This window comes from Pituophis catenifer, unplaced genomic scaffold (assembly GCF_029215685.1).
Source record: "Pituophis catenifer annectens isolate HBS135680 unplaced genomic scaffold, rPitCat1.0.hap2 SCAF_4, whole genome shotgun sequence".
NCBI lineage: Eukaryota > Metazoa > Chordata > Lepidosauria > Squamata > Colubridae > Pituophis > Pituophis catenifer.
This window is the reverse complement of record NW_027256884.1, coordinates 1283523-1427407: the sequence shown is the minus strand read 5'-3', so window position 1 is coordinate 1427407 and position 143885 is coordinate 1283523. Positions and strand designations below refer to the sequence as shown.

General features: G+C 43.4%; 3 protein-coding genes and 1 long non-coding RNA gene across 6 annotated transcripts in view; 2 read left to right on the top strand and 2 right to left on the bottom strand.

Annotated features, from left to right (window-relative positions):
- Positions 1–11356: 11356 nt before the first annotated feature.
- SPON2 (spondin 2) lies at positions 11357–18997 on the bottom strand. The gene is made up of 6 exons (XM_070943193.1): positions 18947–18997; positions 17900–18125; positions 15795–16018; positions 14962–15153; positions 14175–14349; positions 11357–12228 (listed from the first exon to the last, which is right to left on the bottom strand). The coding sequence occupies exons 2-6, from the start codon at positions 18120–18122 to the stop codon at positions 12050–12052; spliced, it is 993 nt and encodes a 330-aa protein (XP_070799294.1). The 5' UTR covers positions 18123–18125; positions 18947–18997; the 3' UTR covers positions 11357–12049.
- Positions 18998–40201: 21204 nt separating this feature from the next.
- On the bottom strand, positions 40202–106126 carry CTBP1 (C-terminal binding protein 1). Of its 3 annotated transcripts, XR_011600347.1 has the most exons (10): positions 105975–106126; positions 69729–69883; positions 56847–56991; positions 52924–53130; positions 50748–50962; positions 47145–47275; positions 45403–45530; positions 42954–43071; positions 41259–41625; positions 40202–40278 (listed from the first exon to the last, which is right to left on the bottom strand). XR_011600347.1 is itself a non-coding variant. In XM_070942703.1 (9 exons), the coding sequence occupies exons 1-9, from the start codon at positions 106012–106014 to the stop codon at positions 41439–41441; spliced, it is 1326 nt and encodes a 441-aa protein (XP_070798804.1). In that variant the 5' UTR covers positions 106015–106126; the 3' UTR covers positions 40405–41438. The 3 variants fall into 3 exon arrangements, 2 of the variants coding, with proteins under 2 accessions (XP_070798804.1, XP_070798805.1); XM_070942703.1 differs by lacking the exon at positions 40202–40278 and having other exon boundaries at positions 40405–41625; XM_070942704.1 differs by lacking the exon at positions 40202–40278 and having other exon boundaries at positions 40405–41622.
- A 2289-nt stretch (positions 106127–108415) lies between these two features.
- On the top strand, positions 108416–110629 carry LOC139316161 (uncharacterized). The gene is made up of 3 exons (XR_011600348.1): positions 108416–108447; positions 109797–110079; positions 110388–110629. It is a non-coding gene; the product is annotated as an uncharacterized lncRNA (long non-coding RNA).
- A 24385-nt stretch (positions 110630–135014) lies between these two features.
- Positions 135015–143885, top strand: part of MAEA (macrophage erythroblast attacher, E3 ubiquitin ligase) — an 18634-nt gene continuing 9763 nt past the window's right edge. The window contains exons 1-3 of the mRNA XM_070943058.1: positions 135015–135134; positions 141482–141664; positions 143152–143355. Coding sequence (XP_070799159.1) covers positions 135066–135134; positions 141482–141664; positions 143152–143355 — 456 coding nt within the window. The 5' untranslated portion in view covers positions 135015–135065. The remainder of the gene's footprint in view (positions 135135–141481; positions 141665–143151; positions 143356–143885) is intronic.

Below are 143885 nucleotides of genomic sequence, written 5' to 3'. Positions count from 1 at the left end.
GGTACAATGGGGGTGGAAGGGAAGGTTGGACACGAGCAGAGAGACTGGGACTATAATTCCACCAAGGTCTTCACTCCAGACCTGGCTCCAGAATCTTGGCAACCTTCATACAGTTTCTTCCTGGAACGTCTCCAATAATATCTTGATGGTCTTCTCTACCATGAGTAGATCCAAAGACAATGTGACAGAAGATTTCTTTTCCAGTACACTGTGGGAGAAAACAAACACTTGTGGCCACAAAATACATGATGACTGAAGACACTGACCCAGCTAACACTCAACACACGTACATCAACCATCGGGCATCTCCAGCTGTGTGGACCATGACAGTTGCCAACTGGATCAAAGGTTGAACCTGGACTGTTCTTGACAATTAATGTGTAGATGAGAGACAAGGACCGATCTTGGTTAATTACATTATGGCCTGGAAGCTCTCCAACATGCTTTGCAGACTGTGGTTTGCTTGGCTTTGGCCCAGCATGCTGTGTGACCCCCCAGGCTACTGTGGCTTACTGAATAAACCATGGCTTCACGTGACGACGAGCCCAGTATTTACATGACTTGCAAATCTAGCAGCACCTCCCATGCATGATCCATGCTTGTGTGTGAACCTGATGGAAACCCAGGTGTGCCTTTTCATTAGCAGCGGAGCATTTGAGAGTCACCTGGCTACATAATCATACATTGTTCCTTCGGCTCTTGTAGCCTCTTTTTTTTTTCCAAGAGATCAAAAGCAGAGAAAACGTTTATTTCCCCCCTGCAAGCATCAAAGGAGGGTAGACCTCTTCTGCAAAGACAATCTTATCTCATGGTCCACTTCCTATGATAAAAAGCTCGAGCTCTCTCCCTCTCCCCTTTTTTTCTTTTTTCTTTTTCTTTTTCTTTCTTTCTTTCTTTCTTTCTTTCTTTCTTTCTTTCTTTCTTTCTCTCCCTCTCCTTTTTCTCTAATTCTTTCTCTCAATCTTTTGTTCTCTCTCCTTTCTCCCTCTCTTTTTCTTTCTTTTTCTCACTCTCTCTTTCTCTCCCCTTTTCTTTGTTTTTCTTCCTTCCTTCATTTTTCCCTCTGCCTCCTTCTTCATCTCTCTTTCTCTCCCTCTCTCATCGTTCTCTCAATCTTTTGTTCTCTCTCCTTTCTCTTTCTTTCTCTCTTTCTCCCTCTCTCTTTCCCTCTCTCTCACCCTCTCTTTCTCTCTTTTTCTTTCTCTCTCTCTCTCTTCTCTCTTTCTCTCTCAAACTTTCTTTCTCTGTCTTTCTCTCTCACTCTCACCCCATCTTTCTCCCTCACTTCAAGAACTGGGGAATAAACTGTTAGAAAGAAAATAACTGGAAGACTTGCCTCTTCAATAAAGCCGTCGTTTAAATTTTCTTGCAGAGTTAGAGGGCAAGCAAAAACAATGGCAGGTTTTGAGAGAAAAAGTGGTTCCTTATTTCAGTAAGAACTCATCCTCTCAGCGGCCCCCTTCTTCCTCCAGAACCATCTTTGGGAAAGGAGCGTCCTTCAGCTGAATGAATGAATGAATAGCAGGTTCGTGTCTTTTCCATCCAAGATGGATTGCTGCTTTTGGAACGGTTCATTAAGTTCGCACTCGTGGCTCCGATCTGCCCAGGACTGCAGACAGGAGCAACCCTTGTCTGTCCTATCTTTGATCAACCCTTGAAATGGGGGGTGGAGCTCTGTAGGAAACAACGGTGTATTTCTGGAGAGTTTAAGTGTTGCTGTTTGTGAGTGGCCGCATTCAGGAAGGAGAGCGTTCAGCAAGAAATGTGCTGCCAGATAGCATCAGGATGACAATTCTGGGGCTGTAGACAATTGTCTACCATTCCTGCTTTAGAAATATATTTACTCACTCCCCTTAAAATGCTGCTGCTGGGGCTGTTGGGAGAAATATCCATCTGCTTCAGTTCCAAGGTGGGAGAAAGACACTGAAAACATGGAGGCTGTTAGGACTGAGAGTAGTTACGAATAAACACAGTCAACACACAGATACACTGAGTTGTGTTTACTTTTAGGAAATAGTAAGGCCAATAAACAGTCCAGGTCATACACATATAAAGCAGGAGTCCAGGGATAATCCAATAACAAAGTCTTCTTACCAGTCGTCATAGTCATTCACAATAAACAGTTCTTCTGGATTTGCAACCATGTTTCTAGCTCCCTCTTAAGGACATTGGCTACAGAGCTAACCAATCAGGACACAGTATGATGCAATACAGCAGTATTAAAGCTACATTGATGGTTTATATATTGCCAACCCAACAAGTTAAGTAATAGTCATTTCGTTTCCTAACAGAGGCTGATTGGAAAGATGGTTTAATGATGAAGCAGAAGCACATGGGTGATTCTGGGCAGCTGACCACCTGGAGTTGAGAGAGGGGGGTATTTATACCCTCCCTTGGGCTTTGCACTTGAGCTTCCTGTTCCTGTGCAAGAACATGTATTCTCTTGGCTGTTGTGGGGGTCATAGCTGGCTCTGTAGGTTGTCTACACCTGTAGGAGTCCCAGATTTGGTTGAAGTTTGCTGGGTGATGCAATGCCCCCGGGTGATTGTGCCATGTGGTGAGCTCTGCTGCTAAATGGGTTAATCCTATTATGTTCTGGAGGGTCATGTCTTAATCCCATCACCCTGGAGCTGGAGGTCTTTTGTCTTGTAGATAGGCTGGCCCAGTTGTTCTTAATGGGCACCAAATATCTGCTGGGGCAGGGAGCTGCTTTCTGTCTTTAAAACATGTTTCTTCTTTTGTCATCCAGGGAAATATAATATTCTGTCTTTTTAATATTTCCTAAAACATTTCATTCTTCTAGGAAAGGGGAGGGTGTCTTCCCTCAAGGCCTTATAACTAGAAATGCCCCACACCAAGTACCCCACACTCTTGTCTTTCTCAACAGGGAAAGCAAATCAGCAGCCATCTCTCTCATTTCAATTTCACTGAAGGTTTTCCAGAAAAGATGATCTCCAAAGTGCTTTTTTTCCCTCAAAAGGCAACTGGATTTTCTTGGATTTTTTTTTTCCTTGAAAAAGTTTCGCTTCTCATTCCAAGAAGCTTCTTCAGTTCTGAGAAGCCTGAAGAATACCAAAAAATAGGTCAGGAAATCCTTCATTGTTTATGGAAAGGCCTTCTCTTGTGTCCATTACATCCAACTATATGGGTAACAGTAACAGAGTTGGAAGCAGGGGTGGAATCCAGCAGGGTCTGACAGGTTCTGGAGATTGACAAGCTGGATTGACAGGATAAAGGTTTATAAATTGGGTTTTGATAGGGGTTTTAAAATGATATTAGTTGGATGTTTTAAATTTGGCCAAATGATTGAATTATTTTAATAAGCTTTTAATTTTTGTTGTACATTGTTTTTACCATGGCTGTTCACTGCCCTGAGTCCTCGGGAGAAGGGCGGTATACAAATATAATAAACTAACTAACTAACTAACTAACTAACTAACTAACTAACTAACTAACCGGTAGCGGAAATTGTGAGCAGTTCGGAGAACCGGCAAATACCACCTCTGGCTGGCCCCAGAGTGGGGTGGGAATGGAGATTTTGCAATATCCTTCCCCTGGAGTGGGGTGGGAATGGGGATTTTGCAGTATCCTTCCCCTACCACGCCCACCAAGCCATGCCCACAGAACTGGTAAGGAAAAATTTTGAATTTCAGCCCTGGTTGGAAGGGACCTTGGAGGTCATTTAGTCCAACCCTCTGCTCACGCAGGAGAACTGTACTAGGGATTCGAACTATGGAAGGTGCCTTAAAAAATGAGAATCTCAGAACATCTCATTGTGCTCCCAAAGGTGCTTTTTCCAAAGGCAACTGGACTTTTTTTTGCTTTTGCTTGAAAACATTTTGCTCCTTACTCAAGAAACTTTTTCAGTTCTTCTTCTTGTACAAGAAGCGAAACATTTTCAAGCAAAAACTAACCATGACCTGGATGACTGAAAGCCTCCATAGTCTTCATGCAAAACCTAGATAAAGGAAGCCACAGTAGGGCAGAAGAGGTGAGATAGATTGCCTTTGGCTTTGCAAAGGAATCTGACAAGGCTGAATATTTTCCCCCTTATTTATTCAACGTATCGGGTGAATATATATATCAAAGGATGCGAGATTGGAAGAAGATGAGTGTGGTTTCAAAGCTGGAGGAAGAAACATCAATAACCCGTGCTATGCTGGTGGCATTTCTCTGATAGATGAAGATGCAAAGTACCTGTAAACTCTAAGTAAGAGAAGTCAAGGAATGCAGTGAAAAACGGGAGCAAAATTAAACATAAAGTAAAACTAATGAGACCAGCCCAATGGAGAAATGATGGATAACTTCTACCATTTAGATTAACCATCAAAGGAACAACCAGTCAAGAAATACATCACTTGGTAGAATAGCTGTGAAGAACTTGGAAATATTTTTCAGATGCTGTGATTCCTACAAAAATCAGAATAATGCAGGCAAATGTATTACCTGTGACATTTATTGAAGTGGAAGTTAAGCTTTGAAGAAGCAGATAGAAAGACTATTGAAGCCTTTGAACTCTGGGGTTGGAGAAGACCCTGGTGAATATCATGGAGAGCTAAAGTGACAAATGGTTAACCAAAAATTGACCCCGAGTTCCTGGATCACAGAAATTATTCTACTTCAAGCACCTGATGCAAAGACCCAGCTCTCTGGAGAAGGTTGGAAAAGGTAGGAGGAAAGAAAAGATCAGCATTAAGATGGATGGACTCCGTTACATGGCAATGAGTTGTTGGAAGACCAGAAGGACAATGTTAGGAGAGAAGGTACTCAGCATTTCTGACTGATGCCATTTCTTTTGCTTCTTTTCTTTTCTCTTCTGCACCTCCTTTTCTTTTGCAACATATATCATTTTCTCTGCTTGTTTTCTCCCTGTTCTGCTCCTTCCCCACACCTACGTGAGGCTGAGATTTGTTTTGGTTCATTTTTTTAAAAGGGGTTACTGAATTTGGGCTGATGAAATCAGGAAGGTTGCTGTATCTCTTTGCTGCCATCCTGTGGTCACCTTGAATGAAGTCCAAATCCTTCAAAGTCCAGGAAGACATGTCTCCTATGACAGGGGTCTCCAACCTTGGCAACTTTAAGCCTTGGTGGACTTCAACGCCCAGAGTTGAAGTCCGCCCAGCTTAGAGTTGCCAAGATTGGAGACCCCTGTCATAGGATACACCCAAATGTGCTTTTTCAAGAGGCAACTAGACTTTCTGGTTTTTCTTTGAAGACGTTTCACTTCTCCTCCAGGAAGCTTCTTCAGCTCTGACTGGATGATCCTTCCATTCCCCACCATCCAATCAGAGCTGAAGAAGCTTCTTGGAGGAGAAGTGAAAACGTCTTCAAAGAAAAGTCCAGTTGCCTCTTTAAAAAGCACCTTTGAGACAACCATGACCTGGATGCCGAGAATCTCCAGAGACACTCATGGGAGACAGGAGGAAGGACAGGCTATCTGGGTCTGTAGAGGACAGTGGGCAAGGAGAAGGGCAGAAGTCCTCTTCCACATCTTTCAGTGACAAAAAGAATACCAGAATCTCACAATCCCTGCAAAAGTCACCACTGTTCTTGTGAGGAGGGGAGAGCCCATGGCTTAGAGGTTAATACATCTACCTAATATGCAAGTAGCCCAGGTTTGAATCCCAGAAAGGATATGGCTAACTGAATAGTTTGAAATTAGATTAGATTAGATTAGATTAGATTAGATTAGATTAGATTAGATTAGATTAGATTAGATTAGATTAGATTAGATTAGATTAGATTAGATTAGATTAGAATTCTTTATTGGCCAAGTGTGATTTGTCTTTGGTGCATACGCTTTCAGTGTACATACAAAGAAAAGGTACATTCATTAAGAATCATAAGGTACAACACGTAATGATAGTCATAGGGCACAAATAAACAATCAATTTCAATTTAATTTCAATTTAATTCAGTTTATATGCTGCCCCTCTCCGAAGACTCAGGGAAGGCTCAAATCAAATACTAGGAAACAAAGAATATAAATCATAAGGATACAGCAACAAAGTTATAGTCATACAGTCATAAGTGGGAGGAGATGGGTGGTGGGAACGATGAGAAGATTAATAGTAGTGCAGAATAGTTTGACCGTGTTGAGGGAATTATTTGTTTAGCAGAGTGATGGCGTTCGGGAAAAAACTGTTCTTGTGTCTAGTTGTTCTGGTGTGCAGTGCTCTATAGCGTCGTTTTGAGGGTAGGAGTTGAAACAGTTCATGTCCAGGATGCGAGGGGTCTGTAAATATTTTCCCAGCCCTCTTTTTGACTCGTGCAGTATCCAGGTCCTCCATGGAAGGCAGGTTGGTAGTAATTGTTTTTTCTGCAGTTCTAATTATCCTCTGAAGTTTGTATCTGTCTTGTTGGGTTGCAGAGCCAAACCTGACAATTATAGAGATATATAGATATATACTACTCTCTCTTTATTTCTTTGTCTATAAAATATAAATTCAACCCTGCTTTTGTGGTGACTTCCATGTCATTGTTGCTTGATCCTCCTCTGTGGGATCTGACCAAAGTTTGAGATTCAGGAAAAGAGAAAGGTGAATGTGTAGTTGCTCTTCAGCCAGGAGAGAATGGAGCAGGGCAGATGAGGGATGCAGAAGAAGACATGCTTGTGATGACATCATCCTGCAAGTGATGCAAGTCAGATGTCAGAAGTCGTGACATCTGCTATGGTTCCCACCATCATGGCCCACCTGTGGTCATTTTGACAGTGCTGTGGATTGTGATGGTGAAGGCAGAGGTCAAAGATGGAGGGTCGGACTAGAAGACCTCCAAGGTCCCTTCCAACGTTGGGATTCTGTCTTCCGTAAAGGTGGTGGATGGGGAATCAAATTAAGCTTTTGAACAGCTATGAGGCTCAGAGCTAGAGAGGGAGGCAGACAGAGAGCACAGCATTTGTCCCTGTTGAACTTCTGCCTGTTCTGCGAACACAACTTCAAAAGAGTCGTAGAATCGGATAATACGCCTGCATTCTGTTTTGAAAGGTTCAATCGAGGACATCAGAACAGAGAAATAACCCTTTCAAAAGTGTTTAAAAGCCTCCCAGATATGTGCTCCTGGCTCCTAGAGCTAAAAGTCACTTTGTTGACTTTGCTGGTATAAAAAATATCTGACAGAGGTTTGATTAATTATCGAGTTCTCTCCCTTGGACTCGTCTTGCCAGTTGTATATTGAGGTAGGTGAGGGGCTCAGGTTTCTCAGATGCAGGTTAAATACGTTCAATGGGTTGGCAGGAGGCCAAGGGAAAGGGTGTCCTGTGTCAAAATTCCCCCTTTTTTTCCTTGGCTCTTTCTTGTAAAACAAAAAAGACATTTGAGGCTTCCAACTCAGAACAATTTGCCCTGAAAAACATTCACCCTTTCCCTGAATCCAGTCAATGAATCACCTTTTTATATCTCTTTGAAACTCCTAATGAATATGCTAGGATGGGGTGGGGGGGTCTCCCAGGTGTAATGTTCCTAAAGCCAGTTTAGTGTAGTGGGTGACTGTGAGTTGTAGTTCTGCCTTAGGCACAAAGCCATCTGGGTGACTTGGGGCCAGTCGCTTTCTCCTAGCCCTGTGAAGGAGGCAATGGCAAACCACTTCTGAAATCTTGCAAGGAAAACTGCAGTTTTCCAGGTAGTCTCCAATAACTCAAAGGCACAATCCTCAGAGTAATCATAGAAAATAGAATAAATCAGAGTTGGAAGGGACCTCGGAGGTCTTCTAGTCCAACCCCCTGCTCGAGCAGGAGACCCTTGTATCATTTCAGACAAATGGTTGTCCAGTCCAGTCTCTTCTTAAAAGCCTCCAGTGATGGAGCACCAACAAGGCAAGTTGTTCCGCTGGTGAATGGTTCTCACTGCTAGGAAATTTCTCCTTAATTCTAGGTTGCTTCTCTCCTTGGTTAGTTCCCACCCATTGCTTCTTGTCCTGCCCTCAGGAGGTTTGGAGAATAGGTTGACTCCTATCTCAACCGTTGAAATATTGGAAGACTGCTATCATGTCACTCCTTTTTATTAAACAAAATCACAGAGTTGGAAGGGACCTTGGAGGTCTTCTAGTCCAACCCCCTGCTTAAGCAGGAGACCTTATACCATTTGAAACAAATGGTTGTCCAATCTCTTCTTTAAAAATTCCCAGTGTTGGAGCATTCACAACTTCTGATGGCAAGCTGTTCCACTGGTTAATTGTTCTCACTGTTGGGAAGTTTCTCCTGAATTCCAGGTTGCTTCCCTCCTTGATGAGTTTCCATCCATTGCTTCTTGTCCTGCCTTCAGGTGCTTTGGAGAATAGCTTGACTCCCTCTTCTTTGGGGCAGCCCCTGAGATATTGGAAGACTGCTCTCATGTCTCCCCTAGTCCGTCTTTTCATTAAACTAGACATACCCAGTTCCTGCAACCGTTCTTCATACGTTTTAGCCTCCAGCCCCCTAATCCTCTTTGTTGCTCTCCTCTGCACTTTTTTAGAATCTCATCATCTTTTTTAGCATTGTGATGGCCAGAACAATTCTATCCCAATAAAATGTCTTCCATGTTCATAACTGCTTTGGAGGCGTTCGCAAACCGCTGGGCTTTATTTTCTTGAGATCTGAGACGATTTAAATAAGAGCAATAGTAGACAAAGAGGACAGCATTAGCATGGCGCAGTTTTAACAAAAGTACCTGTAGCTGTAATTCTAAACGCTCTTATTACAAAGGAAAAGGGATTAGAAATTCAGTCCAACCTTTGAATAAAGTTCCTGGTTTTTGTTACCCTCGTAGTGAAGGCTTTGTTAGAAATGGAGCGATTTGAATTGATAGAAGCGGAAAGCGGCATTTTGACTCTCCAGAGGGCTCCTATCAGACTAAATATTTGCCTATCGTTTCTCTCCCGTGTGCTTTCATCTAATAAATAAATGCCATATATGGAATTATTGTAAAAGGAAAGAGAAGGCAGAGAAAAACAGACCCGTTTTCTGTCTGGCCCTCCAAGAAAGAAAGGATTAGTCTGCTGAATAAACTTTCCCTGAAGCGACGATGATGTCTTAATCCAAATTTGTACAACTGGCTGCTTTGTTTTATGTATTTATTTATTACTGGAGGCAAAAGAAGCTTTACAATTCGCAATCCATCGGGGGGGTCAGGTTACCACCGGAGTGAGTTTTAAAAATAGGAAGGGTTATTAATTGAATTGAATTAATTAAAATTCAATTCAATTCAATGAATAGGGCTCTTCTGAGGATTTTTTTTTTACTTCAGCCACTGATGTCTTTCCATGTGTCTCTCATCTCAACCTCCCAATTTCTCAGGAAAACATTTAGGAGGACATAATAGTCCTTTAATCTTCAAAAACAGTGTGAAGTAAAGACTCAAGGGGGTTTAAATAAAAAAGAGGCCAAGATGAGGATCATGGCCTACAGATGAAGCTCTGCCCCCCTTTTTGTGAGTGTTGTACGATGTCTGTGAAGGAAGGGCAAGGCTTCCATGGGGGCGGGGAGGGGCATGGCCGCCATCTTGATAATGTTGGCTTCAGCCCCTCAGATGCTTCTGGAAATGCCACAGGTATGAAAGGAGATTGAAACGCCTAAATTTAGAAGCGTCTCTCCACTTTTCAAAGGGAGCCTGGGAACTACTCTATGGCGAGTGGTTGGAAAACCGCTTCCAGTCTTGATTTCTTGATCCAAGACTTTTTCCAATAGGATGTTAAGGAAGTGTGTCTGTTTTGTTCAGGGGTTTATTTGCAGGCATTCTGATGAGGAACGCTTCAGAATTAAGGAAGAAGTTCAGGGAAAGCTTTCCCCAAGCCTTGATTACAATCCTATTTCACATGTGTGACATGTTTATTTGTTCATGAGGTTTATATTCTGTTTTTTTACCTTTGGGAACTCCTAAAATTTGTGGTGACAGATTGAGAAAGAGAGAGAAAGAGAGAGGGAGGGAGGGAGGGAGGGAGGGAGGGAGGGAGAGAGAGAGAAGATAGACAGATGATAGATTAGATAGATAGATAGATAGATAGATAGATAGATAGATAGATAGATAGATAGATGGATGGATGGATGGATGGATGGATGGATGGATGGATGGATGGATGGATGGATGGATGGATGGACAGACAGACAGATTGATAGACAGATAGGATGATGAGAGAAATAGGATGATAGACAGACAGACAAACAATGATAGAGAGCGAGAGAAAGATAGGATGATAGATAGATAGATAGATAGATAGATAGATAGATAGATAGATAGATAGATAGATAGATAGATGGATGGATGGATGGATGGATGGATGGATGGATGGATGGATGGATGGATGGATGAATGGATGGATAGAGAGATAGACAGACAGATTGATAGACAGATAGGATGATGAGAGAGATAGGATGATAGACAGAGAGACAGATGATAGAGAGAGATAGATAGATAGATAGATAGATAGATAGATAGATAGATAGACAGACAGACAGATTGATAGACATAGATAGGGATGATAGATAGATAGATGATAGGTAGATAGATAGATAGATAGATAGATAGATAGATAGATAGATAGACAGAGAGAGAGGGTGGGATGGAGAGAGAGAGAGACAGATTGATAGACATAGATAGGATGATGAGATAGATAGATAGACAGACAGACAGACAGACAGACAGACAGACAGACAGAGATGATAGAGAGAAAGATGGATGGATGGATGGATAGATAATAGAGATAAATAAAAAGTTAGATATGAGAGATGTTAAATAGATGATAGATAATTATACATAGATATTAGAGAGAGAGAGAGAATGATAGAGAGAGAAACATTACTGAGGTAGAGTGCTAATAAAATGATAATAAAACTCTGAACTCTGAGGAGACCATCTCTCCTAACGCTTAGAAGAAACTTGATTGTAGAACTTCAGAATGCAGAGAGTCCTGTCCGCGTTGCCTTCCCAGGCAAGCTCCAGCAGAGATTTCTGCTCTAAAGAGAAAGGACCCAGGCCTTGTGCTGCCCTCTGCTGAATCACCACCCTGGGATTTTATCTGAACTCAGATACGTATCGAGAAGGAAGGAATGTAATCACGCTTTTGTTTGACACTTTTATAATGTGTGACTTTATTAGAAACTCCCCTCCTGCTGCGGCCGATGTGGCTCCCAAGGAAATCAGCTCAAGACTGCAGATTCAGATGATTAACACTCAGTACCAGGAGGTGCTATATTTTGACTTAATAAAAAGCCATCGTGAAAATTGCTCCTTAGGTTGAAATGTTGCACATGCATGTTTAATATATATAACCCACCGAATTACAAGGTGTGAATTGGAAAAAAAACACACACAATCTCCGCCATTCTATTATTTAACCTGAGGGAAAATGTTTGTTTTTAATTAGAAAAAAAAAATTCCAGAAATATAGAACACTGTAAGTAAAGGACGTATATACTCTACGCCTTGGTACACAATTTTTTTTAGCAAATTATTATTACAGTTCTCCTTTTAGGCCTTCTTAGCTCTTTACAGAACGGGACAAAACTCATAGAAATCTGCATAAAAGATAGAACTTGCCAACTTTCACCATAGCCAGCCCAAGAGTTTTCAAACGACAGCTTAAAAATTCTAGAATTACATACACACACCCAAATAAATCTCGGCTTTTTTCTCGTACTCTTGAGAAAAACTTGGTTTTCTTTTTCCTTCAAGTTGATTCTCCCTCAAAACTTATACGTTTAATTCTCCAGCATTTCGTAAGTCAGTAGAAACTAGCTCATTATTCCTCAGATGCATTAAATACATTCCAGAAGTAGCAGAAATGAAAAGATTCTCGCCTGCCTCTTTTCTCCGTGCAGATGTTGGTAACACTAGGTTTACTATTCGAGTTTATTACTATTACTACTATTTCTGACCGCTAGGTGGCACTGTAGGCGTTCACAATAAATGTGTAGAAAGCTCAGATCCCTTAAGTAGATCTATCTATTGGATGGATGGATGGATGGATGGTTAGATGGATAGATGGACAGCTCTTGAGCTATAAAAAATATCAACGCAGAGATACCTTAAATATCCCCCAAATTACATGAGGTAAACGATGGTCCAAAGAAATTATCTCAGACACAATTATCTGGTTCGCAGTGTGTTTCTTCGTTCAGATCTGGACAGGGGGTCCCATGATTGGCTGGCTGAAGTAGTATGTACCGAGTCCGTCTTTTCGTTCCTAAATTTCCACAGGTGCCACGGCAAAGGCCCCATGAAGACCACAGAGAGGTCTCACAATCCAAGGGTGTTTCTGCAAGAGAGAAGCGGTTTCGAGTTGTTTTACACGACTACAAGATAGAGCTTTGTTTTGGACAGTCAACTGATTTAATTTTCTCCAAGACAAACCGGTGGGATAAATGTGTGGAGTTGCAGAACAAAACCCTGTAAAAGCTTCTGAAAGAAGAGGGAGCAAAGTCAATAGGATCAATCACTTTCGTAAGCCACTATTGTGGCCTGTTCACGGCCTGTGCAGTTAGTAGCTGATTCAGACAGCGAGGAGGCTGGTGTGGTGCGTCAGCAGCCTATGCAGCTGACACTCGAATCGGACAATGAGGAGGCTGGAGAAGATGCAGTGCCAGAGGCAGGGATTCAGCCAGGGCCTTCAGAACCTCCAGAAGCTTCCATGGGTGAAGAGGAAGAAGAGGAGGAGCCTCTTCTCAATGCACGGGCACACAGAGCTGCCAAAAGGCAGGAGTGGCTCCTCAGGAGGAGGTCTCCTCGAGAGTAAGGCTTGGGGCTAATTGGCCACTCCCTTAGCCTATTTAAGGAGGAACGCCTGACTGAAGCAATTTGCAGGGAACAACTTCATTCACTCTCCTTCGTGTCTTGTCTTGCTTATCTTATCAGCTTCCTGCAAATTGCTTCTGGGCATTCTGCCAACCATAGTAAGTTTTCAGTTATTATTCTTTGAATTCTTGGTGGCTGTTAATGCAATTAATTAACAGCCGTTGTTGTAAAAGACTGGTTTATTCAGTAAACTAAGGTTTGAACGGACTTTGTGTGTGTTGCGTTCTTTGGGGTCCGTAGCTGGGGCAGAACAGCCACTCAGCAGTGGGATGGGTGGCGTATAAATTCAATAAATATATAAAATTTAATAAATAAGTAATTTTGGCCAGGTGCGCATAACCAGATGAGGGGATGCGTGAAAAGGAGGTGTGTGCCAGACAGGCCAAATCAGATCCAATTGTGGATCCCATTCATGAAAGAAATCTAATAAGGGAAAGAGATCTCCACTTTTTTCTTTTTTTGAGAAAGCAAATTCTGTTGAGGAAACTTCATGTGGTTATAACCCAAAACTCTGAAATCTTGTTCACCGTGTTTGCCAATAAGTGATAAAGGACATGTGGTTTGGATCGCTGGAAAACACTGGGGAGTTTTAAGAAGAAACTGGGGGGGGGGCATTTAACCAGAATAATATGGGGTTTCCTGCTTGATCCTGGGGTTGGAGTCAGACTAGAAGACCTCCAAGGTCCCTTCCATCCTTTCAGTCCCTGTTCTGTGTCTTCAAGACAATCCATTTAAACAGCTGGAAACCCATCGTTCCTAATAAAATTGTATTGGGATAGCTAAATTCTACAAAACCTTTGGTGTGAAATTTTACATCCAGCTTTCCCATCAATTGAGAAAGCTCACCACAGAAGCTATCAAGAATTGATCCAGACATTGGGAGATATAAAATCAAGGGAATCACAGGACTGGAAGGGACCTTGGAGGTCTTCTAGTCCAACCCCCCTGCTTAAACATAGACCCTACACCAGGGGTCTCCAACCTTGGCAACTTTAAGCCTGGAGGACTTCAACTCCCGGAATTCCCCAACCAGCTTTGCAGGGGATTCTGGGAGTTGAAGTCCTCCAGGCTTAAAGTTGCCAAGGTGGGAGACCCCTGCCCTACACCATTCCAGACAAATGCTGCCCAGTATCTTCTTAAAAAACCCCAGTGATGGAGCACCCACAACTTCTGCCAATCTAAGGACTGGCAAAACAGAGGAACTATCAAAAGATTTTACCAATTTCTCAAGTATTTCTCCCCTTAACTTTGAGTTCTTCACTCCCTAATTTCTTCCTGTATTCCCTAAAGAGAAGCTTTGAGGATCTTGATTGGTAAAATACGTTCCGTTTGCCCTCCAAGGTGGGCATGTCTTCCACGGCTGAATAATTAAAACAAAACTTTCTCTTTATCCAGGAATGAAACCCTTACCCGAGACTGAATCCTCCACTTCGTTATGGGTGGTTGTGACGTTTGGCTGAGAGATGAGAAAGCCCAATTTCTTTCTTTTGAGTTTTGCCATGGTCACCCGGGCAATCGGTGGCAGAGTCTTAAGCTTGGGGTAATAAAATGAGTTGGCGGGATGACTCGGGGAGGAACAGGTGATCTGTGAAATCAAGCAGGTGGGAAAAGGAGGTGAGTTCAGCAGAACCTGTCAGAACCTGCTGGATTTCACCCCTGGTTCGGGAGAACCTCTAGCTAAGATTCTGTGCAGTTCAGAGAACCCCCAAATCCCACTCCTGGCTAACCCACCCTAACCCCACCCCTCCCCTCCCAGGAGTCCCCACACAGCCCATTTTGGAGACAGGTAATTGCAGGGCATGCACAGAGACTCGGAGAGGGCGAAAAAAGGGCCTACCGGAAGTTCAGAAAGCCTCCAGAGGGCCTCTGGAGCCTGGGGAGGCCATTTTCACCCTCCCGGAGGTTCGAGGAAAAACTCTGGAGCCCGGGGAGGGCAAAAATGCCCCCCCCCCATGGTGCAGGAGGCCAACTAGGCCACACCCACCCAGCAACTGCTAAACCCCTTGCTAAAATTTTTCAAGCCCACCCCTGGCTGGAATGGACCTTGGAGGTCTTCTAGTCCAGCTCCAAAGCAGGAGACCTGATTCCATCATGGACAAATGGCTGTCCCAATATTTTCTTGAAGATCTCCAGGTGACAGTTGAGCTGATGACATGCAATAGATCAGCCCAAAAGTTGATAAAGTAAAGAAACTTACTTCCGTGATCGTATCGCGAGGGATCGTGGCGAAGTTGGGTGCGGAAAACGTAAAGCCGCTGTCCGTTCCAGCATCATATGGAAATAAATCTATGGAGACGTGGCGCTTCCAGCCATTCTTGTCGCACAAATTAAAATTCTCAATCCCCACAAACCAGTCAGGGCTGGGCACAATTCGTACTGCAAGGGATACCTGGATATTTAGGGAAAATATCCTTTGCTTCAACAAACTGAATAGAGTGAGCACAATTCTCTCTAATTAAGATCATTTTAATAAACCATGTGCTAGAATGAGGACAATCAAGACATTAATTATTTTCAAGTTATTTCAAGTTATTTTCAAATCAATAAAAAAAAATATTACTTCCCCGAGAAGTTCAAAGCAAGTTGGCAATAAAAACAGAGAGATGCTCAGCAGGGTGTGATAGATTAAACTTCCCAGACTATAAGTAATATAAAGTGAAGCATTATTTTAATAAAGTTGAATTCATTGCCGCACGAATCTGAGAGCTGCGGTCTTAGTAATGAGTTATATTTCACTGACGACCTTCTCAATGAATTAAAAGGTTTCCCCAAATAATCCGGCCATTTTATGGTAATAAAACACGTGGGAGATAGGCACGGTCTTTAATCTTCAACTACAGGAGAAAATGCCAAGACGAGATATATCCGTGCTTTGAATCCTCTGCTGATTTAATTGCTTGCAAATTTATGCAACCGTAATTAAAGAATAATAACTGCCCATCTTAAGTATAATGGACAAATAATTCTTTAGTTCGTTTGCAGCTTTACTGCTCCTTAAAAAGCAAAGGCCAGGAGATACTTCCAACTTACTAAGGGATGACCCGGGTCAACTTCAAAGAGAGTTGAGGTTTGTCCTGTTCCGGTAACCACAGGAGAAGCGGAGAAGATTCCATAAACGCTTTGCATTTTCTCTCCAGCTGCTTCAATTTCCTTCATCAGCATCCAGGGCTCCCCCTTCTCCACCAACTCACGCATGCCATTGCTGGCATAGCCGCTGGCCTTCCACATGACGTAGTCCGAGTTGTGGGCCACACCTGTCGAAGAGGAGACACACAAAAGGCAGATTTGGAATTGCTTCCTTCATAAAGTTGTGCTGGCTCTGTCTTCTCTTCCTGGAAGGGAGGTCCTTAGTGACTCGAACCGTGGGGTTGACTTCTGCTGCAGAAAAGGAGAACCAGACGTAAATGCCCTCCAGGTTTGTGCATTTGGTGCTGTCCCTCAGAGATGTGAATTTGGATGTAGCTGAAGAACCAGCAGGAGAAGGAGGAGGAGGTAAGGATGTCCCCCAGGAGGGGCCAAAAAGTCAAGATGGCAGCCTCAACTACCATTCAGAAAGATTGGAGTTTTGATACAGCGGTCATGCCTGCCATATTGATTTTTGTTACTGCCCTGTAGCAGGACACTCTTGGGAGAGGACATTCAAAGTGGTGAATGCAGCCCAGAAATAGCATGTTGGGATTGCGCTGGGTCCCACAGCAGTGATGAACGTGAGCTGAACATGGAAAAACGAGCACATCAAATGCAAGTTAGTCTGCTCCATCTTGTTCCCCATAGCTACCTTGTGAAAGTTGGACCTTAAAAAAGCAAGTCAGGAAGATAATTGACTTGTTTGAGCTGTGGTGCTGGAGAAGCCTTCTTCGTGTTTCCCGACAGCAAAAGTGACCAACAAGCAAGTACTGAAACACATGACAACAGATATGTCACTGGAGGAAAAATCACAAATGGTGTCTCACTTACTTTGGCTGTGTTGTGTGAGGGAATTCATTGGAGAAAGCAATTATGCTTGGAAGAGGTAGCGTAAAAGGAAACCAGGCCTCCAAAGAACATGGTGGCTGAACGCCATCAAAGATGACCCCAGGCAGAGCATAGGACAACTCAAAGCATTGGGCAAGATTGGAAGATGTGGAAAGACCTGGCCCACAGAATCACAAGAGTTGGACTCAACTGAATGAATAACATCATCATCATCATCATCATCATCATCATTATCATCATCATCATCATCATGATTTTATGTCTGTCTGTCTGTCTGTCTATCTATCTATCATCTATCTATCTCTATCATCTCTATCTTTATATCACTATCACTATCTCTACAGTATCTCTATCTCTATCATCTACCATCTACTATCTATATCTATATCTATATCATCTATATCTATATCTATATCTATATCTATATCTATATCTATATCTATATCTATATCTATATTTATTCATCTATCTATCCATCCATCCATCCATCCATCCATTCATATATCATATCTATCATCCATCCATCTGTCTGTCTGTCTGTCTATCCATCCATCCATCTCTATATATCACTATCATCTATCATCTATATCTATTCATCTATCATCCATCCATCCATCCATTTATTTATCTATCTTCTCTATCTTATGTCTCTACTTATCTACCTACCTACCTCTGATTTCTATCTCTGATTTCTTTCTACCTATCTATCTACCTACCTACCTACCTCTGATTTCTATCTCTGATTTCTTTCTATCTATCTATCTATCTATCTATCTATCTATCTATCTATCTATCTATCTACCTACCTACCTACCTACCTACCTACCTATCCACCCATCTCTATCATCTCTGTATATCACTATCATCTATCATCTATATCTATCCAATCTATCATCCATCCATCCATCCATCCATCCATCCATCCATCCATCTATCATCTGTAAAAGGAAACTAGGCCATCAAAGAAGATGGTGGTTGGACACCATCAAAGCTGACCCCAGCCAGAGCATAGAACAACTCAAAGGAGTGCGAGATGAGAAGATGTGGAGAGACCTGGTCCATAGGATCACCAAGAATCGGACAAAACTGAATGGATATCATCCTCATCCTCACCCCCATGTGGACACTCTTCTTGGGAGAAGTCAGGGGATTTTTCTTACCTAGGAGGGAGGACCACTGCGCTGGGGGTCTGTACAGCGGGTACTGCTTTGGAAAAGCTGTTTGGCTCCATTTCCCCGTGAAGAAGATGCTGTAGGTCGTTGGTTCCTCTGCACCACACAAGGTCTCTCCCTCAAGGGGAACACAATCCACGCAACTCAAGAGTGCAACCAGCAGTGCTGCGATTGTCTTGTCAGAACCAGACATAGGTAGTGAGTTTCCCATTTCCTTGCCAACGGGGGTTAAAACAAACACACAAATGAAAAAGAACCACAATTAGTGGATTCCATGAGTAAATGCGGCATCTCTACCTGTACTCCATGAAATCAACAGAGATCACTTGAGACCCAGAATACTTTTTTTAAAAAAAAAAATCCAAGCAAAAGGGGAAAGGTTACTTTCATTATTTAAGAGAGTTAAATAATAACAGAGTTGGAAGGGACCTTGGAGGTCTTCTAGTCCAGCCCAGGCAGGAAACCCTCCATCACTTCAGACAAGTGGTTGCCCAGTCTCTTCTTAAGAGCCTCCAGTGTTGGAGCATTTACAATTTCTGGAGGCAAATTGTTCTACTTATTAATTGTCGTTCTCACTGTTAGGAAATTTCTCCTTAGTTCTGCTTCTGTCCTTGATTATAATAATAATAATTGATAATAGGCTGGTTTGATTTTCTTATCTTATTAGAATCATAAATGTGGTTTAATTCTGGTCACCACTCTTTCAGTACAAATATGTAGGATGTATATATACTGTAGCTGCCTCCTTTTTAACTTTTCTGTCCAAGACATATTTATTTAAAGATAATATAAAGAAACACCGAACGCTCACTTAAACCATTCCAACTTGAATTCATCACCTAATGGCAGGGAAATGTTTTAGAAAAACACCCAGAACTGAATAAAGGCAAAGAAACCTGCACTGCTAAGATAAAACACTAAAGTTTAACCTTCCTTTAAAAAAAGCTTTTCTGCTTTAAGAGCAGGGCATAAATACACAAGGGCTCAGCTGCAACCGCTGTACATTAATCATTAATACAGACCATTTTCACTTACGGGTGTTCCGGTGGCTGTGAGGTTGTTAGGAGAAGAACTTGCTTTGTCTCCCAGCTGGAAAATCTGCAAGGGGAAGAGAGGAAATCTTGCTATTTATGCCTGCAAAAGTCCCTTTAGTCCAAGCGGGGCAGTGGTTGGTTTTTTTCCCCTCGATTCCCTGAACACATCTTGTGCTGCTGGAAACATCTGTATGCTTTGTGGCTGTGAATGGTGTGCCAGCTGTGGAAAAAAAAAACCTGCAGGAATGAACTACATTTCAACTTTTGCTAGCCTACAAGTTTGCCCCCTCCGCCTTCAAGGGTTTTTTGATGGATGGCATTTCTCCACACTGCCCATAAGTTGCAGAAAAAAAGCTGCTTCAGGCACAAAACCTTTCTTGTACGCATATTGTCCTGTTAAGTTTTATGCCTTTCCCAAAAACTGATAAAAATCCCTCCCTCGGATGGATCTGAGAGCTTATCTCTGAGTTAGGAAAGGGAAACCTCCAGAGAAATTGGGGGCTGTTATGGAAAAAGGCTGCAATATACATGTCATTTCACTCCTGAGTTGTATCTGGGGGAAGGGTGGGAAACATGGAGCAAACTCTGTGTGTGTGTGTCTCTGTGTGTGTGTGTAGAACTCTGAGGCTTTGTTGTTATTCTTGATGCTAGTTAAACTCAGTTTGACTTACAGAATTCAGAATAACAGAGTTGGAATAGATAGATAGATAGATAGATAGATAGATAGATAGATAGATAGATAGATAGATAGATAGATAGATAGATAATGTATAGATATAGATAATGTATAGATAGATAGATAAATAGATAGATAGATGATAGATAGATAGATAGATAGATAGATAGATAGATAGATAATGTAGAAATAGATAGATAGATAGATAGATAGATAGATAGATAGATAGATAGATAGATAATGTAGAGATATAGATAATGTAGAGATAGATAGATAGATAGATAGATAGATAGATAGATAGATAGATAGATAGATAGATGGACAGAGTTGATAGACAGACAGAAAGATAGACATAGATAGGATGATGGATGGATGGATGGATGGATGGATGGATGGATGGATGGATTGATGGATGACAGAGACAGAAAGACAATCACATATAGACATGAGATCTTTGATCCCACCATTAGGGCCAACTTGACTTTTTTGGGGGGCACCCTGACTTCTGCTTTGCAAAACAACAACAACAACAAGAACAGAACTCCCCGTCTCCTGGTGATTGGCCAAAAGTCACCTCTGGCTGGCTTTTGTGCTTAAGGCAGGACTAGAACTCCCAGCCTCCTGGTTTCTAACCTAGTGCCTTTAAGTAGACCAAACTGGCTCTCCTATCAGCTTAATGCTGCCCAAACCAGACCTACCGCCCAGTGGTGGGATTCAAGTAATTTAACAACCTAATGATTTCTTCCAACAACCAGTTTGCCAAACTGCTCAGAAAGTTAACAAGCGGTTCTCCCGAAGTGGTGCGAACCGGCTGAATCCCACCACTGCTACCGCCCCTCTCCATCGTGTTTTGTAAAATAAACCAGAATTCTTGTTGCACAACTCCTGCGGCGTGGGCTCCATGGAACTCAGGAGGAGTGCGCATGTGTTTGTATATTTATCTTTTGCTCCTAACACTCTTCACGTTAACATTCTTTTTTTATCACGTAAATCAGTTTAAGCAGAATTTAACATGTTCCAGAAGTAGAAACTCTCCTTTGAAAAGCTCCTTCCAGGCTGCAGCATGGTTTGGCTTCAATTAAGCAAGGAGGAGGATTATCTAAACAACAAGGCAGAGGAATCTGCTGTGGGAATAAACAGTGAGACTAAGCGCCACTCGTTTCTGAATGAGTAGCAAGCCTCAAGAGATGCCAGCTAGCTTCACCTCTTTGTCTTTGGATCAACCCAGCCAGATCCAGCAAAAGCATGTTCACTTATCATTGTCCTGAATATAGAATGGATTATTATTATTATTATTATTATTATTATTATTATTATTACTATTACTATTATTACTATTATACATTATTCATTAAACATGAAACTCAGTCAACTGAATATTGAAAAATGCATCAGAGATATCATTGATTGGTATTTGTGATGCATTTTTGAATGTTGTTGTTGTTGTTATTATTATTATTATTATTATTATTATTATTATTATTATTATTATTATTTCAATTTATAGGCTGCTAGTCTCACCTCCAAGCTCACTCAGGCCAGCTCTCAATATCATAAAAACAATAATATACAATATGAACATGTTAAAACATTAAAACAAGAGCATTAAAATTAACAAAAATTGGATAAAACAGGAATCAATACATAAACTGGGTGAAGATGGGAACCTCTTGTCAGTCTACTAAGCATCTTCAGAATGCCTTGCCCCCATCAGGACAGACTCCAGGCCAACTAAGAGAGGCAGGTTTTCAGGCCTTTCCGGAAGACCAAGGGGATGGAGGCAGATCTCAGCTTCAGGGACACAAGGTACCAGAAGGTGAGGAGGGCCATAGCAGGAAGGGAGCCCACTGGACCATTTCCACTTCTACTGGACCCCACCAGCTGAAGTTCCTTATCCAGCAGAAAAAAATATCTTTATGGAGTGTTCAGAAAATGAATAGCAGAATTCAACTCAGCAGAACTAAGGCTCTAGAAAGGGTGCAGAGAAGAGCAACCAGGATGATGAGGGGACTGGAGGCTAAAACATACAATGAACAGTTGCAGGAACCAGGCCTGGCTAGTCTAGGTAAGAGAAGGACCAGGGGAGACAGGATAGCCATCTTCCAATATATTTGAGAGGCTGCCACAGAGAGGAGGAAGGGGGTCAAGCTATTCTCCAAAGCCCCTCTAGGCCAGATAAGGAATAATGGATGGAAACTGAACAAGGAGAGATTCAACCTGAAGAGAAATTTTCTGACAGTGAGAACAATCAACCGATGGAAGAGAAGTTGCCTTCGGAAGTTGTGGGAGCTTCATCCCTGGAAGCTTTCAAGAAGGGGCCGGACTGCCATCTGTTGGAAATGGTTTAGTGTCTCCTGCTTTTGGGGGGGGGGGGGTTGGATTAGATGACCTACAAGATCCAACTCTGTTAATATGTTAATGTTAAAAGCCCCAAACAATTTATGTTAAGGCAGCCATTTCCAGTATATAATACAAAGGGTTTAGTGTTGGTTACAAATGTTCTAAATTTCATCTCTCTGTGCCAGATATTTAACTTATGAGGTGGAATATTTTCTTGATAGAAAACAAACAAGAAATGAGTATGTCTTTCTGTAGCTACATCACAATGATGAGTCATTATGGCCTCCGCCAGCATTTTCCAGCTGAAAAGCCCCAGAAAATCGCAAATATGTTTGTGATTAAACATAAAGATTGGTTACAGTTTGTGCATTCTGGGTTTCGCTCCATTCTTTTCTTTCCATTTCATGAGGTTATCTATCTTGGCTTCCATCGTCTTCGCAATCTTTCACCTACATTTGCTTTCTGCCAAGAATAGCAAAAGTTGGTTATTCCAGATATTCTGAAGGAGGAGGAGCAAAAGGCAACCCTTGAAGAGGAGTATTCATTGGGGGAGGAAGGAATGTCCCAAAAGTGAAAATGAAGGCCACATAACCAAAAGACCACTCATTGTTTTCAGGTGTCTTGCATGCCCACAGTTGCAGTTACCACCTCCACCTTCTCTGAGGAACATCAATGTTCTCCCCTTCCTTCTTTTCAACACCAATATCAGAACAACAGAGTTGGAGGTGACCTTGGAGTCTTCCAATCTCAAGTGGAAGACCCTATAATATCGTTGGGGTCTACCAACCATTGGACAAATGGTTGTCCAATCTCTTCTTAAAAACCTCCAGTGATGGAGCATCCAGAACTTCTGAAGACAAGCCATTCCACTGATTTCATTGTACTGTCAGGAAATTTCTCCTTAATTCAAGCTTGGACCTCTCCTTGATAAGCTTCCACCTGTTACCTCTTGTCTTACCCTCAAGTGGTTTGGAGAATAGGTCAACCCTCTCTTCCTGGTGACAGCCCTTCAAGTATTGGAAGATGGTTACCGTGGCACTCTCTAATCCTGCTCTTTCTTAGACTAGTTATGAGCACCTACTAGTTATTGGCACTCCATAGAGATTAAGAGTTTGCCAAGGTAAATTGGCTCTCTGAATGTGTATATCAAGGATCTATGCAGGATTATAATCTCCAGATGCAAGGAGACTCAGGAGCTATAACGATCCATTTTTAAGGAATTCCGAACTTGGAAGCCTTCAGGATTAGGGAAGCCAAACTTGGTGGCAAAAATCCAAAAGGCTTAAATAGGACAGCAAAGAGTCACAAAAACAATCATTATTTGCAACTTCTAGAGATTGTGGCCCAGTTATGTACCTGTTGCTTGGTATCCTCCATCAGGAAGGCTGAGCTACCAATATTGGAGACAAGTTGGACAGCTACCAACTTTTGGGACAATGACTCTTCCCAGGTCTCCTTAAATTCTTGGCTTTAAGATGTTTCATGAAGGCGACCCATTGTACAAGACCTTTGGATGCAAAGCAGGAACAATAATGCATTTTTTAGCATTAAGCATTAATTCATTTAGCATTAAGTTTCAGCATTAAGTTTTCTTTGTACATACATTTTTAGTTATGTTGCGATACGACAGAAAAAAGGAGCAAATTTCTTTTGCTTCTCCGTTGCATACATCTGACTAAGAGGCTTGTTGTTGTTAGCTGCGAAGATGTGTCCGACCCATTGCGACCCCATGCACAATGTTCCTCCAGGCCTTCCTGTCTTCTACCATCCTCTGGAGTCCATTTAAGCTCACGCCGACTGCTTCAGTGACTCCATCCAGCCACCTCGTTCTCTGCCGTCCCCTTCTTCTTTTGCCCTCAATCTTTCCCAGCATTAGGCTCTTCTCCGGGGAGTCCTTCCTTCCTTCTCATTAGGTGGCCAAAGAATTTGAGTTTCATCTTCCGGATCTGACCTTCTAAAGAGCAGTCAGGGTTGATCTCCTCTAGGACTGACCGGTTGAATCGCCTTGCAGTCCAAGGGATTCCCAGGAGTCTTCTCCAGTACCATAGTTCAAAGGCCTCAATTCTTTGGCGCTCAGACTTTCTTATGGTCCAACTTTCACAGCCAGACATTGCAACTGGGAAAACCATCGCCTTGACTATACACACTTTTGTTGGCAGGGTGATGTCTCTGCTTTTTAGTACGCTGTCTAGATTTGCCATAGCTTTCCTCCCCAGGAGCAAGCCTCTTTCAATTTCTTGGCTGCCGTCCCCATCTGTGGTGATCTTGGAGCCCAGGAAAATAAAATCTATCACTACCGCCATTTCTTCCTCATCTATTTGCCAGGAATTGAGAGGGCCAAATGCCATGATCTTAGTTTTCTTAATGTTGAGTTCCAAGCCAACTTTTGCACTCTCCTTCTTCATCTGCATCAAGAGGCTCTTTAGTTCCTCTTTGCTTTCTGCCATTAGAGTGGTTTCATCTGCATCTCTGAGGTTGTTGATATTTCTCCCGGCAATCTTAACTCCAGCTTGTGATTCATCTAGACTAAGAGGCTACTAACCAAAATAAAAACCATGGAAGATGATTACAGTTTGGCTGACCCGCTTCTTATTTTGCAAGAGCGAAAAGTAGGTCTTCATTTTTCTCTTCTGTTAATCCCATTCCGAGAAGAAGCAGCATCTTTTAAAAAGATTAAAACTTCCTTGGCAGATTTTTTTTTTCCCTAGCTTGCCTTAAAAAAATAAATCAGACATAAACACTGAGCATTCTTAGGCTTCCTCAATCCTGTTAGCAGCACAATCTTTTAGAATAAATCCAGAGGTAAGATTTATTCCTCATTTCCAGGTAAGAAAAGTTCTAAGTCAAATGAAGCTGAAGGACAACAAAGATTTCCACCAAGTGTTACGTGCAAAAGGTATGAATTCCTCAGTTCAGGAGAAGGGGAAAACCATCACTTAATCCAGATTGTTCCTTAATCCAGATTGTAAATATTTTTGGAGCAAAAGAAAGGGAGAAAAATGTTGTGTTTATATGAGTCGCACTTCTTCCTGAACTAAAATGGACAGGTAGATTTCAAAAAAGCCTACATCAAAAATGAGCTCTTGAAAACCCTCATCTCTGAATCAGAGGAGCCATTACAGGAAGCTTTAGAAGATGAGGGGACCCCAACCAATATTGGCCCGAGTCAGGAAGAGCATTTTAAGGTGCATCTGCCGAGGCTGCTGTGGGAACAAGCAGTGTGGTTGTTGGGAAAAGAAACTGGCCGGCTGGGAAGATTGTCGTTGTGAAGCAGAAAAGAACCGGGACAATGGGACTTTGGTCCTGGAAGATGAAATGGAGCTCAAAGCTTTGGCAGCCCTCCAGAAGGGCGCATTAAACTCATTCCTGCTCCTGGGCCCAGAATCTGTTAGAAATTCTGTTTTATTATATAGAAATGGTAGCAGAGAGTTAATATTTAGCCATACAGATCAAATAAAGTGTATAGGGTACAGTCGCCTTGGTGCTTAATGGTTTTAACTTTCACAGGGATGTCTCCTCAGAACAAAAAGACCATAGAGTATAACCATAGATAGCAATAGCACTTAGATCAGTGTTTCTCAACCTTGGCCGCTGGACGATGTGTGGACTTCAACTCCCAGAATTCCCCAGCCTCTGGCTGGGGAATTCTGGGAGTTGAAGTCCACACATCGTCCAGCGGCCAAGGTTGAGAAACACTGACTTAGACTTATATATTGCTTCATAGTGCTTTACAGCAGGGGTCACCAACCTTTCGGACCTCAGGGACCACTAAATTCATAATTTTAAATCCTGTGGACCACTAATATGAATTTTTTAAAAAGATAAATAGTATTTAGTGCAATATAAAAAATGAAAATAATTTTTCTGCACACCACCAAAATTTCCACATGGACCACCAGTGGTCCATGGACCACCAGTTGGTGACCACTGCTTTACAGCCCTCTCTAAGCGGTTTACAGAGTCAGCCTCTTGCCCCCAACAATCTGGGTCCTCATTTTACCGACCTCGGAAGGCTGGAAGGCTGAGTCAACCTTGAGCCTGGTGAGATTCAAACTGCCAAATTGTAGGCAGTCGGCAGTCAGCAGAAATAGCCTGCAGAACTGCACTCTAACCACTGCACCACTGCAGCTCAACTGCAAACTAAATACTGTCATCTACTGACTGAATACTTCTGTGGTTACGAATGAAGGAGAATCTACATGTCCCAGGATAATGTTGTAGGATCCAATCTGGGTCAGTCCACCGGGACCAGAAATTTTGTTTTCCGAGCTTTCAGAAGGACCCCATCCTCAAGGAGTTTCTCTAGCAGAGTGTGTAGAGAGAAGTTCCCTGAAGATGAGCTCCAGCGTGAGTCCGAAAGCTCGGAAGACAGAACCTCTGGTCCCAGTAACCGACCCAGATTAGATCCTGCAACTTCTGTAGTTACTGCAATACAATATACATTGCAACATGTATTCCAACAAAATATTAAAGAAACTTTGCTCTCCACTCTTAAATTCAGTGAATCCCTGTGGTTTTAGCCACATTCTAGAAGTTGTTCAATTCCAAATTTCTTGCCCTTAAAAGAAAGGTCAACCAATGGAATTGTCCATCATCCTAGAACTGGGATACAACTCTCCAAAATGAATGATGATGGTTTATCCAGAGCTGCAGTAAATAAAGGAAGAGTCATTCCACTGGATGCAAAAAAGCTCTGAGAATAACAAAAAAAAATACAGTTACAAATCATTTAGAACTGGTCGTAAGGTGATGATTATCTCAAAACTGGTGCTTAAAGTATTTACAATGTTGTTTACACAGAGTCTCTGCTTACTTCACATCCTGTGCTGTGTTCTGACTTGACTTGCCGTGTCATTCAAGTTCAGGTCATCTAAGATCATCTGGACTCCAGATTCTGGAGGGCTTCCAACTAAATGAGGATGTAAGGGAGACTATTTCTTAAAATCACACCTAAAACACAATCCCAAACCTACAAACCTAATCCCAATTCAAAGAAGTAATAAGAAGAGAGGAGTACTCAAGAATACACTGAGAACTGCAGCTTTGAAACTTCAGAAGGGAAGTAGTAAGGTTTGGGTGTTTGTAGACTAATCTGTAGAGTAGAGGAAACAAGCAGAAGATTTAGTACAAAGAGGAAATATGATAGTGTAGGTATAACTGAGACTGGATATGGGATGGATATAACAGAATAACAGATTGGAAGGGACCTCGGAGGTCTTCTAGTCCAACCCTCTGCTGGTGTAGGAGTCCCTACACCACTTCAGACAAATGGTTCTCCAATCTCTTCTTGAAAATCCCCATAACTTCTGAAGGTAAGTCGTTCCATTGATTGTTTTCATTGTCAAGAAATTTCTCAGTTCTAGGTTGCTTCTCTCCTTAGTTAGTTTCCATCCATTGCTTCCTGTCCTGCCTTCAAGTGCCTTGGAAAGTAAGTTGATCCCTTCTTCTTTCCTCAAATATTGGAAGACTGCTATCACCCCCTAGTCCTTCCCTTTGTTAGAGTAAACATACCTGGTTTAAGGAGTGTTTAATCTGAGCCCCAACTTGTCTGGAATGGTATAGGGCAGGGGTGGGCAATTGTGGCTCTTTTACAACCTGTGGACTTCAACTCCCAGAATTCCTGAGACTGGCTCAGGAATTCTGGGAGTTGAAGTCCACAGGTTGTAAAAGAGCCACAATAGCCCACCCCTGGTATAGGGTGTCCTGCTCGAGCAGGGGGTTGGACTAGAAGACCTCTGCTAGTCCCCACAACAACAGACCATACCTGAGCCTCACCTCTACTCTCCATCTCTACCCAGATGGAGATAGCAATAAAGCTTTCTTCTATACTGCAAAGTTTTTTTTTCCTATTGTCACACATTTTGTTGGGATTTATTTATTTATTTAGCGTATGGCTGGTCACACACAATATTATAAACACTTCATTTTTACAGGTTAAAACAATTTTTAAAAAAGCAGTAAGAAAACCTAAGAGGAAAACAGAGGTAACATTTTGTTGGTACCATCTATGCAACATGGCCAGACTAGCAAAGATATATCCCAATATACATCCCAACTGTTGGAAATGTGGCCATGGTCAAGGCACCTTCTTTCACATGTGGTGGACATGCCCGGAAGCGAAAGGATACTGGAATAAAATTAGGAGGTAGTTACAAGAAATAATTGACGAAGATATTGAACTAACACCAGAGATTTTCCTCCTGGGAATAATAAAGAAACCATATAGAAAGGAAATGATACATTTAATGATCCACATAATTACAGCCGCTAGATTGGCATACGCACAGTACTGGAAAGAGAAAACTCAACCACCAGAAGAGCTTACAATTAAGAAAATACTCGAGTGCGCAGAGATGACTAAATTAACTTATGAATTAAATGATGAGAAGTCAGTTTACTATATGGTATGGGAAAGGTGGTACAAGTGGTTGCATGACAAAATGAAAGAAAGATCTAAAGGTGTGTTAAATATTGGTTAAAAGTGAGTTGAAATGTCACCAAGTACTATTTATGTAAATAGTTAAAACACTGCACATCCGATACTAATTGAAAATGTTATCATACTTATGTGTTTTATGTTTTATGTTTCTGTTTGAATGTTTGTTTTTCCTTTTTTTCTTTTTTCTATTTTTTATTTTTTTTGTTTTGTAAAAAAACCTCAATAAAGTTTCTATAAAAAAAAAAACCATTTTGTTGGGAGAAAGAGGATTTCGATGGTCAGCAAAGCAACACACTTTAAAACTCCTAGAGAAGATGGAGAAAACGGTGGTTAATAGCCAAGGACTGAAGTTAAGAGCTGCTCCTTAGGCCTAATATTTTATTTCCACAAATTGCATCAGGACTCCAAGCCAACATTTTCCCCAGCCAGGGTATATTTTATTTCCTAAAAAAACTTCTGTAGAGCTGACATTAAATTCTTTTCTTCTCCAGGGCAGTATTTTATTTTCAAAAATTGCTTACGTATCAGCAGGAAGATATATTAAGTACTCGAGCCAAGGGCCCTCGCTTATCCAAAATGGTATTTTATATCTGTGCTTTGCTGTGGAATTAAACTCAAACTTCAGAATGGAAGACTTTTCGCTTCTCATACAAGAAGCTTCATCGGAAGCTTCTTGGATGAGAAGCAAAATGTCTTTTTCTTCTTCCTCAAGGGAAAAAAAACAGCCCATTTCTTTTTTTTTTTGAAAAAGCACCCTTGAGACAACTGGGAACCTCCGCAGACAGTATTATATTATATTATATTTTCAAGAGGTGATTGTGGCAACTTGTCCAACTAAAATTCCAGGCAAACAATTGTACAACAGCATTTAGTTTCCAATATTCTGCAGAAGGCACTGGATCAGAGGTGGGTTTCAACAGGTTCTGGCCAGTTCTGGAGAACCAGCAGCGGAAATTTTGAGTAGTTCGGAGAACCAGTAAATACCACCTCTGGCTGGCCCTGCCCCCATCTATTCTCTGCCTCCCGAGTCCCAGCTGATCGGGAGGAAATGGGGATTTTTTTTTTTACTTTGATTTATATGCCGCCCTTCTCCGGACACTCAGGGCGGCTTACAGTGCGTTAAGCAATAGCCTTCATACTTTTGTATATTTATACAAAGTCAGCTTATTGCCCCCACAAATTTAAACTACCTTAGAAAGGATGGAAGGCTGAGTCAACCTTGAGCCTGGCAAGATTCGAACTTACTTTAATTGCAGACAGCTGGTGTTAATCATAATGCTATCAGTCTGCTGAGCCACCAGGATATTTTGCAATATCCTTCCCCTTGGAGTGGGGTGGGAATGGAAATTTTGCAGTATCCTTCCCCTGCCACGCCCACCAAGCCGCGCCCACCAAGCCAAGTAAAAAAATTTGAAACCCACCACTACAGTGGATCTATAAAAGCCATCTGGAAAATGAAAAGAGGTACAATTTTGGCTCAACCAGGCCTTTTCTTCATGTCTCACCCAGTTTCTTGTTGCAGCAAGAGTTTCTGGAAACCGTACAGGGCAGCTAGTCCATGAGATGGAATTCATCTGGCTTTAACGCCTCTTTAGCTTTCTGATTATAATTTTGCTTTTCAGAGATTTGCCAGGGAGCTTTGACCGATAGCTTTGCACGCAGTCGACCTTTTTCCTAAGAACGATTTTTCCCGACATAATAAATTTGCCGTTGTTATGGTGGGTTGAACGTCAGAGGGAGCAACCATTTTCTGTTAGAGAGACAGCAGCAAATTCATCAAGCACCATCTGTCTGTCTGTCTTTTGGAAGGCCCATCCATCCTCTTTCTTGCATTCATTCACTCGTTAAAGGTTTCATTGGACACGGGCAGTTTTAAAATATGTGCTTTGCCCAATGCTAACTGGCAGAAGAGCAGATGGGGAAAAAATAAGAAGAAGAATGCTATTCAGATCAAATCCTCAATTAGCACTAAAAAAAAAAAAACCTCTGGATGCCAATTCATTAAAACTGCTTCATTAAAAGAGCTTTTATGTTTTGGCATGTGACTGAAGAGACAATGAGAATCCTTCAAGGACAGCTCTGTTTCACGATTTCTCATGCAAAAGTTCAAAAGACACAGAGAGAGAGACAGAGAGAGAGAGAGAGGAGGAGGAGGAGAAGGAAGATAGATAGATAGATAGATAGATAGATAGATAGATAGATAGATAGATAGATGATAGATAGATAGATAGATAGATAGATAGATAGATAGATAGATAGATGAGAGAGATATGATGAAGGAAGGAAGGAAGGAAGGAAGGAAGGAAGGAAGGAAGGAAGGAAGGAAGGAAGGAAGGAAGGAAGGAAGGAAGGAAGGAATTCCTTCTAAAACAAGCAGGTGGGAGGAATTATTATTTTAGAATCTATGATTATCCAGTCATCTCATTTAAACACATCCAATGAAGAGATTCCACCTCTTTCTGGAGTAATTACTTCCATTGTAAAATTATCTTATTGTTAATAAGGGTGTTTTTTTCCCTTCTTATCAGGATCTCTCCATCATTTTAATCCATCTCTTGTAATCTGGAGTGATAGAAAACATGTTTTGGTCCCAAACAAAAGACAGAATGTAAACACTAATAAATAAAGATAACCACTGGGCTTGATCTTCTTCTGTGTGACATATTTCAGGTTTACTTTTCAGTTTCTTCTTCTCACAGTCAAACACTCCCAGTTTCTTCAATCTCTCCTCCCACCTAAATTTCCCGTAGTCCCCCTGGTAATTTGTCATTTTCTATATCTGTTCTAACCTGCTATTTTGGTTTGGTCCCCTAAGTGAATCTCTTTGATTTGTTTCTGTTAAATTTTATTTTTATATATATATATATATTAATTTGATTTATATGCCGCCCTTCTCCGGAGACTCAGGGTGGCTTACAATGCGCTAAGCAATAGCCTTCATCCTTTTTGTATATTTATACAAAGTCAGCTTATTGCCCCCACAAACAGGGTCCTCATTTCACCTACCTTTGAAAGGATGGAAGGCTGAGTCAACCTTGAGCCTGGCAAGATTCGAACCTGCAGTAATTGCAGGCAGCTGGTCTTAATAACAGGGTGCTTTAGACCACTGTACTACCAAGGCTCTTCAGCTTATGTGCTCCATCCAGCTTATTTATCTACTCTTCTTTGAATATTTATTTTCTATCTTCTAGGGTATTAGCTGTCTCAACCTGTTTTGTATTGAATTCAATAAGAGCTCCCTCCCTCTCTTTCTCCACTCCTTCAATAAAATTTTGAAGGGCCCAGAACTGAATGTTGTTACACCTCACTCAGTATCTTTAACAGAACGAAGGAGTTGGAAGGGACCTTGGAGGTCTTCTAGTCCCACTCCCTGCTCAGGCAAGAAGCCCTATCCCGTTCCAGACAAATGGATCTCCAATCTCTTCTTAAAAACCTCCAGTGATAAAGCACCCACAACTTCTGTTCCACTGGTTAATTGATCTCACTGTCAGGAAATTTCTCCATAATTCTAGGTTGCTTCTCTCCTTGATTAGTTTCAATCTGTTGCTTCTTGTCATGCCTTCTTGTATCTTGGAAAATAGCTTGACCCCCCTCTTTTTTGTGGCAATCCCTCAAATACTGGAAGACTGCTATCATGTCTCCCCTAGTCCTTCTTTTCTCTAGATTAGACCTGGCCAATTCCTGCAACTGTTCTTCATATGTTTTGTGAAGTAAAACATTCCTTAAGTAAGATAATTGATCAACAGACAATTGACAGATAGCATATTAAATGCTATCATATACATATATCATAAATAAATACTCATTCCCTTTTTGGAAAACTATTCTGATGGTAAACGAAGAAAGTAGGCAAAGGACTTAACTGAATACACAACAATTTTGCTGATGGAAAATGATGAATTTGAAAGCTCTCTGGGACTCATTCAGAAGATGCCTTCATTCCTCTTTTGTCCTTTGTAAGTAAGCAACTTTTTTCTTTTTTATTTATGCATTTATCTCACGAGAAAGAATCAGAGGCAACTTCAATCTTAGTCAATATGTCAGCCTTAATTTTTGCAGTGGGTTTTTTTTTTTAACATATGTATCAGGTCAAAGAAAAGAATAATAGGGAATAATAATCCCAAAGGAAGAACCATGCAACCAAAACAAAGCAATTATTAAAAAGCTGGGTTTTTCTTTTCTTTCTTTTTTTTTTTTTTGGAGAAAAAAATCCATGTTGTTCGCAAAAGAAAATAGTTCAAAATATTTGATAAGCTGTGACATAAACGACAAGGAATTTTAGCAATGGTGCAATGCAGACAGATTTATGGTAGCTGGAAGAACAAGAGCTAATACCTTCTCTGGCAAAAGTTAAGGCAACCTGACCATTTATGTCCCTCTGGAAAGAGACATACTATTGTCTAACACAATAAAATATATATTTTTTCATGCCCCAATGCAATGAAGAGATGACAACCGACAGCAAATGGAGTTTGTAACTTGTGTTGAGAGAACGAAAGGCCCACGGAAGCTATATTTGTTGAGTCATTTTAATTCAACCTTAGATAATTACAGAATAACCAAGTTGGAAGGTCTTCTAGCTTGCTCAAGTAGGAGACGCTATACAGATACAGACACAGATTAACAGAGTTGGAAGGGACCTTGGAGGTCTTCTAGTCTAACCACCTGCTCAAGCAGGAGACCCTGGACAAGTGGCTGTCCAGTCTCTTCTTGAGAAACTCCAGGGATGGAGCACTCACAACTTAATTATTGTTAATAACAGAATCTTGAATGACTGTTAAGAGTTTCTTTCCACATTCATTGAGTTTGAGGTTCCACATTCATTGAGGTTCTTTGAGTTGACTCTGTTGGTTCTTGATGACACAAGTCCATGAAGCTTTCTTCTCGACATTTTTAATTTTATTTTTTGGAGTTGGCCTTGCCTTTTTCTACAGTATATCCCTGACCCAAGGTCCCCAGCTAATTTCATACCATAAGGTTTTCATGTTCTGTGGAGATTGTTCCTGCTCCAAAGGTTGGAGGAAGCCTATTGTTCTGTCCTTGCTACATGTTACTCTGTGGATGTGCAGCTAAATCTATTTATCCTTCAATAAACCAGACTATGTGCATAGATCTGGATGCTTTATTAATGGAACAGGATGAAACTGGTGAAAAATAGAAATACATACAATAAGAGCCTACAATAACCAGACAGTTTTTTGCCACATGCTATTACTCTGCTGAACAACTAATTCCCACAACACTGTCTTATGCCCTGGGATGTCAAACCACCTAGTAGGAAAATAGTGTTACTAGTATCCTTCTCATCTTTCCTATGTCCTTAGCTTCTTATGACTCTCACTTTGTTGTTTGTATCTTATGATTTATGTGGATTGTTTCTATTTACTGTCTTATGATTTGTTGGTATCTTATGACAATGTGGTTTCTATTTAGTATCTTCGTATCTTATGATTTGTTTGTATCTTATGATTATGTTGATTGTTTCTATTTAGTATCATATGATTTGGTTGTATTTTACTATTATGTTGATTGTTTCTATTTAGCATCATATGATTTGGTTGTATTTTACGATTATGTTGATTGTTTCTATTTAGCATCCTGTGATTTGGTTGTATCTTACAATTATGTTGATTGTTTCTATTTAGTATCCTATGATTTGGTTGTATCTTATGATTATGTTGATTGTTTCTACCATGTTTTCCCCAAAATAAGACCCTGCCTTATATTTTTTGTCACCAAAAAAGGCACCAGGTCTTATTTTGGGGGTGAGGATGTCCACTGACTCACCTCACTTGCATGCCTCACCCCTGGCCTCCTTTTCGCTGTCAGAGTCCTTTAGGAACTTCTTCAGCTTCGGATAGTTGATCAATCCAGAGCTCTGTTATCAGCTACAGAGGCCTTCAGGAAAGCCTTGCCGGTTGCAGAAGAAATGGATTTTTAGGATCGGACAGATCAGGCAAAGAAAGTAATTGGGCCTCTCTGAAGCATGTAAAAATTGGGAGGCTTTGGCCACATGGCTGCAGCTGCCCTCTTGACTTTTTTGACCCCTGGCCCAATGGTTGGAGAAGAAGTGTCTCCCAGCATAACAAAGTAATTATTACATTGGCTGTAAACTGAGAAGCAAGAGTCTTTAACAGCAACTGAACGGAAAGAACTGAAAAATGGGTAAGACTTGGAGATAAGTCTTGGAAATTTACTGATAAGTGTCGTTCCTGGCTTGTGTGGTGTTTAAAAATCAGAAATCCTGGCTTCTGAGAATAGGAGGTCTTGTACGATTCTCCAAGACTGACAAACTCTTAATTTATTCCTTCTTGAGCATGATGGCTTAGAGCTGTAATCCAATTTAGCTGGAAGAAAGCAAGAAAAAGTTTCTCTGGGGCCGATTCAAGAGAAACATCTTTGGCAAAGATGGACAATCTGGATTTTATTTAAGTGCAGAAGAGCAGGCAGCAGAAATCTACAGAGCAAAAACGGCTTCGGAAAATGCATTTTTAATCTTCCTCAAACTTTTGCTCTAGATCACAAAGTAAAGAAAGAGTACAGGGGGTCCTCAATTTACAACTACTCATTTAGTGACCATTTGAAGTTACAGCACTTAAAAAAGCGACTTATGACTTAATATCTGTTGCAGCATCCCCAGGTGACGTGATCAAAATTCAGAGGCTTGGAAACTGGCATGTACTTATGACGGTTGTAGAGTCTCGGGGTCACGTGATCCCCTTTTGACATTTTTTGACAAGCATAGTCAACGGGGAAGTCAGATGTACTTAACAACCATGTTACTAACTTCACAGCTGCATTGATTCACTTACCAACTGTGGCAAGAAAGGTCATAAAATGGGGCAAAACTCACTTAACAACGGTCTCACTTAGCAAGAGAAATTTTGGGCTCAATTGTGGTCATAAGGACTACCTAAACACAGACTCACGCATAAGGTTATTTAGAAAAAACAAAGCATAAATTTTTCATGTAGAGCTCAGGTGAAACCCCAATTATTAAGGAAAACATTTTGGCTGGTCCAAAGAGGTCTGATTTGGTTCTGTAACCAAGGTGAGGTCCCTACTTATTAAAAGCAGCTGAGAGCCTTCTTAAAAATGATTTTAGGGCACCCAGCATTTATTATGCTGATCTGGTTCTGAAAAAAAATCTATACGATCTGAAGAGAAACCAGAGTATTAAAAAAAAAAGCATTATTTGCATTTGTTGATTCCAACGAGCTAGTTGCTACATTATAGTTTTATAAAAATTATTCTAATGTATAGTACTTCTAATTGCATTACTAGGTTGCCCGATATTTTGATTTAAATTGTAGGTTAGCCTGCCTGCTTTGCTAAAGCTAATTTTCAGAGAGAGGGCTCTATATATTGCATTTAGGTATAAATAATTCTGCTTTAACTTCACAGGTTTTTTTTTCCAACGAAAAAGAAAAAAAATTGTAACATGGCAGATGTGTTCTGTTCAGATTTTTCTGTATTTCTGTTTTTCTGTTTATATTTTTTTTAGGAGATAGAACGCATTTCTAGAGCTGAATAGAGGGACGAAAATCTTGCAGTGTAGGACCCATTGTAAATCTGTCACATGCCTTGTCAGATGACTCTTTTTCGGAATGAAGTTGTTGCAAAGTTTTCAATCATTGCTCGATTTTTTTTTTCTTTTACCCCTTTGAGGAAGGAATGTCTTCAATCTCTTCTACGATGGTCTTTGCTATCATGGGAATGAAGGCGGTTTGATGCTTTCCCACACTGTTTGGTAACATCAGAAGTCTGTAGTTCAGTGGAAGGAATTCCTTCAAATGAAAGCTGGCTTGGGGTGAGAAGACTAAACTTTGTCTCTGCCCATGTTGCGGGGACTTCTGACAATTTTTGTTGACATCTTCCAGCTGTCGCCATTGCCTTCCATTTCAATCTCCTTGATGTTGTCCTTTGGGAATGTTATTGGAGACGTTTCGGGCAATATGATGGATTTGTATAATTCAATGAAAAGTTGGACGTCATCTAATTGATCTAACACGCTCTGCATCAACGGATGGATTGTTTCAAGATCACATGAAGTGATAGTCCTGTTTTACACTGCACTAGTGAGGCCGTACGTGAAATACTGAGTCCGGTTGTGGTCAACATGATACAAAGAAGATGTTGAGACCCCAGAAAGAACACAGAGAAGAGCTATTAAGATGATTAAAGGCCTGGAGGCTAAACCATATGAAGAACATTTGCAGGAATTGGGTAGGTCTAGTTTAAGGAAGAGAAGGACTGGGGAGACATGATAGCATCTTTCAATATTTGTGGGGCTGTCACAGAGAAGAGGGGTGTCAGCTTATTCTCCAAAGCACCTGAAGGCAGACAAGAAACAATGGATGGAAACTAATCAAGGAGAGAAGCAACCTGGAATTGAGGAGAAACTTCCTACCAGTGAGGACAATCAACGAGTGGAATGACTTGCCTTCAGAAGTTATTCAGAAGCTGGAGGTTTTTAAGAAGAGATTGGACAACCACTTGTCTGGAATGGTATAAGGTATCCTAGTCAAGCAGGAGGTTGGACTAGAAGACCTCCAAGGTCTCTTCCAGCCCTATGACTCTGTCCTATGTCAGATTTTGCAAATGGTGTGGCAGCTTCATTGTGAATTTTTAGATAAATGTAAAGTTTAGGAGAAGCTTTTGTGAGTCAGATATGATATGTTAGGAAGCCATGGTCTGTTTTTCTAATCAGGTCCGAGGGAGGAGACCGTGTCAAGCTGAAGCATGAGAGGCCATCTGGCACACACGGCTTGAGTAGGTTTCCAAAGTAAGATTCATCCCAGAATTATTTCTGCAGTCAAGGCGGATGGTCTCAGAGTCCCCCGGGGGAGCTCTCCAGATGCCAGTGAAGTTGAGAGCGAGAGCAAGGAGCTTCCACTCCTGAGTGCACTTCTCGGGCCATGGAAAATACAAAGAAAAGGCCAAGATGGAGAGTTCTGAGAAAACGGGAGGGTTGATTAGGATGCCCTGCAGGAAGAAGTCACAGGAAAGAGAAACCCAGGTAGTGGAGCCCTGGGATGGCTCTTCTATAGAAGATATCGCATAATAGAAATATTGGGAAGGAAGGAAGGAAGGAAGGAAGGAAGGAAGGAAGGAAGGAAGGAAGGAAGGAAGGAAAAGGGAGGGAGGGAGGGTGGGTAGAAGGAAGAAAAGAAAGTAGGAAAGAAGGAAAGAAGTAGGAAAGAAGGAAGGAGGAAAGAAGGAAGGACAGATGGAAGGAAGGAAAGGAAAGGAAAGGAAAGGAAAGGAAAGGAAAGGAAAGGAAAGGAAAGGAAAGGAAAGGAAAGGAAAGGAAAGGAAAGGAAAGGAAAGGAAAGGAAAGGAAAGGAAGGAGGGAAGGGAAGGGATGGGATGGGAAGGGAAGGGAAGGGAAGGGAAGGGAAGGGAAGGGAAGGGAAGGGAAGGAAAGGAAAGGAAAGGAAAGGAAAGGAAAGGAAAGGAAAGGAAAGGAAAGGAAAGGAAAGGAAAGGAAAGGAAAGGAAAGGAAAGGAAAGGAAAGGAAAGGAAAGGAAGGAGGGAGGGAGGGAGGGTGAAAGGAAGAAAGGAAAGAAGTAGGAAAGAAGAAAAGAAATAGGAAAGAAGGAGGGAGGAAGGATGGAAAGAAGGAAGGACGGAAGGCTAAGGAAGGGAGGGAGGAAGGAGGAAAGAAGAAAAGAAGTAGAAAAGAAGGAAGGAAGGAGGGGAGGGGAGGGGAGGAAGAAGGGAGGGAGGAAAGGAAGGTTTATGTTGAGAATTGACTGATTCCACTTATTCTCAACTCCCAGAACTGATATGAGAGAAAGAAAGGGTTGTTGTTGTTATTTTACAGTAGATAACATATTTCATAATTGATTGTATCCTTTTTGCATACTGTTTGGGTTAAATATTATTGCACTAGGTGTGAATTCTTACCTGTCTTCTCTGTTGGGACTCTCAGGAACAAACTCCTCACGCTGGCCAAATCTAGGCCTACACCAAATAATTTTCCATATTACTTTCACTATCCATAGGTCTTTTTAATGCAGCTTTTTTTAAAAAAATAGTTTTGCCCAGTGCTGAAAAACCGTAATTTTGCAAATTAGCAACTTAGTGTGACAGCACAAATCAGCTCAAGCTTTTTCCAACATGATCTCTGTGGTAAATGTGGAAAAAAACTGAGGACATAAAATGACAGTTATTAAGGGAAGTTATCACACGTTTCAAATAAAATGACAAGATCTTTCCCAGAAATATATAATTAGGACAATCATGAAAAAGTTATCTTTCAGTGAATTATTCTATCCTTCTGCAGCCCCAGATCCTACCTCAAACAATGCGTAACTGCAATATTTTGGGCCTAGTTTATTTTGGGCTAGGTAACTGGGACTGGTACGTAATGCCTTAATGGAGAAGCATGAGAACATGCCATGATGGCCTACTCAAAATTAGGGTCCAGCCATTCTAGAATTAGATTGAGCAGCTTGAAAATTTACTTCTACACTTAGTCCAGATTCAGAAGACCCTCTGCTTGAGGGAAACAGGTGCTGACTACCAGTGAAGTTTGTCTCCCAGACTTGTGGCTCCTCCATCACTGGAGGAGGTCTTCAAGAAAAGATTGGACAGCCATTTAACTGGGAAGAGGAAGGAAGGAAGGAAGGAAGGAAGGAAGGAAGGAAGGAAGGAAGGAAGGAAGGAAGGAAGGAAGGAAGGAAGGAAGGAAGGAAGGAAGGAAGGATAAGGATTCCTGCCTTGGGTAGGGGATTGGAGTAGAGGACCTCTACTGAGGAAGCTCAGGGAAGTATCCTCAAGATTCAGGCTTTTACTAGGTTATAGTAGATAGTGTGGACACTGCTAGCCAGCCATCTAGTTATTAAGACACCACTTGTGGAAAAAAGTTTCAAAAGCCCATTGTGAAGTTGTCTCATGAAGAACAAAAGCATGGCCAACTTTTGTCTCTTCATGAAACTACCACATCTCTAAAGCAAAACTGTGAAGTTGTCTCATGAAGAACAAAAGCATGGCTAACTTTTGTCTCTACTACAATCTCTGAAGCAAAACCCCCAAATTTGCTCCCAGTGACCTCCAATCCATAGTTACAATACAATGTTGGATTCAAGCATTGTGCAGAAAATTCAGCATGTGCCAGCTGAAAGAGTTTTATACTTACCCGTCTATAAAATTCCAGATGATTAAAATTTCAGCCAATATAAAGAGTTCCTGAACATTATGGCTGAACAGAATCAATCTTTTTAGTGGAGTTAATAACCGGCTGGGCTACAGCTCAAGAAATTGATTAATTCCAGAACCTTCCACTTGAGTTGGTTTGGAGGGAAATCAAATCAATGGTGTGGTAACTGAGGGACTCGGCTGAAGGACAATGTCCGTAGGACATTGGGAGGAAGAAGTGTTGAGGGAGGAGAAAGAAGTTCTGAGGTCCTGAGATGGTCATTGTTGGTGACCATAATGTCAAGATAATCTTGAGGACCCTGTACCTGTCACACACAAAGGCAACCTGAAGCCCTCCAACTGCTGAAGGAAGCAAACTTGGTTTGCCAAGAATCTTGCCTGGATCAATCTTCACTTGGATCGTGTGAATCTAAGCTGGGTAGTGTTTATGGGGAAAAAAAGGAAGCATTTTTGTTTCGTTGGAGAAATTTGGTGGAAAATTAAATTCCATAAGGAAATCCGGCTTATACTTCAAATAACATATTTTCAACCCACATATCTAGAGGCAAAATATATAGAAAAAAGGCGGCTAAAATTCTTATTTGCTTTTATTTATTTAAACTAAAATTTCTACTGACATTGTTGTTCATTAAAAATTGACTCCCGCTTGCGATGTTTCCAATCTCCTTCCAATTTTCTCTGTTAGAAATTGGCAAGGACACGAATTCTTTCCAGCCTGCATTAGGGGAGAAAAAAAAATCCTGTTTTTTTTATACTGTTTAATTTCTAGGAAAGCCACGCCAAAATAAAATGCGCCTATGAAATAAATGACGTCAAAAAAAGGAATTAAGAGAGTCGCATATGGTTTGTTTGGAATTTTTATTTCTTTAAAATAATTCATACAAATGGATACAGTCACAAACATGATTTAACGCAAAATATTGCTAGCCTACTACATTACTGGGAAGGAGTTCCATGTAGGCAATGAAATATTTTTTCTACTTTTCAGTAACTCTAGTTCGCCTTTCTCAGCCAATCTCTCTTCTCTTTCTTTCTTTCTCTCTTTCTTTCTTTCTCTCTCTCTCTCTCTCTTTCTCGCTCTGCATCTCAGCAATAATATATACTTTAACTGGTGACAAAAACAAAAAGCATGACCTTTGTTTATACAAAAACTTTTTATTTGCACCTCAAAAATCTCTTTCAAACATCTTCATTCTGAAATGTGGGGAATTGATGCCAAAAATCAGGAGAAAAAGTGTTTTGCGTTTTATTAAATTATTCTTTTTTTTAAAAAAAATAATGAAATAATAAGACAAGAAGGTAGAAAAAACAATGCACTGTATGGCATAGAAAGAAAGGAAAAAAAGATAAGTGGGTGGGAGTCATTATCCTGAGAAGTTTCATCAACTGCCTCAATTTTGGGGCATTTTTTTTTAAACATATAAAAACAAAACAAAAAAAGTTTTCAACTTTTTAAAGTGGTTTGTCAAATGCCTCTCTTTGTGTGTTTTTGTTGTTGTTGTTGTTGTTGACCACGGAGCAAACAAACCTTGGTTAATGTTCTAAAAACTGTACACAGACAAGTACATTCATGATATAATTAACTACTAACTTCTCTGGCTTAACAAAGAACCCACAGGAATACAGAAAACTTGTGATTCAGGTCACTGGACAGGGACAAACTACATTTTATATGGAGGAATAAAGTTTTCAGACCTTCGTTCCATCATCTCTCCCACCGCTGCTCTTGAGGATGCTGCATCTTGGACCAGTTCCTTAAAAACGTGAGGGACCTGCTCTCCAGGCTCTCCTTGTGGTTCAGCATCTGTCCGAATGTTTCACCACGGGCTTTCCAAAAGTTGCAACCATCTACACTGGGAATGATCTTCTCGTAGGCTACAATTGGTCGCTGGGATGGTCTCGATCCGCTTCCGGTTTCACCGTCTGGCCGGGAGAAGGAGCGTGGGGGGGATGAGCTACGGGAGGAAGGCCATGCGATAAGGGCATGGCGTTAGGGACAATGCCTTCCACAGCGGTGGGGATTCCAGGGGGAGCCACGCTCACTACACCAGGAGGGTACCTGCTGAAAGAGGAGGAAAGGCAGGGCCGTTAGACCTACGGGGAACCGTGGCTTTCACCGAGCTAAAACGCTTCTGAAGAACCCTGAGGCCGTGTCCCCTGGGGGTTCCTTGGTGGACTCTGAGCTTGGTTTGTTTTCTTGCAGATGTTTTGTTACCCAACTAGGTAATATCATCAGTGCTAGAAGGGAATGGAGAGGAGGAGGAGGAGGAGGAGGAGGAGGAGGAGGAGGAGGAGGAGGAGGAGGAGGAGGAGGAGGAGGAGGAGGAGGAGGAGGACTGTGAGGTCCTTGGGGCTCTCTGAGCTTGGTGGTTTTCCTGCACATGTTTCATGACCTTACTAGGGAACATCATCAGTGTTAGAAAGGAGGAGGAGGAGGAGGACTATGAGGTCCTTGGTGTTCTCTGAGCTTTGTGGTTTTCTTGCAGGCGTTTCATGACCCAACTAGGGAACGTCATCAGTTTTAGAGAGGAGGAGGAGGAGGAGGATTTCTCTCTGAGCTGGGTTTGTTTTCTTGCAAACTTTTCATTACCCAAACTAGGGAACTTCATGATGAAGTTGTCTAGTTTGGTAATGAAACATCTGGAAGAAAACCACTTAGATCAGAGAGCATCAAGGACCCCACAGTTCAACCCTGAGCTGCAAATATTCTCTCCCACTGGTACCACATCTGGATTTCACTGAGCACACAAATGGGAGGAATTTGCATGTAGACACCTTTCAACCAGCTAGCACTGATAATACTACCTCGTTTGGTAATGAAAAGTCTAGAAGAAAGCAGCCAAGCTCAGAGAGCACCAAGTTCAAACCTGAGCTACAAGTATTCTCCTCTATTGTCTCACCTAGTCGTCTACTGCCAGGACAGCTAAGGCAGGGGTGAAATCCTTCGCGGGTCGCTACCAGTTCACTTGCCCGTGCATGTGTGGTGTGTGCCAGATGCATGCTGCATGTGTGTGCATGTGCAGTGCGCACCAGACACACGCTTCACGCTGAAAAAGGAGCCGTTTAAAGGTAAGTAGAACAGCGAAGGGAAGAACAGCTGTGTTGATTTAGATTCACTAGAAAGCAGAATTTCCTGCTATAAATATAAATATAAATCGCGCAGCACAGCCAATCGTCAAAAATACTGGTTTGGACCAACCGGTAGCTTTTTTTTTTTATTACCGTTTCACCCGAACCAGTAGATTTTATCACTACCGGTTCGCCCAAACTGTCACGAACCGGAAGGACTTCACCATTGATCTAAGGTCTTTGGGACATGGTAGAACTTTGGGGTGTTTCCCGTTTTGGACTCCATGGGAGGTGATGGAAATGGGGTTGAAGTTGTCCTACCTGTAAGTAGCACCATTAAGCTCCGGGTGAACAACTCCGGGGTCCATGCTCGCCCAGTGTGTAGCGGTGGTCAAATGTTCTTTGTTGACACAGTTTTTCAGGCTGTCTGGAATACGACCTAGGGGGGAGGAAAAGATCAACCACATGAACATTGCAGCTGGTGCTAGGGGGAAAGTGTGTGTAACAAAAGCACAGTCAACACCTTTTGGCCACCGCTGACACCATCATTATTGTGGCACACAAATCTCTTGTGTTTTCCAAAGCTTGCTAAAAATGTCTCCTCTTTTGTCATCTCCATTAAGAGACGAGCTATCCAGATTATCTTGCAAGACCTTTGGTGTTCGTTTCGATTTGCTGCAATTGTCCTACACAACTTGTGCTGAGATTTTTTTAAAGCTGACATTCTTATTTCTCCCTCTTCAAAATATTAGACCTGCAAAGTTCCGTTCTCTCTGGATGGGAGAAGGGCTGTCACATTTCTCACAATGTCTTTATGGAAACAAAATGTGTCATAAACACAAGAAGTGTTGGAGAATAGACCAGTCTTGGCATTCTCTGACTGGGCTTCAGATGAAGAGCCTATCTAGTCTCATCAGCAAAAGAAACCTGAAGCTCATCTCAGTAGCTTCACTTCCTTCTAAAACCACCCAACCTTTTGCTCATCATGGCAGTGAAAGCAATGGATCAACAGAGTAACCCAAGGAGGGCAGATGGCAGATCTTCTATATAAAGTCACAATCGTTTCCTGTGGCCCTTTTCTTCTGGGTTTCTGGTCTTCTCCTTGGTTGAGTCTTGACAAAGTTTCTTCCTGGTCTTTCAATCGAAGGACATTAGCTCTGAGAGCTTCAAGGCTGACAGTGTTGTCCTCACTCACCAGAGGGATGTACAAGAACTTCAGATCCTACAGAGTGGTGTTTCTGAACCTTGTCAACTTTAAGCCATGTGGACTTCAACTCCCAGAATTCCCCAGCCACCCATAAATTCTGGGAGTTGAAATCCACGTGTCTTAAAAGTTGACATGGCTCAGAAACAGTGGTCTGTAGGCTGAAGGAATTCCTCTACCTACACTGACATGGCCTTTTATATTCCCTATTGCCAGCAAGGCGTACTAGAGGTCTTCTCCTACCCCAGTGAACTAGACCTCCATTCCTTCTTCATGGAGGTCCACAGTTGGAAGCTCCAATTATTTCTGTCCAATTATGACAGGAGGGGTAATTATTAAATAAAGAAATGGTCTTATTCCATTGGCACGCCTGGTGTTGTGCTTATGGAGTCTTCACAATATTCATATGGGGCAACCCTCCATAGTGTCAGCGTCCCAGCACTGACATATATAAAGAGAGGAGAAGCTTGAACTTTTGCCTACTAAATCCCTTTGAAGATTCTGTCTCCTCGGAGATGGGAGGGGGAGAGACATTCCTGTGATCTGATGAAGAAGAGATGAGGAAAGTGGCTTGAAAGATAGCCAATGAGAAGCAGAGAATTGGGGATCAGAAAGGGAGGGATTGGGGGGTAAAGGTCAGTACTGACCGCGGAAGAGCCAGGATCAGATCGCTGTGCTCAATAAAGAGAAAATTTCCTCAAAGATTGGCAGTTTGGAAATTCATTTATTTTGAGATAGCATCGAAACCTGGCAGATAGCATCTGAGGGACCTTCTTTATGAAGGATAATTTTGAGCAATTTCCAGAATATTGATGGATTTCAAAATTTGTGTGCTTGACCCCTGCCCTACTCAAGGCTTTCGGACCAAGGAACCTTTGGCACAAAAACTTGTATAAATCCCTAGGACACCAAGTTCCCCTCTAATTTTCTTTCTTAGAATAAGTGATGTGATGGCTGGGCAAAATAAAAAAAACTTGGGACAGGTTATAGCTCTCCTTGCACACTAGAATTGAACCTACATGTTCCTAGGTTTAAAGAACCCTAAGTGTGGTTCTTTAGTTAACCTAGGTTTGTTCGGAGTTGCTGAAGACAGAAGAACCAGTCAGGACATTAGGCTAAGGAAGTCCCTTAAAAGGACATGTCCCACAGGTACTTTTTCAAGAGGCAACTGGACGTCCTTGATTTTTCCTTGAAGAGGTTTCGCTTCTCATCCAGGAAGCTTCTTCAGCTCTTCTTCAGAATTGGCTACTGGGATGAGAGGCAAAACGTCTTCAAAGAAAAATCAAGGAAGTCCAGTTGCCTCTTGAAAAAGCACCTTTGGGACAACCATGACCTGGAGGACTGAGAATCTCTATGGACACCTCCTTTGAAAATGTTTTGCTTCTTATCCAAGTAGCTTCTTCAATGCTGAAGAAGAAGAACTAAAGAAGCTTCTTGGATGAGAAGCGAAACGTCTTCAAAGAAAAAAAACCAGTCCAGTTGCCTCTTGAAAAAAGCACCTTTGGGACAACCATGACCTGGATGGTGGAGGATCTCCACAGACATGAAAAGAACATGGATGCTAACCTGTGATGGCTCTCCGGATCTCCCTCGCTGCTTCCTCTCGCATCTCTATCGAGGCTTGTTCGCTGTACCAGGCCGCGTGGGGCGTGCAGATGAGATTCGGGGCGTCCTTCAAGGGCCCTTGGCTAAAGCTGAGGAATGAAACCCCCCAAATATTAGATCTTCTTGAATAAAATTCCTCCCGTCTGCAACTCTTCTGAAACTTAGCTCATCTAACGCTCAAGCTCCGATTGGTGGCCAGTTAAAAATTCAACCAGAGTGATCTGACTTCCATGTCAGCTTTTAAACAGGTACTCCTCAACTTACGCCCAACGTTGGGACCGGAATTTCAATCAGTCGCTAAACAGGGCACTATACCATCGTGAGCACCGAGAACGACACATCTCTAGTAGCTCCAAGACAACTTTCCCCAAGCTCCTTATCTTTAGATGTCCTCTCCTTCTGGCTAAGGAGTTATGGGAATAGGTATCCCACACAGTGGGAGGGTACCAGTTGGAAACACAGATGGTCCTCGACTTACGACCCCAATGGAGCCCAGAATTTATGTTGCTAAGTGAGCCTTACCCCCATTTTACGACTTTTCTTGCCACCGTTAAGTGAATCACTGCCTGTGTTAAATTAGGAACACGGTCGTTAAACAAGCCCATTGACTTGGCTCATCAGAAGGTCGCAAAAGGGAATCACGTGACACACACACACCCGGGACACTGCGACCGTCATAAATGTGAGTCGGTTGCCAACTGTCTGAATTTTGATCACCACGGGGGTTGCCGCAACAGTCGTAAGTGTGAAAAACAGTCATAAGTCCCTTTTTTTCAGTGCCATTGCAACTTCAAACGGTCACTAAATGAACTGTTGTAAATTGAGGACTGTATCCGTATTAGATGAAAGACTCAGAAACCTTCCATGGGCTTAAAAAAGTGATTAAGAAAACCACCAGCCACTCAAGTAGACTAACTTTGTTGCAACACAACAACACAAAGAGTTGCGTAGTTCAGCCCAACCGTCTATTTTCACAATTAATTTGTAAGCAGATTGGGCTGATTTCAAATAGTTATTAGAAGTTTGGTTTCTACTTGTACTTAGAAGAGAGATGATCAGGGATCCCCAAGCTGGAGGCTAGACGAGATAAAAAAATAATAATCCTATATACACACATGATAGGGCCAACCTTTTGTGTAATATTGCCAAGAAAATTGCCTAGACAAGTCCATACAATTTACTGGGAGTCAAGCTTGACTGGAAGACAACTCCTTTTCTTAAAATAAAATAAAATAAAATAAAATAAACCTTTAGCCTGATTTTAAAAGATCTGGGAATGTCAGGCTTTGATGAAAGAGCTAATTTTCCCCTACAGAATTCCACAAATGATGAAATGGAGTAAAATAAGATAGCTTTATTTTTTTTTTAAGGATCTGTTCCTTTTTTCCCCCCTTTCTTTTAACTTCCAAGCCTACATATTTTATTCTTATTCTAAAATAAAATATGTTTTATCTGTGAACAGTCCAGTTCAAGGTCATCTCCCAGTTTCTCTATATATTTTTGAATTTTCATATATATATTATGGACCTTCTTCCATTAGGTTTTGATGCAAACATCACAAATGCTCTAAAACAAAGTATTTGGGATGCTGATTTTCAAATCAGTCTGGTTTGAAAATACTAAGCATTTTCACAAAGTGGAGATGGCGCTATTATTTCAAGGGCCTTCAAGCTCTGGTTTTAAAGGACGAGAAGTCCAGTTACCTGAACGGTTCTGATTCATGGACATCTAAGGCTGCTCCCCGTATTCTGCCTTCCTTCAGCGCTTGTGCGAGGGCCTTCTCGTCCACCAGTCCTCCGCGAGCCGTGTTCACAAGGAATGCCCCTTGTCGCATCTGTTGGAGTGAAAAGATGAAGCAACATGCAATTAATAGAATATTTGGGTTGGAAAGGACCTTGGAGATCTTCTAGTCTAACCCACTACTCAAGCAAGAGACCCTATACCATCCCGGTCTGTTAGGAATTCTGTATGTTGCTCTACAGAACAAACAGTGCACAGTCAACATGTGCTTTTCTGCTTAACTGTGACAAGGAAGCAGGAAAGTACATGTGGACTGTGCACCGCTTATTCTGTAGGGCTGTATATAGAATTTCTAACAGGTTAAGGGCCCAGCATGCTTCCACTGCACCACTCTGCTTTGGAGAGGCTTTTCTGGTCATTTTTCCTTCAGTCATACCAGGCTACAACAAATAAGTGCAAGATACAGCAACAACAACAACAACAACAAAAAAGACTGCAACAGAATAAAAGAAAATGGCCAGTAACACAGCTGCAACAAAGCTTCCATTTGCAAATCTAACACAGTCAAATGGTTGTCTAGTCTATTCTTGAAAACCTCCAGTGATGGAGCACCCAGAACTTCTGGAGGCAAGCCATTCCAGAAGTCAGAATTGTCAGGATAATTCTCCTTAGTTCTAGGTTGTTCCAAAGGTGCTTTTTCAAGAAGCAACTGGACTTTCTGGTTTTTCTTTGAAGACGTTTCGTTTCTCCTCCAAGAAGCTTCTTCAGCTCTCCAGATTTTTAGATGAGAAGAGAAACATCAAAGAAAAACCAGGAAGTCCAGTTGCTTCTTGAAAAAGCACCTTTGGAAAAACCATGGCCTGGATGACTGGCAATCTCCATAATTCCATGTGGCTTCTCTCCTTGATTAGTTTCCATCCATTACTTCTTGTTTTGCCTTCTGGTGCTTTGGAGAATAGCTTGACCCCCTCTTCTCTGTGTTATCCCCTAAACAATTGGAAGACTGCTATTATGTCACCCCTAGTCCTTACAGAGTTCTCTGAAGAAAATATACAATTATGTATATGAAAAAGATTATGGAACACACTTAACTATCTCCTGAACAAATGGGAAGAAACATCACTCCGTATGTCATTTAAACAAGGGCCCCACCCTTTTAGTAGCCTGGCTTATCAGGCAGAGCAATGGTGATAGATCCGTTCAGTCTTCCAGCAAAAAGAACCACAGATGGTTTCTCGTGACCTATTCAGCAGCTTAACTAGGATCCTTGTGCTTTTTTTTCATTAATTAGTTAGAATCATGAGCAAAAGCACCTAACAATGCAAAGCTGCAATTCTCTTTTACTTTTTAACGTGTCAATCAGACCAATAAAAAAACCTTATTTAGAGTTGTCCAACATTACACAAAGCTGGGAACATAAAAGCAATTGAAAACACCTTTCTGTTTGACATTCATCCAGTGAAGGCTTCTGACAAAAGAAACTTTCATTAACATGCTTATTTTATAATCAAACCTATTTCAACAAGGACTGTTTAAGCTTTTCTAAGTGTGCAAGAAATGGTATCCTTTTATCTTTAATTCTCTGTCTAATATAATACCCATTTCGAAACACATTATGAATTTCACTTGCAAATTATGTTAATCTTGTTCTACAAGTGGCTAGACCTTCCATGTCGAGACTCAGTGCTTGTTCAGACTCATCTGATTCAAAGTTCAGAAAATTCAGCGTCAGATGAGAGGAGCAGGGCTCCAAAAAATATTCAAAGAGAAACGGAAGCCCGATCCAATCTACCTCCTTTTGATGTGTAAGTTTTTATCTATTCTGACTTAACAATCCCCCATTTCTACGGTCCTCGCCAAAATAAAAAAGGATATAAAAATTATATAAATCCTGTAGCAACAAGGCAGCCGATTAAAATTCACCGAGGCTTATTTATTTCCTATTCCACAGGCTTTAGAGAAGCATCCTGTACCCCAGGGGTTCAGAATCTAATTTTAAAACCCGTAGGGTTCAAAGACACAGAGTTTCTACAATCTGGGCTATCAGAGGACACAAACTCTTGACTTGCACTCGTCATGGTGCGGAGGGCAAGCCGAACGCTCGGACAAAATCAGACAGAAGCAGCAGAGCCTTAAAAAGTTTGGCTAAGGCGTCCTGAACCATCACACCTTTTGCCTATTGTGCAGTTTGATAAGCATATTCAGAGGAACCTCTGTAGAAAAATCTGCAAGATCCTTTATTTCACTCTACAGGAAAAGATAAATAAAACCAACATCCGTTCCTAACCATGAAGTATAAGTGAGTGATTGCAGGTAGTCCTCACTTAAGGACGGTTATTGGAACCAGCAAATCTGTCACTAACCAACACACTCCTAAATCACAATGTCAAGTGACCGTGCCTACTTAGGACAGCAGCTGCAGCCATTAAATGAACCCCATGAAGTTGCTAAGTGTCATCACCGTTTGCAACTTCTCGCTGGCTTGCCCACTGAGTTTGGGTGGGAAGTCAGCAGCAGAGGTCACAAACATGGCCACAGGGTGTTGGGACGGTCGTAACTGAGAGACATTTGCACGAATTACATAAACTGCAAGGTTGTATCTTCAAGGACCAGTTGCAAGACTCCCTCATTCAGTCGTGTTGTAACTTACAACAGTTGCTCAATGAGAAGTCTTTGCATGAGGATTAGCTGGGTAAAATATTCTAGGGAAATTAAGAGATTCCAGTCATTGCTGAAACTTTTCTTGTTTTATTCTTCCCCACAAGTCATTTTCTGTATAAATTTATATAGAATAAAACAAGAGAGTTCCAATTACTCCCTTGGAACACAAGGGGGCGCCAGTCCCTCACCACAACCAAATGCTGATGAAATGATCACAGTGCAGAAATATCCAGATGTGGCAACTCTTAACTTTTAACTGCAGAAGTAAATAAAGATCAATGCAAGGTGAGTGATTGCATTACGGGAGGTCATCTCCCACAAAAGAACCTGGTGACAGATCAACGGCACACCACACACCGAAGTGAGCAGGGATGTAGCGTAGGTGCCCAGCAGAATGCTTCCCCTGCTCGTGCAGACCATAATAATACAGCTGCACAGTTGTTTTCTTGCAGACGTTTCAATACCCAAAGTAGGTAACATCTTCAGTGCCAGTAGGGAATCCTAGCCATTAAGTATAAATAGGAAGCAATCCCCACTCCCTTCTAGTACTGATGATGCTATTTAGTTGGGTAATGAAACGTCTGCAAGAAAAGCTCAGTGAGCACTAAGGACCTCCTCCTCTTCCTCTCCACAAACACTGCACTCTTCTAACACTGAAGACGTTCCCTAGTTGGGTCATGAAATGTCTGCAAGAAAACCAGCAAGCTCAGAGAGGACCAAGGACCCCTCCTGTCAACCCTGAGCTACAAATATTCTCCTTTATTGATAATGCAGCTTCAATAAAGGGGGTACAGTAGCAAAACGACCCTGCTTCCCCAAGGCCTCTACAACTCCTGCTACAGGTAACGTCCTCTGGACAATCACAATTGCAACACCAAGAGTTATGATCCTCACAGGTCCTTTACCTGTTTAATGGTGAAGTCATTAATCAGGTGATGATTGTGCTCATTGAGGCTGCAGTGCAGGGTGACACAATCGCTGTGGAACAACAAATCTTGCAGGGTGCTGACCCGTTGAAGACCAAGAGCCCGTTCGATGCCGTCCGAGAGATACGGGTCATAGAAAATGACGTTGAAGCCAAAGGCTTTGGCACGCAGCGCAACGGCTTGGCCCACTCGTCCTGCAAGGGAGGGAGGAAGGAAGGTGGTTTTCAGACAATGCATGCAGCGTTACTGCCCCCTTTGGGGAATCTGGATTGTACGGGGGTGCTAAACTGTATGGGGTGGCACAGTTGTCAGAATGCAGTATTGCAGGCTGACTCTGCATTCCCACTGCCAGCAGTTTGATTCCGACCGGCTCAAAGTTGACTCAGTCTTCCGTCCTTCCGAGGTGGGTGAAATGGGGACCCAGATTGTTGGGGGCAAGAGGCGGACTCTGTAAACCGCTTAGAGAGGGGCTGGAAAGCACTGTGAAGCGGTAGATAAGTCTAAGTGCTTTCGTTATTTCTATCTATCTGTCTATCTATCGGGCCATGGTGGCACAGTAGTTAGAATGCAGTATTTTAGGCTGATTCTGCCGACTGCTAGCAGTTTGATCCTGACAGGCTCAAGGTTGACTCAGCCTTCCATCCTTCCAAGGTGGGTAAAATGAGGACCTAGATTGTTAGGGGCAATACATGTGGACTTTGTAAAGGACTATAGAGTGGTATAAAAGTCCAAGAAGTGCTATTGCTAGACTACTGCAATGTACTTTTTGTGGGGCTGCCTTGAAGAACCTTTGGGAAGCTTCAGTTGGTTACCAAATACAGGAGCCCAGAAGCTTCCCAGCACTTGCCAATGAGGACATGAGACACCTGTATTGCAGGCTCCGTATGGATTGCCCTTGGCTTCTGAGTAGCTTCCACTGGAGCCGTGGTGGTGCAGCGGTCAAACTGCAGTATTGCAAGCTAACTCTGCCCACTGCCAGGAGTTTGATCCTGACCAGTTCAAGGTTGACTCGGCCTTCCATCCTTCCCAGGTCTCTAAAATGAGAACCCAGATTGCTGAGGGCAGGATGCTGACTCTGTAAACCACTTAGAAGGGGCGGTAAGGCATTGTGAAGTGGGATATAAGTCTAAGTGCTGTTGCTATTGCTGTTTAGAACAGTGTGTCTCAACCTGGGTAGCCTTAGGATGTGTGGGCTTCAATTCACAGAATTCCCCAGGCAACTGATCAAATCAGTCAATCCTGAAGGAAATCAACTCTCTTTGTCCTTTGGAAGGACAGATGCAGAAGTTGAAGCTCAAATACTTTGGCCACCTAATGAGAAGAGAGGACTCCTTGGAAGAGACCCTGATGTTGGGAAAGATGGAAGGAGAAAAGAGAAGGGGATGGCAGAAGAGAAGATGGTAGATAGGGACATCGATGTAATGAACATGAAATTTGGGCAAACTCCGAGAGACAGTGGAGGACAGAGGGGCTTAGCATGCTATGGTCCATGGGGTTGTGTAGAGTCAGACATGGCCTAGCAATTGAACAACAACCATGTATGGCTGTGAGAGTTGGACCCAAGGAAGGCTGAGCCCTGAAGAATTGATGCTTTCGAACTGTGGTGTTGGAGAAGACCCTTGAGAGTCCCCTGGAGTGCAGGGAGATCCAATCAGTCGATCTTGAAGTAAATAAACCCTGATTGTTCTTTGGAAGGACAGATCCTGAAGCTGAAGCTCAAACACTTTGGCCACCAAGTGAGAAGAGAGGACTCCTTGGAGAACACCCTGATCTTGGGAAAGATGGAAGACAAAAAGAGAAGAAGGCAGTAGAGGAGGTCAGATGGTGTCATCAATGCAATGGCAAAACTCTGGGAGACAATGGAGGACAGGAGACCCGTCCTCCACTGGCCACCAAGTGAGAAGAGAGGAGTCCTTGGAGGAGAGCCTGATGTTGGGAAAGATGGAAGGTGAAAAGAGAAGGGGACATCAGAGGAGGAGATGGCTAGATGGTGTCATTGATGCCATGAACATGAAATCTGGGCAAACTCTGAGAGACAGTGGAGGACCGGGGGGGGGGGCATATTAAGGTCCATGGGGTTGCAAAGAATCGGACAAGACTTAGCGACTGACCAACAGAAGCATCTGTGGCTGTACACCAAGACATTTTGACCCACCTAGCCCAATAATGCCCAGTGTCTCTCCTCTAATTCTGGCCGCTCCAGAAGCCACTTCCCGAATCTGTTCCACGCTCTGCACCCTCGTGCCTTCTCGCAAAGCCTGGTGCAGCCAGGTAGTTCGTCTGTAGAGGTTCAAGATGTGGCACATCGTCGAATCCGCCGTCTCTTCCACCGACGCAGCTGGGACGTTGCAAACGGCGATCCCTTCAGGAAGGAAGCAGAGGAAAAAAAGAGTGTCAGTGTAGATATATTCATGAACTGGAATAGGCATAGCAACAGGTCAGACAATGAGGGCTGTTTGGTGACTGAAACCGTTTGGAGCCTGTGTGTGGCTTAGCTCAACTGTTCTGTATATAGGAGAAGTTTTGTCTCTGCTGTGACCGGCCTGTGTTTGTACCTATTTACAATCTCTTCTCTCTACCATGTTGGAAAAACCAGCATGGGTATTATACATTTGCCTTATGTGTTATTTTATATATATATATATATAAAGAAGTTTTGAATACTGCTGAATTGTCTGATTGTGTGTCTTGCAACAAACTCCGACAAAGAGATGATGTGTTTCACACTGAGACGACAAAGCCGTCTCTCGAACAGCTTTTGGAAAGTCAACTGGACACCCAATGAGCTACAGGCAGACCTCGACGTATGGCCATGACTGAGCCCAACATTTTTGTCGCTAAGCGAGGCAGTGGTTAAGGGAGTCCTGCTTCCCTCCTTGACTTTGCTGGTTGGAAGTCAGCTGGGAGGTCACAAATTGTGATCACGTGATCCCACAAGGACATCACAACTGTCATAGTTGCATGCCAGTTGCCTCATTTTTATCATACGACCGAAGGAATGCTGCAGTGGTTGCGTGAAAAACAATTGTGTTACTTTTTTCACTGCTGTTATAACTCTGAGCAGTTGCAAAACGAATGGCCTTAAGTCTGTACAGAAGACTTTTTTTGCAATTCTATTAGAAACGTAAGATTTCTGGTAGGTTACAAAATAGATGACGACCAGAAAAAGCACAGAGATTTTAGGATTAAAATTGCTGCAAGTAATCAATGTTGCCTTTACATCTCAGTAAATATCACCCAATTAAATGAGGCATATTCTCAGGGAAGCGGCTATATGCTTATAGTGTAAGAAGCACCCAGTTGCAATATGATTTTAAAACAGCTCAGCGAGATAAGTTTAAGCTTACTTTATTGTCATTGCACCTTGTACAACAAAACTATAACTTAAGAGAGGGATATTGCCAGATTACAAACTACAGAATCTAATATTTTTCTATGAGGCTGAGGGGGCCCTGATTTGGGGCAAAGCCTGATCCCAACTTGAAACATTTTTTTACGATTTTTTAAAGATAATATATAAGATGTCTATGATAGTTCATACTGGAGATACACTAATCACGTATTAGGCCTAGAAGCCATCTATTGTATTGGGCCTTCAGACCTGCCATCTTTCCTACTGTGGGAAACTGGGAGGGGGGATTGTATGGAGCATGGGTGATATACAATCATAATAACATTCCTTTCTCTGAGAGTCAAGGTCATCTTGCCCTGCACCTAGAAGGCTGGAACTGGGAGGCCTCTCCGGTTGGGACGGTGCTTGGATTAGACCATGTGATGGACTTGTGGATGCTGGGCAGGGACTTGGATTTTCCTTTGGGTGGGTAAAACCTGAAAGTTTTCAGATTCAGGTTTTCCCAGATGTGCCAATGTGACAGCTCTAATAAAGTGGAACTTTGAGGAAACTCAAGCCTTGGAGTCTTCTCTTGTTGGGGGTCTTACTTGGAAACCTGACACCACAATTATTTGAAAGGGCTGGTAGGATAATATCCAAGGGCTTTTTGGACAAGGAATGCCACCCAACCAACCATCCTCTTAAACTGCTCACTCAGTTCCAGAACTTTCCTTCCTGGGAATGGATTCTGCATTATCATGAGATGAAGTTCTCAAGCAAAGTCCTTCAGAAGCAGAAGTAAGTTGGTTACCCAGAAGGAAAAGGATCATAGGGGAACATGGTTTCATTACAGTCCTTGATCACTTCCTGAGTTAAAGAAACAAACTATTTTTTTAAATAAACAAAAGAGAGCTGCCCAGTAAGAACGGAGTCCTATTCCTTCCAGGTTCCTCGCTAAGGAACTGAGGACATGTCAGAATAGGGAATCCTTGGCGTGACCTGGTGGAGGACAGACAATTCCTGAAGCATCAGAAAGACGTACAGCCTCCACACAACCTCAGGTCTGACCCAAAGCCCCTCACCCTTTTAAAGCATTAGGTGGCCAACCACTTGCCAATTTAGTGCATTATTAAACCTAACATTTGGAGCTAACAAAAAAGCACAAAAGAACAGAGTTGGAAGGGACCTCGGAGGTCTTCTAGTCCAGCCCCCTGCTTAAACAGGAGACCTTATACCATTCCAGACAAGTGGCTGTCGAGTCTCTTCTTAAAAGCCTCCAGGGTTGGGAGCACCCATCAACTTCTGAAGCTGCTCCTCTCCTTCAGAGATAAAATTAAAACGAAGGGCCTGAAGTGCCTACCCTTGCCAATGTCGAAAAGGAAGACTTTCCATTTGCAAGCTCCTGATCTAAAAACGAGACCCAACAGGAAAGGAGGGAAAACATCACAGAAATAGAAAAACCAAGTTGAAACTAATATTTGAGTGGGGGAGGGTAAATCATCTGGAGGAAAGCAGATGCCATTAGGAGAGGAAACTGCCTTGTTTTCAATGCTAAATTTTTCTAAGCGCTCCAAGATTGTAATTTGAGTGGATGAATCTATTACCGAGATATTGCAAGCAAGTGTAAGGCAAGGAACAACGTACTGAATATATTCAATAAAATAACATCCCAATAAAATTTAGGGGCAGTTTGGCATAGTGGTGAAAGGCAGAGGGCTAGAAACCAGGAGACTGTGAGTTCTAGCTTCACTTAGGCATGAAGGCACCTGGGTGATCTATGGCCAGTCACCTTCTCTCAACCCTGGGAAGCAAGCAAGCAAGGGCAAACCCCTCCCAAAACCTGGCCAAGAAAACTACAGGCAGTCAAAGTCACAAGTAAATACATAAATAAAATTTAAGGGTGTATAAACAGACTTTATAATCTTTCAGTGGGTAAAAGCAGATCAGTTCTCATCTAAAATAAACCTTTGGGTGCTTTCCAGATTTGGCATATACCTTATTTTTCGGAGTATAAGACGCACCTTAGTTTTTGGGGAGGAAAATAAGAAAAAAGCTGATTGGTGGGTGGATCGGCCTCCTGGAATACTCCCCATCAGCTGTTCCCAGAGGTGAATGTTAGCAACAGGTTCCTTGGTTGTGAGCTCTGTGCCTTGCTTTTTTTTCTGCCTCTGAAACTTCTGAAACTCCCTTTCAGGAAAAAACTTTTTTTCCTGCCTCTGACAGCCTCCGAAACAGAGCTTCAGAAAAAAAAGCCTCTGAAGCTGTTTGGGGTCTTCTTTTCTGAAGCTTCGTTTCTATTGCCTTTTTTCAGCCTCTAAAATCTCCATTTGAGAAGCCAGGTGGGGCTACATTCAGAGTATAAGACACCCCCAGATTTTCACCCTCTTTTTTGGGGGAAAAAGGTGCATCTTATACTCTGAAAAATACGGTAGTTCTGATCCATCCACCAATTTTATGCATGTGTGAAAATACAAGCTGGGCTTCCATTCTGCCATATTCTCATTATCTTGCTATCAATATTTTCATCAGCCGTGGTCACCCAGTGATCTCCAGAACATGGTTTCTGGGCCCTGGAACCAAACCCTCTTTTCCTCCAGACTTATGGTTTCATTCTCCGGGAAAGCTAGAACAGACCCCTTCAAATAGGGAAGGCCACCTTCCAAACTATTGCAAGATTGGTCTTGCTATGTTAACGCCCCAACTTGGTTAACAGTCGCTGCTTTTAAAGACAAGGATGGACATAATACCTAGGTCACCAGCAGATTTGATATCGATGTTATCAAAACCACTTCCAATTCGAACAATTATTCGAAGTGCTTTAAATTTCTCCAAGTCCTCACGGGTTAAAGTGATGGTGTGATACATCAGGGCCCCCACAGCTTCATTCAGTACCTGCAAAACAAAGAGAGATACAGTCATTTTCCCTACAAGGAAAAAATAAACTATGTTCCAGTACTAAGCCTTCCCTGCTGCTGAGCTGAAATACTTGCCATCCATCCATCCATCCATCCACTATGTCTTTATCTATCCATGTTATCCATCTGTTTATTCATCCATCCATCATGTCTTTATCTATCCATGTTATCCATCTATTTATCTATCCACTATATCTTTATCTATCCATGTTACCATCCATTCATTCATCCATCCATCCACTGTCTTTATCTATCCATGTTATCCATCCATACCATCTATCCATCCATCCACTATGTCTTTATCTATCCATGTTACCATCCATCCATCCATCCATTCATCCATCCACTGTCTTTATCTATCCATACCATCCATCCATCCATCCACTATGTCTTTATCTATCCATGTTACCATCCATCCACTGTCTTTATCTATCCGTTATCCATCCATCTATCTATCTATCTATCTATCTATCTATCTATCTATCTATCTATCTATCCATCCATCCACTATGTCTTTATCTATCCATGTTACCATCCATCCATCCATCCATCCATCCACTGTCTTTATCTATCCATGTTACCATCCATCCATCCATCCATCCATCCATCATGTCTTTATCTATCCATGTTCTCCACCCACCACCCACCCACCCATCCATCCATCCATCGACTAGGTTTTTATCTATCCGTGTTATCCATCTATCCAGCACCATATAGTGACTAGACAGTGGGTCGAGATAGAGATGAAGGGGGGGGGAGAGATGACGATGGATGAATAACATGGATAGATAAGGACATAGTGGATGGATGGATGGATGTCCTTATCTATCCACGTTATCCATCCATCATCTCTCTCTCTCTATCTCGACCCACTGTCTAGTCACTATATGGTGCTTTTCTGGATTCAGCTGGTTTCGCTTCTTCAAATAAGCAGGGTGACCATAAGAAGAACTACAGAAAGAAGGCAGGACATGGAGAAGTTTGACTCTGAACATCTTGTAATACCGATCAATTGTTAGGCATGGGGGATAAATTTTAGCGAAGTATGACTAAGAATCTGAACAAGTCACAGACTGCATGATTAAACAAACAGAGAATATAAATATAGTTATAGAGATGCACAGTGGGAATTTCAACGGAAAAAGGGGGGATGACATTTACTTTGAATGTTATATTCAGAGAAAATTGGCATAAGATGTTTTATCCTCAGCATATTTCCTGTAGTCCTTTACTTCTAAAATGAAACTCTTTTTCTTCAACTTCTTGGAAATATAAGAAGCCGCCGGATTTTATTTCATATGTGATGGCAAATAGAGTAAAGCTCAAAATATTGGAAAATGGAATGAATTTTGAAAGTTAAAATCCCAGGGCAATAACCCTCCAAGATATTTTTTAAATTAAATTTTACCATGCCTTACATCCCTTCCAAATATACTGAACTGGTATTGTGTAAGTCAGCAGCTGCAAAGAATTATATGCCTTTTATCGGAAAAGACGTTTGAGTCCTTCTAGGGAAGAACAGCTAACTAAGTTGTGCCTCCATGTCTTTTTTTTTTAAAAAAAAACACTTTATTTTTAAAAAGTAAACCTGACACGGAATTTAATTTTAACTGAAAACCATACCTATTGTACACAACAATCTTTTATCCAGAATTTGGGTTTCAGAGTTCATTTTTAAACTTCTTGTACAATTTACACTACTGGCGGTATACATTACTTACTGCTTATAATATTCTTTTAATGATTACAATAATGTTAACAAGAATTTCTTTAGTTTGAAGCTTAACATGCATATGTGGATTTTGACTAGAAAATAGATATGAAATATCTCATAGGTTTCTAATGCTGCTTTAAATCTATTTGCTTCGTGGTTTCTCAAACTTGCTAGTAGATAGCAAGTAATAGTACCACTTTATACTGCTCTAGTGAGGCCACACGTGGAATATTGTGTCTAATTCTGGTCACCATGACACAAAAAGTGTGCCGAGACCCTAGAAAGTGTGCAGAGAAGAGCAACAAAGATGATTAGAGGTCTGGAGGCTAACAGGACTAGGTATGCCTAGCCTAATGAAGAGAAGGCTTGGAGGAGACATGAGAGGCCATCTTCCAATACTTGAGGGGCCGTCACAGAGAAGAGGGGGTCAATTTATTCCATTTAAGTTTTTAAGAAGAGATTGGACATCCATTTGTCTGAAATAGTATAGGGTTTTTTGCCTGAGCAGGGGGTTGGACTAGAAGACCTCCAAGGTCCCTTCCAACTCTAATTCTATTCTCTAAAGAACCTGAGGGCAGGACAAAAGCAATGAGTGGAAGCTCATCAGATGGAGATTCAACCTGGAAATAAAAGTAAAGACGATACAAGAGAGAAAAGAAAAGAAACAAAAGAAATGGCATCAGTCAGAAATGCTGAGAACCTAAGGTGGAATCTAAATAGAGTTAGAACATAGAATAATAGGGTTGGAAGGGGCCTTGGAGGTCTTCTAGTCTTACCCCCTGCCTGTGGCAGAATATCTCTATTCTGGACTCTCTTTAGGCTTGATGGGATGGGTAAACGTGATCATACAAAGAATAACAGAGTTGGAGGGGACCTTGGAGGTCTTCTAGTCCAGCCCTCTGCTCAAGTAGGAGACCCTGTATCATTTCACACAAATGGCTCTCCAGTCTCTTCTTAAAAACCTCCAGTGATGGAGCACCCACAACTTCTGGTGGCAAGCTGTTCCACTGGTTAATTATCCTCATTGTTAGGAAGTTTCTCCTTAATTCCAGGTTGCTTCTCTCCTTGGTTAGTTTCCATCCGTTGCTTCTTGTCCTGCTTTTACTGGAGGTCTTCAAGAAAAGATTGGATTAGCAATCCGTATTGGTCAGGGGGTTGGAGGTCTCTTCCAGCCCTACGATTCAAACTTAACTCTAAGACCACTGGTTGAATGCTTCATTAGACAATCAAACCTAAGTAAATCTCACAAATGTTGGTTCCTCTAAATGGATTCTCTACAATACATACAGTACTTTCTTGGTTTTTGCAACGTTAAGATCCGAAAATATTCTTTGTTGCATCCTACAACCTAGCAATCAAATTAATATTTTAGATATTAATTAAGAGCCTTGGTAGTACAGGGGTTTAAGGCACCCTGTTATTAAGCTTATTAAGACCAGCTGCCTGCAATTACTGCAGGGTTCGAATCTCGCCAAGGCTCAAGGTTGACTCAGCCTTCCATCCTTTCTAAGGTAGGTGAAATGAGGACCCAGTTTGTGGGGGCAATAAGCTGACTTTGTATAAATATACAAAAGGATGAAGGCTATTGCTGAGCACATTGTTAGCCGCCCTGAGTCTCTGGAGAAGGGCGGCATATAAATCAAATTAAAAAAAAAAAAAAAATTTCTTATCCACTGACATTAATTCAGGTTTTCAGTCACATCCTTTCCCCATGAAAAGTACTCATACATTCATTCTCTGACCATCAATATTACCCCGAACATTCCTTGTATATTCATTATCCATAAATATATTACACACCCACTCCATATAACACATTTATATTTTAATATTTTGCTGGTTACACAATCAGCACCTGCTGCCTTACTATTTTTCATCATCTTCACAGCGTTTATTAATTCTTTTCATCACTTTATTTTTTCCTTGGGCAGAATATTTATATCTTTCGTTTTCATTCTTTTCTTCGACCCTTCAATATCCTTCCAATGCAAACCTTTTAATATATTCCTTCACTCCATTTTCACCCCAGATCATATCATGTATCCGTCTTAATTTTTAACTCCATTCCTGCCTTCATCTTCTCATCCTCTTAAAGCCATTCATTCTCCTCAAAATAATCCTGCGTCCCCTCTACTTATTTTAATCCTCCCTCTTCTTTGCAATTATCATTTCTCTATACATGTTACACAACATCTTCCTTTCAATCTTGGTTTTTTTTATTATTATTATTATTGCAGCAAACTTCATTCACCTGCATTTTTTTATCTGCAGCCTTTTGTGTTTCCATTCTACCCTACATATTTTTTTCATTTTCTTCATTAACAACTTTTCACTGGCAATCTTAACACAATTATTTTCACCCCAGCTTCCACATTCTTTTTCCATTCATTCAGGGGAAGATTAATCTATCTTCTAGCTCTTTTTCTGAATAAGATTCATACTTTCCCTCCCTGCTATTATTTTACTTTCAGTCTAGTTTCTTTCTCTTCTTCTCCCCGGGTCTGTTCCCCTCCCTCCCCAAGACTACTCTTGACACTACCAAAATATATCTATGGAGATTCTCAGTCATCCGGGTCATGGATGTCCCAAAAGTGTTTTTCAAGAGGCTACTGGACTTTCTGTTTTTTTGTGAAGAGGTTTCGCTTCTCATCCAAGAAGTTTCTTCAGTTCTGACTAACAGTTTGATTCTTCAGTCAGAAATGAAGAAGCTTCTTGGATGAGAAGTGAAACGTCTTCAAGGAAAAACAAAGATAAGTCCAGTTGCCTCTTGAAAAAGCACCTTTGGGACTATCAAAATATAGTTTATCCCAAATTCAAACCCTCTCCTGGGTTTAGCATCCTTCACTGATCATCTCTCTCTTTCATATTAAAACAAATCAGTCAAGATTTTTGATTCTATCTGCAGCGATGAACTGACTTTTGCTTAAAAGACATATTCAGAACAGATTTCCTCAGCCGATACAATCAGCATTCTCATTCTCTCCAAGTGTCCCCGTTCCATTTTCTGTATTCTCATCTCATTCCCAGCCATCCGTTCACATCGTTTAAATGAATCATCCTGCCCCTAAATTGCATTCATTCGGCATACGGCTCAATTTCCCTCCCAAAGTCATTCCTAAGTTCTTCCACAATTTAAGTTCGCTGAAGCATAAACATGCAACTATCACCAAGCTTCGCATCTCTACCTGCCATAATCCTGATGACACCAAATGACACTTTCTAACATATATTTCATCCTTTTCATTCGAGAATTAAAATTACTCCTTCCCTGCTCTCTGCCTATATTCACCAACTCCACTCTACAAAATCAGCTGTCTGTGCAGCGCAATCTCCTTGTTTAAGGGCAAAGCTGTAAAATACAGCATCTTCCTTAAAAATGCCAAACGCGGAAATTTGAGACAAAGTTTTAAAATAATAATAATGAAAAAAACCTTCCTCCAAACTTTGTGGCTTATTACGTTAGAAAGACTAGGAAAAAAAAATAACTGCCCCAAGGAAAGCTCTCGTGTGTTGTTTAAATAAAAGACAGGAGATAAATTTGACATTTTTACTGTTTGTAAATGCAGAAAGCAAAGTGAGGAAGAATTCTGATACACCCCTACGCAAAGATAGAGAAGAAAGAAAAGCTTTTTAAACCTCTTTTATTAATGGAAGGTTTGACATAATGGTTTTCACAAATCCAGCAATGAATATGCTCTATATACCCCGTTTGCAGGATCATTAAATTGTTTGCTTAGCGTGCTGTTATTATTCTAAAGCCCAATTATTCACTTTTGATCATTTTATTTTTATAAACAGGTGTAGTCACCTAATTATTTTCTTTTCAAAGCATATATTATAATATATACTGTAGTAGATTGAATGTATTATTTTGGAAACCACTTTTGGAATTTTTGCTTGAGAAAGATTAAAAATGAAGTTTCATTTTTAGGATTGGATGACTAGATCTGTTCTTATAGAAATATTGTGTGTTTTCGTTTTTGCTACTGCATTTTTAATGTTTAAGTTTAAAGTTAGAGTAAGAGGACATTTTGTTATATAATTCTAACGCTATTATATTTTTGATGTTTAGGTTTAAACTTAAGACTATGAGGTCATTTTGTTATATAATTCTAATGCTACTTTGATTATCTAATATTTTATATATGACTTTTTTGTGCTTTTAATTCATAGTAAGAGGTTATTTCTACTATATATATATTTGTATCTGTACTTTAGAAAATCAGAAGTCTTGTTTCTTTGGTCATTTTTAACTTTTTCCCCTTTTTGATTCCCTTTTCTCAAAATTTTCCCCTTTTCATTATTTTGCATTCTCTCTCCCTCTGAAACTTAATAAAGTTGAGTATTATTACCATACGGTACACAGAGACATATATCTCTGTGTGATATTAATATAGTCATTTGATATTCTTTTATAACCCCTGTATGCTCTCTGAAAATGCTGTGCAAACAGTAACACACTAACCAATAGTTTATATTCCCAAAGTAGAAACCAACACATCCCAAAGGTGCTTTTTCAGGAGGTAACTGGACTTTCTTGTTTTTTCTTTTGAAGACATTTCGCTTCTCATCCAAGAAGCTTCTTCAGTTCTGACAGGATAGTAGGGAATGGAAGGATTTATATTCCTTGCGGATAACTGGTCATTTGCATTTTGCAAATCTAATTAATTATCCTTTGGGATAACCATGACCGGGATGAGTGAGAATCTCTACAGACTTCTAGAAACCAACATCAATTTATTTAGATGATTATCGACAATCAAGGCAGGACCCCATTCAGTGATATTTTGAGTTTACAAAACTCAAAATGTTCTGGCTCTAAATTGTAATTGGTTCTCTGTTCACTTCTTGGCCTGTTGGCTAAGACCAAGCGTGTTATCGGTACGGCCGAATGTTTCATCTTCTAAACAAAACAGATGTTTTGCTTCTGGCTACTCTGGGTAGCAACTTCACATCTGGTGTGTCCTTTCAGGCGAAGTGGTTTTTCTTCTCTTGAATGTCCCTCTCTGGGAAAAGTAGAAGATAGAGGACCAAGGTGCCTCTTCTGCTATTAATTTTAATGGTTCAGGTGGTCTGCAGAGCTTTAGAACAAAACAGCTGGCATTTTAGAAAAGGCATCCTGGGTGTCTCATTGTTCTCCTACTCATGATGTTTATGGAGAGTCTCCGTCATCCAGGTCATGGTTGTCCCAAAGGTGCTTTTTCAAAAGGCAACTGGACTTTGTTTTTCCTAGAAGACGTTTCCCTTCTCCTCCAAGAAGCTTCTTCAGTTGAGGAGGAAGAGAGGAAGGGGGAGGAGGAGGAGGAGGAGGAGGAGGAGGAGGAGGAGGAGGAGGAGGAGGAGGAGGAGGAGGAGGAGGAGGAGGAGGAGGAGGAGAAGAAGAAGAAGAAGAAGAAGAAGAAGAAGAAGAAGAAGAAGAAGAAGAAGAAGAAGAAGAAGAAGAAGAAGAAGTTGTTGTTGTTGTTGTTTCTTGGATGAAAAGCAAAATGTTTTCAAGGAAAAACAAAGTCCAGTTGCCTTCTGATAAAACACCTTTGGGTCCTACTCATTATGTTGTCATCTAATTGTCCTAGAAGGTTACCTGCTGTGTGTTTCTCTGTTGTGCAAGGCTCTTAGGAGAAGTGCTACCTGGACGTAATATTTATTTACTTATTTAAGCAATTTGGCGCCCCCTTCTCCCCAACTTCCTCTCCTCAAGGTGAGACATGTTGTGGGTCCAAATAATTTGGGAAATACATCAAGTAAGAGCTGGGAAATGGGCCTTCTCTGTGGTGGCTCCCTCCCTTTGGAACATCGTTCCCCAAAGATACGACTGGTCCCCAGCCTTGAACAGGTGAGGTGACCAAGGCATGAGTGACCATATGAAGGACCTCCCAGTCCAGCAAAGAGGGAAACATGTACCCTGTTTCCCCGAAAATAAGACATCCCCTGATAATAAGGCCAATCGGGCTTTTGAGCGCATGCGCTAAAATAAGCCTCCCCCCAAAAATATTTAAACACAGAGCTTGAAATCAGGTAAGACAGCAAAAGGAGTCCCATCTTGCTCCATGTGCCCCAAAATAATAAGACCTCCCCAAAAATAAGGCCAAGTGCTTATTTCAGGGTTCAAAAAAATATAAGATAGGGTCTTATTTTCGGGGAAAACAAGTACACTACAGGAATCCTGTGCAAAAGACTTCATAACTGTGTGTGAGCATGTACTTATGCTTAGCACGCTAGCAATATAGTGCTATAAAATCCTAATTTAACAGGCTTCACTTTTGCAGACCAAAGGCAAAATCTGCCTGTGTGCCACATGCTTTTGCACACTTGCTCTTTTACAAGGATAAATTGCGTAAAATATCCTTGTGCAAAATACCATTTCCTTTTCGTCTTTTTGGCATAAAATAAGTAAAATAGACAGGAGTCAAATCCCATTTGGATTTAACAGACATTCTCTTTTAACGGACACCCCTTCTGCCCAAAGGTCCGTTAAATCAAGAGCAGCCCCTGCACAATTTCTAAAAAAAATCTTCCATAATTTAATTTATCGCATAATGACGGCCTTTGTAGGTTTGTTTGGCTGTCTGAACCTGGACTCTTGTCGTCTCCAACTACAAAAGTGCATTTGAAAGACCAGAGAGAGTCGTTGATTGGTTGGCCTGCTTATTTTTGGTCGGTGTGTGTGTGTTTTTTTGGCCATTATCCTGGCCTTCTCGTGTATCTTTCCCTCTGTGGAGAATTCAGAATGCATTTAAAAATGCAAAACATTCCACCAGTTTGACTGCTGATCTTAGGTGTGCATGTGTACTCTGTCCGTGCCCTTGTGCCCTGCTCAGGCACTCCACAGTGTGTTGTGTTGCGAAGGCAGGTCTACGTTGGCTAGTTAGACCTGTTTGCTGCAGCCCTCCTCTTCCTGCAGCACAAGAAGAAAAGTTGTGTTTTGCTGAGCAACGTTGTGTGTATGACTCATCGGGATTCTTTTGTTCTGGGTGCTGCCGTGGAGGTAGATTTCCTTTTGGGAGATGAATGCAGGAAGGGATTGTCCCCCTGGGCTTCTCAGGGTGGAAGCAACTCCTTCAGTTGGGGTTTATTTTATTTTTTTGTTTTTGTGCTAATGTTTCCGTTTTATAAGGCAGGAACTGAAATTGCCATTATTTAAATCTACCTTTGGCAGCAAACCTGTTGCAGGTTGCCCAAAAAAAAGTGGGGGGGGAGAGAAAATAAATTTGCATGTCAAGCTTGAAAATACTGTGGTGGAAGAAGAGGCGCCGTGTTTCTGACAATATGCAAAATTTGAGGTGTGTGTATGCATGCACACACATGCACACACACATATATATGTATATTCTGTACATGGATATGTGTGCCTCCAGAAGTTGTGAATGCTCCAACACTGGAAATTTTTAAGAAGATGTTGGATAACCATTTTTCTGAAGTGGTGTAGGGTTTCCTGCCTAAGCAGGGGGCTGGACTAGAAGACTTCCAAGGTCCTTTCCAACTCTGTTATTCTACTCTACTCTATTCTATTCTTATATATAAGAATATTGTAGCTCAGGTTTGAAATGAGGGGTCCTTGATGCTCTCTGATCTTGCTTGTTTTCTTGCAAACGTTTCATTACCTGACTAGGTAATATCATCAGTGCTAGTTAGTTAGGGTAATGAAATGTCTGCAAGAAAACAAGCAAGTTCAGAGAGCACCAAGGACCCTATAATAGATATATTCCTCGAGTTAATATCACAATTGAGCCTGAAATGAAAGAGGAAATTTAAGAGACATATATACATGCGGAGACACACATGTACATGTACAGTTAATGAATGTGATAATGGAGAAAAGGGATGGGTTGATATTAGGTAGACATTAGTCAATCCTCCCAGATCAGGAAATGTCATTTCCTTGAGATTAAACTCATGTCACCCGGTAGCTAGTTCTCTAATTTTATTCACAGTTGAATACAGAATAGAATAACAGGATGACAGAGTTGGAAAAGGGACCGTGGAGGTCTTCTAGTCCAACCCCTGCTCAAGCAGGAGACCCTAGGGCAGAGGTCTATGCTGGCTGGAGAATTCTGGGAGTTGAAGTCCACAAGCCTTAAAGCTGCCAAGTTTGAAGACCTCTGCCCTAGAGTCTATTTCAGACAAATAGTTGTCCAGTCTCTTCTTTAAAACCTCCAGTAATGGAGCACCCACAACTTCTGGAGGCAATACAGCTTGTTCATCTTGATTTTCCTCAACGTACAACTCAGAATTTGCACTGGCAGTGAGAGATATCCCTGGCACAGCTCTTGAAATGGTCTTACGTATCGTTTTTCTCCAGATACCGATTTAAAAATCCTGGACAGAATTTGCCTGCGTAGGTCTCATCCCAAACAAGATAAGAAGAGATGAACATGTCCCATCGTTCCTACCTCTTCTTGCAGAAAGGCAAAAACTGGCACGGGATACCCTCCCGAACAAAAATTAGATCTTCAAAATATCTGAAGTTGAGTGTGACCTTTGTTTCAGACTGTAAATATCTAAAAGAGCTTTTGACGAGAGGGAATTTCAATCAAAGTGATCCTGCCAAATGCTTCCGACTCTTCAGAAGCACACTTCTCTTTATTAGGGGAAATAAGTTTGACATTTCTCCAGAAAAAGGTCAGCCACGAACAATTTACAAAAATGACATACATTTCTTTAGAGGGGAAAATGCACCTTTCTGGGGAGACTTCGCTGTAGCTCTTGCTAGAAGTCCAACGACGGGGACAGTCTGGAGAAGGAGCTGCAACTAAGTGGTCCCATGTTTTTCAACTTGGACAACCTTTTAAGATGTGTGGACTTCAACTCCCAGAATTCCACCCATCCTGGCTAGGGAATTGTGGGAATTGAAGTCTAAACATCTTAAAGGTCCCAAGGTTGAGATACACTGAAGTAGTCTAATCCAGGGGCCTCCAAGCTTGGCAACTTTAAGACGTGTGGACTTCAACTCCCAGAGTTAAGGAGTTGAAGTCCACACGTGTTAAAGTTGCTAAGGTTGGAGCCCCCTGGTCTAATCTAGCTCTTTGACATGAACCAACTTCTTTGAAAAATCCATAAATACGTTCTGTAAAATGTATTCGACAAGCTCCTGGGTTCAAAAACATTGTTTACCAGACATACCCAAGGACAATCTATCACAACCCTTCCTAATCTGATGGGCATCTCCCTTCCTTAACAAAGATAATTTATAGGCTGCTGCTGATGGCAGCTGTGTCACGTGGTACAAATGCCTTGTCTTATTCTTAGTAATTTCTACAATTGTTCTGTCGGTTAATATCCCATAAATTATTAACTAGGAAGGAAGGAAGGAGGCCACAGCAAACCACTTCTGAACAACCTGGCCAAGAAAACTGTAGGGAGTTCTCCAGGGAATCTGAGAATCGGACACGATGGAAGGAAAGAATTTTTTTTAAAGCATAATCAACACAGAGACAACGTGTGGGAGGCACAACATTAGAGATCGGCATGTCTTAAACCTATTTTCCAATTATTATTTTTTTACTCATTGCTATTAAACCATTTAAGATCGCATTTTCCTTTGGCTGATTGGGCTTCTCCAGTTACAGGCATTCCTCGACCTGCGACCACAATCGAGCCCAAACTTTCTGCTGCTAAGCAAAACAGTTGTTAAGTGAGGTTTTTGCTGCCATTTTACAAGCCTTCTTGCCACATTTGTTAAGTGAATCACCGAAGTTGTAAAGTCAGAAACACGGTTGTTAAGGGAATCTGTTGTCCCCACTGACTTGGTCAGGTCACAAAAATGAATCCCGTGACCCTGGGATGCCGCAACCGACATAAGTACATGCCAGTTGCCAAGCCTCTGAATTTGGATCACGCGACCCCCAGTGGGGAATGCTGCAACGGTCGTTAAATATGGAAAACGGTCATAAGTCAGGTTTTTTTCCGGCACCATTGGAAGGATCACTAAACAAATTGTTGTAGGTCGAAGACTCCCTGTGTAAAACTAGCTTGGATAGTCAAAATTGTTCTGCTACAATAGAAGACACTTGGAAATTGCCATTCATAATTAGGGATTATTTTTCCCCGGACGGAGCAAACTCATTATCCAGGGAAGAAGATGTTAGCCATCTTCAAAAACAGACCGAGTTTTTCCCAAAGCAGGCAGGGTAGTTTTATAGGAAACCAGGTTACTCTGGAGTAGACCAGTGGTGCGTGGCTACCGGTTCTCCCCGGTTCTTGCAAACCGGTAGTGGAAATTTTGAGTAGTTGGGAGAACTGGTAAATACCACCTCTGCCTGGCCCTGCCCCCAATCTATTCGCTGCTTCCCGACTCCCAGCTGATCGGCTAGAAGGGAAAAAAAATCAGGACTCACTTGACAAAGAAGAGAGAAAAAAACAAGACACCGTAGCTTTAAATTGAGAAGCCAAGAAGCCTCCCAACTGATCGGCTAGAACTGATCCGCTCCTTGTAAACCGCTCGGTGGTGGTAGATTGGCAATTGAGGCCAAGCTGCCTGAAAGCGGTTTCCGATGCTCTCGGTGGTGGCAGAGCGGCAAAAAACTGTTCAAAGCAGTGTTTCTCAACCTTGGAAGCTTGAAGATGGGTGGACTTCAACTCCCAGAATCCCCCAGCCAGCGCTGCTGGCTGGGGGATTCTGGGAGTTGAAGTCCACCCATCTTCAAGCTTCCAAGGTTGAGAAACACTATGCGCTCCAAAAACAAATGGGTAGACCGGTACAGCTCTGCAAACACTTAAAAACCTGGTAGACCAGTACCTCCTAAATCCTAAAGAATTATTTATCACATGACCATCAAACCACGCCCACAAAATAAGCCACGCCCACAGAACCGGTAGTAAAAATTTTAGAAACCACCCCTGGAGTAGACACGAGGCACGAAAAATCGCACAATCCTTGCGTTTCGTTTCAGAAACTCCCTCCTCAGGGTTGAAAAACCCGAATCCTCACCTGAGTCAAAACAAAAGTCCTGGGTGCAGGTGGAAAGACATTTTGTGCGTTTAGCAGGAGTTTCCAGATTTACCTTTTCGTGAATCTCCTGGGTGGACTGAGCATCACAGAAGGCCACGGTGGCCACGTCCTTCAGGATCGGCATCTCTACCGTACAGTCCCGGCCATCCAGCAATGCAACCAGGGGACGCGGGTGCATGGGTCCGTTCATGATCGGAGGTCGAATGCCTGAGATTTAAAAGGGGGGAAAAAAAGACATTTTAACAGAATCACAGAGTTGGAAGGGACCTCGGAGGTCTTCTAGTCCAGCCCTCTGCTCAAGCAGGAGGCCTGATACTATTTCAGACACATGGCTGTCCAGTCTCTTCTTAAAAAGCTCCAGTGTTGGAGCACCTACAACTTCTGAAGACAAGGAGCCTGGATAGCTCAACAGACAGAAGCACTGTAATTTAACACCAGCTGCCTGCAATTACTGCAGGTTCGAATCTCACCAAGGCTCAAGGTTGACTCAGCCTTCCATCCTTTCTAAGGTAGGTAAATTGAGCACCCAGTTTGTGGGGGCAATAAGCTGACTTTGTATAAATATACAAAAGGATGAAGGCTATTGCTTAACGCACTGTAAGCCGCCCTGAGTCTCCGGAGAAGGGCGTCATATAAATCAAATTAAAAAAAAAAAGTCATTCCACTGATCAATTGCTCTCACGGTCAGAAAATTTCTCCTTATTTCCAGGTTGAATCTCTCCTTGGTCAGTTTCCATCCATTATTGGTTGTTTGGCCTTCAGGTGCCTTGGGAAACAGCTTGACCCCCTTCCTCCTCTCTGGGGCAGCCCCTCAAGTATTGGAAGATGCTCTCCTGCCTCCCCTGGTCCTTCTTTTCATCAAACTAGACATACCCAGTTCCTGCAACCGTTCATGTGTTTTAGATTTCAACCCCTTAATCATCCTTGTTCCCCTTCTCTGTACATCTTGTTTTTATTTGTTTTTATTTGTTTTTATTAATTTTATTTTATTTACATTCAGTTCAATTGGAAAATGGGATAACGTATCTTAGGGAGAATATTCAGACAATATATATAAGGAGAATACAATCAGAATGATAAGGGAAATCCTAAATTGAACTGTTTGGTGAATTTTGGTGCCATCCTGGTAGAAAACAGAGATGCCAGAAATGCCTCCCAGATCATAAAGAGGCTAAAAACAGACGCATTACAAGAAAACGTATTGAGGATTCTCTCACATTGTTCTGATGAGAAAGCCATTTGCAACAGACCACATCCTGTTTGCCTGCAGACGGAATAGGCAGACCACCGAAATTACAGTTTTCAGAAGAATCAAAACTGGGGAGTCTCACGTTAACAGCAGTGACATCCACAATTGCAACAAAGCAGAGAAACACAATTTCCAGCATCTGCCCTGCATCCAGCCATGTTGAAAAGGAAGGGCTAAAGCTTTGCACAAGTCCTATTCCTCCCCGCTTTTCATTTAAACCTCCTGCCTTTTCTCAAGTTTGCACATAATCCTGAGAAAAGGTACGGCTGCTTTAAAAAACAAACCAACCTCATTATGTTCCTTTGAAAGCAGCCGCAACTTTGGTTAAGCCGCTTTAATGAGCAGCAAAGAGATGCTCTATTCACGGGACGTTTGAATCGACTCTTCCTAGTTATTTTCAAAACTTACCCAGCCCCACAACTTCGGTTAGGAATGGTGGGGTTAAACCAGGCAAGATGGCAACCATGGCATTACACAACCGAGGCCTCTTACTCCTTGAGTATTTGTCAACTTTGATCATAATTCCCACAGCTGCTATCCTGGCCCATTAGTATACACTAAGATACTGTAAATCTTAATTCTAAATATCTTTGTTTTAGTAGCAGCACTGAAGAAATAACTCTGTGGTTAAAAAAGAGATGCACACAGAGACACACAACAATTAACTGGCCAGCCCCAGGCCAAGCTAAGAAAATCAAAGTGACAGATGGGGTGTGCTAATTGCTCATTATGTTAAGAGGGTTAAAGCCCAGCAGAACCAGAGAAATATAAGATCCCGATCAAAGGGTGATAGAATCCTAGGGCTGGGGGGGAAACCTGGAGGTCTTCTAGTCCAGCCCTCTGCTCAAGGCAGGAGTCCTTAAACCATCCCGGACAAATGATTGTCTAATCTTTTCTTGAAAACCTCCAGTGATGGAGGAGCACCCACAACTTTGGGGGGCAAATTCATTAAGGCCAGATATACCTCATTCCCTTTAGCCAGTCAACATATGTTTCAGCCTCCAGTCCCCTTATCATCTTGCTTGCTCTTCTCTGCACTCCTTCTAGGGCTGTGATGGTGAACCTATGACACGCGTGCCACCTGTGGCACGCAGAACCGTATCAGTGGGCACGCGAGGATTACCCTAGCTGAGCTCCAGCACTGGCCAGCTGGTTTTTGGGCCTTCTGGGTCCACCGGAAGTTAGGAAACAAGCCATTTCTGGCCTCCAGGGTGGGTTGGGGAAGGCTGTTTTTGCCCTCCCCAGGCTCCTAGAAAGACTCTGGAGCCTGGGGAGGGTAAGAAACGGGCCCACTGTGCCATCATGTGCCAAAAGCAGGGGGAGCGCAGAGGGGGGGCTATCACATGTGCGGGGGACGGGGCGTGTTGAATTATGGGTGTGGCCACGCAAGCGTGCAACCCCCCCCCCCCGTGCGACCCCCGCTTTTGGCACGCGACGGCAAAAAGGTTAGCCATCACTGTTCTAGGGTCTCGGAGACTTTTTTTAATATTGTGGTGACCAAAACTGGACACTGTATTCTAAATGGGGCCTCACCACTGCAGTATAAAGCGATATGATCACTTCTCATGATCTTGATGCTGTCCCTCTGTGGATGCAGCCTGGGATTGCACGGGCCTTTTCGGCAGCTGCGGCACCCGCCTGGCTCACACGCTTCAGTGGTTGTTCACTAGGATTCTCAGATCCCTCGGACAGGCACTCCTGTTGAGCCAGGTGCTACCTGGCTCTTCTATACCTGGGCATCTGGTTTTTCCCTGCCTAAGGGCAGGGCCTTGCTTTTCTCACCACTAAACTGCATCTTATTGGGTAGAACGACAGTGAGAACAATTAATCAGTGGAACAGCTGGCCACCAGAAGTTGGGAGTGCTCCAACACTGGAGGATTTTAAGAAGGGATTGGACAACTATTTCTCTGAAGTGGTACAGGGTTTCCTGCTTGAGAGGTTGGACTAGAAGACCTCCAAGGTCCCTTCCAGTTCTGTTATTCTATTATTCTAGATAGATCATCATCAACAAAGTAGGATCCTGGACCATACTGATAGCAATAGTCATGTTCAAGCCATCATGTTCAGGTGGACATCTAGAATGTACACCATCATCAACCAAGTTTAGAAGTTGTTGTGTTCTTCCAATGAATGCCAGAAAGGGGGCCTTATTTGACGAATATGCCCACGGGGACTGTAGATATATATATATATAATCTGTCAATCAAGGTCACAATTGAAGACGGCAGTCGATCAGAGTCAAGACTGAGAAGCAGTGCAGGATTAATGATGTTCAGTCTTTTCAGATTCCAGGGTAGACTTCAAAACACAGCTTTAACTTCCTATATTGTTCATGCACTGCGTGTCAGCTCCTGTCCCAAAGGGGCTTTTTCCAGAGGCCACTGGACTTTCTGGTTTTTCTTTGAAGACGTTTCGCTTCTCATCCAAGAAGCTTCTTCAGCTTTGGCTGGATGATGGTGAAATGGAAGGATTTATAAAGAGCTGAAGAAGCTGAAAAAAACCAAGAAAATCCAGTTGCCTCTTGAAAAAGCACTTTTGGGGACAACCATGGCCTGGAGGATGGAGAATCTCCATAGACATTCCTTTGAAAATGTTTTGCTTCTCGTCCAAGTAGCTTCTTCAGTTCTGAAGAAGAAGAACTGAAGAAGCTTCTTGGACGAGAAGCAAAACGTCTTCAAAGAAAACCAAGAAAGTCCAGTTGCCTCTTGAAAAAAGCACCTTTGGGACAACCATGAATGGATGACTGGGAACCTTCATAGATGTTGTCAGCTATTAAACACCAGTTCTGCCTTTCTGATCCTCCCCCAACTCCAGATTTTGCTACTTTTTTCTCCAATCTTTGTTTCTTTTCTGCTTACGACATTCTCTTCCCCAAGAACTGGAGCCCCATCGTTGATGAATCGTTGGCCAAAAACTGAAGATAGAACTACTAGACCATGGGTTGAGGGAAAAGAAAACCACTGGGCACTCTGTCCATCGTAATAAACTTGATCTGATCCCTTCTTCCGTTCTATCAGCTCAGATCTCTTCATAGGCATCAACCATCCAGACTCATCCTGGTGACCACGGATGAGTCATCGTCCCTGGGGTGGCCAAAGGGATCAGGAGGCACTTATAGGATCTGGCTGCCAGCTCCTCTTCCGTCAGATTTGCAAAGAGCCCCTTGCTGATGGCGATACGAATCACCTCCCATTAAAGGAAGCATCTCAGCGTTCACCAACGGGAAGCAAGCTGGCCTTTCTCTTTCGGCTTTCTGAGCTCAGGGGGTCCTCCATGTATGACCACAATGGAGCCTAACACTTCCGTTGCTAAGCGAGACGTTGGTTGAGTGAGTTTTGCCCCATTTCAGGACTTTTCTTGCCACCCGTGGTTAAGTGAAGCACTGCGGTTGTTAAATCAGTAACACGGGCGTTAAGCGAATCTGCCTTCCCTGTTGGATTTTGATGGTCAAGAGATCGCAAAAGGGGAGCACGTGTCCTCAGGACACTGTGACCGTCACAAATGTGACTGAGTTACCAAATGTCTGAATTTTCATCACCTGACCAGGGGGATGTTACGATGGTCCTAAGTCCCTTTTTTTAATGCCATATTAACTTCAAACGGTCACTAAATGAATGTTGTAAGTTGAAGACTACATACATAACTAATATAAGTAGTCCTTGACTTACAACAGCTCATTCAGTGACCATTCGAAGTCACGACAGTACTGAAAATGGACGTTGTCTTACCTGAACGTCCTTTTTCTGGGCGCTGCGTACACTATCCATGCATGGGGTTAATACTTCAGTATTTGGCAACAACTGAGTGAAAGAAAAAGAAGGCTCTTCCCCTTTCCGGCCCCCTAGCCACGCCTCTGTTCCCATGATCCCCCAGTCTGAACGAAAGGCGCAGCTAACAAGGAGTCCACTAAGAGTAACCTTAACAAACTCAACTTTATTAACACCAACTTGATAACAGGAACGAAAAAGATCAACAGTCGTCAGGTGAGCAGTCAGCCCAAGAGGGAGGGTTATGGATAGTGTACGCAGCGCCCAGAAAAAGGACGTTCAGGTAAGACAACGTCCATTTTCCTGTGCGCTGCTCCCACTATCCATGCATGGGATATACCCAAGCTCAAATCCCCTGGGCGGGAAGCTGACTGTCTCCATCGTTGTCCTCCGACACCACTTTCTGGAGTACTCTGCGGCCAAAGGCCGCCTCAGCGGAGTTGTACACATCGATCTTGTAGTGGCGAATGAACGGTGTGAGGGACGACCAGGTCGCCGCCCTGCAGATGTCCGCTACCGAAGCTTGAGTAGCCCAGGCCGCCGACGTGGCCGCACTGCGGGTAGAGTGGGGGAGTATTCTGCCCGGTGCCGGCCTGGAGCTTAAATCGTAGGCCATAGCGATGCAGGCCTTAATCCATCTGCTGACCGTGGCTGGTGATACCTTCTGACCCATGGACCTCGGACTAAAGGAAACCAGGAGGCCCTCGGTCCGGCGAAAGGGCTTGGTCCGACGGATGTAGATGCGGATAGCACGGCGGACGTCCAACGTGTGCCACCTCTCCTCCCTAGCATCTCGGGGTGAAGGACAGAAATCAGGCAGGATGAGTTCCTGGGCCCGATGGAACCACGAGTTGACCTTCGGGATGAAAGCCGGGTCGAGGCGTAGCGTCACCGTGGATTCACGAAATATGCATAAGTCCTTGCGGACTGAGAGGGCCGCTATCTCTGAGACTCTTCTCGCGGAGGTGATTGCCAGCAAGAAGGTCACCTTAAACGAGAGGTACTTGAGAGAGGCTGAGTTTAGGGGTTCGAAGGGGGGTCCGGTCAGTGCCCGCAGAACCAGAGTCAAGTCCCATGATGGGTACCGATGCACTGCCGGGGGTCGAAGGTTTGTGGCCCCATGTAGAAACCCCTTGATGCGCGGGTGGTGTGCGAGAGACTGGTACGGGGGGCAAGTGATGACCGTTGATAGGGCAGCTGTCTGCCTTCGTAAAGTTGCGGGGGTCAGGCCCCTGTCAAGGCCAGCTTGAAGAAATTGCAGGATGTCACGCACCTCAGCTGATGTCGGGTCGGTGTGTTTTCGGGTGCTCCAGCGACAGAACGCCTGCCAAGACGCCTCGTAAATGCGGGTCGTAGACGGGCGTCTAGCCGCTTGGATGGTGGCCACGACCTCATCTGGTAGGTTGTCTTTTTTCAGGATGACGCGTTCAAATGCCAGACGGCTAATTGCAGCCACTGGGGCGCTGGGTGCGTGACCTCCCCCTGGCGAAGGACGAGTCGCCGTGGTGGGATCACCCACGGTTGGTCCACGGAGAGCGCCACTAGGTCGGCGTACCACGGCCGCCGGGGCCAGTTCGGGGCTACCAGGAGCAGGTCGGCCTTCTCCGATAGCAGTTTTCGGATGAGGCGGGGAATTAGAGGCAGTGGTGGGAACGCGTACAGGAGACCTTCGGGCCACCTGCAGCGCAACGCGTCGTGGTCTTCTGCCAGAGGTGTCGGGTAGCGCGACACGAAGCGGGGAAGCTGAGCGTTGGCCGGGGTCGCAAAGAGATCCACCTCCGGGCTCCCGAAGCGTGAGGCAAGCTCCCGGAACAGTTGTGGATGGAGCTGCCATTCTGCTTGGTCTATGGTCTCTCTGCTGAGCCAGTCTGCTCTGACATTGGATGCCCCCGAGATGTGATCCGCCCTGATCGAAAGAAGGTGGTTCTCTGCCCAGTTGAAGAGATCGGCGGCCTCTCGCATCAGGGTGCGGGACCTTGTGCCCCCCTCCCTGTTGACGTGCGCTTTGGCCGAGATGTTGTCGGTCAGGATCAGAACGTGATGTCCTCGCACTGTCGAATGGAACTCCCGAAGGGCCAGTTTGATCGCCCGAAGTTCCAGAAGATTGATGCTGCACTGACTCTCCCGCCGGGACCACTGTCCCTGTGCCACCAGATTGTGGAGGTGGGCTCCCCACCCTCGAAGACTTGCGTCGGTGGTGATGATCAGTCGGTCCGGCTCTAGGAAACTGGACCCCTTGAGAAGCGAAGGCGATGTCCACCACCTGAGGGACTGGCGGACCTGAGGGGTGAGGAGTACTGCCCGTTTGGAGTTGGCCCTGCCTGCCCGCTGAAAGGGGAGCAAAAACCACTGCAGAGGTCTCGAATGTCTGCGTGCCCACGGAACGATGCCGAAGCAGGATACCATCTTTCCGAGGAGGCAAGAAAGACAGATTAGGGCAACTCTCCTCTTCGACAGGACCTGTTGAATCAGAGTGCGGATGCTCTGGACTCTGTCCGGTGATAGGTAAACCAGACCGTTGGCTGAGTCTATCAGTGCCCCCAGATGAAGTAGTCTGGTGGTGGGCTGCAGATGGCTCTTTTCGAAGTTTATGGTGAAGCCGTGATCCTGGAAGGCCTGCAGGACTCTCCTCATGTCTTCGGTGGCCTGATCTCGGGTGGAGGACAGGATCAGGATGTCGTCCAGGTAGCAGAGCAACCGGATCGGGATGGTTCGAAGCCTGGCCGCTACCACCGCCACCAGTTTGGTAAAGGTGCGGGGGGCCGACGAAAGTCCGAATGGCATCGCCCGGTACTGGTAATGAGCTCCCGCGAATTCGAATCTCAGGAACTGCCTGTGCGCCGGGTGAATGGGCACGTGAAGATAGGCCTCCCGGAGGTCGACCGATTGGAGCAAGTCGCCCCGTCTCACCCCCGCTAGGATGGACTTTAGGGAGTGCATTTTGAACCTGTGGTATTGAACCGACAGGTTTAGCCGCTTTAGATTTAGTATGCCCCTCCAGCCCCCAGAGTTCTTGGGTACTAGGAAGAGGGTTGAGTAGAACCCGGCACCCCTCTGGGCGTGCGGCACTGCTTCGATGGCATTGACTTCCAGGAGGTGTTCTATCTCCTGGGACATTAAGTTCCGCTGTTCTGCGGAGCGGGGTATTGGACAGTGGACAAATCGATGGGGCGGCTGACCGGAGAATTCGATAGAGAGACCCGAACCAGTCGTACGCCTTACCCAGGAGTCCGAAGTTGATTTGGCCCATTGCTGGTGGAAGTGAATGAGCCTTCCCCCTATGGGGCCTGCAAGCCTGGAGTCACTTCCCCCGTTTGGCTGGCTTCGGCCCGGCACCACGGAAGTTTCGCCTTGGCTGCTGGTTTCGCCCTCGGTCTCGGAACTGCTGCCGGTCCTGGAACCTGTCTCCTCCCTGATAGAGGGGGCGATGAGTAGAGGACCCCCTGGGTCCTGCGCTGGTACGAAAGGGCTGTTGTAGCGGGTAAGGAGTGTAGCGGCGTTCCTGGCGGCGGTAGGTCGATGGGAGGATCTTTCTCTTGTCCTTCCCCTCCACTAGTAATGGTTCCAGTGCGGCGCCAAAGAGCTCTGGGGCTTTGTAAGGTGCAGCCACCAATTTCCATTTTGCTTTGACATCGGCCTTCCAGGGCCGGAGCCAGAAGAGTCTTCTAGCCGAAAGGGTTGAGGCGAGGGACCTCGAGGCAAATTTGGCTGCGTTTAGAGAACTGTCTGCTGAGTATTCAGTGGCGGCTATTAACTTGTTTATATCCTGCTGGAGCCTGGTGTCCTCTGGGGATAGTCTGTCCTGCAGGTGCCGGAGCCAAATGAGCGACGCACGGTTGAAGAAAGACGTTGCCGTCGCGGCTCTGATTGCCCAGCCCGCCGCCTGATGTGCCTTTCGGAAGGCCCCCTCCATCCTCTTCTCCTCTGCCTTGAGAGAGTCAAGAGGGTCAGTGGTGATCAAGGCACCAGAGGACAATGCTGCCACAGGCTGGTCGACGGTCGGGAGTGCTAGGAGGTCCTCTAGCTCTGGGGCTGCGCAGTAGAGCTTCCTGTCCAGATTGCTGGGTGTGGCCAGGGAAGCTGGTTGTCCCCAGGGGTTCTGGATGACCTCCGCAAACAGCTGAGGGCACGGGATGAAATCCCTCTGTGGCTTTGATGGGTTGAAAAGGGTGTCGTGCGGCCCCGCTGCCGGTGGGGCGGCGGTAGTGACGTCCCCTGGTACCCCAAGGTTGGTTGTAAGCCGGGCCTTGTGGAGCAGGGACTTGAACAGGGCCAGACGGAAGAGGCCTGAAAAGGCCGGTGTGTCAGGCGCTAGACCCTCATCCTCTGATAGCTCCATCTCCTCAGGCCCCTCCTCTGCTTGGTCTGATTCTTCCGAAGAGGAGTCCTGACCTCGTCTGGGGAGAGGCTGGGGTTGGGGTTGGTGGCGCCGCGACTGACTCGTGGCGGCTTGGCCTGGAGCTTGGGACGACTGCTGCATAGTGCTAAAGAAGGAGGAGAGTGCGGCTGAGAACATGGCCTGGAAGTCCAATGGGGAGGCCGTCCCAGGTCCCCCCTGGGGGTGCTGGTCAGCACTTGGCGGCGGGCTCGATGCCTCCCTGGCCCGATGAAGTTGTGCAGTGAGGAAGGTCGGTGAGGCCTCTGCGAGCCCTGAGCCTGCCTCTGGGCGAGGGGTACTGTGGCCAGACCTGGGCACATCAGGGGTTCTTGGGGTCACTGCGATGTCAGATACAGAAGAGATCCCCAAGTCCCTGCCCTTAGGGGAAGCACGCACTGGATCCAAGGTCGCGGGTTCCCTGGATAGTGTTGCAGCGACTGTCCTTTGGGCCTTCTCCCATTGTCTCTCGAGAGCGTTATGTCTCCTTAACGCATCTCTGTCCTGGAAAGGCAAGGCCCCTTCCGAGGCCGCTCTGCTGGTGGCGCTCGAATGCCTCTTTTTGGATTTCTTCTTGCCCCCTTTACTGCTTTTGTGGGGGGGGCTAAGCTCTAACTCCATATCTGAGGAGGGGGGGGGAGTGAGGCATTGTTGAGGCTTGAGAGCGTTGGGCAGACCCCCTGATGTTGTGTTCCGCCACCAGATGGTAGGACTCTGCAGTAGAGCCCCACGTGTATAAAATCTTCTCCTCAGGTGGTAGAGGAGGAAGATGCTCCGCCCCCTTAAATTGGCGTGGGGGGGGTCTGCAGCCGGCCCGCTGGTGTCTAAGGGCGCCGGCTGAAGAGTCTGTCCAAAATGGCGGCCCGCAGGTCCACCAATATGGCGCTGGCACGTGGCTCCGCTGTGCCCGACTCCGGCGAGGTCTTAAACTGGCGGCCCGAGGGTCCGACCAGATGCCGCGCGATTCCCCTTGCAGGGGAAGGCTGCTCCGGTGTCTGGCGCTTCCTCTCCCTCGCGCCCGTCGGATGCTTAGCGGCGGGCGGCTCGATTGGCGATGCGTGGGCGGCCGGGGATTCCGAGTCCGCCGCCCAGCTGATGAGCGCGACGCCGCTCGCTGCGTCTTCTCCACGCGCTCCGGAGCTCTCCGACGATCCTGGAGCGAGGAAGCCGAGCCCGCCGGCCAGCTGGAGGTCGCTGATAGTAGCGGCCGCCTCGCACGTGGGGAGAAGCTTCCGATTGACAAAGGAAGCCTGCCGGCTGCTCAATCGGGCTGAAGCGCTCCGCTCTCCCCCCACCAGCTGGTAGAACGAGCCTCGCGCCGAAGCGCCAGGCAAAGCAACACAAAAGGGGCGCGAAAACCAGCTATTCAAAATAAACACAACAAACGCCTAGACGCTTAGAGAGAAGAGCCAAACTAAAGAGAAGAGAAATATATATAAATAGGAAAGGAGCAAATCCCCACAGAAGCACAATACCTTTAAAGCCTGTGGAGCTCCCAAAAACACTCCAGTAGTTGCCAGCAACTGAGTGAAGACTGGGGGATCATGGGAACAGAGGCGTGGCTAGGGGGCCGGAAAGGGGAAGAGCCTTCTTTTTCTTTCACTCAGTTGTTGCCAAATACTGAAGTATTAACCCCATGCATGGATAGTGGGAGCAGCGCACAGGAAAAAAGTGACTTATGACCATTTTTCACACTTACAACCATTGCAACATTCCTGTGGTCACGTGAGCAAAATTCAGATGCTTGGAAACCAACTCATATTTATGACAGTCGCAGTGTCCTGGGGTCCTATGATCCCCTTTTCTGACAAGCAACGTAAAAGGGGGAAGCCAGATTCCCTTAACAACCGGGTTACTAACCAAACAACTGCGGTGATTCACTTAAGAACGGTGGCAGAAAAAGTCATAAAATGGGCAAAACTCACTTAACAAATGTTTCACTTAGCAGCAGAAATGTTGGGTTCAATTGTGGTCGTAAACCGAGAACTATTAGTACATTCAATCTAGAAGAGTCTCTAATCTCTAGTTAGCCATCTAGAGTTGAGGGCCTATAGAAGTTGAATAAATAAATAATAACTAAATGACCCAGTTTCCTGCATTCACACACACAAAAAGGAACCCTGGTCAGATTAGCACGGCCCTCAAAAATGTTTCCCTGATAAAAAAACCCAATCTTCTTATTTTCAACAAAACAATGTGTAAGACTTAAGATAAATATGCCCTCTTAAGCTATAACTGCAAATTAAATCAATACACATTTTGACAAGCATTTGATTATAACCTAAGCTTGGTTAAAAAGAGTTGCAATTCCAGGAACTCCTACCAATCTGATCCTTCTTAAACTGGATTTTAGTTCCAAAGTCATCAATTGCACTTTTCAGCTATTTACAAACTCCATTCCTGGGAGCCTCCGTCTTCATATCTTTTAACTTTTTGTTCAGCCTCCTAAATTTTTTAAACTTCTTATTCACTGCAGTCTCTCTTTCTTGGACAAATGCAATTTTGTTTTCTTTAAAAATAAAACCCACAAAAAATACAGAAAGCAACATTAAGGTTTGAAAAAAATGCAAAAGATGGGAAATTCACATTTGTTAAGTCCTCACTGAATCTTGTCAGAGCCAGGCTGCCATCTCCCATTAACGTCCTGCTGGCTTCAGTTGATCTTGAAGGTAAATAATAAATACTGATATATCAAATATGTCAACCATTTTGTTGTCCCTGATGCCTAGGAATAAATTAACACTTATCAGTGGCTGTGGAAGAGTTACAAAATGCTGGAACAAAAACTATACAAATGTCTTTAAAAATGCCCTGCAGGCCGTTGTACAAAGAGTAGGTTTGGCTAGTCTAAAGAAAAGAAGAATTAGGGGTAACATGATAGCTGTCTTTCAATATTTGAGGGGCTGCCCCAAAGAAGAGGGGGTCAAGCTATCCTCCAAAGCGCCCAGAAGGCAAGACTAGAAGCAATGGGTGGAAACTCATCAAGGAGAGAAGCAAACTAGCACTAAGCAGAAATTTCCTGACAGTGAGGACAATTAACCAGTGGAACAGAAGTTGCCTTCAGAAGTTGTGGGGGCTCCATCACTGGAGGTTTTGAAGCAGAAACTGGACTAGGATGATATAGAATCTGCTGCTTGAGCAAAGGCTGGACTAGAAGACCTCCAAGGTCCCTTCCAGCTCTATTCTATTCTTTAAAAAGAACGGCGCTAGAGGCTAAGCCTTCTTGAGAACATACTCAACAATCAACTCAGCAGAACTGAGATGTGATTATTGCAACGAGGGCATTAAGTATATATCACTTGAAGTTATAAGATTTATGGATTTAGTGGGACCTCAAAACAATGACAAAGAACCTTCAGCCATCCAAAGATATAGATAGTATCATAGGGCTGGAAGGGACCGTGGAGGTCTTCTAGTCCAACCCTCTGGCCAAGATAGGAGATCTTATTGAATCCCAGACAAATGACTATCCCATCTTTTCTTCAAGACCTCCAGCAATGGAGCACCCATGACTCTGGGAGGACCACACACAAACATCACAATACGTCACAAACTTTCTAAAATGTAGCTTAGGGCAGGGGTCTCCAACCTTGGCAACTTTAAAGCCTGGAGGGCTTCAGCTCCCAGAATTCGCCAGCCAGCTTTGCTTAAAGTTGCCAAGGTTGGAGACCCCTGGCTGACGGGACTTAGTCCCCTGATGCTTAACACGTGCCAAGACTAACATTTGACCTTAACAACTACAGCTGTTATGTTACGATCCGCTGAGAAACCTTAATTTTGAATGTGCAGCGTTTAGGGAATCTTAAGTTTAAGCCTTTCATGTTTTCCAAATGTATTTTAAATTATTTCTCTAACAATTCTACAGAGATAAAAGCCATGATTCTACAGACAACTCTTGAAGGCAGAGATAGCGCTGCTCTTGTCATTTATCCTGGATCGCCTCCTCTGCCTTGATAAAGGCTATTAATTTGGGCGAATCTCTTGTCCACGCCAGGTATTTTTCAAACTGTTTTTTTACTATTAACCGTTGAACACGATTCCGAACCGAAACCTCTTTCTTGCCTTGAAGATTCTGCAATTTTTCATTCATTTGATAAAAGGAAATGGCTCGGCAAATTATTTTAAACCCACGCATCGGGAAATCAGGATTGATTAATGCTCTCAAGAGCCCTTTTTATAGAGATGAACTAGGCCAAAATATCATCAGATATATTAACATCTGTCAGCCAGCAATAAAACAGCTGTCAATTTTAACTCTGAAATGACGTCTATTTACCTGTATCGATGTCAACATGCAAGGTAACGTTTTGGTGTTTTTAATTGATTACCAGGATAGGTAGGTATAAACCCTGAAGTTCAACCGAGAGATTAAGGGAGGGTATATCCAGTTCCCCTGGTAAGTCATAGCACTGCGAACCATCCATCGAAAAAGGATATTATCTTCTGCTAATTTACCAAGTGGGAAAATAAATAAACTGGACTTCCCAAATACAGATACAAAATTACAGCATCCTTTACAGAATTATTATTCTTCATAATACAACATATAATTGCAAGAACGGTTTAGGAGTCTGTAGTAAATTGTCCTGTTTTAAAAACGCAACGCTCGTTATACAAGTAGGCCTCGCCTCACAACAGTTCGTTTAGTGACCATTCAAAGTTACAACGCCATTGAGAAAAAGAGGTTCGTGACCGTTTTTTCACACTTACAACCGCTGCAGTCTTCCCTTGGTCATGTGATCAAAACTCAAGAGGCTTGGCAACTGGCATGTACTTATGACGGTTGCAACGTCCCGGGGTCACCTTCGGACAAGCCAAGTCAATGGAGGAATCCAGATTCACTTAATAACCGTGTTGCTAAATTAGCAGCTGCAGCGATTCACTTAACAACTAACTATGACAGGAAAAGCCGTAAAAGGGGGCAAAACTCACTTAACCAATGTCTCTCTTAGCAAGATCAATTTTGGGCTCAATTGTGGATGTAAATCAAGGACTATCTGTATTTTTTAAAAAAACTGATTTTTTTAAAGAGTTACTTTCTCTCTCTCTCTCTCTCTCTCTCTCTCTCTCTCCCTCCCCCTTCCTCCCTCCCCCCACTCTCTCTCTCTCTCTCTCTCTACATACACACACACACCAGGAGTGAAATCCAAAATTTTTCCTACCAGTTCGGCGTGGGTGTGGCTTGGTGGGCGTGGTGTGGCTTGGTGGGCGTGGCAGGGGAAGGATACTGCAAAATCCCCATTCCCTCCCCACTCCTGGGGGAAGGATATTGCAAAATCTCCATTCCCACCCCACTCTGGGGCCAGCCAGAGGTGGTATTTGCCGGCTCTCCAAACTACTCAAAATTTCCGCTACCGGTTCTCCAGAACCTGTTAGAACCTGCTGGATTTCACCTCTGACACACACACACCCCAAATACATCGACTACTACACACTCATGAGTAAGCTTATAACCTTGCACAAATACAAACCACGACAGTGTAGGAAACGAAGCAATGACCCAGTAGAAGACTGTTTAGTTCCTTCAGTTTTTTTTTTTTAAAAAAAATATGTTGTTCTGCAGAAAAGGTTCAATCGGTCTCAACACAGGAAAATTATTTTGATTTTAACGCAAGCTATTCAACACCAGCTGAACTGCCTCATTTGAAACAAGGGCATCCGTGGGACGAAACACAAGAGCTACGAAAAGGAAATTCCATTGTTTGTTTGTTTTTTTAAAAAGAACATTTAAAAAAACCTTTACAATTTTTAATTCTGAATTACCTATTTGGAACCCTTCTCAGAGACGATTTATCTCACTGAAAAGAGAAACATCTATTATTATTATTTTTTCCCTGAGAGATTAACTTCTGGAGGTTTTCTATTGAGTAAAGCTTTCGCTCTGATTCATATTCCCCCTTGGCTAGAATTGCTATTTGTGGCAGCAATGTTTCCAGTACAATAAAAGCACAGCGTGGTTAGTATGGTTTTATCTTTATTTTAGTTTTATTTGAGGCATACTGATTGGGAAGGGAAAAAAAAAAACTATTGCATTCCATCTCTAATTACCAAATGCACCTGAGTTTATTCAAATCTGCAGTCAGTTTTCTGCAATTAAAATTAAAAGGTTATTCTCCCACTAAGAAGGTTGTAGAGATTATGGAAACAAAAGTGTTTTTTTTTACAAAGTGGTAACTACAGGTTAGTCCTTGACTTACAACAGTTCGTTTAGTGACCGTTTGAAGTTACAACGGCACTGACTTATGACTGTTTTTCACACTTATAACCATTGCAGCAGTCACATGGTCAGAATTCAGACCCTTGACAACCGACTCGCACTTATGACAGTCGTAGTGTTCCTAGGTCAAATCAACGGGGAAGTCAGATTTGCTTAACAACCGTGTTACTAACTGAACAACTGCAGTGATTCACTTAACAACTGTGGCAATAAAAGGTCGTAAAATGAGGCAAAATTCACTTAAGAAATGTCTCACTTAGCAACAGAAATTTGGGGGTCAATTGTGGTCATAAGCCAAGGACTATCGGTAATTCTAACCTGCCCTGTAACTGCTATGTATTCTCCAGGTGAGTTAGCTTAAAATGCTAGAAGCTATCGAGAGTTCTAGCTAATTTCATAATTTAATAATTTCCAGAGATATTGGAGGTTTGAGCTCCATAATTTCAGAAACTCCCAAACATGGTAACTTGCAGAGAGAAATTATATTTTTCTGCTGCTGAGTTATGGGATACCCTGCTAAAACCTTAATTCTGGCAATCATGGTGAGATTTTATTGCTTTAACCGGCAGGAAAGATAATACCGTATACAGATTAAAAAGCCTACAGATGCGCAGATGTGGGTGCAATGCAGCATTTGTAACCAATAAGACGCACAGATCAATACTGATCCACAAAAATCAATTCGTGGGAACAGTTACTGAAGTCAAAGAAAGGAAGTTGGCAGAAACATTTATTTTCCACGAGGCTTAACAACGAAATAAATGAAAACTTTATGAAAACCGTCAGCAGAAATAAATTTATGGAAGAACGAACTGAACTGTGATTCCAAAATCCACCCCATGGCGAACAAGGCCTTTGTTTAATAACTGCCACATTCATTTTACGGCGGCCGTAAAAAGGATCACAAATTGAGGAGAGTCACGTGGTGACTCGTTTAAGGACCGCCGTGTCTTATGACTGAAACTGCAGGCTCAATTACAGGCAGTCGACTTGTGGCCGCAAGTCAGCCCAAAAATTTCCGCCGCTAAGCGGGACAGTTGTTAAGTGAGTTTTGCCCCATTTTATGACCTTTCTTGCTGCCGCTGTTAAGTGAATCAATGCAGTTGTTAAGTTAGTAAAATGGTTGTTAAGTGAACCAGGCTTTCCCATTGACTTTGCTTTCCAGAAGGTCGTAAAAGGGGATTTTATTTATTTATTTATTTATAATTTAATTTATATACCGCCCCCCTCCCGAAGGACTCGGGGCGGTGTACAGCCAATTAAAAATACAAAATACAACAGTTTTAAAATAGTTAAAAGTTAGGAAGTCCATGCCAGTTGCCAAGCCTCTGAATTTTGATCACATGACCATAGGGACGCTGCAACGGTCGTTAAGTGTGAAAAACAGTCATAAGTCAGTGATGTAACTTCAAACGGTCAGTAAATGAACTGTTGTAAGTCGAGAACTATCTCTGCAGCGACAATGCCTACCAGCCAACTCTAATGGCAAACACAAGACTGAGAGCGTAACAATTTTAGATTCTGAACGTGTGCCTTGGATGCAATCTTGCTTTTTCCCACACCCTCATAACCTGAAATGATTGTTGCAGGAGCCATCAGTCAGTAAGGAAACCTTACCTGCATTTCAACAAAGCTTTCCCCATCCCAGTTTGGCCAGCCAAAAAAAGATGATCATGCAATTACTTAGCTGGGGGAAAATGTAAAATTTAAAAACCATTTCATAATGGGAATAAAGAAGGAAAAGGCAAGGAAGAAAGGAGAAAATGATTACTCAAGAGATATGCAATTGGAAAAACAATTAAATTATGGCGTTCAGGCAGTGGTGGAATTCAAATATTTTACTACCGGTTCTGTGGGCGTGGCTTGGTGGGCGTGGTTTGGTGGGCATGGCAGGGAAAGGATACTGCAAAATCCCCATTCCCTCCCCACTCCTGGGGGAAGGACACTGCAAAATCTCCATTCCCAGACGACTCTGGGGCCAGCCAGAGGTGGTATTTGCCGATTCTCCAAACTGCTCAAAATTTCTGCTACCGGTTCTCCAGAATTTATCAGAACCTGCTGAATAGCACTCCTGCGTTCAGGCCATTTTTCTAATGAATGTATACCAAACCAAACACTATAATAATAAAAAATCTGTAGTAATCAGAACTTAATATACTCTGCACCTTTATCATCTATGTTCTAGATAGATAGATAGATAGATAGATAGATAGATGATTGATAGATAGATAAACAGATAGATAGATGGATGGATGGATGGATGATAGATAGACGATAGATATAGATAGATGATATAGATCAGTGGTCCCCAACCTTTTTATCGCCGCGGCCCGCTGAGCGCGCGCAGGGGTGGGAGCACGGCCCAGGAGCTTTTGCGCATGGCCCATTGCGCACGGCCCAGGAGCCTTTGCGCTGCAGCGTTCATGGTCCCCGGCCGCTGCGCGGCCCGGTGCCAGGTACTCCACGGCCCGGCACCGGTCCGCGGACCGGGGGTTGGGGACCACTGATATAGATAGATGATAGATAGATGATAGAGATAGATGATAGATAGATAGATAGATGATAGATAGATAGATAGATAGATAGATAGATAGATAGATAGATAGATAGATGGATGGACAGACGGATGGACAGATAGACAGATGAGAGAGAGATGAGAGAGCTAACTAAAGACAGACAGATGTCTGAGACAAATGAGAGAGAGAGAGATGGTAGCTAGATAGCTAAACATATAAATATATATATATAGATATATAGAGACATAGATATAAACAAACACACATACATATACCAGTACATATACACACACACACACATTCTTACAGGTATGTGTATGTGTGTTACACAAACACAGCAAGACAGCCAAGCTCCCTTATCAACATTTTTCTCTCCCTCCAGTTGAAAGCTGGCATCAGCAAAACCTTGGGAGCAGGCCCACCTGATTCGCTATAGACCCAGCACAAGAGAAGAATATTCCCAGCCCTTTCAACTCAGCAGAACGCAAACACAATGTGCCTTTATTTTCCCTTTTTTTTTTATTTTATTTTGGCAGGACGAGATCTGCCAAACCCAGAGATTGATGCTGCTGGATACAGGAAGGAGCCACAAAGGGTCATTTCCTTGAAATGCAACCGACTGGCCCCTCCCTTGGATTTAAAGGAGAGCAGAACAAATATCTGTATTTCCCAGGAAAGTTCTGACTCAACTCTACCTAGAAAAACACACACATTGTTTGGGGAAGAAACATTTTCATCCAACTGGAAACCCATCATAAACTTCAGCTCCGCAGCAACGGTTTTTAAATCCTCAAAAGAGAAAGCGAACGATTTCGGACAGCACCTGTGAAATCCATCCGCTGAGGTTTCTTATGGGATGGATCATCAAGATGGGCCATAACAATATGGAAATCCGGCATCTTCAGAGAATATTAAAATGTCCAGATGTGCTTGAACCAAAACTATATTAATAGGCGTGTCGAATAAAAGCATTGATTCCACTTGCCCTAGTCCTCGACTTACGACCACAATTGAGCCCAATATTTTTGTGGCCAAGTGAAGCATTTGTTGAGTGAATTTATTTTCTTGCTGCATTTGTTCAGTGAATCACTGCAGTTGTTAAAGTTAAATGAATCTGGCTCCCCCCATTGTCAGAATCACGTCTCCGGGATATTGCAACCGTCATAAGTACATGCCAGTTGCCAAGCTTCTGAATTTTAGTCACCTTACCATGGGGAATGCCACAATAGTCGTAAAGTGTGAAAAGTGGACATAAAGTCATTTTTGTCCATGGGGGTATAACTTTGAATGGTCACTAAATGAATTATTTTAAGGCAAGGACTACCTGTATTACAACGGATAAAACATGTCAATTTTAAGCCAAATAATTTTACCGTGTGAAATATAAGCTTCCTGTAAAGAAATAGGACATTAATGACTTCAGATTCCCTCCATAAGCCACTGAATTTTCACTGTATTTAGGATTTTGGCTTTTATTGCTTCCAGCTCCCTAGCTCCACTTTCTTTATTGGTCTTTTAATCAGAATCCTTCAGGGCCCTTTGGGAGCTGCTTATGGCATCCAGGATGAAGCGCGCATTGATCGGAGTTGCAGGTTGTTATACAACCTCACAACAATTGCATGCCTTCGCTGTACTCTAGTTAACTGCATCAAAATTATGGTCTGTTGTCTTACTGCATCAGCTCCAAAATGCAAGTGAATTGGCCCACTCAAGCAAAATATTTGGCAGCAGGGGTAAACAACGAGTAAACTCGGATTTTCTTATAAGCTACGTGATGATTAGGCAAAACTCTTAGAGGAGTCTTTTTTTTAAAAAAAAAAATCCTCTGCAGCTTGTTCCCTTCGACAGGAAGCTCTTAGAAAAACCAATTCGCGATGCTTCAAATATAGAATTGTTGTTTGCATATTTTCTGGTCAGCCATCCCAAAGTATTATTTATATGCAATAGCAACCGATTTTGCCCCAAGATATTACTTTACATCTAATCCTCTTGGTGAAACTCACAAAGCTTGCTTGCTCTCTCTCTCTCTCTCTCTCTCTCTCTCTCTCTCTTTCTTTCTTTCTTTTTCTTCCTTCCTTCCTTCCTGCCTTCCTGCCTTCTTCCTCCTTCCTTCCTTCCTTCCTTCCTTCCTTCCTTCCTTCCTTCCTTCCTTCCTTCCTCTCTCTCTCTCTCTCTCTCTCTCTCTCTCTCTCTCTCTCTCTCTCTCTCTCTCTCTCTCTCTCTCTCTTTCTTTCTTTCTTTCTTTCTTCCTTCCTTCCTTCCTTCCTTCCTTCCTTCCTTCCTTCCTTCCTTCCTTCCTTCCTTCCTTCTTTCTTTCTTTCTTTCTTTCTTTCTTTCTTTCTTTCTTTCTTTCTTTCTTTCTTCCTTCCTTCCTTCCTTCCTTCCTTCCTTCCTTCCTTCCTTCCTTCCTTCTTTCTTCTTTCTTTCTTTCTTTCTTTCTTTCTTTCTGGAATGAAGATACTTACATCCTCTCTCATCCAACAAAATCCAAAACTGAGTTATAGAGAAAACTAGAGGTAGTCCTTGTTTATTGACTGCTCAAAATTACATCATCATCATTCTTTTAACAACCCCATAACCCCTTGCGGGGTGGAGTCTGGGCAACTGAATGGAGCTGAGTGTTTACTGACCGGATGCCCTTCCTGTCACCAATGAGGAGTTATATTCAGCAGACATATTCTCATGGTGCCCAGAGAGAGAAATATCTGCCTCTACCTAGGATCGAACTCACAGCTTCCTGATTGTGAGGTAAGAGCTCCACCTCTAGGCCACCACACCACTCTGTTCAAAATTACAACAGCACTAAAAAAAATTATCATTTTTCACACTTATGACTGTTGCAGCATCCCCATGGTCCTGTGATCACAATTCGGATGCTTGGCATGTACTTATGAAGGTAGCAGTGTCCCGAGGTCACATGACTCCCTTTTGCAACTTTCTGACAAGCAAAGATAATGGGGAAGCCGGATTCACTTAACAACAGTCCGACACTTAACAATTGAGGCAAGAAAGGTCGTAAAACGAGGCAAAACTCACCTAACAAATATCTAATTTAGCAACAGAAATTTTTGGTCTTAAGTCAAAGGCTACAAGAATGTACAAGAATGTGCAAAGGTATATTTTCTTTGTTTTTGCATCCAAATGTCATCCTGGACTAGAAGGAGGGATGGGGGAAGAACACCGAAGCCTAACATTCACACAATCATCTAACCAGCCTCACAGGGACAGTTTCTCCCTGCTGCTGATGGACACTGATCTATTGCTAATCCTACCACATCAAGAGTATTCAGAACAGCTCAGGTTCCGCAAACAATCGGACAGATGTCATGTTAGTATTTTCCTCAAGAGTCAGTCAGCCTTCTGATGGGTTGTACCTCTGTTGATGGAGGATTTCCTGCTTCTAAAACCATTAAATGTTTTTTTAGGCAGGTCCTTCCCTTTTATTCACGCACAGGGGGAAAAAATTGGCATTCTGCAAATGGCTATTTCAAATGGCAAGAACTGTGCTGTAGGGTCAGACTGCATTCCACATTGCAAACAATAATATCTTATTTATAAAACGCCTGTCGCTCTTTTCAGCAGTGTGTTCTATTTTCTTTACCAAGAAAAAAGAAAAAAATAGCTGGGTGGGTAGGAAGGAAAACAAAATATGAGATAGAATTATCCTTCAAGACTGTAAGGAACCCACGGGGTGGGTGAGAACAGCATATTGCACTAGAATGTGATTGTAACAAGGGTTGCAAAACTTTAGGTTAGGAAGTTGTGGGAAGGCAGACATTTAAAACCCTGGGATAAAAAAAAAAATGGAATTTGGATATCCCTAAAATTAACTTGATATATTTCTCTCTCTCTCCCTCTGGGATCAGGGGCAGTTCTAAGAATCTGGGGAGAACTGGAGGACAATAAATAATACGTAGGAAAGAAATGATCTCAATGCAAGAAAAGCTCCTTTGGGAAGGAGTAGACGATGGCAGAAGTCATTAAAAGATAAACATCCAGCTCAGAAATGGAAAGATAAAGCTTGACACTTCGAAACTTCAGTTTGAGAACTGACAAGGGATCCTACAGACAACCAGTTAAATCCCTTTGTTAATCTTTTTTTTAATTATTAAAAGGAGGTATGATGAGTGAAAGGTAGGTTTTTTTCCCCCCGTCTCTTCTCGGAGCCCAATGCTGTGCATGTTTACTTGGGTGCCAACCCAACTCAAGTCCTGTATGACTTTTAAATAAGAGGAAACACAAGGCCGCCTCAAAACAACCAAATCTGCACAGGGATACATTTCACGATGCAGAAATACCTCACATCTGGACTGCTGAGGTCACAGACCTTGGACTATGACGACCCTCTGCATTCAGAATGGACCTTCATCTCTAGATGCAACCTCCGCCTCTCCAAGAAGAGACCTTGGAAGGTCTTCTAGTCCTACCCACTGCTCAGGCAGGAGACCCTGGCCTATCCCATTTCAGACAAAGGGTTGGACTAGAAGACCTCCACGGTCCCTTCCAGCCCTGTGATACTATCTATATCTTTGGGATGGCTGAAGGTTCTTTGTCATTGTTTTGAGGTCCCACTAAATCCATAAATCTTATAACTTCAAGTGATATATACTTAATGCCCTCGTTGCAATAATCACATCTCAGTTCTGCTGAGTTGATTGTTGAGTATGTTCTCAAGAAGGCTTAGCCTCTAGCGCTGTTCTGTTTAAAGAATAGAATAGAGCTGGAAGGGACCTTGGAGGTCTTCTAGTCCAGCCTTTGCTCAAGCAGCAGATTCTATATCATCCCAGTCCAGTTTCTGCTTCAAAACCTCCCGTGATGGAGCCCCCACAACTTCTGGAGGCAAGTTAATGGTTTAATTATCAATTCTTCTAACTATCAAGACATTTCTCCTTCGTTCTAGGTTGCTTCTCTCCTTGGTTAGGTTCCTCTATTGTTTCTTGTCCTGCCTTTTAGAGAATAGCGTGACCCCCTCTTCTTTGTGGCAGCCCCTCAAATATTGGAAGACCGCTATCATGTCACCCCTCATCCTTCTTTTCATTAAACTAGACAAACCCAATTCCTGCAACCGTTCTTCATAGAGAACCTCCAGTTCCCTAATCATCATGCTGGAACATGTTTCTCCACTGAGAACATCACGTATCTCATTTTGGCTTCAGCAAAGGTGCCGATTGTTTTCTCAGCAAAATATAGGACACAAATATATCATTCACAACAACAGAAGACGAAGAACAATTTCCAAAGATCAGCTAAGATAACTTGGCAATAGCTCCAGGCTGGATCAATAGTTTTCTGCTGTCCTGATGGAAGTAATAAGTAAGAGAGTGAGTTCTGACTCAAGGTCTCAGTTGCAACAACAACTCTTTTGTCTGTCACAAGTAAGAGAAGGGAGAAATCGGCTAATCCGAATGGCCAAAAAGTTCTCGATTTAGGGCATTCTGCTTCAAAGGAAAAGTCTAAACAAAGGAAGCCTTATTCAGTGTTGCAACCTCCCCGATAGACTCAAATACACATCTGTGGCTACGCTCCCAGACGCAGAAGTCCATCAAAGACCTCAAGAGTTCATGGACAGATTAAGCGGCTTCACCTTAGTCAACTCAGATAAACTGCAGAATTGAAAGGAAAAGGAACTGGAAAGGAAACACGGAATCTTTTATAAAGGGCTCCGCTGAACTCTGTCAGATTTACGAATGTTATTTACAAAGGTATAAGGTCAAGAATAATTAGCAATTCCACTTCCAAGCCTACCTCCTACCCAATTAATGATTTCCTACCCAAACGGCACAAAGGAGCTATTGTACAGTTTTTCCTCTGGAATTCATGCATACCGCCGGTCCCTTTATCTGCACAGTTAAGTTTAAAACACAGCCTATTCTTCCCCAGACAAAAGGTGTTTTTTTTTCTTCCGTACGGCTGGGGCTTACCGATGCCTACCTGTATCAGCTTTAAAGATTGCATGGACAAGAAGAGACAAGCGAGCGGCTAACCAGGAATCTCACCGGCCAAATCAAAACAAAACAAAAAAGCAAATTTATATGCATAATTAAGGGGGAAAAGCAGGATCAGCCCCCCCTCCCTAATGAATCCCACAACTGAACAGCCTTGAATTAAGAACAAAGACCCCAGAGGGAGGGCAGATCAGCAGGGAGTCCTGGAGGGCTCCATGGGCCACTCTTAAATTTAGGAAAATAGATTTGTGGATGCGACTGTCTGCATTTGTGCGACTCCCTTGAAATGCCTGTTAGCAACCTGGGACACAGGATCGGGAACAAAGGGAACCAGGAAAAAGTCTGGGAGCACCTTTCCTGATTTACGGATTTTATTCAGAGGCCCAGAAAAAGGCAGCTCACCTCTCTAGATACGCATCAGATTGAGGCGTCTGGAATTGAGCTGCAATTCACGAAAACCTGCGTCTTTTAATAAAAATCTGTTGGTTGGACAAGGCACTGCAGCCCCTTGATTTTCTGTAGCCAAAAACTGGCAGGTCTCTGCTCCTACGCAGCCACGAGGGTTGAGTGGCCAATCCTTTCATGGCCAAGATCCAATATGGTGCCACCATTGCTGGCCTGGTAGGATTTCTCCCCTCTTTCTGGAAAAGCTCTCACAGTTGGTCTTAAGCTGAGCGCCCTGTGCCAGGAGAGCTTTCTGCCTTGAGAAGAAAATAAAGCCACAAGGCCAGGGCAGATTGTCTTGACCCATTAACACGCAGTCCCCGACTTACGAGCCACAATTGTGCCCAAAATTTCCCTTGCTAAATGATTGTTAAACCATTGACAATTGTTAGAGAGAACTTTGCTCAATTTTTCTGGTTTGAATCACTGCACTTCTTAAGTTAGTAACATGGTTAAGTGAATCTGATTTCTCCATTCAGTTTGCTTGTCAGAAAGTCGCAAAAGGAGGTGGGGGGGTGTCACATGAGCCCGGGACTCTGCGACCGTCATAAATGTGAATCGGTTGCCAAGCGTCCGAATTTCTGGCCACGGGGGAGGAGATGCTGCAATGGCTATAAGTGTGAAAAACGGTCATACATCACTTTTTTCAGTGCCATTGTTAATCGGTCACTAAACAAACTGTTGTAAGTTAAGGACTAGCTGTAGCCTGAAATAAAGTAAATGAATAAACATACCAGGGAAAGATTTCTGGCCCATCGTTCAAGATCAGAGTGAGAGCATCCTCTCCTCCCGGACGGTGGAAATGCAAACCCATTTAGACAATTTTTAATGAATGAAATGCAGCATTCCAGGATTTGGGGGGCTGCCACAAAGAAGAGTGGGGGGGGTCACAAGTATTCTCCAAAACACCAGATAGCAAGACAAGAAGCAACGGATGGAAACTAATCAAGGAGAGAAGCAACCTGGAACTAAGGAGAAACTTCCTGACAGTGAGGACAATTAACCAGTGGAACAGCCTGCCACCAGAAGTTGTGGATGCTCCATCACGGGAGGTTTTTAAGAAGAGATTGGACAGTCACTTATCTGAAATGGTATCTCCTGCTTGAGCAGGGGGCTGGACTAGAAGACCTCCAAGGCCCCTTCCAGCTTATTTTATTCTATTCTAAAACCACGCAGGCATTTTTTTAATTCAGGGAAGATTCTGAAAGCAGAATTCCTTTGCAAGCTATCAGAGTTGGCTTCGTGGGAGCAGCTCTGGCGCTCCGGAACAGACCACCCTGACTTCAACCGTAACCCCCAACTCCGGATTAAAGAAAAAGGGGAGTTTAGGAGCTCTTTTCTAAATTCACCTTGCGATTTTCCAAAGTTCCTTTGGCGGGAATCGAGTGTTTTCATCCTGCCTTCTGCTTCCCTCTTCAAAACTTCCCTGTAGCATCAACCAACTATCACAAGGTGGGGGGGGGGATGCTCCTGTCCTGCTGGGAAATCTCATTTTCCTGGCAAGATGGGGGGAGAAAATATGGAGGAAGATAGAGGTAGCTGGATGTCTTTGTTGAACGTGAGGTCCAGGGAGAAGAATCATGACCAGATACAGCTCAGGAAGGAGATGTTGGCCACATATTAGCTCCTGGTTTTTTTAATACAGCTCGTCCTCGAGTTACGACCGCAACTGAGCTCAAAATTTAGGTTGCTAAGTGAAACATTTGCCAAGCAAGTGTGTTGCCCCGTTTTACGACCTTTGTTGCCACGGTTGTGAAGTGAACCTGGCTTTTCCCCCTTGTCAAAAGTTTTGCAAAAGAGAATCCGGCTGGGGGATTCTGGGAGTTGAAGTCCACCCATCTTCAAGCTTCCAAGGTTGAGAAACACCGCCCTAGGGCATTGTCAGAATATTCATGACTGGGAAGACATGGTAACAAGGTCATCCAATGAACAGGCATAGCAACTAAGTCAGCCAATTGGGAGCTGAGACAGACTGGAGCCAGGGCGTGCCTTAGCCTGCAGCTTCTGAGTCTGTGCAGAGAAACGAAACTGAAACCAGAGCCTGTGTGAGCTTGTCTGCTGATCTGAGCTGACACGAAACTGTGAATCTGCTATTGGTATTGTAAATTTACTTCATGTGTTATTGTGTATATAAAAAAGTTAATGAATCCTGCGGCATCCGTTTATCTGTGTGTGCTTCTGGATTTGTTTTCTGCAACAAAAACAGATACAAGCCTCTTTTTCTTGAAATTTGGAATGGCCGCTAAATAAATTGTTGAGAGTTACCTGTATTTCTGTGGTGGGTCTCTATTTTACCGAAGACTCTCTATTGCTGATTACATAATTCATCATCCAGGGCCTCCATGGACTGGTGGGGTGGGGGTGGGGGTGTGGAGGGAGTCTAAGAATAAATGGCAAGTAAGGTTTGCAAAAAAATATTTATATTTTTGAGGCTTGTGCTACGTCTGTCTGGTAAAAAGGGGAAAGAGAAACACTGCGGCACGTCCTGCCCTGGAGGTAAAACTATCTAAATTTAGCCAAGTGGTTTTGTTGAAGAAGAAGAGAGAGAGAAAAAAAAAAGGAGATTGAAAGCGGTACAGGAAATGCGGAGAACAAAAAAATATTTATTTATTTATTTGCTCTAAAAATAAATTTGCTTTAATCTCTTAGGAACACAGAGAGAGGCAGGGAAGTAAGAAGCCATTATGAGGATGGTGGTGCGAACTTAAGAAGTCCTTATGGAGCCTGGAAACAGAGATGAATTTGTGGTCCTCCTGATGCGGAGACCGGATGGCCAGGGACCCCGGGGTGAGACCCCCCCCCATGGGGGAACACGATCTTCTTAAAGGTTTTTCACCCTTACTAATGGCAGCAAAGCCTCCCTGCCTGGGGGGGGGGGACTGGGATGAGTACCAATAATGGCCAAAGATCAAAGTTACAAGCTTAGTAAAGAGGCTTGTTGTGAGCACTTAAGAGTTACTTTGTCCTTTCATCAGATTCCCTCCTGGCTACAGCCTTGTTTTTCAGATGGGGCACCTCACTCCAAATAAAGACGGTCCACGACTTATGACCCCCCCAAGGGAGCGCCAAAATTTCCGTTGCTAAGCGAGACGGTTGTTGAGCGAGTTCTGTTTTGCGACCTTTCTTGCCCCAATCACTAAGTTAGGTTGTTAAGTGAACCTGGCTCCCCCCTTGACTTTGCTCATCCAATGGTCGCAAAAGGGGATCGCGTGACTCTAAGAAACCGCAACTGTCGTAAGTACAGGTCAGTTGCCAAGAGTGTGATTTTTTTTTTTTAATTTTCTACTATTACATTTATTTAGTGCTTAATAAATATTGGGTTGTCTGGGTTATTTTGTTTGCTTAACAATACAGATTAGATTCCTAATCTTAACCCATTTTTTTTCCAGCCCTTGATAAAATAAATTCCATGTTTGATAGTATTCAAATAGTATTGATAGCCAAAAAAAAAAAAAAGGGGGGGGCAAAAATCTGTGTGTGGTTAGAAAGGAAACATGTAGATCTTTTAAACCTGAATTGTTTTTTATTAGTTATAGCCGTGATGGCAAACCAGGTGGCACACGGAGCCATATCTGTGGGCACGCGAGCATTGCCATAGCTCAGTTCCAGTGCGCATGTGTGCGCCGGCCAGCTGATTTTCGGGCCTTGCAATCCCACCGGAAGTCGGGAAACGGGCCATTTCCAGCTTCCGGAGGGCCTCCGGGGGGATGGGAAAGGCCGTTTTCGCCCTCCCCAGGCTCCAAGAAGCCTCTGGAGCCTGAGGAGAGCGAAAAGCGGGCCTACCGGGCCCACAGGTAACTTTTTTGCCGTCGCATGCCAAAAGCAGGGGAACGCAGTGGGGTCACACGCGCATGTGGGGGGGGTCATGCGTGCATGCACGGGGGGCACTGGGGAGGGATTGAATTATGGGTGTGGGCATACGAGCATGTGACCCCCCCGTGCTTCCCCCATTTTTGGCACGCGACGGCAAAAAGGTTAGCCATCACTGAGCTATAGTATCAGAAAAAATAGATAAACGAAGTGTACATTTAATATTGCACGTATTAACAGCAGGGAGGATTGTGTTTGCTCAGCGTTGGAATACCATCAGATGTAGAGATAATTAAGAAGATATTGAACTGTGCAGAAATGGACAGACTTACACTGAAGATTAAGCAGAAAGAAGATACAGAATACTGCCAAGTGTGTGAATTTTGATGGCGTGGCCGCAGAGATGCGCCAATCATGGTAAGGGTGAAAAATGGTCATAAGTCACTTTTCTCGGTGACGCTGCAGCTTTAAATCGTCACTAAATGAATGTTTGGACTATCCGTATTAGATGTTTCTTCTTAATTGCTTTAGTTTACGGTGCAAAAATACAGGCAGTGCTCAACCTACGACCACCATCGAGCCCAACATTTCTCTTGCTAAGTGAGACATTTAAATTAAGTGAGTTTTGCCCCCATGGTACGACTTTTCTCGCCACATTTGTTAAATGAATCACTGCGGTTGTTAAATCAGTCACACAGGTTGTTAAGCGAATCTGGCTTTCCCCACACACACACACTGACTTTGCTTGGTCAAATGGGGATCACGTGACCCCGTCATAAATGTGAGTCAGCTGACACACAGCATCCAAATGTAAATCACTAACTGCATGGAGGCTGCAACGGTCATATATGTGAAAAATGGTCATGTCCCTTTTTTCAGTGCCGTTGCAGCTTCCAATGGTCACTAAGCGAACTGTTGTAACTCGAGGACTCCTGAAGTTCAAGGAAACCAAAGGTTTCAGATCCAGAAGAAAATGGGAGGAAGATGGTCATCCAGAATAAAGCAATGCCAATCAGTTGACTTTAGTTCTCATGGCATTTTAGCTTTTGCTCCTACTGGCTGAGGAATATGGATTTTGGAGCCTAATTGCAGTAATGAATAGTAATAAGGATCCATCCTGCATCCAGTTTTGGTCACCACACTATAAAAATGATGTTGAGACTCCAGAAAGAGTGCAGAGAAGAGCAACCAGGATGATGAGGGGACTGGAGGCTAAAACATCCGATGAACGGTTGCAGGAACTGGGCCTGGCTAGTCTAGTGAAGAGAAGGACCAGGGGAGACAGGATAGCAGTCTTCCAATATTGGAGGGGCTGCCACAGAGAGGAGGAAGGGGGTCAAGCTGTTTTCCAAGGCACTTAAAGGCCAGATGAGGAATAATGGATGGAAACTGATCAAGGAGAGATTCAACCTGGAAATAAGGAGAAACTTTCTGATAGGGAGAATAATCAACCGATGGAACAGAAGTTGCCTTCAGAAGTTGTGGGAGCTTCATCACTGGAGGCTTTCAAGAAGAGACTGGACTGCCATCTGTCAGAAATGGTGTAGTGTCTCCTGCTTGGGCAGGGGGTTGGACTAGATGACCCAAAAGCTCCCTTCCAACTCTGTTAATCTGTGAATGTGTATGCTGAGATAGCAGCTTCTGTCAATTTTCTCTGGGTGCTTAAATAGGCTGCTTGGCCCTGTGCCCATCACATAATGAAGGGGGCATGAGAACTCTACAGATGGCCAGGCATAAAGAAGGAACAATTGGTACCTCTGTCAAAAGAAAGCAACGGTGATTCCAGAACCACCAAACATCCAACTTCAACAGCAAGCAGAGATAATAATGCTCAGCTTTAACAAGTCAGATACAGACCAGATACAGTTTAAAGTTTTAGGGGGCTGGAGGCTAAAACGTACAGAAGAAGAAGGGTTACAGGAATTGGGCATGTCTAGTCTAATGAAAAGAAGGACTAGGGGAGACATGATAGCATCTTCCAATCTTTGAGGGGCTCCTACAAGGAAGAGGGGGTCAAACTGTTTTCCAAAGCATCGAAAAGCAAGACAACGATTGGAAACTAACCAAGAAGAGACGCAACCTGGAATTAAGGAGAAATTTCCTGACAGTGAGGACAATTAATCAGTGGAACAGCTTGCCACCAGAAGTTGTGGGGGCTCCATCACTGGAGGCTTTTAAGAAGAAAACAGGACAACCATTTATCTGAAATGATAGTTTCCTGCTCGAGCAGGGAGTTGGACTAGAAGACCTCCAAAGTCCCTTCCAACTCTAAATTATTCTGTGTTCTATGATTTAAATCCCTCCCCTTGACCAATGCAACATGCATAGGAGCAATTACTAAAAATATAAAGTGGGATCCGTAATTTTGCTCTACTCGCAACAGTTCCATGAGAATAAATTCCCTTTTCATGCGCATTATTTACACATTTTTTCAAATAATTCTGTGACTGTTAACTGACCAAAAAAAAGCCAAGTGAGATTATCAGGGTTCCTGGGCCTTCTGGGAAAACATTCACAGGCTGTTTTTTCAAGGTTCAAAGCAGTTGATGATAAAGGATTGTATTCATTTTAAAAAAATAAGCAGCTGAACAACTACCACCAATAATATAACAGCATTCAAGATGCTCGGCTCAACTTTTCCAGTTCTTAAACAAACATCTTGCAACTTTTTCCAACCGTCAAGATGGGAAATGCCACGTCTGTTCATCACTTCCCAAGCCCTGCTCCAATCGACCAAGAATGTAAAAGTTGATAAAAGTTATGATTTTAAAAGATCTGATTTTAAAAGTCCAGGAATACAGCAGCTCATATGGTTAAACACAGTCTCCAAATAATACAGGTAAATTGTGCTTATTGCCATATATTTTAAAGGTTATCATCTCTGCTTTGCATGAGAAGATAGAGAAGAATGAGAAACTCAGAAGTCCAATGAGAAGTCCATATTTTTCCGAGTATAAGATGCACCTTTCCCCCCCCCTAAAAGGGGGTGAAAATTTAGGTGGGTCTTATACACCGACTGTAGCCCCACCCACCCACTGGCCCCCACCCTTTGGCCTCTGCCTCCCAGCAATTTACCTCCTTGCAGCAAGCAGCAAGAAACAGCCCATTTCAGCTTCAGCACAGCCTAATTAGCACAAGTTGATTGTCCCTTGGATTGGCCTCCTGACTCAGCTGTTTCAGGCTGCAGGGATTGCCATGGCCTATTGCTGCGTGGGCCTCTGCTGCTTGCTGCAAGGAGGTAAATTGCTGGCAGCAGATTTTTTTTTTCTTGTGCTAAGCAAACTAGGCTGAAAACGAAAATGAAAGTAAAGCAGGCTGTTTGCTGCAACGAGGCAAAATTGCTGGGGGGCAGAGGCAGATTTCTTTTTCTTGTTTTCCTCACCAAAAAAGATAGGTGCGTCTCATAGTCCGGAGCGTCTTATACTCTGAAAAATACGGTACATACCAAAAAATGATCTCCATTCCTAAAATTCCAGAGACGGGTTCAAGGACAGTTCCATGCTGTCAAACTAAGTACAGAAAACATCTGTCTGCTCCTAAAGATGACACTCTCAAGCAAGTACAAAAACATCTGCCTGCTAATCAGGGTTAGGACCACTGCATACAGGGTGCAAAAATCCAGAACAATTGTGGCTTTTCCTGTCCTCTATTTTGTGTCACCTACTGATGCTCTGGATTTGAATAGCTTCTACATAGTAATCGCCCACATCAAAATTGCTTTTATCCAAGAAGTAACCGGACTTAACGAAACAATTGCACTACTGAAAATTGCAACCATCTCTGTAGGGTTCACACAATTTGCTAAGCGATTGCGTCTTCAGCTGTGGTTCATTACATAAAGAGGAGTTGACACGGGTCAGCATGCATAGCCATAAACTCTGATTTATAAATCACAAGTGAGTAGGTTCATTTAATATGCTGAAACAAAGAATGTCCATTAAAGCTTAATTTAGGTGTAAAGCAAATGTAGGCTCAGTTTCTATTCACTTTAGGATAGTTATTTCCTCTGCTATAAAAAAGTCCACACTCATTCAGGCCTAAAGAATCAAACTTATCCTGAAATTAATACGGGCAATTCACAGAAACAGGCCTCAATAATGCCACTCCAATCTCTGAAAAATGTTTTGCAAGAGGACGAAAGAAAGCTGGCATGACTCATCTATTATTATACGTGGTTATCGGTTTGAAAATGAATCAACTGTTGAGAGACATCGAACTGGAAGGAAGATCTTCTCAAAATACAGGAAGTCCTCGAGTTGCGACCACAATTGGGCCCCAGACTTGTGTTGCTAAGTGAGATGTTTGTTACCGGTAAGTGAGTTTTGTCCCATTTTACGACCTTTCTTGCCACCGTTAAGTGAATCCCTGCAGTTGTTAAATTAGTAACACGGTTGTTAAGTGAATCGGGCTTCCCCATGGACTTGGCTTGTCAGAAGGTCACAAAAGGGGGATCAAGTGATCCCGGGACACTGCAACCCGTCGTAAGTACATGCCAGTTGCCAAGCCTCTGAATGTTGATCATGTGACTATGGGGGGGGAGGGGGATGCTGCAATTGTCTAAGTCGTAATGGTGGTAAGTCCCTTTTTTCAATGTCGTTGTAACTTCGAACGGTCACTAAAGGAACTGTTGTATGTCGAGGACCACCCTTAACTGGATTGTGGAAAAAACTTTAGTCTTTTTTAGGCAACACCTTGGCACAACGGACTGTAAACAGGCAGGAAGTTTTCAGAGCTCTGTGCAAAATCTGATTTCAGGGTTTCAGGCCTGCAGCCCAACCCTCAATTCTCCCCCCAAAAAAGAAGACTGACAGATGCCTTCCTGTTGCCTTGTTTCTAGCCAAACTGCAGGCTGGATACGGACCCACAAAAGTGAGTCACACCACGTCTGATACGCGTTGCTGCTGTCGCCCGGGGCCATCTTTGCTTCTCTGGGTCAGCCGGATGGGGGGAAAAAATAGCTGTCAGTCTCTAATCTTCATGCCAGGGAACAAAGAATTAACAAATAGATAGAGATTTCTATTTAATTTAACTAGGTAGCAACAGAAGGAGATTCAGAACAGGTTTTCCTCCATGTATAAGTTCATTTAGTGACCATTCGACATTCCGACGGCAGTGGAAAAAATGACTTATGACCATTTTTCACACTTACGACCGTGATCAAAATTCATACGCTTGGCAACTGGCATGTACTTATGACGGTTGCAATGTCCCGGGGTCACGCAACCCCTTTGGCGACTTTCTGACAAGCAAAATCAACGGGGAAGCCAAAGGTTCACTTAACAACCGTGTTACCGATTTAACGACTGCTGTGATCCACTTAGCAACGGTGGCAAGAAAGGTTGTAAAATGAGGCAAAACTTGCTCGACAAATTTCTCGAACTCGACTGTGCTATTTCTCCATGTCACATGTGTGTGTGTGTATATATGTGTGTGTGTGTGTGTGTGTATATATATATATATATATATATGCATAATGGTTATCCTTGGAGAGCTGACTGCAATGAAATTTCATTTTAATGTAGGCTGATTAAGGGTACATTTAAAGTGGCAATAAAGTTTTACTCTATTTTATTTCTATTCTTGCTTAGCAATAGAAATTTTGGGCTCAATTGTGGTCGTACGTGGAGGACTTACCTGTATTTGGACCCAATAATTGCTCAATTTCTCCCTGTGTTTTCTTTTAGAAATTCTACCTGCGTTTCTAAAATCAGGATCTTGCTGTAGAGTGGAAAACACCAACACAGACTCTGAAATTACATACCCCAATAAAGAGCATTTCTAGGCTAGATTCAGAGTGCAATTTTTATGCCTTATTGGGAGGAAACCGCCTGGCCTTGACTAGAGATACAAAAGTGTGTGCTATGAATCTTTCCTAACCACAATTAATTTAACAAAAAGCGAAGGAACCTTTTTCAAAAGAACACTTGGGCTCTTCTGGACACGAGCTATTTAGTTAGAACAATTATTCAAATATTCTCTCCACCCTCTTAATTCACATCATCTGGGGATTTCCTGTCACCTGAAAGATACACAACACAGACACAAAAAATCCCCACTATAATTGAAAATATCACCTTTTAAGACCGGAGACGTTTACACAACAAGGGTTGGTTGTAGCAGGTGGAGAGAACAGATCTTAATCACAAAATAAAGGACACAACAGTGTTCGCTTCATTAAACAAGAAGCAAAAATGAAACCTGAATTCACCATTGTGGTTTTTTTTTTTTTTTTGTCCTGTCTAACTCAGTACCTCTCAACTTCAAGAGGCATGGACTACAACTCCCAGAATTCCTAGAGCTGGCTGGGACACTGGAAAGGGATTTGCATTTTGTACACCAATAATCTAAAATAAATACGATTGGAGGGGGGAGAGAACTTGTACGGTTTAAAATACCAACAAACCACAACTATAATTTAAAACCAAATGAACCAGTACTGATTTTATTTATTTATTTATTTATCCTGTTATAATAAACAGAGATCTCCATGGAATTCTTTGCTAATAATTTCAGAAATCCTTGAGGCTCCTCAGTGTCAATTTTTGGCAATCTGAATATACGAATAATTGAAACTTACGGTAATAACCGTTGCAATGTTTTAATGGTGTCTATCCAGTAATTTTAGGTCCAGGAGCCAAATCACATGTAAAAACCTCTATGCAATGTTACTTATTCACACAGTTCTCCAAGGCTAGCAAATAAAAAAAACCAAAATATCGAGATATTAGGCTATGTGTTAGGAAGGCAGAAAATCCTTGTGGAAACAGGCAACTCCAGAAATTGATTAAAGAAATAACAATCTTCCAAACAAGCCTAGGAAAAACTTCCAGAGCCTAAGAAATCCTAACAATGGCATTTCTTTTTGCATTAGACATTTATCGCTGATGTCCTACAATTTACCCACAAATATCTTACTAAAAGCGAAGCCCTCGGAGCGGAAAAGGGCAACGCTGGGAAAGGCTCCAGTCCCTCTGCCTTTCAAAGAAGAGAAGCCTCGGGAAAGAGCGGCCTGCCTTTTGCAAAGCAGCGAAAAGAAAAGTTAAAACAAGAAAAATAAACAGGATGAATATCCTCTTTGGTAGGAAAACGCAGCCAACGAAGCGGGCTCACCGCTCGGCCGGTTCCTGACTTCGGCCCCATCAGAGACGGCCGGGCGTCCTTCCATCCTCCGAGCCCCCAGCCCCAAAAAAGGCGCTCTTTTTTTTTTTTTTTTAAAGGAAACTTTTCCTTGCTAACCGCGGAATTGGCCCCTCAGAGCAACATTCGGCCGTCGTTCAACGGGGCAGCTCTCCAGAAGGCCCATCCCCGCCACGCCTCGGCCTTTTCCCTTTTCCCCGGCCGCTTTCTGACATTCCCAAGCCCAGGCCCCCTTCCCCCGGCTCCCCAGGCCCATCATCCACGGCCGAAAGACCCAGGCCCGCCCAGCTTCACCCACTCAGAGCCCGGATCCCTCCAAAGGGCCCCGGGACCAAGCTTGGCGGAGGGTCTCCGAGCCCCCCCGAGAGATCCCAGATTGGAAGGGGAGGGGATCCGGCCGGGGGTCTCCACCCAAGCTCGGCTGAGGGCTTTTTCCCCCTCCACGCCCAACCGAGGGAAGGGAAGGGAAGGGAAGGGAGGCCTGCAGGGCGCCCTTCCCGCGGAAAGACCCCCCTCTTCCCAGGCCGCCCCCCACCCTCCTGGGCCTCCGCTGGCGGGCGAGGCCGGCCGTCCCTGGCTGCCAGCCCGGGCGGAGGCGGAGGCGGAGGCGGCGGCGGCGCGGGCCCTGCCCTTCCCCGGGGAAAGAGGCCCCGCGGCCTCCCCAGGAAGCGCGGGCGGAGCGGCGGGGCCCGCAGCGGGGAGAAGCCCCCTCCCCTCCCTCCCCTCCCCCGTCCCGCCTGAGCCCCTTCCCCGGCCGGCACAAAGAGGCAGCGGCGGCGGCCGCCTTGCAACATTGTCTCCGGGCTTGCCACAGTGTCTCCGGCGGGGGCTGCTTACCCAGCGGCAAGGCCTTGTTGAGCAAGTGGGAGCTGCCCATTGAAGCGCGGGGCAGGGCGGGCAGGGCTCCGGCGGGCTGCTGGGCGCGAGGAGGCGAAGCAGATGGCGGCCCCGACGGTCCCCCCCGCCGCCCGCCCCGACGCTGCGCCCAGCCAGGCAGCAGGGAGGGGGAGGAGGAGGAGGAGGAGGGAGGGGCGGCCCAGCCCCGGGACTGCCAGCCCAGCCTCCCCCCTCAATCTCCCGGTTGCTGCCCAGCCCAGGCCCGGAAAGGCAGGCGGGCGGGCGGGCGGGCGAGGAAGGAAGACCGAAGCGGGAGCCGCGTCTCTTACCCGAGGGACCCGCCGGCCTGGCGAAGGCGCTGAGCCCGGATTGCTGCTGCTGCTGCTGCTCTTCCTCCGGCGCGGCGCCGCCGCTGCTCAAACTCGGCCGCCCCTTCCGTCCTCCGCTGGCCGGCCGCGACGGGCCAGAGGTGGCCGGGCGGGGGGGTGGCGGCCGCTCGGGCCGGCCAGCCGGGGTAGATCTTCCTGACGGCGGACGGTCTCAGGTTGAGGTCTGCGAAGACGGAGGGAAGGGAGGCGGCCAGGAGCCGCGGGGATTGAAGGGAAGAAAGAAAAGTTGGGAAGAGACTTGAAGATGTGGGACAGTCGCCGGGAGACGGGAGTTCTAGTTCCGCCTCAGACCGGACCAACGGCTGGGTGACCTTGAGCCAGGCCCAGGAGGCTGGGAGTTCTAGCCCTGCCTTAGATCTGAAAGCTGCCTATCCTTGGCACAATCACCAGGAGAAAGTGAGTTCTAGGCCCACCTTGGCCCAAACATCAGAGCTGGGGAGTTCCAGTCCCGTCTTAGCCCTGGATCCCAGCCGGGTGACTTTGGGCCAATCACCTTGAGCTATGCCGGCTGGGGAATTCTGGGAATTGAAGTCCACGCATCTTAATGCTGCTAAAGTTGAGATTTAAGGGACAGCATCTTTTCTTGCTTGACTTAATGTACTTTATTAAACGTAAGCACACATTTTGCCATTTGCCACGATTATCTTACACGGATGACCTGGTTGACTGGCTGGCCTTGACTAGGCTGGGAAGTAACCTGTATGGGCTCCAATTCATAATTGGGTAATATGTTTTTTCTGGCATGCAGTCTGCATTTTTTTATTATTATTAATCCATGATCCCTTGATTGCAACAGGAATCGACCAATCGGCTTGTCCCCCCAGCCTGATGTTGTGGGCTGAGAGAGGGACTGACTGGGTCAAAGTCACCCAGCTGGGTTTTACGGCTGGGACAGAACTAGAACTCGCAGTTCCCTAGTTTCCAGCCTGGTACCTTAATTACCAGAGCAAACTGGCTCTGGAATCACCCCAGGCTGATCAGCTGGACTGAAGAATTGGAAAGCATCTGGAAGGAAGGCCCTTGGTTAGCAATTTGGAAAAAAAACCCACACCCCAAAAACCCTAGGTGCAAGGTGAAAATTACATCCATGAAATCACTAAAAGCCCAGTTCAACCTTGAAAAGACTTCATTTTTGTCTTTTAAAAAAAGTTAAAGAACTGGGACTTTCTTAGTTAAACTTTTTTTAAAAAAAAAATCAATTTGCCAAGTTGGACAATTTTAGGGGTAGAAAGAAAAAAAAAAGTAACCGATAGAGGAATCCTCAGTTTTAGAAAAGGACATTGATTTCTTCCTGCTGAGGGAAAAAAAATAGTATCAGATGGAAGAAGGAAGCCAAAGGCTACAGCCCTTCCTCCTCCTGGATCATTTGCAAGGAAATTAATCGGAAGGTTTTAGCCGATTAAGGAATAGCAGCCGGTCCAGAGGTGGCTGGCCCAAAATGCCGGAGAAAGATTATTCAACTGCACAGGTGGGGGGGGGGGGCAGGGAGGTGTTGCAGAGACCTGCTTTGCAGATCAAAACTCTCATCTCTTTTCCTTCCAGGAGCCCAGCCTTGAAAAGCAGAGAGTTTCTGCCCACCTGCCCTCCGCTAAGTTCCTGCAAAGAGTCTCCCTGGTTGCAAATCCCCATCAAAACCGGTGCAGGGAAATGGTTTGAAAGGGTCTCGGGGGTTAGACTAGAAGGCCTCCAAGGTCCCTTCCAGCTCTGATGGATGGATTGATGGATGGATAATGAAAGCAGCCCATGCCTTTTTAAGAGGAGGGGGAGCGGGAAGCGAGAGAGATCTCACTTCAAAACTCTCCATGCAAACTTGAAAGAGATGCACGTCGATCCTCGGCCTCTTTTCTTCCTTTTTCCTCCTTCCCCCCTTTTTTGAAGCCTGGGGGTGGGGGGGGAAGCCGGGGCCTCCCCGAAAACCTCCCCCAAACTCCTCCGCTCTCCTTGACTGTGATGCTCTCCCGTCCGGGAGAAACGCTCCGGAGGGAGACGTCAAACCAAGTATTGCGCGCAGGCGGCTGCCCGGCCGGGTCAGCTGACACGCATAATGCAGTACACAGAGCGAGCGAGGAGAGCGCGAGGCGGCCGTACGTGGGGAAGGGGGCGGGAGGGGGGGGTGCCCTCAAGTGGCGTCATGGCCGTGCACTTCACGGGCTGCTGCCTCACCTGCCTGCAGCTGCAGCCATGGGTTGCGCAGCCAAGACATGCCCGGCCGCCGCCGCCACAGCAAAGCAGGCCGGCTCCTTCCAAGAACGTGAGGACGCGCTTCTTACTCTCCTCCCTTATCCAGCCGTTGGCAACTGCACGGGAGAAGAAGAAGGGGAAGGGGAAGGGGAAGAAGGAGGAAGGGGAGAGGAGGAAGAGGAAGGGAAAGGGGAAGAAGAAGAGGGAGAAGGAGAAGAGAGAAGAGGAAGAAAAAGGAAGGAAAAGTGGAGGAAGGGAAAAGAGGAAGAAGGAGGGGAAGAGGAGGAAGAAGGAGAAGGGGAAGAAGGAGGAAGGGAAGAGGAGGAAGAGGAAGAAGGACAAGGGGAAGAGAAGGAAGAAGAGAAAGGAGAAGGGGAAGAAGAAGAGGGAGAAGAAGGAAGGAAAAGTGGAGGAAGGGAAAAGAGGAAGAAGAAGGGGGAGGAAGAGGAAGAAGGAGGAGAAGAGGAAGAAGGAGAAGGGGAAGAAGGAGGAAGGGGAGAGGAGGAGGAAGAAGGACAAGGGGAAGAGAAGGAAGAGGAAGAAGAAGGGGAAAGGGAAGAAGAAGAGGGAGAAGGGGAAGAAGGGAGAAGAGGAAGAAGAAGGAAGGAAAAGTGGAGGAAGGGAGAAGAGGAGGAAGAAGAAGATCATCAGTTTTTGCAACTTGGCCATCATAAATCTGACCCGGTGGGGGCTCCCCTCGCCTCCCCCCTCCCTCCTTGCAATTCAGTTGAGACCTTTGAGGTTGTTTGCCTGCACAAATACACGGCCCCTCCCCCAACTAACAAACCAACCCCGTGGCCCACCGACCAAACCAGGGTTCACCGATTTCTCCCCTCCCCCCCCCCGATAGCCGCCCAACTTCCAGCGGCCGATGGCTGAGGGTAAGGAGGTGGCATCAAATCCTACATGGTTTTCCTCCAGCGATTGGAATACAACAGTCGCAGCAGCCCTAACAACCCTAGGACGGATTTGGGGACAGCCTTTAAAAAAAGAAAATAAAAATACACTTCGGAGCCCTTTCAGAAAGCTAGCTGGGAATGGGGGACTCCGTGGGGTTGCAGAGGAGAACACCGAGTGGCATTGAATGGCATGAAGGGGATTTCAGAGAGGGGCAAAGGTCATTGGGCCCCACTGAAACCATCCGTAGCCCCAAAGGCTTTGCAGGGGCCCTGATCTATCTAAAAGCTTAGCTATTCCAGGGAACCAGGGTTATAGTCAACTCCACTTCTCTTATTCCTTTCTCTGTAAATAGAACCACCAGGATTCTCCAGCTTGAGCGGAGGGTTGGACTAGAAGACCTCGGAGGTCCCTTCCAACTCTCTTATTCTTAAAGAGAGGACCAACCTAAAACTAAAGAGAGATTTCCTGACGGAAATATTAATCGGTGGAACGGCTTGTCTCCAAAAATTGTGGGTGCTCCCATCACTGGAGCTTTTTAAGAAGAGATTGGACAACCCTTTCTCCAGAATGGCACATGGTCTCCTGCTTGAGTAGGGACTGGACTAGAAGACCTTCAAAGTCCCTTTCAACCAGAGGTGGGTTTCAGCAGGTTCTGACCAGTTCTGGAGAACCGGGTAGCGGAAATTTTGAGTAGTTCAGAGAACCGGTAGTAAAAATTCTGACTGACCCCGCCCCCATCTATTCTCTGCCTCCCGAGCCACAGCTGATCGGGAGGAAGTGGGGATTTTGCAGTAACCTTCCCCTGGAATGAGGTGGGAATGGGGATTTTGCAGTATCCTTCCCCTGCCATGCCCACCAAGCCACGCCCACAGAACCAGTAGTAAAAAAATGTTGAAACCCACCACTGCTTTCAACCCTGTCCTCCTTCTCTTCCATCCCCCAGATGGGAGAAGCATTTGAAGAAGGTAAACAGGCTTTGCCCTCAGAGAAACAGGGTGAGTAAGAAACTGGCCATTTGAATCAGGTGATTGCAAAACACGCAGTCAAATTCAATAGCCTTCATGTAAGTCACTTGTATATTTAATATTTTAATATTATAGAATTAATGTTAATGTTATGAATATTGTTGTAAATCTTGATTATCATTTTACAAAGATATTTGTACCCAGACGACACACTGTTTAATTGAAGATGGAATTATTATATTAAAAAAATAAAATATATATTTTAAAAACCCAACCCTGTGAGGTGGGTTGGCCTGAGAGAGTTATCCAGCTGGCTTTTTTATGCCTGAGGGGGGACTAGAACTCACTCTTTCCTGGTGATTGGCCCAAAGTCACCCAGCTGGCTTTCATGGCTAAGGCGGAACTTGAACTCATGGCCTCCTGCTTTCTAGACTGGTGCCTTAAGCAGGAGACCAAACTGGCTTTTTATGTATTTACTATGCAACTGTAATTATTATTAAATAAGTGATTTGCAACCGAAAAATACTAGCAATTCATTATAAAAAACAGTTTTTCATGCAAATGGCAAAAATTAAAATATATTTAACATGGCCAAAATACAGGAAAACCCCCAAATAGCACAAGGTTTCAGTCAGGAAGTCCAGCCTCTCCTCTTCCTGAAAACAAATGATGGTGAACAGCCCAACCACGGATTCTCAGAGGCCCCCCCACCACAAACAGAACTGACATCTCTTCTAGCTTCTGGCCATGATTTCTCTCTCTGACTACATTTGTAGCCCTGGAGTTGTATTCGTTATTCTGCCTGTTAGAAGGTGCATCTCTATCCCTTACTATTCCCCTTCTCATCTTTTCTACAACGTTCTCCTATTGGTATCTTATGATTAGATAACTTTGTTGTTTGTAGGTACACTGAGAGCTTCCGGAGACAAATTCCTTGTGTGTCCAGTCACATTTGGCCAATAAAGAATCCTATTCCATTCCTCATTCCATTCTAATCTAATATTGTTCTATTCTATTCCATTCCATTCCATTCCATTCCATTCCATTCCACTCCACTCCACTCCACTCCACTCCACTCCACTCCACTCCACTCCACTCCTTCTAATTTTCTCCTATTCTATTCTATTCTATTCTATTCTATTCTATTCTATTCTATTCTATTCTATTCTATTCTATTCCATTCCATTCCATTCCATTCCATTCCATTCCATTCCATTCCATTCCATTCTATACTAATTCTAATTCTATTCTATTCTACTCTACACTATTCTATTCTATTCTATTCTACTCTACTCATTCTAATTGTCTCCTATTTTATTCTATTCTATTCTAGTCTAGTCTAGTCTATACTATTCTATTCTTATTCTACTCTACTCTACTCTATATCTATTCTATTCTATTCTATTTCTATTTTACTCTATTCTAATTCTATTCTATTCTATTCTATTCTACTCTATTCTAATTGTCTCCTGTTCTTCTGTTCTATTCTATTTATTCTATTTTCTAATTCTAATTCTACTCTACTCTATTCCTCATTCCAATATCCTCTCCTCTCCCCTCCTTTCCTCACCCATCTCTTCTCATCCTCTCCCCTCGGCATGTGAGAATCCCTTCCTGTCCCTGAATATGAATGGAGTTTGGCTCTAGCACTCCACAAATGTGTCAGAAAGACCTTTTCAACTCTGAAAATCCCAGCCTCCAACTTTGGTGCTCCTTCCCTCCTCACTTAGCCTCAACTTTCATTTTTTAGGAAGCGCAGAAGCTTCTCTAGAGCCACACACCCTGATGGGGCCTGCGAGTCCCCTTTAAATCCATGTGACGGGGGGGGGGGGGGGGACCTCGTCTGGGTCTTCCTGGGACACACCTCAGTACAAGAGAAAAAAATTTGCATTCCTGCTGATTCCAGATGATTCTTACCTGTTAGAGACAGTGGATTTGTTTTTTTGTGTTGAAAATTGTTCTGAAAACAACAAAGACTCCTGTTCACGTGCCACACTTTTGCATCTGGGAAAGTTGTGTAACAACACCACCACTCCCCAGGAACACTCACATTTCTCTATTTCCATCCACAGGACTGCCTCCGTTTGCAATATTACCTCTCGAGAAGGGGGGGGGCGGGGGGAGGCAGAGAAAGTTTGCTAAGCCAGGATGATGATTAAGCTCTTTAAAAGATGTGGTTGCAGTTTGGAAGGAAAGAAATCAGCAAAAAGAAAAAAAAACCCACCAAATTACGGCAGCACTAAAACAAAGTTAAGAGCAGAGACCGGTTTAGGGAGATTATTTTAATCTCACACGGGAGATGATATAAACAATTTAAGTCTGAAGGTCGGCTTCCCATTGGCCACTGCTGCTGTAGGCCACATTTATGGGGGATTAGCTTCTGTCTGAACCTGTTGGAAAAACTACTGGAACTGAACAGCGGGAGCAACAATTTCACTACTTTTGGTCACTTTTAGGGGTGAATTCTCACGCCAAACTCTCACTCCTCGGAACAAGAGGGCAAATCCTTCCAGCCCACACCAAAAACAGTGTCAAAATCACCAAATTTGGTAGAACGATATAATCCCACCCAAGGCAGGAGAACTCTTAAACTATTACTGGCTGGGAACATTAAGTGCAGGTAAAGTTGTAGTTTGCTACCTGTTCACATAAAACACACCAAAAGGTAATTTAACAACCCTTTGACTGGAATAGTCTCCTGCCTTGAGCAGGGGGTTGGACTGGAGGATCTCGGAGATTCCTTCCAGCCCTAGTATTCTACAACAAAGTGCAACCTTTTTGTTTCATCGCTCTACTACAGGGGTCCCCAAACTTGGCAGCTTTAAGACTTGTGGACTTCAACTCCCAGAATTCCCAGAAGTCCACAAGTCTTAAAGCTGCCAAGTTTGAAGACCTCTGCTCTACTATATGGCTTCTTCCAAGACATTGGAAGCTGAGTTGGTCATACCTGGCTCAGGCGTTCCTTTTCTCTGTGTAAACCCAGCCTTCTCCTTCCCCGCTCCACAACCGGCAGCAAGCACCCTCACAATCCGAGGCAACGACTGCAGGGAAAGTCTCCATCTAAGGGCCTCCCAATAAATGGGCTGACTTCCTCCCATGAAGGAAGCTACAGCTGCGGTTTTCTCTTCCGTATCCTTTGGAGATGATCCTGAAAGGAAAGAGAGCCTCCTGAACCTGAAGGCAGCCTTAACAAGAGGCTGCTGTGTGGAGCTGTGTCGCAACTGAACATCAGCCCTTCGGTGTCTTCTGCGCTGCATCGACCATCCCCAATCTGGGTTTTCTTGGCCCCTTCGTTTTGTGGAATTAGTTTGCTATCAACTTTTCCCACCAAGTTTCCCCCCACCCCCCCAGTAATAATTTAGTCAAACCAACAGACCTGAAATTGTGCGGTTGTCTAATCCAATAATTAACAAGGTTAATTATTGCATTAGGTCTCAAGGGTCTGAACCCAAATAAGATCACCTGGAGCCTGGAATTTGCAGAAGCATTCTTGTCGGTATTTTATCCTAAACAGTTTTAGAATTCGTTGTGTGAACAGTTACTGTTAACGTGCTTTGCGTCACACTTTTTTCCCCATAAAATCAAGATAATTTAGGCCTCCCAAAGGTGATTTTTCAAGAGGCGACTGGGCTTCCTGGTTTTCCTTGAACCGAAGAAGCTCCTTGGATGAGAAGCGAAACGTCCTCAAGGAAAAACCAAGAAAGTTCACTTGCCTCTTGAAAAAGCTCCTTTGGGACAACTGTGACCTGGAGGACTGAGACGCTCCATAGGTGACAATTGAGGTAGCTATTGATTGGTTATATGCCATCAAATCATTTCCAGCACAGAATAACAGATTTGGAAGGCTCCTTGTAAGTCAGGGGTATCAAACTCTGCCAAGAGTCTTGGTAGTACAGTGGTCTAAGGCACCCTGTTATTAAGCTGGTTATTAAGAACAGCTGCCTGCAATTACTGCAGGTTCGAATCTCACCAGGCTCAAGGTTGACTCAGCCTTCCATCCTTTCTAAGGTAGGTAAAATGAGGACCCGGTTTGTGGGGGCAATAAGCTGACTTTGTATAAATATACAAAAGGATGAAGGCTATTGCTTAACGCATTGTAAGCCGCCCTGAGTCTCCGGAGAAGGGCGGCATATCAATCAAATTAAAAAAAACAAACAAACTCAAGGCCTGTGGGTCGAATACAGCCCAGGGCCGTCCTGGTCTACCCAGTGCGAAGAGGAAACATGCCAGCAGTTTGGGGAGTGATGTCAAGTTGGCCACACCCACCCAGTCGGCCACGCCCAGCCAGTCAGCCACGCCCCTCCGAGGTCAACCACAGTCCTGATGTGGCCCTCAATGAAATAGAGTTTGACACCCCTATTGTAGGCCGTCTATTTTTTTTAAGTTTTTTATTTTTATTTTTAAACAATTCATCATTAATCAATCAGGGTAACATCTGGGTACAAACATTTTTGTGTCAACATGTTCAACATTTATCATCATTTTCTTAATACATATTTATCTTTCCTCTTATATTTAAATTTAATGTATTACAATATTTTCCCCATATTTCTTATTTTTACATTGCCTATTGTCTATATTCAGTCTCTGTCCATGGATAAAATTGCCTCCGTATGTTGTAATACTCCGATTCTTCCTTCCCTTTAATTGCTAATGTTAATCTACTCATTTCTGCACATTCTACTATTTTCTTAATTGCCTCTGTTATAGGCCATCTAGTTCCAGCTCCTAGCAACCACATAGATCTATCTACCCATCCATGGTGACCTACCTCTAACCTGTCCTTTCAAATCTCCCAAACGTTCACCCACGGCCACTGTGACCGAGTCCAGCCAGAGAGTTGAAATCCACGCATCCTAAAAGTTGTTGAATTTGAGAAATACTGTTCCAAGGAAGTAGGTGCATTAGAGCAGCGGTCACCAACTGGTGGTCCGTGAGAAAATTTTGGTGGTCCGCAGAAAAATTATTTGCACTAAATCAGGGGTCCTCAAACTACAGCCTCTGGGCCGGATATGTACAATGAGCGTTTGTGTTGCTGCAGAGAGTCTCCCCCTTCGGGGTCTTTTTGTGTGGGTCGGAGGGGGGAAGAAATTCCGACTCGGGGTCTGCTTCGGCCTCCTGGTGTGGGGCTTTGGGCGAAGGCTGGAGGGAAACGCCGCTGGTGGCAAAAAGCCAGAGGGCCTCGTTCCAGTGGGACTGCATCATGGCCTGGAACTGGCTGACCATCTCAGCTGAGCCTCCAGGTGCCAGTACCTGGCCTTGCACTCCCGCAGCTCTTCCCTCTGCTTGAAAAGCCTATGCTCCTAGTCCTCAGTGAGGTGCTTCTGCTGAGCCTCCTTCTCGGTCAGATCCAAATTGAACTGAGCTTTTTTGCTAACTCTTTCTCGTGGTGGCTGCTTAGCTCCAACAACTGCTTCCTGTTGGGAAGGAGCCCGGGCGGGCAGGCAAAGAGTGGCTGGGAGGGGAGGGGCGAGGAGAGGCCAGTGAGGCACCCCTCGACACGAGTGACATTGAGTTGGCCACGCCCACCCAGTCACATGACCACCTAGCCACGCCCACCCAGCCGGTCAATAGGCGGATCATATTAGTGGTCCGCGGGATTTAAAATTATGAATTTAGTGGTCCCTGAGGTCTGAAAGGTTGGTGACCCCTGCCTTAGAGTCTGATGAATGCATTTTTTTACGGGGAATATGGATTTTATTGCCACGTGGGATCTTTGGCACGTAAGTTTCTTGTGAGAAACTGGCAGGCCGTTTCATGTTTTTCTAAAACGTGAAAGAGTTCAGCAGTATGCCATTGACACGTCCTTTCCCAATGAGATAAATCAACCAGTCTGACATCTGAACACAGATTGCTACTATTCCTTCCTCAATTTCTATAAGTCCTCGACTTACAACCAAGATTGAACCCAACATTTCTGCTGCTAAGCAAAACATTTCCTAAGTGAGTTTTGCCTCATTTTACGACCGTTCTTGCCATGGTTGTTAAGTGAATCACTGTGGTTGTTAAGTGAATCTGGATTCCCCGTGGACTTTGCTCATCGGAAGGTCACATGACTCCGGGACCCTGCAACCGTCATAAGTCCATGACAGTTGCCAAGCATCTGAGTTTTGATCACGTGACTGTGGGATTGCTGCAACGATCGTTAAGTGTGAAAAACAGGCATAAATCAGTGGTGTTGTAACTTCGAACGGTCACTAAATGAACTGTTTTAAACCCAGTACTTCCTGTATGCAGGCTGTAATCCAGTGTTTCTCAACAAAATAAAAAAGTCCTCAGTTTGACTTATGGAGAGATATCCTTCCTCTGTTTGCCCGTCGGAATATTTTTAAATCACAGTAAACGACACGATAATTCTCATTTTGCCTCTCGTCTCTCTCCATGAGAACAATATTTCATAACATCTCAATTCTCACCTAGCATCCTTATCTACATACCTTCCGGACAAAATATTGTATTTTTAAGTTTTAGTCATTTAAGCATTGGTAATTTATTCACAGGGTGAGTGATTCATAGAGTGGGATTTCCTTTCTTGGTTGCATTATAAACATGGTAAGGAGTTTCTCCTAGAGTTTGTTTGCTAATGTTTGTTTGCTAACAAATACTTATTTGCATGCTTAAGATATGCTAATATGTATTGATGAAGCTTGCATAAATTGATCCGCTTGGAAAAACAAGGGTAGAATGCAAGAATCTCTCAGCAAATCTGGCTAGGAGGTTTAAAAAAGTCAAGATGGCAACTAAAATTATGAGATGGAATTCCTCCCGTTTTTACACGCACCGCACAAATGACACACATCAAAAAGTGGGAGCGTGTGGATTCAAACTCATTTTGCTTTTCTACCTTTAAATGCTGGATAGTGGGTCAAAATCCAAAGCTCACCTTTGAATCTGATGCCAAAAATATGATCTGGGGTTTCGTGACATATTTGAAAACATTGCTGTAAGAAGAAGTTCCTTTTTATTTATTTTTTTAAAAATGATCTTCATGTACGTGGTATGAGTAATTATCTCTTAAAATTTAAAACAGGAAAAGAGCAGAGCAGACCAGCGTATTTTCCAAGTTGGCGTGTTTGTTTGTAGTTTTTACAGTCGCACTCAAAACAACCCAAGAATTGCACACTTTGTTCTGTATTAAATACAATGAAAAATCTGTCGGTCTAATTAGTTAAAAGGTAGCGGTTTAATTATTCACAGATGTTGAGTAATACTCCCTCAGCTATTTTAGAATATAATATTCCTATCTGGAAATTTTCCCACACGTCTGCTACAGCTGCTGCACCTATTTACACATGCACATAAATTTTATATTTACCAGGCCTGACTGTTACTCAGATAAGGATGAAGGAAATTTGAGCAAACTGGATCCTTTTTAGAAGCTCTCACAGTCGGTCAAATTTAAGCTCATTGTAGCCTTATGTTCCTAAAATAGATGCATTTTTCCCTATTAAGAACTTTATTATTTTTTAGATGCACAGTTCTAAAAGCTTGGTAATATCTCTGTAGAATCAACCACTGCCAGGAACTCTCTAACTTACACTTTTTGTGCCTTTTAGGCTGATTTAAATCAAACAAGTCTTAAACCCTTTGGAGAGTAAGAGGCAGCATAATGGGAACACCTAAATATCCACGGCAGTGATGAAATAAATGAAATTCTTCTTCTTCCTCTTCTTCTTCTTCTTCTTCTTCTTCTTCTTCTTCTTCTTCTTCTTCTTCTTCTTCTTCTTCTTCTTCTTCTTCTTCTTCTTCTTCTTCTTCTTCTTCTTCCCCTTCTCCTCCTCCTTCTCCTTCTCCTCTTCCTTCTTCTTCTTCTTTTCTTCTTCCTCCTCCTCCTCCTCCTCTTCCTTCTCCTTTTCTTCTTCTTCTTCTTCTTCTCCTTCTTCTTCTTCTCCTTCTCCTCTTCCTTCTCCTTTTCTTCTTCTTCTTCTTCTTCCTCCTCCTTCTTCTCTTCTTCTTCTTCTTCTTCTTCTTCTTCTTCTTCTTCTTCTTCTTCTTCTTCTTCTTCTTCTTCTTCCTCCTCCTCCTCCTCCTCCTCCTCTTCCTTCTTCTTCTCCTTTTCTTCCTCCTCCTCCTCCTGCTCTTCTTCTTCTTCTTCTCCTCCTCCTCTTCTTCCTCCTCTTCCTTCTTCTTCTCCTTTTCTTCTTCCTCCTCCTCCTCCTCCTCCTCCTCCTCCTCCTCCTCCTCTGCCAGCTCAGAGCCATGGAACAAACTGCAGTACTTTCCCATCTCTTGAGGCCTATGGTGGGAAATGGTCAGTTGAGATCAGCTCGGGCACTCAACCCTCTTATCTGCCGGGCTTCCTTGGGTGAGATTTACCCACCACTCTTATAAACGATCATACGCATCTTCCCAGCATTTATCCAAATCTGTCCGTACAGACACTTCCGCAGCAAAATGGAAAATGTATGCCTTTGAAGGGAGAGTCGGAAAGATTACTCTTTGTACATACCTCATAAAGTCAATAAATAGTCTTTAATAATTACAACATTACTGTTTTTCAGATTAGAAACCATTCTCTGGCTCTGCCAGAACGTATTATTAATAGGTGTGTTTTCAGAGAGCCTAGTACAATTAAGAATACTTAAATAGCACCAAGTAACACAGAGGCTCTCAGCGAACTCATGAAAAATTTAAAAATAACTGGTCTCCAGGGCTAAATGCAAAAATGCCAAACTATTGGGGCAAAAGGCATTTCACTGATCATTAAAACCTCCCTCTCCTCCTTGAGAAATGAGGGATTTAAAAAAAACAACCAGCCCCCTCATTAGAAAAATGATCAAGAAAATCTTTTTCTGTCCGTATGTATCTACATAAACAGAAGTAATTTTATTGGTGCAACAGGAATAATCCTATTGCTTCTAAAAGAAAACAAATTAATATTCTACGGGGGGGGGGGGGGGGGCGGGGAGGAAAAAATTAAAAAGTGCATTTTGAGCTGCTATTTGAGATTCAGGCTCCAGTCGTCTCCTTGCATTTTTTCTCTGAATGTTAATTCAAAATTCAAAACTCAAATCCGGGGCTTAAAATCCTGATTTCATTAGAAACCCAACCGATCCTTTGTGAATAGACGGCGGTCTCTATCAGGATTTATTCAGTGAAAACTGAGCGGGGAAGAGAGAGAGAGAGGGAGAGGGAGAGACACTCTTTAAAATTACCTTAAGGTCACTTCATGGGCAAAACGATGCATTTAAAGTAAGGCGGTGACAACGTGTTTAATATTTCTCCACGGAAATGGCTGGCTTGATTACAATACATTAAAATCCTCATTGAATATTCATAGGCTTTTGACAAGGCCGGGTGACATATATGGTTAGCCTTAGAAGGCAATAAAGGCCCTTCTCCTCACTCGGTTGGCTGAGGGGGAGCCAGAAGTTCCCGGAGAGTCTTTGTGTGTCCCCACAAACACAACTGCAGCCTCACAAATGCTCTCCTAGGCCTTGACTGATGACCTCGATTGGAGCCCAAGATCTCCGTTGCTAAAGAGACATGCGTTAAAGTGGGAGTTTTGCCCTGTTTTACAAAGCTTTCTTACCACCGTTGTTAAGTGAGTCACTGTCGTTGTTCAGTTAGCAACGTGGTTGTTGAGGGAATCCCTGATGTCTTGGCTGGTGAGAAGGTCGCAAAAGGAGATCATGTGACCCAGTGGTGGGTTTCCAATTTTTTTTACTACCAGTTCTGTGGGCGTGGCTTGGTGGGCATGGCATGGCGAGGCTTGGTGACTGCTATGATTCAGTTAACAAATGTGGGGAGAAAAGTCGTAAAATGGGGCAAAACCCACTTAACAAGTGTCTCACTTAGCAACATAAATGTCGGGCTCAGTTGTGGTCGTAAGTCGAGGACTACCTCTCTGAGTCAGTGGCCAAGAGTCCAGATTTTGATCAGGTGAATGTTGCAACTTTTCCGTGTGAAAAATGGACAGAAGACACTTTTTTCAATGATGTCATAACTTTGAACGGTCACTGAATGAACGGTTGTAAGTCGAGGACTACCTGCAGGCGCAAAGAGAACCAGTAGGGCGCCTCGTGAGCATCTCGGGGAAAATAAAACAAATCCTCTAACTTCTTGGGGGTGTAACAGTTTTGAACCCCCCAAATCACAGTCTAAGAATCAGCAGCCCTTCTAACCCCCTAGGTGTGCTCAAGAGGAGATGGGCATATACAGGTAGATAGTCCTTGATTTACGACTGCAATGGGCACCAGAAATCCTGTCGCTAAACAAGGCGGTTGTTAAGTAAGCCACGTCTGATTTTGCAGCCTTTTTTTTGCTATGTGAATCCCTGCAGTTAAGTTAGAACAAACAACCAGTGGAAGAGAAGAGAAGTGGCCTCCAGAAGTTACAGAGGCTCCATCACTGGAGGTTTTGAAGAAGAGGCTGGACATCCGTTTGGCCGAGATGGAATAAGGTCTCCTGCTTAAGCAGAGGGTTGGGCTAGAAGACCTCCCAGGCCCCTTCCAGCCCTATGATTCTGTTATGGCCCATTCGCGGCCTGTGCAGTTAGTAGCTGATTCTGACAGCGAGGAGGCTGGTGTGGTGCTGCGCCAGCAGCCTGTGCAGCTGGCACTCGAGTCAGACAATGAGGAGGCTGGAGAAGATGTGGTGCCAGAGGCAGGGATTCAGCCAGGGCCTTCAGAACCTCCAGAAGCTCCCATAAGTGAAGAGGACGAAGAGGAGGAGCCTCTTCTCGATGCACGGGCGCGCAGAGCTGCCAAAAGGCAGGAGTGGCTCCTCAGGAGGAGGTCTCCTCGAGAGTAAGGCTTGGGGCTAATTGACCACTCCCTTAACCTATTTAAGGAAGAACGCCGATTGCAGCAATTTGTAGGGAACAACTTTAGTTCATTCTCCTTCACGTCTGGATTCTCTGCAAATTGCTTCTGGGCTTTCTGCCAACCATAGTAAGATTGTGATTACTTTATCTTTGGTTTCTTATAGGCTGTTAAGAAAGTTTATTAACAGCCTTTGTTTTGAAAAAGACTGAGTTATTTTAGTAAATTAAGTTTTGCACAAACTTTGTGTATGCTGTGTTCTTTGGGATCCGTAGCTGGGGCAGAACAGATTCTAGGTTCTTATTGTTGAAACCTCTGCAAACTTCAAGCACTTCTAAATTAGGCACATCTATTGTAGCCGGACATTTTCTGTCACCATCATTAGTCAAGACAAAAACAATGGAGGGGAAAGACGCTAAACTTATGAATAAACGCAAAAAAAAAAAGTGTTTGGATAGACAAAGGGCCCAGTCATTTTTTTCTCAGCCTATAATTATGCATTCCTCCAGAGAAAGTGCCAATTAAATATAGTAACAGGGTATGAGTTTATACTCCTCTTATCCCCCACCCCAAATCAGTTAATCTCAATCATTTATCTCCTGTCTAACCTCCGTGGAATTTTACACACTTCCACCCAAGTGCCAAGGAGAAGCAGATGGCACACCTAGGTTTCAATATGCCTATTCTGCCGTGGGCAAAATGTACCATTTTGCCATGGACAAAATAAGGATCAGCAAGGACAGAAGCCGTAACAGGTCTTGATTGTCATAGCAAAGACCCCCTTACCTCCAAAAAATTCCTTTGCAAAGATTTGTTGTCTTCCTACCTTGACCCTGAGCGATAGAAAGATATCGAGATGTTATGATGGCGTTTCTCAAACTAGGTAGCTTGAAGATGTGTGGACTTCAACTCCCAGAATTCCCCAGCTGGTAAAGTTGAGAGACCCTGCTCTGTCGAGACCCATTCCCACGATTTTTTTCATAATATTTTGAACATTTTCTTAATGTCACACACACTTCCTACTTCATGAACCTCAATCCCTACCATTCCTGGTCACCCAGAATTGCTTTCTGCAGATACAAGGATGTGACATAGTTTCATTTGAGTTGACGGACATTTTCATAAGAGGACAAGCAGAAGAACAAACCAATATCCCTTTTCTCTTTTCTTAGATTTGTTCTACTCAGTTCTGTGAAGATGCTGCCCAAACCTGTTGGAACAATGTTCTTCTTCTTGCCTCCATATTGCAATCTTCATCAATCCAACTGTGAGGGGCATGTATCAGGAAATTTCTTCTAAAGTTCAGCAACCGGAAACTTGCATTAGGACGTTTTCAAGGCTGATGAATCCACTGGGACATGGCTCCTAAGAAGGTGACATTCTTCTCCTTGAATGAATGGTGAGGAGGAAAGCAGAAGGCAACTGAAGCAAAAGAGATGGCGTTAGAAGCAAAGGCCATCTTAAATAAGGGATCATAATATTCGATTATAACAGAATATCAAGAGTTGGAAGGAATCTTGGAAGTCTTCTAGTCCAACATCCTGCTCAGGCAGGAGACCCAATACAATTCTGGACAAATGCCTGTCCAATCTTTTGTTAAAAGCCACCAGTGATGGACTTCTGAAGGCAACTTCTGTTCCACTGGTTAATTGTTTTCACTGTTAGGAAGCTTCTCCTTAATTCCAGGTTGAATCTCTCATTGATCAGTTTCCATCCATTCTTCCTTGTCTGGCCTTCGGGTGCTTTGGAGAATAGCTTGACGCCCTCCTCTTTGTGGCAGCCCCTCAGATACCAGATGACTGCTATCATGTCACCCCTAGTCCTTCTCTTTATTAAGCTAGACATACGTATATGGAGAGTCTCGGTCATCGAGGTCATGGTTGTCCCAAAGGTGCTTTTCCTGGTTTTTCTTTGAAAAGCTGAAGAGCTGAAGAAGATGGGAAGAGAAATGTCTTCAAAGAAAAACCAGAAAGTCCAGTTCCTTCTTGAAAAAAACACCTTTGGGAACCGTTCTTCCTACCTTTTAACCTCCAGTCCCCTGATCATTTTTGTTGCTCTTCTCTGCACTCTTTCTAAATCTCAACACCTTTTCTATATCATGGCGACCACCAAAATATTATAGATACAGTATTCCTATTGTAGGTCAGATTGGTCATTTCATTGACTTTCCATTCTGAAGTACCAAAGAAAAAGTTCCCTTTGATTGGAGTTGACTTCTGATGACCCCAAGAACACATTTTCTTGGCCACTATTTGCTGTTGACTTCTTCCAAGACCTGATGGCCATTCTCAACTCTGGCCTATAACCCAGTGGTGGAATTCAATTTTTTTTTACTACCGGTTCTGTGGGCGTGACTTGGTGGGCGTGGCTTGGTGAGCATGGCAAGGGAAGGATACTGCAAAATCTCCATTCCCACCCCACTCTGGGACCAGCCAGAGGTGGTATTTGCCGCTTCTCCGAATTATTCAAAATTTCCGCTACCAGTTCTCCAGAACCTATCAGAACCTGCTGAATAGCACCCTTGCTATAACTTTGGGACTTCTGCATGGCCTTTCATCCGAGTAGTAACTCAGACAAGATTAGCAAGTTTCTGCTATCTGCCCTTAATATTATTTCAGGTGAGGTTACTCTTTTAATAAAGCGAATCTTCTGTACTCTTAACCAAGGTGTTCATTAGAGGTAATCCTTTACTCGAGAGATAAAAATGCTTTGAATTAAGTTAAAAGCGAAGATTGCTAGAAAAGATAAAGGCAGAAGCCAGCGAGAAAGATAATATTTAAATAAAACATTTTTTTCCTGGCCAGCCATAATATTTTGCTTTGAGTCCTATTACAGGGTAGATATTCGAGCATCCCATACGAAGATCCGACGCAGAAGTAGGAGTATGGAAACCACTTATTCTGTGTGTTATTTTACTATAGCAACCATAAGAACTTCTGCTTTGGTGATTGGAATATTGGAATATTCTTTATTGGCTAAGTGTGATTGGACACACAAGGAATTTGGGTGAAGCTCTCAGTGTACAAAGAAAGTGATACGTCATAGATCACAAATCATAAGATGCCATCATAAATCGTAAGATACAAACAACAAGTAGTAAATCGTAAGATACCAATAGGAGAAGAAAGTAGGAAAGGTGAGAAGCATAATAGCAATACTACCCTCAATTCTACCCTCAAAATGACACTACAGGGCACCGCACATCAGAATAAGATACAAGGACAGTTTTTCCCCCCCCCCATGCCATCACTCTGCTAAACAACTCATTCTCACAACACTGTCAAACTATCTAGAAAGCCAGTATTTTACCATCATTATTCTCATCTTCCCTATTCCCGATCTCCTTATCTTCTTATGATGATAACTTACAGACCCCTCGCATCCTGGACATAAACTGTTTCAACTCCTACCCTCAAAACAACGCTATGGAGCACTGCACACCAGAACAACTAGACACAAGGACAGTTTTTTCCCTGAATGCCATCACTCTGCTAAACAAGTAATTCCCTCAACACTGTCAAACTATTCACTAAGTCTGCATTGCTGTTAATCTTCTCATCTTCTCATCGTTCCCACCACCCATCTCCTCCCACTTATGACTGTATGACTGTAACCTTGTTGCTGGTATCCTTATGATTTATATTGTTATTGTTTCCTGATTGCTTATTTGTACCCTATGACTATCATTAAGTGTTGTACCTTACGATTCTTGATAAACGTATCTTTTCTTTTATGTGCACCGAGAGCGTATGCACCAAAGACAAATTCCTTGTGTGTCCAATCACACTTGGCCAATAAAAAATTCTGTTCTATTCTATTCTAACTTTGTTGCTTATCATTATTGTTGTATGTACATTGAGAGTTTACACACCGGAAACAAATTCCTTGTGTGTCCAATCACACTTGGGGTTTGGTGTCTTCTCTAGCAGGTTGTTAGCAAGCAAACAAGATCCGCAGGACAAGAAACAATGGATGGAAACTAATCAAGGAGAGAAGCAACCTGGAGTTAAGGAGAAACTTCCTAACAGTGAGAACGATTAACCAGTGGAACAGCTTGCCACCAGAAATCGTGGGTGAGCCATCACTGGTGGTTTTTAAGAAGACACTGGACAGCCACTTGTCTGGAATGGTATAAGGTCTCCTGCCTGAGCAGAGGGTTGGACTAGAAGACCTCCAAGGTCCCTTCCTGCTCTATTCTATTGTGACTCAGGCTCCTTAGTACCATTTGGTCCATGAGTATCATGTGGATTTATCTACAAATACCTATTAAGAAACGCCGGGATATTTCTGAGGAGGATAATCCATTTAATGACTTTACTCAGAGGATTTCTAAAGATACAACTCAGCCGAGGGAAAGCATTTAGGGCAGGTCTGCAAACACCCCTAAATATGTATTTATTTCCTTAGAAGGCTTATAAGTTACGCTGTCTTATACAGGTAGTCCTCGACTTATGACCACGATGGAGGCCAACATTTCCGTTGCTAAGTGAGACAGTTGTTCAGTGAATTTTGCTCCATTTTATGATATTGCTGGCCAGAGTTGTTAAGTTGAATCACTGCAGTTTTGAAGATAGTAACCTGGTTGTTAAGTGAATCCAGCTTCCCCATTGACTTGGCTTGTCGGAAGGTCGCAAAAGCGGATCACGTGACCCCAGGACACTGCGACCGTCATAAATGTGAGCTGGTTGCAAAGCCTCCAGATTTTGATCCTGTGATCATGGGGATGTTGCAGTGGTCATATGGATGTGACAAATGGTCACAGGTCAGTTTTTTCAGGGACGTTGTAACTTCAAACTGTCACTAAATGAGGCGTTGTAAATCAAGGACTACCTGTCTATCATAATCCTTAAGTGGCTCACGGTGATGTTCCATAAAAACAGATTAAATATAACCAACGCAACTCTCACACCTTATGGAAGCAAAAAAATCAAATAGATCTCCAATTTCAAAATGAGAAATCCCACCGGTGTCGTTTGATCTTGTGTGGGGGCGAAAAAAAAGAGACTCTGCTTTATGGTACCAGCTCTGTCTAAATCAGTTTTTAGAGATCCAGCCTAGAAATAAAGAGAAATGTCCTGACAGAGAAAGCAATTAAACAGTGGAAGAACTTCCCTCCGGAGGTTGTGGCTGCTCCATTGCATTGGAGCTCTCTTTCAGGATCTTCCCCCCATGGCTTCTTCTCCTGCCCGCAGGTGCTGAGCGGAACAGTTTTATCATCTCATTTTTCAGGGTTTCCTGCCTGAGCAGGGGGTTGGACTAGAAGACCTCCGAGGTCCCTTCCAACTCTGTGATTCTCTTATTTTGAGGGGTTTTTTTTCCCCCCTTCTAGGATTCTCCATCTGTGGAATCCTTCCTGAAGTCTCTCTTCGTTTGTTGAAGTCAACTCTCTCACAATCTAAGACGGTACAGGTAGTCCTCGACTTACAACAACAATTGAGCCCCAGATTTCGGTTGCTACGTGAGACAGTTGTTAAGGGAATTTTGCCCCATTTTACGGTCATGAAACGTTTGCAAGAAAACAGCCAAGCTCAGAGAGCACCAAGGACCCCACAGTCCCCCCTCCCCCTCCCCTCTCCCCTCCACCCTCATCCTCTCTACAAACTCCATTCCTCTCTAGTACTGATGAAGTTCCCTAGTTGGGTCACAAAACATCTCCAAGAAAACAACCAAGCTCAGAGGGCACCAAGGACCCCACAGTCCTCCTTCTCCTCCTCCTTTCCACAAACCCTACTTCCTCCTAGTCCTGATGATGTTCCCTAGTTGGGCCATGAAACGTCTGCAAAGAAACCAAGAAACTCTGAACCAAGTTCAGAGGAACCAAGGACCCCACAGTTCAACCCTGAGCTGCAAATATTCTTTCTTCCAAGTTGGTTAAAGCACTTTGTGAGATACGTTTTGTAGAGGTTTTTCTGTCGATTGGCCCACTTTCTATTTTGCTGATTTATTTTGTATTGTGCTATTTTAATGTTCATTCTATTTCACTTTATCATCTGCCACCGAGACTCATTTCAGAGTCAAACCATGCTAAAACCGAATCAATCAAATTTAGGGTGTTATCTCTCCTTCCAGAGTTTTTTTTACTGCAGGAGTCTTAATTTTAATACCAAGCGTTTACTTTTAGTTTGAAGCTCCCTATAGTTTAAAACCTAGTAATTCATCAGTATTTTTTGTATTTGTTTTTGATTCGTAAGGAGGTCGGGGTGAATTATTCCTGAAGCATAATTTGTGTCTATTGCCTAAAGAACTAGTAGTGAGCTATTTAACAAAATCTGGGAAACAGACCAGGGATCAGATGTTACAAAGAACATTAAGACATCAACTGTAAGTTATTTAAAAATTCAAATTGCCCCTTTTTAAAAAAAATTATGAGCAACTTAAAAACTAACTCTTGAGTTATACGATAGACCAGCACCATCTAATGGATAGCAGAAGAATGAGGATGAAATTATAATTCTGGCCAAGTAGCCCTCTCAAAATTAGATGCAAGGGGGGGGGAACTCCGATCTGAATGAGAAGTACTTCAAGATATTTGAAAAATAAGGAAAGAAAGCGCTATCAGAAAACGGAAGAAAAACTGATCGCTTGAGGCATCAAATAATAAGCAATTAAAATTGCAATGTATTTTTTTCTAAACAATGCCTTGCAACTTTTAGCTGTAGGTTTAAGACTTACAATCTTTTTTTTTTTTTTTACTTTATTGGTATTACACTCATTTGTTTAGACACTGCTTGAAGTTACAACAGCACTGGAGAAAAAAGATTTGCTCCTCATAATTACAATCTTTTCAGCATCCTCATGGTCTCATGATCAAAATTGGGACAAAATTTGAAATTGATGTGTATTTACGACAGCTGATGGGGGTCACGTGATCCCCATTTCTGACCTTCCCAGCTGGCTTCTGACAAGCAAAGTCAATAGAAGAAGCCTGATTCGTTTAACAACTGTGTGATTCACTTAATGACTGTGGCAAAGAAAAGCTGTCTTGCTTATCAACGGAAATTCTGGCTCCAATTTTGGCCTGAGTTGAGGCCTACCTGTTTATTTATCTAGTATTGAATTTTAGAACATCAAAGTAGCTTCAGATTGTTTGTCAGCCTATTTGTCAGGGGCTGGTATCCAACTATTTTATGTTAATTTTATTGGCTATTGACATATTCGCAAAATATAACAAATCCCAAGTAATTTGCAAGGTTTTTCAATCCAGAGAATCATAAATTCTGTCTAGATTTCATGTTTTTTTTCCCTCATGAATCACATACGTGCTCCAATCTCAGCAGAGCGTACTTCCCTGAATAAAACTGTGTGCTGCAAAATCATTTTTCTACACTAATGAACACAAGGAAAGGGTTTTTTTAAAAAAAAAAAAAAAACTTGCTCATCGTTTTATGACTTTTGATTTTGTTTTTCCTTTTCTAATTTGTAAGCTTGGCCTTGTCAGAAGAATAATTTGGGGGTCCAACTCCAAGAATAAATAAAAATGAGATCCAGACAGCTGTGAGGAAAGACGAAATATTTATTCCTAAAAGCAAAACAACTTGCTTTTAAGAGTAGGCTGCAGAGAAATGGGGTAAACAGTAGAATTTTTTAGAGGGAGCTTGTCTCGGTGTGTCTAGGGTGACACTTGAGAGGGGTGTGTGTGTGCACATAGGTATGTTTATTCTTGTGAACATGCAGTTCCTCTAAGAGACCTAATTTAATTAACTCTGTATTTGCAGACCTTATCCTTTGATATGTGGATTAGGTCTGGGTAACTCATTTGGGGGATTAACTTGGTTTCAGCTTGACTGTCAGTTATCTAGCGGAGACACCACTTCTCAAACCATTGTGGATTCTGTTAATATTTTAAGGGAAACGGTGTAAAGAATAAAATATATTTGGATGTGATGCTTCTTACTGCCTTCTGTGCTTTACATAATTACAACATCTTCCCAGTCAAAAGATTGGACAACCTGGTATTGGGAGTGAGGCGTTAAACGCATCCCGTGAAAATCTCAAGAAAATAAAAGTTGACACGCCTGTCAGGACCTTCTTCTTGATGCCCGTTAAATATTTATGGCCGTGCTTTTATTGAGAAATCGATAACGTGATATCTTGCTTAGCATATTCATAGCGGGAGCTCTCCAAAAGCAAGCGATTACAATGTCTTTTTACAAGGCCAGGAATGCGCTGTGTTAACCCGTGTTGAGCAACATAATTAAAATTCTTATAATTCCCATGACGCTTCCATCTATATTTGGGGTCTTGCCAAATCAGGGAAACAATTCGGTTGCCGTGGAAACTAATTTTACTCCGCGATTGTTTCGTTTCTAAACATAGCAAAAGTATTTGCAAATCTGCCTCTGCGTTCTGGCTTGAAATTCTCAATAGTTGTTCGCCGTGGAAGCTTTTGAGCTGACAAAATGAGGGCAGCTAAAATGCATCCGCTTTCGATTCCTGGAAACAATTAGAAATGTTGCTGGGTTATTTGACAATTAACAATGAAATGCTTGACCTACGGATGCAGCCAAACCATTTCCAGATTATGGGAGAAGAGAAATAAGAATAATCACCTGCAAGGGACTTCAAATGTACAGAGTCCAATCTCAGGCTAGCCAGCTGGGTTATGGCTTTCGTCCTGTGCTGGATCTTGGGTGAGGGGCTGCTTGTTCTAATCCTACCCTTCTGCCTTTGTTACCTGTCAAACTTTGCTGCAGGGAGTTTCGAAATATCCTGTTTTGAATGGGTTTCTGCCAGCAGTATTTGCTTTGCTTATGAATAGAGCCATCTAGACAGCTGGCTTCCTCTTTCAATAAGCTCTTTATCCCCTTAAGTGTTGGCATCAGCTGTGGGTTATTAAGAAAGACCAGGCTGCTTTCTGCCTCTAAAAACATGTTTCTGCATTTCTCCTTCGGGGAAATATAATATTCTGTACCTTTTTTAAAAAAATATTTCTCAAAATATTTCTTTCTTCTGGGGGAGGGGCTTCCCACATTCCTTTTATTCTAATGAATAAATAAGATCGAAGGACACCATGAAAGTCATTTAAACTCTGCCTCTGCCTCTCTTTCTCCTACACAAATGGTCACATCATACCATGTAGTAATGGATGGGGTGACCATGCTGAAATCAGGATGAAATACCATTAATATGCATTACATTTAAAGCTTGCATTTCGTTCAGGATTTTGATGCAGCATATGTAGTGACTCCCTTTTTCTATCTTTTCCCAGAACAACAACCTGGATTATTAAACACATGAAATCCTCCTCAGGTTAAAAATTAAACTATTAAAAAGTTACAGTTTGGAGTAGCTATACTACTATTTGCTTGGCCGTGGCTTAATGAAAATTCAGCCATTGTGGTTCTTTAATCATGGTTAATGGCACAGCATGAATGATAAACTCTAAAGTGGCTTTTCAACAAGCTATTATTTAAAACACCCTGCCTAAAAGTGAGACAATTTTGTATAGATAAACTAAAAGAAAGCAGAATGTTGTGGTTTTTAAAAGAGGCATTCTGACTTTTGGGAGCCTGTAGCTCCCTCTGGTGTTCTTGTCTTGCAATATGACTTTTCAAAGTTTATGGAGAAATCCACAAAATATACACCAGGCAACGTTTTAAATCATGTACCATAGACTGCAAATTTCTTGGAAATAGAATGGATTTTTCTAATTGTAATTTTACCGCTAAATCTGTTTTTTATTTTCCAAGCTGAAAGGTTTGATTCTTTATTAAAGGGATGTTTTCTCCCAATGGTGAAATTCATTTTTTTTTTACTACCAGTTCTGTGGGCATGGCAGGGGAAGGATACTGCAAAATCCCCATTCCCTCCCCACTCCTGGGGGAAGGATATTGCAAAATCTCCATTCCCTCCCCACTCCTGGGGGAAGGATATTGCAAAATCTCCATTCCCACCCCATTCTGGGGCCAGCCAGAGGTGGTATTTGCCGGTTCTCCGAACGACTCAAAATTTCCTCTACCAGTTCTCCAGAACCTGTCAGAACCTGCTGGATTTCACCCCTGTTTTCTCCCCTACCTATTGTGCTGGGTTCTAGGAATGTAATATTGTTAGTTTTCACACACATCCAGCTAATTTATTTAGATTATATAGAGTTACTAGAATCCTACTAGTAATTCACTTAACAACTGTGGCAAGAAAAAAATGGGGCAAAACTGATTTAACCACTGTCTGGCTTTGCAATGGAAATTTTAGCTAAATTGTAGTCATAATTCGAGGACTTTCTGTGTAAGGAAAGGCACCACAGTCTGTCGGTCCATCTATTTAACAATTGCAGTGATTCACTTAATAACCCTGGTAGGAAAGGTTGTCAGATGGGGGCAAAACTCACTTAACAACTGTCTCACTTAGCAAGAGAAATGTTGTGGTTGTAAGGTGAGGACTAATGATAGATCCCATGCATTTATTTCTTAGTCCACCTTGCCTCCAGCAAGCTCAGAGGGGCAGAGATGTTTCTTCTTGCCTTAACTGATTCCACAAATTTACGTGGATCCATCCATCTATCTTAGGTTGTTAGTTTGAGGTCTGAGCTTGGCAATTTAGTTTCAAACATTTTGTCACCATTCAAAGAGACATTGTCAGTGTGTTTTGAGTTGTGCTCGTCTGTCAGAACACAGGTCTTTAAATACCATTTTATGAGATTCAAAGACATTTCTTATGTATAGGTATAGGTATGTGTGTGTATTTCTTTTGAGAGTGGACATCAGAATTTCCTTTTTTTTATTTTGCGTGCCAGTATGTTCACAGAAAAAAAAGTGACAATAAAGGTTATCTTACCATAAAAGAATGTGTGGCTCCACATCAAATAATAAATGCACAAACAAAGATGAAATCCAGCCTCCCCAGTTTTCATCCTGGATTAATTGGAGGTTGCTTGAGGAAACACAACCACAGCCATAATGATACGTTGCACAGATTGAACTGCGATGGTAAAATGACGATAAAAGGCTGGGAACATTTTCACTGATGGTCTTTATTGGCATCCCAGGAAAAGCGATGCCCACGTGCCGAGACCTGTTAAGAATTTTCTTTTTAAGTGCTAACATAATCCAAGATCTGAAGTTCTTCGCTCTGCACTTCAGTGCAAGTGGTTTAATTTGAAAATGCTGCCAGATGGCTGGCAGAGGGTGGCTGGCAAAGATATACAGAGAAGCAGGTTTGTGCACCTTGGGGGAAAAACACACCTGTGTTTAGGTTGGAAGAGCAGAAGGAAAACACCTAGAATTCCATCTGGGAAATTTAGTTCAGGTAAAACATTCCACATCTGGTTGTAAATAGAATTGGCTTAAAGCAGAGTTCTCCAACCTTGGCAACTTTAAGCCTGGAGGACTTTAATTTGTAGACTTCCCCAGCAAGAAAAGCTGGCTGGGAAATTTTGGGACTTGAAGTTCTCCAGGTTTAATAGAATAGAATAGAATATTCTCTCAGTGTACATAAAAGAAAAGATACGTTCATCAAGAATCATTTTTATTTTTTTATTTTATTTTATTTTATTTTCAATTTATATACCGCCCTTCTCCCTGAGGACTCAGGGCGGTGCACAGCCAAAATTAAAAACATGAAATACAAATATTAAAAACAATTAAAATCTATATAAATTTGGTAAATCATAAGGTACAACACTTAATGATAGTCATAGGTTACAAATAAGCAATCAGGAAACAATATCATTATAAATCGTAAGTATACCAGCAACAAGGTCACAGTCATGCAGTCATAAGTGGAAGGAGATGGGTGGTGGGAATGATGAGAAGATTAATAGTAGTGCAGATTTAGTGAATAGTTTGTCAGTGTTGAGGGAATTACTTGTTTAGCAGAGGGATGGCATTCAGGGAAAAAACTGTCCTTGTGTCTAGTTGTTCTGGTGTGCAGTGCTCTATAGCGTTGTTTTGAGGGTAGAGGTTGAAACAATTTATGTCCAGGATGTGAGGGGTCTGTAAATATTTTCACAGCCCTCTTTTTGACTCTTTTTGCAGTATCCAGGTCCTCCATGGAAGGCAGGTTGGTAGCCATGGTTTTTTCTGCAGTTCTAATGATCCTCTGAAGCCTGTGTCTGTCTTGTTGGGTTGCAGAGCCAAACCAGACAGTTATGGAGGTGCAGATGACAGACTCCATCAATCCTCTGTAGAAAGTTGCCAAGGTTGGAGACTCCTGGCTTAAAGGTATCCTATCAGATCTTTGGAACCAGGCGTGGAGCATAGCGAGCCAGTTTGGTGCAATGGTTAAGCCAACATGAGCTCTAAGCCAACTTTAGTCGGTTGGGTGTCCTTGGGCCAGCCACACCTTCTCAGCCCTGGGAGGGAGGCAATGGCAAACCACTTCTTGAAGATGGTTTCAGAAAGAAAACTGCAGGGATTTGTCCAGGCAGTTGCTGGGAGTCAGCAAATGCACACAAACACACACACACACACAGAGAGATCTGTGTTAAGATAACATGGGAATATGTTATCTTAATGCAGATTTAGAGATTGGATAACCATTTGTCTGAAGTGGCGTAGGGTTTCCTGCCTAAGCAGGGGGTTGGACTAGAAGACCTCTAAGGTCCCTTCCAACTCTGCTATTCTAAATTGTAAATGTTGAAACCCTCCCAGCCAGTGAGGACCTGGCTGAAAAACCGAGCTAACGGGACTTCCAAAAATTCATATCGAGACTGTAAAGATGACCGGCTCAAGATTGACTCAGCCTTCCGTCCTTCTGAGGTGGGTGAAATGAGGACCCAGATTGTTGGGGGCAAAGAGGCTGACTCTGTAAACTGCTTAGAGAGGGGCTGGAAAGCACTGGGAAGCGGTATATAAGTCTAAGTGCTGTTGCAATTACATGTAGTCCTTGACTTAGAACAGTTCATTTAGTGACCTTTTGAAGTTACAACGGCACTGAAAGCAGTGACTTATGACCGTTTTTCACACTTATGACCGTTTTTCACACTTACAACCAATGCAGCATCTCTACTATCACGTGATCAAGATTCAGACGCTTGGCAACTGACTCACATTTATGACGGTTGCAGTGTCCCCCCCCCAGGGTCACGTGATACCTTTTTGCAATCTTCTGACCAGCAAACTCAATGGGGAAGCCGGGTTCACTTAACGATGGGTTACTCACTTAACAACTGCAGCAAGAAAAGTCATTAAACGGGGGAAAATGCACCTGTCTCACTTAACAGCATAAATGTTGGGTTCAATGGTGGTCGTAAGTCGAGGGCAAGTAAAATTTTGTGTGAATGCAGAGGGGGGGGGGGAAGAGGGGGAGGGGAACCTGCAAGGCAGGCTAAGGCAGTGGTGTGAACCCAAGGGGGAAAAAAATAAACTGGAGATTATGGAGGTTATCCATGCTGGAGGAAGCCAGATTTAGAGATCTCCCTCGATCCCTTTTTTTTTTTTGTTTGCAAAGTCGAAAAAGCCGCCTTTGCCATCCGTCCCCGAGCCACGCCCACTCTTTCCAAGCTCCACTTCGGATTGGCCGAGAGGGGAAGACTCTCGCCGCCCCCCTCCCCTCCGCTCTTGGTGCAATGGTTCGGCCCGAGCCAGAGCCACGCCCCCGAAGGGGCTTTAAACCCCGCCCTTCGCTCTCTTTCTTCCAATCACGCCTCGTTTTCTCGATCTAACGAGCCTTCCCATTGGCTCCCCAACGGAACCCCACCACTGAGAAAGAGTGGAGGGGGGGCAGGGAGGAGGAAGGGAAAGGACTCGGAAGCTTTCTCTCAGCCTTGAGAGTGAGGCGTTCTCCTGTCAAAGGAGGGAAGGAGGAGAGGAGAGCGCAGGCGCGGCAGGGCGGGGCAGGAGCGGCCGAGGGTGGGGGCGGGGGCGGAAGAGTCTCGCGACGGCCGCGGGGGCTGCCGGGAGAGGCCGGAAGCGGCGCTGTTGCCGCGGCGGCGGCGGCGGCGGCGGCGGGTCCAAGATGGCGGTGCAGGAGTCGGCGGCGCAGCTCTCCATGACGCTGAAGGTGCAGGAGTACCCCACGCTCAAGGTGGGCCGCCTCGCCTCGCCCCCCCCCACTCCCCTCAGGGGGACCCTCCCTCCCACTTCCCCTCCCCCTCCTCAGCCCCTCCCCTCGGAGCCCCCCCTCCTCCCCCTCCCCCACCGCCAGGCCTTTGTGGGGAAGGGAGGGCGAGGCTGCTGCTTCCTCCCCGCCTAGGAGGAGGGGGGGGAAAAGGGGGTGGGGGTCCCCGGGAGGGGAGGAGGAGGAGGGGGCGCCGCCCTGGAGGGTCTTTTGAGGGGTCTTTCGGCTTCACCCCCCCTCCCCTCCCCTCCCCAGAGGTAACACAAAACGGGCCTCCTGATTCTCCCCCCCCCGCTTCCCCACAGCAACAACAACCCTGTGAGGTGGGCTGAGAGGAAGAGAAAAGACGCTGAAAGGAGGGGCGGGGGCGAAAAACCCCCCTCCCCCACCCAGACTAGTGAGTCCTCGACATACGACCACCAGGGAAAGCCCCTCCCCCCCCAAATTGCTCAGCGAGACGTTTCTTCAGTGGAGGTTTTGCTCCCGTTTTTTTTTTTTACGACCTTTCTGGCCACGGCTGCTAAGCGAGTCGCAGCACGACGTCGCATGGTCGTTAAGTGAATCTGGTTCTCTCCTCTCTTCTTTCCCCTCCTCCCCCCCTTGACTTTGGTCATCGGAAAGTCGCCCAAGGGGATGGATCACGTGACATTGTGACCGTCATAAATAGGAGTCGGTGGCCAAGGGTGCGAACTTGGATCATGGGGGCGGGGGGGGGGGATGCTGCTGCAACGGTCGTTAAGTGTGAAAAACGGTCGTCGCTTTCTTCAGTGCCGTTGTAACTTCGAACGGTCACTAAATGAGCTATAAGTCGAGGGTTAGCTGTACTCCTTTTGTTTGTGGGTTTGTTTAGTTATAAAATTTACTGGCCGCCCATCTTGCCATCGGGTGGTAATAACTCTGGGAGGCTTGCAGTGACAGCTAAGCCAAAGCAAAAAAAAAAGTTAAAAATAAACATTAATGCTCATAATTATGAAATAAAGAATTACAATAACGTACAACAGTTCATTTTGTGGACATTCGAAGTTACAATGGCACTGAACAAAGTGACTTAAGACCATTTTTCACACTTAATGACCGTTGCAGAACCCTGTGATCAAAATTCAGGCCTTTGGAAACTGACTCATACTTATAACGGTCCCAGGGTCACGTGATCGACCTTCTGACGAGCAAAATCAATGGGGGAGCCAGATTCACTTAACAACCGGGTGACTAACATATCAGTTCCAGTGATTCGCTTAACAACTGTGGCCAGAAAAATTGTAAAACGGGGCAAAACTCACTTAACAAATGTCTCACTTAGCAACAAAAATTTGGGGGCTCAATTGCCGTGGTAAGGTGAGGACTACCTGTAGTTGACTTTGTCACAGTGCTCTTAGACTCAGCCATGGGATACTTTGGAGCCACTGATGGCCGCCTGGGCTGGTCCCTGCAGTTTCCTTGGCTTGCCATTGCCTCCTTCCCAGGGCTGAGAGAGAGTGACTGGCCCAAGGTCACCTACCTGGCTTCATGCAGAAGGCGGGACTACAGCTCTCAGTCTTCTGGCCTCTAGCTTGGTGCCTTAACATAGATCATACAATCATCGGGCTGGAAGGGGCTTCAGAGGTCTTCTAGTCTAACCCTCTGCTCAAGCAGGAGACCTTCTACCATTGTGGACAAATGGCTGCCCAGTCCCTTCTTAAAAACCTCCAATGATGGAGCACCCACAACTTCTGGAAGCAACTTCTGTTCCACTGGTTAACATAATGACAGAATAATATTTGAAGAGGGACTTCAGAGATCTTCTAGTCTAACCCTCTGCTCAAGCAGGAGATCCTGACCTATACCATTTCAGACAAATGATGGTCCAGTCTCTTCTTAAAAACCTCCAATGATGGAGCACCCACAACTCCAGGAGACAAACTGTTCCATTGTTCTGTCAGAAAAATTCCCTTTACTTCTAGGTTACATCCCCTTTTAACAAGCTTCCACCCATTGCTCCGTGTCCTTTGGAGAATAAGTCCATCCCCTCTTCTCTGTGACAGACCCTCAAGTCCTTGGAAGACGGCTATCCTGTCCCCTCTAGCCTTTCCCTTCAATAGGCCAGGCGTTCCTAATTCCCTCAGCCAGTCATAAGGTGGTTTAGCCCCCCCAGGTCTCTTCTCCGCACGCTTTCCAGGGTCTCGACATCTTCTTTCTATCATGGTGACCAAAACTGGGCTCCGTGTTTTAAGTGTGGCCTCACCAGCACTGAGAGAAGCACCAACCTGGCTCTCTGTGTAACCCTGCCATATTTTAAGATCCAAGTGAAGTGCTCTGAGACTTTGGGATGAAATTATAGACCAAGATTGAGGGGGGGGATGCCTGGTCTGAAAAGCTCTTTTGGGCATTTCCTTCCTGTTTTTATGGAAAGGAAACCTGTGATCAGCATGTCTGCCCTCTAAATCCCAGGGGCCCCAATTCACCTGGGAATCACTCCTCAGCTGAGTTGAGTGCCTTGAGGCTCTGAAATTACTGCTCTGGAAACCATTAGTGCCTCTGCTGAGGGTCAGAGCTGTAGTTTCTTGGTGCAGGTTTCTGAAGCTGATAATTCACATGATAATAATGGAATTTCTGCAGCCCAATAGCCTTCACCTTCCAAGGCTGATTTTAATAATATGTTTGGTGGCTTCAGATCCACAAAACAGCCTGCAGAATTAACAGGTGGTGATGGTCCTATCGTTCAAGGGACATTTTACAGTTGGAGGCCCTCCCCAAAAGCCATGCATAAGATTGAAATGTCCTTAGAAGCCAGAGAAGCCTTCTAAAACTGTCTGGAGTTGTATGGCAGCCACCTACAGTACTAATGTTCAAGATGCAAACTTTAGGGTTCCAAGGAGTTGAGCTTCACTTGATTAAAAATGGAATTGTTAGGAATAACAATAAGGATAAGGATAATTTTATTTCTATACCGCCCCTCTCCCGAAGGACTCAGGGTGGTGTACAGCCAGGTAAAAACACAATGCAAATATCACAATTTAAATTTAAAAATTATTAAAAGTATTACATTTAAGGCCAATTAACTAAAAAACCCAAAAATTTAAGAACTCCGAATTTAAAACTCAATTATGAAGCTAGCCCTGCCTGTCGGAAGAGCAGGGTCTTAAGAGCACAGCGGAAAACTCTGCTCTTAAGAAAACAGCCCAAAGGCAGGGAGACGAGAAAGGAATGAATGATTTTTTTAAGAAATCAACATATTATTCTAAACCATGTTGCATTTGGGCTCCTTGTCAGCCTACAACCATTCAGGTGTATCTAAACTACCAGCCTTCTGATTGAGTAAATAGCCCACCCTTAGAAGGGGGTGGGATATGGAAGGAAGTGGAGTTTGGGCAGCAACAGTGTTTGATGGGGGGTGCTTAATTCCTGCTGATTTGCCTCTTGAAATAATATGAACCACATTGAACTAATCAAATTCTGCAGAGGCAGGACTAGTTTCTGCCTCTCCAAGCAAAGACAGCTCAAACCACCATACCAATCCATAATACGGCTGGGAAGGATTAATGTCATCAAGTAAAATAGGCCAAAGAAATTGCGACTTTTTTTGAATTCATATAAAAATTGAAAAAAGCTGACCCCCCCCCCCCACCTTAAGCCTAGGCTTCCCCTTTCGTTTTTAACAATCCTGTCTAGCCCGTTTACTCCACACAGTAGGAATAAAAATGTGAAATGGATTTTTAAAGATCTTGGTCATTATTATTCATAATAATCCAGCAGTGACTGATTTTTAAAATGTTGAATGCAGATAAGTGTCTTTAATATTTTTCTTAAGATGATTTGTGGGAGTGAATAATATTTACAATCAGAAATTACCTGTTTCTAATTATTGTGGTCTTTGGGATGAGAATATGAAGTTCAGGAAATAACAAACGACTGAAACTTCTTTGTTTGTTTTTTCTTAATTCCTGTTTATACAGAATGAACTTTTTCTAGGCTACCTTTATTTAGGCATACAATCAGCCATACTGTAAACATCCCACTCTCCTCAGAAACCCAGGAATCCAGAAATGTGGTTGTCATACATTTTGTTGGCTATCTAGAGGCTACATTTACCTTTTAGTTTTGATTTTGTGATACGTTACTCTAGGAATTCCGCACATAAGAATTGTCCAGAAATTAGATAATATAAAAAAAGAAAACATGGGGCTTGTTTCTGAATTACTATTGGTAGCTGTTACACTTTGAGTCTTCATTTTCTAAAGAAACAAAACACTCAAAATGGCTCCCAGCATTAATATATTACAGTTAACAAAATTCAAGTATCAGGAAGAAATAAGCAGGTTAAAATAGATTTGCTTTTTTAAAAATCACACAAGTTACATAACAGTCTTATCCCTATTTCAATTTTAATGCAGCTGACGGAGAAATACAATTCTTGCGATTTGTGTGATGGAATCCCAAATATTTGAAACATCTCTAAACACTGAATGGTTTCTTTGAAGTGCATAGAGAAGGACATGGATTAAAGTTCCTTCAGCGTGAGGTCTCTGGATGACATATATTCTTAAGGGATAATACAAAGTGTGTTAAAATCAAGTGTTATGCTGCATTACGCCATTATAAAGAAGGATAATGGAAAGCAATATCTCTGGAAACTCTCAATTTATATTTAGCAGGTGTGTGGTAATACACACACACACAGAGAAAAATACATATAGAGAAACAGACACATGCCTACATACATACACCAGGAGCAAGGTTAAAGAGTTAATTTGGCTATAAGCAAGCTTATGGATACCATGGGGCTTTTTTTTTTTTAATTTGATTTATATGCCGCCCTTCTCCGGAGACTCAGGGCGGCTTACAGTGCGTTAAGCCATAGCCTTCATACTTTGGTATATTTTTATACAAAGTCAGCTTATTGCCCCCACAATCTGGGTCCTCAATTTACCTACCTTAGAAAGGATGGAAGGCTGAGTCAACCTTGAGCCTGGGGAGATTCGAACTTGCAGTAATTGCAGGCAACTGAATGTTAATAACAGGCTATTAGTCTGCTGCGCCACCAGGCTCTTTCATACATACAGTGTTTCCCTGAAAATAAGACCCTGTCTTATATTTTTTTGAACCCCGAAATAAGTGCTTGGCCTTATTTTCGGGGAGGTCTTATTAATTTGGGGCACGTGAAGCAAGATGGGGCTCCTCTTGCTGTCTTACCTGATTTCCAACTTTGCGTTTAAATATTTTTGGGGAGGGCTTCTTTTTGGGGGGAGGCTTATTTTAGCGCATGCGCTCAAAAGCCTGATTGGGCTGATTATCGGGATGTCTTATTTTTGGGAAACAGGGTACATACATACATACATACGTTAGGTTTTTAAATAGTTGCCTTCCTTTATTCACCTCCAGCAGTAAGTAATATCATATCTGTGATTTTATGTAAGTAAGTGTGTATGTAAACACACTGGTTAACAGCAATATCTGGTTCCCTATGCCCAATTGGCAAACATTTTGCAGGAGAAGTTGTGTCTTCTGATCTAACTGGATCTTTAATCAAGCTTAATATAAAATAATGAGATACAATTCAGTGCAGTTGTGCTTCCCTTCCATCAAACATTCAGGAATGTGTCTGAAGCATGCCTCTCTCTTGATGTAATATCATCCCATTATGATGCCAAGGCATGCCAGGTTAGATACACTTCAAAATTCTGATGCATGATTATTATTATTTTTTTAACCTGGGAGAAAGGATCTGGCAGCAGGTGTTGCCAGTTGGTTGTATTTTGGTATGTGAAGGAGGGTTTTTTTCCGTGTTTCATTTACCCAGGGCATTCATTAAATGGATAGTAAGAGTATTCCATTTTCAGTTGTGGGAAAACATGACTCGCTTTTTCCTTATATCTTCAAATATACTGTTTATATAAAGACATACATTGAGTACCTGGGGGGGTTGGGGGGGGTGGCTGTTGCTACCGATTCCCCTACCTTCCCAGTGACATAAACCTGGATTGCTATTTTGATGAGTGTTTTAAGCCAGGGAGGCTATAGATAAGCAGTGGGTTAGTTTCCTCATTTTCTATTATCTGCCCATTTCAGATAATAACTGGAATAACTAGAACGCAGGTGCCAGTGCCAAGTCTCTCTCTAATCCTTACTCTTTCCAACGTAAACAGATGTGTAGTATCTGGGTGAGTGCGGACATAATTACAAGTAACTTGATAACTCTTAAGCTGTTTCTGCTGGAAAGTGGTATGTATATTAATGCTTTAAAGAAGTCAATGGAATCTCAATTGTCCGTTAAAGATAACAAACCAAACTCAAAGAAGTGTTTTCTATAAACAACAAAAGGTGGTTTGTTTTTGAAGGTACCTTACGAAACATTGAACAAACGGTTCCGGGCTGCTCAGAAAAACATTGATCGAGAAACCAGCCACGTGACTATGGTTGTGGCAGAGCTAGAGAAGACCCTGAGCAGCTGTCCAGCTGTGGATTCGGTGGTCAGTCTCCTGGACGGAGTGGTGGAAAAACTCAGCGTCCTGAAGCGAAAGGTAACGTTCCCCTGCCTCGTTTCGTTGCTTGGACTTTTCGATTTTTCCAGTTCTATTTTCATCTGGGAGTTTATTATGTTTTCACTTTCCAAGACGAGAAGAATCGTTGTTTTGGACACAATATGTCTTTGTTGCATATCATCCTGGGGACTGCTGAGTGAAGGAATCCAGCCCTTCAGCTAACAGGAATCCGAGTTCACTCTTTAGTAAGAAGCAGCAAGCCATTTGCAATGTGCTTGCAATGTGCTTGAGATCAGAGGTTTTGTGTCTGCGAAGGTCCCTGATTTAACAGGTTTTTTTTTTTTTGTTTTGTTTTTGAAAAAACAAACCTTAAAAAACGTTTTAACAATAAGCAAAATCTTGCAAGATCTGCAGTAACACTCTTTGCAATTCAGGGTATTTATATAAACTTCCAAATTATTTTATTTTTTAACAAATCACTGTTTATTGCCACTGCCTATAATGGCAAAAGAATTCCTGCTGGAGGGAACTTCCACACTAGGGGAAGGCTTGGAGATTCCTCTGGGATTAATCCAGACTGGCATTAATCATGCATCTTGAGTCTGAAAAACAGGACATTTGCAGAGCTTCTTTGCTGCTTTAAGCAAACGATTGAGGAAGTGTGATGTCTACTGGGGGCCCCCCTTATACTCAAAGGTGTGTTTTCCTAGGATTGTGTTGCTACTGTGTGAGCCTAGGAAAAGCTGCAGCTTCTTTTAAGGCTTTAGCCACGGTGAACTGAGCCATGCCTTTTTTTCTTTTGCCTTTGGCTCTGAAGAATAGCACATCCCTAGGAAAGGCCACGTAGAAGAAGAATGGAAGTTAACCATTTTGGATTTCCTAGAGAAATCATAGAATCCTGGGGCTGGAAGGGACCTTGGAGATCATCTAGTCCAACCCCCTGCCCAAGGCAGGAGACCTTAAAATGGGGAAGGGTGTAATTGGTTTTCTCCTGCACAGAGGCCCAGGGAGTGTTCTGTGACTGAAGGAATAAGAGAGCAAATGAGCTAAGTTGAAAGGTATTGATTACTCGAGTAATCTGCATTAGGCTAGAATTCTTAGCTTCCCTGCGAAATGTTTGCACCTCAGGTGCAGAGCAATTGATTTTTCAAATGCCTTCACTGCTGCAAGCATATGTACAAAGAAATGTTCACAAAATGAAGGCAGAAACGGCTGGGATGTTGTTCAATTTAGCAGGGTGTCTCAACCATGGCAACTTTTAAGATGAGTGGACCACAACTCGCAGAATTCCCCAGGCAGCAATGCTGGCTGTGGAATTCTGGGAGTCGAAGTCCACTCCTCTTAGTTGCCGAGGTTGCCTATGGTTTCTGTAACTGTAGCATTTCTCAAATCTATGCTAGATTTTATATGGGTCATTCGGCGTGCAAATGGACATTGCTTTGCAAGCTTTCCTGACTGTTTTGAGTCTGGAGTATAGAAATTTCTACGTTCAGATCGGATTGAATGACTCCTGTTTCCTCGTGCAGGCAGTAGAATCGATCCAGGCCGAAGACGAGAGTGCGAAACTATGCAAACGCAGAATCGAGCATCTTAAAGAACACAGCAGCGACCAGCCAGCGGCCGCCAACATGTGGAAGAAAAAACGGATGGACCGAATGATGGTGGAACACCTCCTGCGGTGCGGCTATTACAACACCGCAGTGAAATTAGCCAGGCAGAGCGGCATTGAGGTTGGTACTCGGTTCAAAGGCAGGCTGGTATGGTCACTTGGCTCTCTTACAGAGGTTGGGGGATCATGCGTGGCCCCTTTCCAACTTGTGGACTTCAACTCCCAGAATTCCTGAGTTGCTGGCTCAGGAATTCTGGGAGTTGAAGTCCGCCAGTCCTACAAGAGCTATTAGATCTTTTAATATCTAGATATTAGATGCTGCCTGAAAGCAGCAAGAATCCCTTTCAGGTTTTTTTTTTTCCTTTAAATGGTTTCTAAGCTCAAGGAAGTTTTTATACTGAACAGCAAGTGCGGAATTCCCATCTCTACCCCGAGATAGGGTGGCAGGAAGTGATAGCTGGCCTATCTTGAAGTCCTTTTTAATTTCTTTTTTTGTACGCTGTGGTACAAAAAAGATAACTTTTTAACAAGTTGTTTCATGTTCCTTCTGTACAATTTGTCTTCCTGCGTACGAAGCATATTTTGATGTTTGGCTGGAATCAGTTTATTTGTATTATTTTTAGAATGAGATACTCTGTTCCATACAGTGGA

Coding starts and splice junctions, on each gene's coding strand:
- SPON2 (XM_070943193.1), bottom strand. CDS start 18,122: ATGGGAAACTCACTACCTATGTCTGGTTCTGACAAGACAATCGCAGCA. Junction 15,154..15,794: donor TTGACCCGGGTCATCCCTTA/GTAAGTTGGAAG, acceptor CTAAATATCCAG/GTATCCCTTGCAGTACGAAT. Junction 14,350..14,961: donor CTCGCGATACGATCACGGAA/GTAAGTTTCTTT, acceptor TTGATTTCACAG/ATCACCTGTTCCTCCCCGAG.
- CTBP1 (XM_070942703.1), bottom strand. CDS start 106,014: ATGGGCAGCTCCCACTTGCTCAACAAGGCCTTGCCGCTGG. Junction 56,992..69,728: donor CCCAGGAGATTCACGAAAAG/GTAAATCTGGAA, acceptor TTTGTTTTGCAG/GTACTGAATGAAGCTGTGGG. Junction 47,276..50,747: donor ATGACTTCACCATTAAACAG/GTAAAGGACCTG, acceptor TCACTCCAACAG/ATGCGACAAGGGGCATTCCT.